The sequence below is a fragment of the Strix aluco genome, chromosome 4 (assembly GCF_031877795.1).
Source record: "Strix aluco isolate bStrAlu1 chromosome 4, bStrAlu1.hap1, whole genome shotgun sequence".
Lineage (NCBI taxonomy): Eukaryota > Metazoa > Chordata > Aves > Strigiformes > Strigidae > Strix > Strix aluco.
The window spans coordinates 28,739,918-28,861,813 of NC_133934.1; the positions used below are offsets into that span (position 1 = coordinate 28,739,918).

At 37.6% G+C, this 121,896-nt stretch overlaps 1 protein-coding gene across 1 annotated transcript; it reads right to left on the reverse strand.

The window, feature by feature from the left end:
- Positions 1-60,527: 60,527 nt before the first annotated feature.
- Positions 60,528-115,025, reverse strand: GABRG1 (gamma-aminobutyric acid type A receptor subunit gamma1). Its single transcript, XM_074822440.1, has 9 exons — positions 114,698-115,025; positions 97,634-97,782; positions 87,989-88,056; positions 73,077-73,297; positions 70,417-70,499; positions 68,998-69,135; positions 68,726-68,878; positions 65,935-66,146; positions 60,528-61,220 (listed from the first exon to the last, which is right to left on the reverse strand). Exons 1-9 carry the CDS (start codon positions 114,991-114,993, stop codon positions 60,942-60,944), a joined length of 1,599 nt encoding a protein of 532 aa, XP_074678541.1. The 5' UTR covers positions 114,994-115,025; the 3' UTR covers positions 60,528-60,941.
- Between the last annotated feature and the right edge of the window lie 6,871 nt (positions 115,026-121,896).

The window sequence follows — 121,896 nt, forward strand, 5'->3', positions numbered from 1 at the left end:
AGCAACTGCAAATTCTCTCAGGATTACAGAAATTCAGATGAAGATCCTGAAGCAGGTTTTACAGAAATTCAGAGGAATTTCCTCTAACCAGTCTAACAGAAAATCAGAAGTTGGATGTACAGTATAAGTCTGATTCTAATGTCAGTTTCCAAAATCTTCCTCTAATTTAATACCATGAAGTAAAATTCTTGTTTACTTCAGTCTGAGCAAGATCAGAATCAAAATCCATGCCAAGTTCAGGAAGTCCCTGATTGTCTCAAATAAAGGAAAGTTCAGAGGCAAATGGGGACAAAAATGTACTGACACAGAAAACACTTTTATGTGTTCTTGCATTTCCTGATCTAGAGCTTACCAAACATCCTGTTCCCTCCATCTTTTCCCACTCTAGCTTTCCCAAGCTGAAAGAAAAAAAAACAATTAGCTGAATAAAAGAACAGCAAAGAAAGAAGGAGAAAGAAGGAAGGAGACTTGTTAGAAACCAACTTCTTCAGCAGCCTGCAGATAGCAAAAACTGCATCTTTCCTCTATGGGAACCTTCCTAGATCTCTACAACAAACTAATCTCACAGCAGTAGGCAAGAGCATTAAAGAAGTGACTTGGAGCTTGGTGATAATAGTTTAGTTGATGGTTGCACTGATCAGATTTCTCCCATCTGAAGGGCCCTCTCCCATCTCTTCAGTCTGAACGAAAGGAAATCCTGATTTATTAGTAGATATTGATGGGAATAGGGCATTACTCAGTGTAGCATTTGTATTTTCTTGGATGACACTCAAGAGGGAATCATTGTGAGGAACAGTAAATGTATTGGGGACAGTGAGCAAAACCTCCTGCAGATCCTGGAGGAGAAAGCAGTTTTGCTTTCACCCTACTGGGAAGTCAAAGGAAACAAAAAAGACGTAATGGGAGACACTGGAAGAGGAAGATGATGAGAGAGCTGTACAAAAGACAAAATTAAGAAGTCAGTAGAAAGTAGTTTAATGAGAAAGAGAAGCAGCCTTTGAAGCTCATGAAGAAGACAGAAGTCTGCTGGGGACAGTCTAGGAACGGGGAGGGAGAAGAGCACAGGTGTGAGAGAGGACATACAGGGCCCACCTCCTTTAAACAGGTCTTCCAGAAAAGCAATCATGATCAGTACAAACTTACGAATGGAAAGCAGGGACTCTGTTCTTTAGGTCTTTAGGCATAAAATAAATCAGATTCAGTGGGATGGAAGAGCACTTGTATTTGACAGAAGTGGGATGGCTCTTACCAAGTTGGTGGCATCATTAACCTGGCACCTATGGGAGCTTTTGCCAAAAGGTGGAAGAGATGGAGGAAGAAAGGGATGTCTCAGAGAATTATGTCAGTGGGGGTAGAGGAAAGTCTGAGAAGTCCTGAAAACATGAGTTATTCAAAACAAATTATTTTGCCTGCTCTGAATGTTTCACATTCTTTAAAAATGAAGTTTACCATTAGTGTACCGACTAAAATGTTAGTGCTGCACAGCACTGTGAGAGCACATCAGATGATTAGGAAAGACATTCTTGACAGCTGTTGAAAAATATTTATTAAAAGTGAGGCAGAAGAGCACAACCCAAAGGTATTCTACAGGGATCAATACTGTTATTGAAGTACAATCAGCACATTACTGAATTAACTGAACAATAATTACATATAAACTGTGCAAGTAAAACAAAGGGTGGTGTGGCTTCTTAAATAGTATTAGGGACAGTACAAAAGATGGGGCAATACTCCTATTGTGATAGACAGGGATCAATCACACTGATGCATTTTTTTCAGCCACAGACCAAACTACACATATGCAATATGAGATGTTGAATATGTACTGGAAAAAATGTCAAAAGCATATGCTTTTAAGACATTTTAAAACACTTTTGAAAGAAGAAATATAACTGGAATTACTGAGTAATAACAGGGAAGTGATTTTCACTTCTCCTTATGGCATGATAAGACCAACACAAACATAATGAGTAACAATGGGGGTTCATGCTACACAAAGATGTTACTGAGAAATTACAAAGGTGCAGAAAAGTATTCAAAGACTAGAGAAAAATGCCTTCCTGTGGGAGATATAAAGAATTCAGTCACTACAGTTTATACAGAAGAAAGTTAATGACAGTGGCTTCACACTGTCCTAGAGAGAAAATTTCTGTTATTAAGACATTTGGTGAGCTATGAGAGAAAAGAAAGGCAAAAACCAATGTTTGGAAGATAAAACCAGACAAATCCAATATGAAAACACACATAGTTTTAATATTGATTAATGAGTGGAAAAAACAATTATCAGAGGAAGTGATAGATTTTCTTTCTCTCTTGATTTCATCCCATTAAGACTGGCTTTCTAGAAGTTAAACAGTAGCCAAACCAGTTAATGGGCACGGGAAAGGACTAGCTGGAGATCAGTTGCACAACCATTTACTGTTCCTTCTAGAAAGATATTCTAAACCCCTGAATGCATCTCAAATTTGGGAGATTAGCAGAGTACTCTTAGAGGTCATTCATTAGTCCTTGCTTCACTGTCTTTGTGGGAGGGTGGTGAGAGGGGGCGTTAATTTGTCCCAAAAACAGACAAGGAACCTTTCTCTGTGAACTTCTGCTGCCCGTTTGTATTTCAAATGGCAGCAATCTGTAATGTTCTTGTGCTTGACAAGAAGAAGATAAGATCCCCTTTGAAAATAATGACAGTTTGGGGAAAGTTATTCTACTTAGGTAGATGACCACTGAATTACATGCAGAGGTCACCACATGACAGTGGAGGGAGAAGCCCATTTCTTACTGACCTGTACTTTACATTGCTGCAACAGAAGCAAAAGTTGTCCCTACATACCTTTCTTCTAGAGTTAGTCCAGACTGGGTTGTCCTTTAGTATGTACAAAAGTATGGAATGCATGAATTATAGAAAGTATGTATTTGAGTAATGTGTCTATCCAACATGACCCATCTCCAAGTTCTTGTCCCTCAGGAAATCTAGCACACAGGCAGCTAGAGGATAATTAAGGACATCAGTTGCTTTAATTATGAATGCCTTTGCTTTTATCCATCTTAGAAATGCACCTCTAATGTGCTGTCAAGTGATTGTTAAGAAGTGTCTCTCATTGTCAGTTGTCCGCAGATAATTTGTTGTTACAACCTCTAATCACACAGATGCAGCTTTTTCATACAGAAGGTAGATAATGAAGTTTTGTCTCTCTTGTTCTATATATGGTTTGTCAAAGTGATGATTGTCATCCAGCTTGGTTTTACTTGGGATATAAGATGTTCTGGGCCTGTTGATCAGGATAAACTTCCTTTAAAGAGAAGAGATATGTGAATGGCGGTTTTGCCACCGTTTTTCTTCATACTATTTGTAAAGGTAACTGCAGCCATTTATACTGTCAGAAAGAGCAGAATATATAAAGGTTTCAAAAATATTTTCTTTACTAATCATGCTACTGATTGTGCACTGTAGAATTGTACAGATGGATATTTTCAAAGGAAGAAAAAACAAACTCTCATTGAAGAACTCGTGATAGAAGGCACCTGTCCCTATAATAAGACTTCATGGCTCTGAAATGTTGATTTTTAACAATGTACTTAACCCAAAATGGTAAAAATGAAGCATTTTAACAGCTGTTGCATATTTTATGACTGATTTAATTGACTATGCCATTTGAGACATGAATGACATTTTAGCTGACAAAGTTCATGATAAATTCAGCTGCTGGTAGTGTAATTATCCCTAGTCATTTATTCATCTGTATGTTTCCAAGCGGCAAGATTTCTGTGTTTTTCTAGATGTGATAGTTAACTGTGTCTCTTTCTTACAGGATAATACCTATGTTTAGTTTTGTTTGTTTATTGGGTTTATTTCAGACAAAATAATGGTTGAAATTGGTACAGTAGGAAGAGTACATTCTTCCTGGAATAAGAGATACAGTACTGAAGAGTGGAAACTGGAACAACTACCTTTTAAAAATAATTCAGTGATATCCAGGGAGTAAAGGAGGAAGTTGAGTATTATTCCTCAGAGTTTCTCAAGAAAACATGAAATCTCTGTCATAATCACTGAAAGATAGGTCAATTTGAATTTCAACAGATAATTCTAAATATGAATTTGCATTTCTGGATGAAAATAAAGCATAAGTTTGTAAGTGCTTGTCTGCATGGAATAGTTAGTGCAGCATAATTGCACTGCAGTGATTTCTTCACACTAACTCCGTGCCTGGAAAACCTCACTCCATGTTGAGGGATCATGTGCTGAGTCCCCCTCTAGATAAAGTTACTTCCTTTCTGTAAGTGTAGAGGAGCCTCAGGAGATTAACTTTACTAAGCTAAAGCTAACCTTTGTGAATTTAACACTGCTTGTGTGCTGTAATTTAGTATCTGCCAGGAAGAAAGTGGTGCTATAAATTATTCCCTCATTTACTGTGGATTAACTGGTCTGCGAAGACAAACTGTAAGTCACCTGGGTACTCACACTTCTAGCTTCACAGAACAGCCATTTTCTTGTCATACTCAGACATAACAATCAAAGTCTTGACCTTGACCAGGGTCTAGGAAGCAGCAGTTACTCAAAATCAATCTTTAGAAATACTCAGAGGCAGAAAATCAGGTTTTAGTACAGTTTACTTTCTGAGAAACCCCTGTAGGTTCCTTGTTGATTTCTAGTGCTAGCTACAGAGTCAGTAATCACAAAAAAGACACCTAATAGTTCATGGCACTTATTTACAACAGTAGACAATACTGCATTTTGTGAGGTATTTTTACTGGTCGACTAAATTTAATGGGTTTAAATATATGTTATTTCTGTTCTGATGTATATGAGAAAAGAGGACTTTCTGGGAATAGGGAAAAGAGTCATCTAATAGATACCTGAAGCAGTTGATGTTGATTTCCAGAACATCCTTCAACTAGAAAAAGTAAAGTAACAGTATTGTTTTCTATTTTCAGTTCGTGCCTTTCTCTGATACAGGTAAATAGCAGTACTGTCAGCTGAGCATGTGATCTTGAATTTTTTTCTCCAAAAGTGTACAGAATATCTGGCAAATTCTATCAGAACTTTTCAAACATTTTATGCAATGTGTTTTGCATCTTAGCCTAGCGATCCATACATCTTATTTGAATTGCTACTTATTTTTATAAATGTTTGTTAGCAAGAATTTATATGTGAAATCAGATGAGTTAGCAAAATCAATAAACTACAGCATTTCATTTTTAAAAATATTTTAACAATGCTTTCCAGACTAAGGAAACAGTGAATGTAATTCTAATTCATTATATATAAGACATCTGGTCTAATTACAGAATTTTCTTTCAGAGTAGGGATATTTTATTTGAATTATAATAGCTGCTGTTCAGGCTAATGTATATGTCACAGATTTGTTCTGTGATAATTCTAAGTATACTAGCCTTATAAAAACTTTCCATGAAATCTGATCATTTGTAAAGGGATGGAGGAGAGAGAAGGCAGAAGAAAATAAGTTGACCCACCATCATGGTTATTATGTGTCAGGTAATTTAATTCTGTCAAACTTATAGCTCCAGGTCTAATGTTTAGAAAACGTCATGTATATCCCTAATGACTTCTGAATTAGCGTGTATAAGATAAAAGGAAATGCAATTCTTAAACTATTACCATAGGAACATTATTAATGTTATGTTAGTTAAGACTGCAACAATGTTTCTATTTTTAAAAAACTGTTCCCCCACTTTAGTAGTTCATATAAAATGGAAAGTATACAGAAATCTTTACTTCATATCTGCCTCACAATGAGAGGTTATCATCTCAATTAATGTTCAATCACCACTGAAATGGTACAAAATCTTTGGTGACTGATGCATTGTATTGAAAAATTAACATCATAAAACAACAGATCTAAATATTTTAGTTACAACTGATCCACAAGCAATACTGAAAATTCCAACAAATCTCCTCATTTGGAGTGTAAAGCCAATATACTTACCACGCATTCCAGCAGCTGCTACATAAGGATGCCTTTATGTACATATGCACAATGAATTTACTAGGAAAAATTTTCAATGTTATTCACCACAAATTGCTTCAGCTCATAAGTTAGATACCTCAATATTTGCTGCCCTCACAACGATGGGACTCACAGGACAGCATTTCTAATTACTGTTTGCAGTTACTCAGAGGTAACAAATGTAATCCTATTTCTGTGTATGCTGTATGTAGCAATGCATGAAAGTTATATTTTCTCTTTAGATTATAAGAACTTTTTTGCAATATGCCTAGATGTCTCCTACTATTTGATACCTCTTTGTTTTCCTGGGAGATTAGACCCTAAAATATAAATATATATTTTTTAATCATGAAAAGAGCAAGAGATGAAAAGTATTACTCAGATTGTTGAGCACAAACAAGACTTATATGGTCTTCTGAATCCCTCATCCTTTCATTATTACGTCAACATTTTAATGGGTGAAAAATTAATTTACATTAGAATAATATGCTAAAGGGTAGTTAGACAGCTACTTGGGAGTAGAAACACAAAATTCACAGTGAACAAGAATCACATTTCTCCCCAATGTTCTCATTTGCTTGGATAAATTTTCTTTGCATTTCTGGATACCTGTGATGGAAATTGCAGTAGGACAAGTAAGTTCCCATAAAGCTGCTGTGTCAGCCAGAATGATTGGCACATTATGCTCTCTGCCTTTCTCCTTGCATGTACCTGCTTCATCCTGGAAGGCATTCTGGGCTGCAAGAGGATGGGAAACAAGGTATTGCTTGTAATCAGCTGAGAATCCTTGGCAAAAAAAAGAAGAGTGAAGTTTTTGCCTTCAACCAGCTTTTTTTTCCTTTTTGTTTTGCTACTGTGTGTCTTCAGGAAGAGACAAGCATTTGTCCAGGCCTTACATAAAATAAATATAAAATATTTCTATTCCCAACAGTAATAAATGTCCATTCTGAACCAATTTATTGTAGTCAGCCTGAAATGAATAGCTTTCTCTTACTGTCAAAATCTTCATCTCTGAAATCAACTCCATATTGTCAACAAGAGATCTTTTTGCTGTAGTGAGGTGTTGATCTGTATGCTCTCATTTGAAATGACATTACTTCTAAATGTGTCCAAATTTTCAGATTTTGGAAAAACACCCAAAAGTTATTTTAATTCTTGCTTTGAGATAACCAGATGTCATACTGAGAGAAGGCTGCTAATCCAGAATAATTGAGTTTCTATGAATGCAAGGCACCAGCAAGGATGAATTGTAGCAGAAAGAGTAAAACTCATCATTAGATAGAAAGGGACTGTCTAATTGAAATTTGAGAAGTGAAGAATGAATCATGCTCTATGTTTTAGAATGCTATGAAGTTTTCAAAGGAAAAAAACCCACTTCTTTCAGAATATTATCCAGGCTGCTTATGTGACCTAGCAGGACATCTCTGAGTCAGAGAGCATTCAGTACACACTGACCTTCTGAAAAGGAAATTTGCCTTTTAAACTCTCAGTGACTGCATATGGAGGAGGTGGGAAAATGTATCTGGTTGTTACATGACATGGAGGTTTTTGTTCTTTAATAACAATGAAAAGACAACTTCCCTTACCAATTATTTTTCCAGTGATGTTCATAAGCTTATATATCACAGAAAGCAACGCTGTATTTTTAGTCTTATACATTTGATTTAGACATGCTCCTCATTACCAAAAAGCCACAAAAAATTGCTTGACACTGACTCAGTTCAGTCCTATAATTTACATGAAGTACTAAATTATTTATAATTACTCCTCAGTTGTAATTAGGAATTTAAGAGAGTTGTTGGATTAGCATTTCTAGTCTGAAGGCCTTTTTTCTCCTTCCTTTCGGAAGTGCAAGTGTCTTTGTAGGTAGGTAATGAAACATAGTAACTTGGCATCCTTATAGGGATACTGAGGCAATGTTCCCAGGGCTTCTGTTATCCCAGTATTTTTTACAGTTTTCTTATCCCAGAAAGCCTTCTTGCAACAGGATTAACCTCTTTACAGAGGAATAACTGTCTTGGGTCAGAACAAATATCCCTCTGAAGAACATGTCTCATCCACAGTAGTGGTCCAGATCAGATGTTGAGGGAAGAATACTCAAATGGGGCAATCGGGCAGCAATGCTTTCCCAGAACACTCTCCCAGCCTCTAATATTTTGCAGTTCAAGGAATTATTTTGCCAAAAGTGATATGCTTGTATTTAATAGTCCTTGGGGATTCCACTGATTTGCCTAATGGCTTTTCTAACTCATGTAAGCTTTTAACAATCACAGCATGTCATGTCATGGAGTTCCATAGCTCATCTATCATGGACGGATGCACTTCCTTCAGTTTCTTTTACATAAACCTATCAATAGTTTTATCTGGCCCCTTGCTCTTGCACTGGAAGAAATAGTGAACTGCGTCTTTTCCAAGATGTTTATGTTTTCATAGATTGTTGCCATGTTTGCTCAACTGTTTCTTTTCTAAGCAGAGTCCGAGTTTTCCCACCTATTCCTTGTAGAAAATTATTCCATGTCTTTGATCATCCCTGTTATCCCTCTCTGAAGTTTTTCTAGCTTTACCACAGTCTTTCTGAGATGGGATGGGTGTGGGAGAGGCAGATGTTCAGAACTATGCACATCATCCAAGATACAGGAGTACCTCGGATTTACACAGTAAGATAAAATATTTTTATTAAAAGCCCAAGATTTTACTTCAGAGTACTAAGAGCCAGTTTACAGCTCAGTAGGTTTTAAATTTCCATCTCATTCCCTTGCCAGCAATGAAATCTAAATTTTGTTTGCTTACTCCAGTAGACGCTATGGCAATCAAGTCCTCCCACGTGGTTCTGGAGTCACGTGTAGAGAGTATACAATCAATATTGGTGTCTTTAGTAATACCTCCCTGAGGTTTGTGCTATCCACTGCTCAGTCAAGAAGGAATAATTGTTCCAGATGTTCAAAAGTCAATATTATCAGTGGTTTAACTGCACTGAAATCAAGTGACCTGGCAAGTTGCATTTAAAGGAAATGCTGTCTTCTCATGGGGAAAATAAAGCTTCTGCTCAGAATCTAAAGACTTTCAGATTATTTAAGTTTTATCTCATTTTGTAAAGTGTACATGGCTCCTGATTATCAGCAGCATTTTCTGCTTAATTTTACTTGGTTTTATCACACAGTCTTATTGGTTTAAAAATTCCAAGTTCTGAACTGGCGTACTCGTAACAATGAACCATTTCCTTATATTTGTTTTATTTTTAAAAAATTAACAATGATAAATTATATTTTCTGGGAGATGTTACATTTCTGCCTGAAATCTTAAGTGGACAGAAGCTGGAGTTTACACACTGACTCACTGTCATTCCCAATGATATTCCATGCATACAAATTATCTCCCTCAGATCAGCCAGCAGTCACACATTAGCTCAATGAGAGCTGCCAAGCTTAACAAAATAACCTTTCCTTTCTCTCCAAAACATGTTCAAAACCAAGCTGAATGAGACTGTAGTCCAAAACTACTTCTAGTTTTAAGCACAGAAATGGGGCACAGCTCTTCTAGAATCCTATTGAACCAGCTGCTTTCAATTGTTTCCCATGGTGGATGATAGTGTCCGCAGTCTGTCCTATCTTGATAAGGACAGCTCCTAGTGGTTTTGGGAGGTTTGGGGTTTTTTTGGGTTTGTTTTTTAATGTGAATGCAACAAAGTTCAGAAAGGTTTTCAAAATTAAATTCTGCTGTTTTATATTAATTATCTTACAATGCTTTCCAGCTCAATTTCCCCAATTGAAATGTAAAGATAATTTCCCTGACTGAAAGCCCTGTAAAAACATGCGAGGATATGTGGGTAGCTGCATAGACATGTCCTTGAAAATGTATTCATGGTAACACTGAGCAAGACGAGTGGCAACTCTTTAACTGCCTTTGTATCTTTAAGGAACTCTGTCTTTATGATGACTTATCCCTGTATTAAAATTAAATATAATTCATTATGTTTGAATATTAATATTATATATAATAGTGTGACACACTGGAGGAAGACATTTGAATAAAAATACCTCTTCTCTTACTTTGAATTATCATTTTAAAGTACCATTGTAGAGAAACATATAGCTAAACAGTGGTTCCTTACTGCATAATTTATGTCTTTCAGCCAAAGATTTGGGTTGTGGACAGAAACAAATAAAACTCTCCAGAAGAAAAGTTTTAAGAAGAAATACTGTAACTCCAGGTGATATGTTTCTATTAGGCTCAGTAAGTGAAAAAATCTTCTTTTCACCTTGCAGAGTTATAAGTCATTGTTCCTCAAACCCTGAGGCAGGCTCTGTTGTTTAATTGAAAAAGAGAAGCCACTGGCCAAGAGCATTTCCATGGGGAGAGCTGTTGTGTGGGTTTCATCCAAAATATTTTTTTTTAAACAAAGGATAATTCCATTCAATAAATTTAAGTAGTGGTAGGAAAATTCTATTTTACACGACTTTTAATGCAACCTAGATCTTATGTTTTTGATAAAATTGAAAAACTTATGTTATTACAGTTTTTGCCTAAAAAGAATCTGATTTGATCATTATCCAATATATGAATAAGAGCAAAAGCTCAATTTACCAACTTTAGTTTGCACAAATAAAATTTCACACCTCAGAATTTGTTACTCAAATTTCAAAGTGAAATTGTATCTTACAACTCTGGATGCCTCTCACCGGAATGCATAAAATAATTGGAATAATTATGTTCTTTAAATATTATGAACAGTGCACTCAGCACAAAAGCAACCCTGACATCAGCACCTGAGAACAATACTCTGTTCAAAATACCACTCTTCTTACACCCCAACATTTTAGCTGACAGTCTCTGTTAGGACCATCATAATGACAAACATATCTATGCAGTATTACTTTCCTGTATGCTAATATCCAGTCATGCCTTGGTGTTATTGGGTAGGAAGTCCTGAAATCCTGAAGGGTACTTTATCAACCTCCTTCCTGCCCCAGGAAGCATTGCCTAGATTTGCATAGGAGTCCCAACACTTAATCCAATAATAACAATTTCAGTGACAATCTCCATTCCAGATTTCTTCTTCTGTAGCTTTGTCTTACCAGGTTAAAACCATATCTGAATTCTGTCTCACATCGAGTTCTCACAAGAGCAATGGATTCTTGGGGCAAGATAATCACTACCCTCATGTATTGGCTTTGGCTGGGACAGAGATTATTTCCTTCATAGTAGCTAGTATGGTGATAGTTTCATACCTGTGATCAAAACAGTGTTGATAACACACTGATGTTTTAGCTGTTGCTGAGCAGTGTTTGCACAGCATCAAGGCTTTTCTGTTTCTTATGGTGCCCCACCACACGAGTGGTCTGAAGTGCACAAGCTGGGAGGCAACACAGCCAGGACAGCTGACCTCAACTGACCAAAGGGATATCCCATACTATATGATGTCATGCTCAACAATAAAATCTGTGGGAAAGAAAGAGGGAGACATTCAGAGCTATGCTTGTGCACACAGCTTTTGCTTCAGCTATTAAACTGCCTTTACCTCAACCCACAGGTTTTCTCACTGTTACCCTCATTCTCTTCCCCATGGCACTATGGGGGTGAGTGAGCAAGCAGCTGTGTGGGGATGAGCTGCCCACTGGGGTTAAGGTGCAACACCTATTGTGGAAAATCATCACCTCTTTTCCTCAAGAATATAAACCTCTTTTAACAGCCAGTTTTCCTGCTCAACTCTGACTGTGTGTGGAGTTGCAGTGACTTTCAAAGTCACCAGTGCAGTCTTGCATAGCCTACTCAGATGAAACACCTTTCTGGTAATCATCTCCTTATTCAGAAACAGGTTTGTAGCATTCTCCCCCTGGGTCCCTACAGCTCTCTTTGGAGCATAAGACCCAAAGATTGCTGTAAACTTTTGGAGCTGTACACAGGTACTTAAATGTGACCTACCCTTAAAACCATTATTAGAGAAAAGAGATTGTTAGACTATCTCTACAGTCTTTAAATGACAGCAGAATACAGCATCTTCTTTTTCCTAAATGTGAATTTAAAAACTGAGAATTTTTTTCCATTCTTTCAGATAATACATTAAGCTCAAATTTATCGAAGATGCATCAGGAAAAGAAAGTGAAAGACAGGAAGGTACCTGGAGTAGAAGAGTAATGGATCTACCAAATCACCCTAGAATAAAGTGAACTAATAAAGAATAAAGCCGCATTTAATGCAGAAGAGCCATGATGGGAGAGAAGACTGACTGGCTGAGATGGGATGGGAGAGACGTGCGTGCTGAGCATCTACACCTACGATCTTACCCTTTCAAATTCAGAGAAAGATGTAGAGAAATGGAATAATGATCATGAGTAGGACAAGAAAACATGATAACAGCACAATCAGTAGTGTTACTGCATTATAAATGTTCATTAGCACCTTTAATATCCATTAGAGATTTACTAATGCCAGAGATTACACAATAAGAATATACACCTTTTTCAACTCATTTCACAGGGAACACATTAATAAATGAATATTCAGGTATAACAATTTGTCCATCAAAGAGTAAAATAATGTGATATTTCATGAATTGTGCAAAAATATAGATGCACTATGAGAAAAAGCCTGTGAAGTGACCCTCCTAAAATGTTTTAACTGCCCAAACAGTAATTTGCTGCAAGCTAAATTAACTGAGTCATCCTTCAGCTGTTTAATAGAAGAGATAATATACTGTACCAGGGGTTAATCTGGCCAACATGCATCTCTCTGTGACATCTTTAAGCCTTGAGAAGAAATTATAAAGTTCAGAGTTATAAAAGTTATCTAAGATTTTTTTCCTAAAACAAACTAAAAAAAAACTTAATTAAAAATAATAAAAATGAAAATTATTAAAACATTTAAATTAATATGATAATGAAGATTTTTAAAAACCGGCCTTTGCTCTATTTTTACATTATTTGAGAATTAGACAAAATATTAATCAGAGAAAGATAAGCAGAAAGTCCTCTGTAACAGTATGAGATACACACCTCGTATGTGAACCAAAATTGACAAGTCCTAACAGCTCTAATAGTGGCTTTGTCCTGCCAAAGCTTGCCATTAAAGCTGGAAATAATCTTACTCTTACTTCTAGTGCTGCATGGATTGTCAGTATCCTGGCAAAGTACCAACTGTCAACCCTGAGATCAGTGAGGAAGGGACAGTGGGAGAAGAGGGTAGTTTTTGCATTGTATATGGCTGAGCCACATTAGAGTTAAGGCTTGTTATTCCATGATATCAGCAAAAGTCTAAGGCATGTATTCTGCAAACTGGCAAAGCTGAAAACCTGACTGAAAACTATTTGATTCTAATTAAATAGTAGACAGGATTAAGAATCTCTTTCTGTGGATCAGATATAGTAAATGAGGTTACATTTGGATGTGTCAGTTCTGAGAAGATGGTAAAGCAATAGCTACAGTTTTGCTGTCTTACCACAGGTTAGTTATTAATGAATGCTTTCTCTTTCTTTTACTAGAGTATTGGTCTTAGACATTATGAATTAGTCCTCTGTTATTTAAAGTATCAGATCCCATCTGAATTTCAATTATTCTTTCAGTAAACTTTTTTTTTTTGCTAAATTAACCTCCTTAATTTTTTAATCTATCATAACAACAAAAATAAACACTGAGATAGTCAGGAAAGCTATAACTTTCATAAAATTATTTAAATGACCCACATAAAGGTCTTTCAAGATTTTAATGAAAGGTTTTTTATGAGATACATTATGGGTTCATCTCTACATGTATTGAATGAATGAGAAGGAAAGCAAGATAGAGCCTGAAGTCACTGAGAGAAACATTGACAGTTATTCTACCAGAGCAAAGTAGGCTGCCCTAAGAAAGGGAGTAATCTTTGTTCTTGTAAGAAGAAAAGTCATTAAGAGCTAGCCTTCATTTTCCTTGGGACCATTTCCAAGTGTTGCTAACTACCAAATACAATTATTTTTTTTTAAATACTGGGTAACTATATTGTTCTTGGAATAAAAGTAAGTTACTAATTTTTTCTGAGACCTTATTATTCTATGTATTATTCATAGACAGTGAACAGTCCAGGGTGGCTATCCCTGTATACCACATCCTGATGAATGAACAAGATATTCAGCTGCCAGTGATTAATTTTCTGCTGCTGCAGTAAGTATCAGTCAGGAGTAAACCAGGTTAGTATGTCAGACAGCACATTGAAGGAGACTGTATCACCTCTTCTTTATCTTTCAGCAGAGCAGAAGTTTTGATCATTCATTACTAGCACTGACAATTACCTCTCAGCTCTCCACATTTCCACCTACCTGCCCCCCAAAATACTTTTAAGTTTACAAAGCAATTATGGAGTCAGTATGGGATTCAGTTCTTCACATAAAGAGATGTAAGTAGCTGTTTTGGCTACTATATTGTATGCTTCTGAGATACGAATGTTGTACTGAAGTCTACCTACAGCTGACAATGTTTCAAAACAGACACTTTTCTACACCTAAGTAAAGGTATCTAGTGAGAAAAAAAACCACAAACGAAAAACCCAACCCTAAACAAAGTATGAGATTTTGCAGTATGATGAGTACATAACTGTCATGACAGTAATAATGGGTCTGCCATAGACTGGAAAGATGGATTGGAACAATGCTGTGTAAGTGCAGAAATTGTTTCTATTTGGTGAACTTGAGTGTGGAAAAAGAAAATTTGAAAGCAAAGAAATGCAAATTTGCAGTAAATCTTTTAAGATCTTTACCGTTGGCATCAAGGGAATACCTAGGACAGGTAAAATCGTGGGCAGAGACTGGGAAGAGAAGGAGACATCAGTCCCCAGATGTTCAGCAACCCCTTTAATTATTTAGTTGTTCCCCCTGCTTCTTTTCAAATATAAAAGCCAAGTTCCATGTGTGAAGGAATCACAGGACACACCAAGACTGTTAGAAGAGACCTGAAACAGAAGTGCACATAGGATGCAATAGCTCCCACAGATTAAATGATGTATGAAGCACTACTGTGCACCCTGTGATAGTGCTGCTTCTAACAAGGAGAACAGTAGAGCTGTCTGCACAGTCACCAGACAGCTTCCTCCTTCTTCCCAACAAAATTGTTGAGGGTGATAGTACCATGAGAGATTCCTGATGTGGAAATATGCTAGAAACACTTCAGTTCAATGTTATGTTTTAGCACAGTTCAACATAGCAACAGTTTAGGATGTTGTAAGAACAAGCTTTGTTTATATATTCTCAGTACAACCATACTTTGGAGTGAACAGTTAGCTACACACCATTTCAATATCAGGAAGAGATTTCAGACATAGCTCTGTACATCGGTTGTGGCCATCACAGAGCAATGGGAGTAACACATTTCCCACTGCTGGAAAAGTAGAACCATTAAATGCTTTATCTTCCCTGACAGTTTCTGACAAAGAGGAGGAATTGTAAAAGGAGGAAATGTAAAAGGAGGAATCTAAAGATAATGAGATACCAAGACACCTGGCAGGAATCTAAAGGCTGCTGGAAGAAACATGAATGACTGTGAGTAAGTTAGCACGGTGGGGGAGAGACATGCAAAGCAGTCTTTCTCCAGCTACAGAAAATTGAGGTGGTAAAATGTCGATAAGGTGGCAACCACAGGTCTAAAAAGGCTTGATAGGTTATATCAACCATAAATGTGGAAGATTGCAATGTGAGACTCCTCATTTAATTTCTCCCTGACAATGAAACAAATCATCAAAAAAAAATTGGTCTGTACTGATCTTCAACAGTTTTCAGTACTTGTTAAAAGTTTTGTATACATGGTCTTCATTGAGTTCCAAAATGTTTATGGAAGAGCAAAATAATTCATCTTAATATTAGAAAATGTTTTAAAATTAAAGGGAAGCAAATGTGAATATAATTGCAAGCTAGCCTCCATTCCACACTAATTTAATTGCTCAGGAACTTAAATAACCTAGCAATCAATCTGAACTACCATTTTCTCAAGCATTACAGAAAGCAAAAAAAAAAAAACAATGGAATAGCGTCTTTCCCAGAAATCTAAGAACTCTAGTGTTAAAATGAGCTTTTTTAAATCAAGAATCCTTTTGGTTTTCTGGCACACATTTTTCATTTCACAAGATTTGGAATTTGAGAGCTCATGCAAGAGCCTTTTAAATTATATAAAAAGCCTTCAATGATACTTAAAAGGCCAAAAAAGACAAAAAGAAATTTAAAAAAAAAAAAATCCACAAATTTTTTTTAGGTACATTGAAAGGTAGTTTTATAACATTTTGACAGGTCCCAGTAATAGAATGAAAGCAAGATCAAACATCGTGCCACTTCACAGCAAATGACCTCTGTCACAAAAAAATATAAACCTGCTACAGTGGGAAAAACCTACAGATAACATAAGTGTATCTTACATGAGTTCTTCATTAATTTTTAAGGGCAATATACATTCTTATGACAAGGCATTGAGGCTGAAAAACCTGATGAAGGAACTCTCTAAAAAGGAAACTTGTATTTCTTTAAAAAAAAAGATGTTCAATTTTATCAGCAAGCCATGTCATATCATGTAAGAATTGGGAATTGCCCAAGCACATGTTAAACATATAGAAAGTTCTAGAGCTCGGGCAGGAGCAAAGCTCCCAGCTGATATTTCTGAATTTCCACATAAGATGTTGTTTACATAATGCAAATTCTAATGCATCAAACATACGTCAGACCATGGCAGTCCTTGGCCATATTTGTGTGCAACAGGAGCATCTCCTTTATTGTCTGGAACTGATTTCTTTCTCAGCTCCAGACTGTGTATTCATAGCCCTGGATTCTGAAAAGGAATTACTAAAACTAAACTTAACAATTTAAATCCCAGCCAGGAAGAAGACAAACACTGATGAAGTCTCACCTAACTTCAGACTCCCTGAACTGAAAGGTTTCCTCCTCCTCATGAATGTTTGAGTTAATGGGAGGCACTCTGCATTATCAAGAGCAGTCTTAAAATTATGCAAATAGCAAAGTGTCATTTTGCAGGCTGTAGACTACCCCTGAAATTGCCAAGGTACTATCAGAGAAATTCTAAATTGGAATTGGTTTGGTGGTAAAACTGCTACATCAAAAGCACACGGCTCTGAGCCTCACCGTGGAACCTTATTTTTTCATAGGATTCAAAGAAAGAAACTGGATTTTTTGCAGGAAAAGTTTTACTTTGAATGAGGCAATCAAGTGTGAATTATTCTAGTTTACCTGGAAAATTTAAATTGCACGTATATGAGGGAAATACTGACTCCTCCACACAAGTCTAGGTGAAAACGAGGCCTCTAATGTAGACATAAATTTCTTGTTATCTGTCTCTAGTTCACCACAAATGCTGTTTAGTAGGTTTCTCTATTCCAATTTTATTATGCACACAACTAGAATGAAAAATGTAACAGAAGCCCCCACTTATGAAGTTAAAGGATAAAATCTATATTTATTCATTTACCCAGACATTTAGAATTTCAAATTATCATTCAGTCACTTAAGAGGGGATTTGAACGGCAATTTCATATAGGTAAAAGTAGGACCATGAGAATTTTGATATTTCTTCTTTGACTTCATTTCAAGCCTTTGTCTATTTGTGTTTATCAATGCATTGTAATGCAGCTTCAGACAATATGGACAAATGCATCTTAGTGAACTGTGTCCATTTGCCACCAGCTGCAGATCTGGCCCATAATTCACTGTTTTCCTGAAATGTTCTAAACAATTAAGTGAGTAAATAAAATTTATACCCTTGTGCTTAAAACCAGGCTTTGGACAAACAGCAAGATAGAACTCAAGCCAAACCATCTGCAAATCACAGGAATGCAGTTCAGCCCCGACATATCCCTCTTCTAGAATATAAACTGGAATATTTGCCACTTTGTTTCTTAAGCTTCTCCATAGCTAACATAGGACATACAAAAATTAAGCTTGTCCTCAGACACAGAAGTAATGTACCCAGTAGATAGTAACAGGTGCATGCTATCTTAATGTTAGAACAATAAATGTAGGCTTAAAAATACTTGTCATCTTTTTCCGCAAGATACCTGTTACTTGATTTTCTCCATTTTGAGAGGTGACATTGAGAAAGTTTGTCCAGGTGTCAATTAGCAGAAGGATATTTAAATGAGTTAACATTAGAAAAAAAAATCTTTTTTTCATTGTTTTTTCATCAGTATTTCTAGTTCTCAAAAGGAAAAGTAAAAATAAAAACATTTACTTCCCCATAGCTTTTTCTGCACTGTACTTAAAACACCTAATTTGGTTCTTATTTATACCAACAATGTGAGTGTATGACTTTTAAACATAAAGACCTGTAGGAAAATGTCAAATACCTTATATGAGTGTTAAACACAGTGAATTTTTAATGAAGCAGTGAGAAACACATCAGCAAACTTAGTCCTTGTGTCCTGCTTAGGTGACAATGAAGAGCAGGTTCTTTATGCTGAATGTTGTAGAACGGAAAGTTTCCAAGATGACAACAGGGAAGGCTCACTCTTTTTGGTTTGAGTAGGCTTTTGCCTTCTTCTTGGTCTTTCTATTCCCACTGATGTCAGTACATCATCTGCCTTCTGGCAAGTGCCAGAAAATATCACTAGGAGGATCCATATAACATTGTTCAGCTGCAAGTTCTGGACAGTTGGTTCATTTTGGCTAGTGCATGCCATTAAGATGCAGCCATCATTCAGCTGTTCACAAGTCAAAACATAACTTTGCTCATCTAAACTGATGTCTTCCAGGGCATCATCCCCAATTTGAACTTAACATTGGCATGCCATGCTTGGTTGCTCAGATCCACTCTCAGTGAGATGCCAGTCAAGACCTGTTTTTTCAGAGAGATCTTCAGGTACTTTATAAGTGAAAAAAAAATGAAAAGATAATCAAGTCTAAGGTCTTAATGAAGAACAGGTTGATCTCAGTATTCTGATAATAATGACCCAAGAGAAGAACATTTACTTGTACTAGTGAAGTTCAGTATTTGTTCTCACAGCACCAACGTGTTTCCAGGAAATACTAACATCCATTCCTATAAGGGTAGACAACTGTCTGATAAGTACTGGTAACAGTAGTTATGTTCCCCACCTCAAATAAATTCACCTAAAAGATGTCAGATTGTTCACTAGATCATGGTTCTCCTATTTACTGTAATTAATACTGTGCTAGCACCTCAAAATCCAATGCACAACTGGATTTCTGTCATATCTGGGTTTGCACATACAAAAACCGGAAAGACCAGAAAGAGCTCTTGCAGGCTCTGCAGTTTTCAGCTTAATATTTAGATAGTGTGTATTGGGTAAACAAACAAAATGACTTCATGACCTATTCCCACTTCTAATATGCCAAGTTATTTTCCCCTTCCTCCTTTTATCTGTACAGCTCTGTACAACAGAAGCAACACAGAAAAGTCAGATTACTTTGCAAAGTTACCACCTACTGCTGCAGATTTATTTTCTCCTATTCATTTTCATAATGTACTCAGCAGTTTTAAATGGACCAGAAACAGTATTTCTATTATTTGTCTAAGGGACTTATATTACCACTAATGGTTCTAAAAGTGAAAAGATTTAACTTCATCATTATCTTTTACAATGCATTATTATGGAGAACATCAGTACTTAGAAATGATAGCTATTCAAAGTTTACATACTGCAAGACCTTTGAGATAAGACAGCTTTTTTACATGCATGGAGTGCAACTACCATCTCTGGAACCCACTATGCAATAGTGGCTTCTGTGCAATAAGCAATGTTCTGCATTAGTAAGTCTTGAATCAGTAGATAGATGCTATAGAGAAAATGAAATACAAATGGAAATATACAGCTGTATTAAATAGACAGAAACTGGTTTTACAGGTTTCTCAGTGGAAGAAATCGCCTATTACTTTCTCCTTCTGGTAAGCAAGAATTGGGTTTGTTGAGTAATATTAGCTGTAATATTAGCTAGCTTTGTGACAAATATTTTGTGCTTAGATTTCCTCATTGTATTTGTTTTGAGTTAAATGCTTTGGCATCACTGAATTAAAAACACTATCTGTTACCTCCTTCTCCAGGATTCAACCTTACTAAGGTTTTAAATAATTATTATATCCCATTGGACAAACTAATTTGTTTCGTATTGAGAACACTAATGAAGAAACTGTACAAACTTGTTTGAAATTTTCTGGAACTCCCCCAAGATTAGTTTTTTCCCTGCTATTGAGTTTTAGCAGCAGTAATCCCTCCTGAGAGAGATTAAACCTAGAAGCAATAACTGTTCTTCATATATAGAGATGTGCATATATGTATGTGTATGTGTATGTGTATGTGTGTACATACATATTTACAGATTTGCATTCTTTTCCTGATCTGGAACTCTGAGCAAGGATGAACCAGATCAACAGTTGATATAAAATGACCTATGAAGCCAGATGGACAAAGTCCAACAAAATTTATACTACAAAGAGCTGTAGACCTCATTTTAACTTTTCAATAAACATAAACAATACAGTTATTTGTAACAGTTGTACTGCTGATAATACAAATTTGGATGAAAATATTGACAATAAAAACATTGCCATATATTTTTTTCACCCAGAAACTATTAACATACAGAGAACAACTGAAATAAAAGGAACCAAGATACAGCGGACTTATGGAAGGATTACTAGAAGGAGCAGATAAACATCTGTTTTGAATAAAGTAAAAAAAAAAAGAGTAAATTCTAGAGCTGAATTAAACAGGATAGATTGGCCTGTCATCTAAAAAAAACCTGTTCCAATATATATATACACATACCTGACATACCTATGTATGTGCATGTATACATACACATAAAAATATATAACATGAGATTATAGTATAGAGTTTTTTCATTCATTATAATTTTTAAATACACAAACTGACTCTACCTTGTCAAGCCTGCCTCCATATTCAGAGACTTAGGAATACCAACTTTAAATTCAAATTTCACCATGCTAATTATCTTCTGTAATGCATAAGCAAGCCCTAAACTTTTCCTGATTGATATAGGACTAAGTCACAGCTCACAGACAAAATAGTATTCTCTTGTTTTCAAAATAATTTCCTTTATCAATGTCACCAAATGTAGGAATACTGACAGGGAAATAAGCCATTTCTATAAAGGTATGCAGAGTTTTTCAAGTCAACACCATATTAAATGGCTGTAGAATACCTTAGATGTCCTATTTTATTTATAGTGTTATAAAATTTCAAAAAATATTTTACACCATTAACATAAAAAGAGAACAAAAATGACAAAACAACAAAAGGTAACAAAAAAAGGACTTGTAAGTGGAAGCAATTCATATTGCCTTTATGTTTATTCTTGTTTTGCCATCCTTTGACAGTGCCAGGTTCAAAAAACCATAAAACTTCTTTTACATAACTTAGAACTGACTAATGTCCTTGAAGATGTATATCTGAAATCTTCCAATTCCCTTCTTAAAGCTGGTGAAGTATTTGCAAAGGGTTGCTCTATAATCAATATATGATATTTTTAGGTACTTCTAGAGCTCAGCTCATAATTGTTACAAACAACTTCTATTAAGTAATATTCTTTATTTCCACTGCTTTCAGTAGAGCTACACCTTTGTTTGTCTTACCTATCAAGAGAATTAAAAATAGAGCTAAATTCCACTTTAAATTGACCATGGAACAACAACAAAACAAAAATTGACAGTGATGATGATGATGATGTAATAATAATAATAAATAATAATAATAATAAATATTCTGGTACCCACCGCATTGTAATCAGGAGCAATATCCTCTGCCAGTTTGGCTAGCAAATCAGCTTTATCAAATTCACTGTCTACTTGAGTTGCATTTGATTTGGCGACTAGATTATAGATGTAATATTCAGTCATCATCCCTGTTTTACTGAACTTGGTGACTATCTTGGTTTCACCAAGAATAAAAGTCCGATGCTGAAAAGCAGGATGCAGAACACAACAATCAAACCAAAAAATGAGGATCATTCCAGTCAACAGGGCAAACAGAAAAGATAAGAGAGTGTTTAGGATGCTCATGATTGTAAGTGTCCTGATGTAGCAAAAGCAGAACTATGCCCTTCAGAGAGTTCTACATATCAGTGCTGGCATTCTGGTGACCTGTCCTTAAGGCACAGGCAGCAGCTTCTTCCTGAGCATGCGGGGAAGTTCTACCACATCACAATTCAGGCAGCAGCTTCTGCCTGAGCATGCAGGGAAGTTCTACCACATCACAATTGGTGACATAGGGGCAGCATACAAACCTCACATGTTTGATGTGCCCTTGAGCAGTTTCCAGCTCTTACATGTCATGACTTTCCAGCCCTTATATAGCCATATCATTATCATACTAACAGACTTCTTTAGAAAAATTGGGTGCCTCCCAACAATAACCAAAGGAGGTGTTAAATTTATCTAAACTGAAGGTCATTTCTATAGCTGGTCACTATCCATCATATACATAATCATGTACCAGAAATCAAAGATCACAGAATCACAGGATTGCTGAGGTGGGCAAGGACCTCTGAAGATCTAGTCCAACAGCTTGTGCAGGCAGGGTCACCTACAGCAGGTTGCTCAGGGCTGACTCCAGTCATGTTTTGATGGACAGACCTTTCTGGGCAACCTGTTCCAGTGCTTGATTTCCTTCACAGTATAAACATGTTTTCTTCTGTTCAGCTGTGTTTCAGTTTGTGCTCATTGTTTCTTGTTCTTTCTCTGGATACCACTGAGAAGAGCCTGGATCCCTTCTCTTTACACCCTCCCATGAGGTATTTATACACATAGATACCATCCCCCCGATCCTTCTCTTTTCCAGCTAAACAGTTCCCCAGCTCTCTCAGCCTCTACTCATAGGACAGATGTTCCAGTCCCTGGTGATATCATCCATGCCCCAAAGATATCATAAACCTTACAATTTCCACATCACACAAAGCAACTGAGCCAGATTAGCTAGCTTGCCGGAATTTAGTGAAAATTGGAAATACGACAAATTTAGCTTTCTTTTGAAGAAATGCCTAGTTCATCAAAACAATATTAAGTCTTACTTTTAATATATTTAGTAGTCTTGGTTTTAATACAGTCAATGGAAAACAATAGAAAAATTATGTACTAATATTGCTATTTAAATTGCAATACTACACCCAGATTCCACATAAATATTTATGAAGCTTTTATTTACTATTTCTTGAGAATATTTTACTAACTAACAGGAAAACATATCTGTTTTGTAGCTACAATACCATATATCTGTGGACTTTGTCCTGAAAACAGTGAATGGCTTTACTAAGGGCAAATTGTGCCTGACAAATCTGGTGGCATTCTACAGTGGGGTTACAGCGCTGGTGGACAAGGAAAGAGCAACTGGACTTGTGCAAATCTTTTAACACTGTCCTGCATGACATCCTTGTCTCTAAATTGGAGACACATGGATTTGATGGACGGATCACATGATGGACAAGGAATTGTCCAAAGAGTTACGATCAACAACTCGATGTCCAAGTGGAGAGCAGTGACGAGTGGTGTTCCTCAGGGGTCAGTATTGGGACCAGCACTCTTTAACATCTTTGTTGGAGACATGGACAGTGGGATTGAGTACACCCTCAGGAAGTTTGCCGATGACACCAAGCTGTGTGGTGCGGTTGACACGTTGGAGGGAAGGATGTCATCCACAGGAACCTGGACAGGCTTGAGAGGTGGGCCCATGTGAACCTCGTGAAATTCAACAAGGCCAAGTGTAAGATCCTGCACATGGGTGGAGGCAATACCATGCACAAATACAGGCTGGGCAATGAGTGGATTGAGAACAGCCTTGCAGAGACAGACCTGGGGATACTAGTGTATGGAAATCTGTCTGTGAACCAGAAATGTGTTCTCACAGCCCAGAAAGCCAGACGTATCCTGGGCTGCATCAAGACAATTGTGGCCAGCTGGTCAAGGGAGGTGATTCTCCCTCTCTGCTCTCCTGAGATGCCACCTGGAGTATTGCATCCAGCTCTGGGGCCCCCAGCATAAGAAGAACATGGTCCTACTCGAGCAGGCCTAGAGGAGGCCATAAAGATGATCAGGGGGCTGGAGCACCTCCCTTATGAGGACAGGCTGAGAGAGTTGGGGTTGTTCACCCTGGAGAAGAGAAGGCTCCAGGGAGACCTTATAGCGGCCTTCCAGTACTTAAAGGGCGCCCACAGGAAAGATGGGGAGGGACTCTTTATCAGGGAGTGTAGTGATAGGATGAGAGGTAGCAGTTTTAAACTGAAAGAAGGTAGATTTGGATTAACTATAAGGAAGAAATTCTTCACTGTGAGGGTGGTGAGACACTGGAACAGGTTGCCCAGAGAAGCTGTGGTTGCCCCCTCCCTGGAAGTCTTCAAGGCCAGGTTGGACGGGGCTTTGAGCAACCTGGTCTAGTGGAAGGTGTCCCTGCCCATGGCAGGGGGGTTGGAACTAGATGATCTTTAAGGTCCCTTCCCGCCCAAACCATTTTATGATTCTGTGATTCTATGTAAACAGTTTTCAATTAAAGATTTTAGTTTATATATAACAGTTTTCATATTGTGAGTATGAAATACTTAGTCTTGGTTTGGGCTGTATTGTTTATTTGCTTTTAGTTGCCAGCTGATCTTTCTGGGTGTAGACAAGGCCTCTGGAGGCACCATAGTAAACAGGACTGGCACTGACTCAAGCATGCTGTGCCCAAGGTTTGTATTTAATTGGGAAAAATCTAGCTCTTTCAAAAAAATAAAAAGATTTTAAGTTTGAGAACTTCTTTGTTCATAATCCCACATCTAAAAATCAACTTTCAGTATTTGCCTGAGGCTTTAAGAAGGCATGCCACTTTGCCTACAGCAAAGTAGAAAATTCAAGACAGAATTTTTAGGGGGTTTTCTAGTAGCAGGAGAAAAGAGCCAAAAACAGCCTTAAAAATGTGCATGTCTGATCTGTAGAAAACCTTTAACAATTTTATAATATCCTGAGTGTCCAGAGGCCTAAGCATACCTATGATTACATTTTTCTAAATTGAAAGCCAATGAAACTTGTGTCTGCTGTAGATTTTAACTTAAAGGCCACATCTGCATATAGTAAAAAAGGTTTGATCAAGACCTTGTTCTCTCTACCCCAGCAGGAGGAAATCTATTTATGCACTGCTGGTTGGTGCACATACAGGTGACCTTATAATATAGAATCTTTCAGTGTCCACATTAAACAAGCTAGTGAATAAAGAGAAAAAATGGAATATGAACCATGATACAGTCATACCTGCAAGACCTATTGATTTTCTTATTTTGCTGTAGATACAGAGAATGAAAACTTGATCCCACAGACTTCATAAGGTCCAGGTGAGATGTCATCCAGAAAATCTGCTGAAAGGTGAATTCTCAAATACAGTCTTATGTGATGAACAGCCATAGCATCTACTTTGAAAGATATCAGTATCAACCACAGTGTAAGACTCTTTCACATCCTTTCGTTGGACCCATAGATCCTAATTAGATCCACAAGTATAGGCAAAGACCTGAATGACTGCATACTGAAATTAAATATGTAAACTAAAGATAATCACAGTTCAAGAATTTTCTTTTATAGCAGAGTTAATTTCTTCAGTTTATTTTATGTTCTTGGCAGTTACTCAATAAAGTCACCTTTTCTAGAGAAAAATTGAACCTTTTATTTTATTGGGTTTTCTTTGCCTTTTCATAAAATTATAAAAGGATCAGCAGCTTATTCTGGTAAATTAACACCCACTTGTCCCAGTTTTACAGAACATCAATAACCAGATCTAGCCAGCACACTCTAAACCTGAAACAGCAGGTGCATCTATGTGACCATTTTAGAGAAGCTGAGGACTGCACTTTAGAAGTAAACCTTGTGCTTACCTCCACCTACTGCACTTCGTTTGACATTGTGGCATGGCTTGAAAGTGCCCTCACCACATTCCTTTTGTATAAAACTAAACTGGGAAATAGAGTCCAGGAGCATACCAGACTAGAGCTATTTCATATCACCTCTAAGATGATTATAATATGGCTGACAGGTCCTCAGAGCCAACTGTTTCTCTGTACAGGTCACTTCTATTAAGCTACACTACTTGCTAATAGAGACATAGCCTTAAAGAACCTGTCTTTTCCCCTATATACATTCTTCTATACCAGAGAGAGATCTCTTACTCTCATAACTCCCTTGAATTGAACTGCCACCTGTTCTGTCTGATATTAAGAAATACAGCTGCTATTAAAGCACTTATCAGAGCCAAGTAAAAGTGTTTCTGATACTACGATAGCTTGTAAAAATCTGCAGACAAAAATCTCACTGGCACGGATGCTTGGCTAGCTGGTTTTTGCAACTATTTATGTGTTATTAATAATTACAAATTTAGTCAAAGAAAGATGCATCAAAAATTTTTGCAAGCTGAATTCTAATAATTTTCTGTTAGGTACAAAAATATTCTGTTCCACTGTAGTGTTTCATCTCAAAGAATATCATATTATTTCAACTTAATATCAAAAGGGTTAATCCATACCTTCAGCATGGAATATGTTCTCATTCAGCAAAACTTAAAAAAAAATCTAAAGGGAAAAATACTAATGCATTTTCTTTGAACTCATGATGGAAAACAATTTTATCATTTTCTATCCTGTATGACTTCTTGACATAAATAGCTATATAGGCACATTTATTTCAAAAAATCACATTCTCTGCCCATTTAATTTTTACAGTATTCTGGACCATACATAATGCATAGTCTAATGAAATTCAAATACCAGATCTATCATGATGAAATTAATTATTGCAATCACTATGGGTGTTTTACCTTTCAAGGGACAGCTGCTTTCTGGCAAAACAGGTAAGTAATATTATCATGCCTTGTTTTTCTCTTCATAATGAATAGAAAAAGACAGTACATTTTTTTACCTAGAGTAACTCCTGTCATGGTTGCTTGTGGGAAAAATATTGATTGATTGAGAAAGATCTACATTTCTAGAGTGGAGTAAGTGGAAACTATTAAGTGGCTGCTATAATTTTTTTCAAGGGGAAGTGTACAGCTTCTACCTCAGAAGTGAAAAATAAACTATAACTGTGAAGATTAGCTCTAACATGAAGAATTTGAATGAACCATTTTTATCTTAGGTTTCAAATCCCCATTATAGAGGTTCATAAAAAAAGGTCATTTTGTATTCACAGGCCTCACATATTTCAGCAAGAGAACATTCTCAAGCATTATGAAGAAAAATTTGCATTTGCTTTTATAAAGAGGTTTTGCATTATGTGTGATTTCCATTATTTTCAAGACAACATCTCTTAAAGATATCTTGTGAATGCACAATGTTTAAATATATATATATTTGTGAAGGAAGAGAAAAAGGATGAAAAAGTGTTTCATATTTTGTACATAATGACAATCCATGCTCTTGATATTATAACCTGAACAATACAATTCTGTGTCTCTGCAGGTACCAAACAGCAAGAATTCAAAAGTTCTTGGTTTCTCCCTATAGAAGGATAAAAAGAGGTCAAATTTATTATTTGCAAGTGTCCCTTCCTTTATAAGCCTTGAAGAGAGGACAGTAGGAAACAATTCCTCCATTCCCTGTTTTTGTTCTGCGTACAAATGAATCCTGGTTCTGTTTCCCTTTTAAAAATTACCATACTGCAAACAATTACCACAATGGTCACAAGGCAAATATGTCTAAATACTCTACTGTAACTTTGATACTCTAGAAAATTTGAGGAGCATTCCTTAGAAGTTCTGATCTGTTTATCCCCAACTTCAGATTTCTATTGATTTTCAATCATCAGGACATCACTCCAGTTCTTTTCCTTACTTTGTTATCTAAACAATGGCATGTAAATAACCTGGCAGAACAACTATTACAGACCTCACAGTAGAAAGACAATGAATGTCTGGTTTCATGTGTTGTTTTCAGATACCTAATTCTTTCAGCTGTCTTCATGTTTAATCTGTGCTTTTTGCTGATATTTATAAATATTATTCAAAACATTATAAAAAATGCCAGTAATGTTTGAACATAATGAAGTCAGGTGTGCTTTTTCATCAGGGTGGAGGTGAAGGGTAAAAAATGCCAAGTTCCACTCATGTCATCTTCTCAATAGTAAGAAGCATAGAAAAGCTTAGAACATCTTCACCATACCTGCAGCTTCCCAGAAATGACCGTAATCTGCTCACTGCTGCATATTCTACTTATCTTAATAAGATGCCACCTTATTCCTGCCAAAGGCCATGAAAAAGAATGTTGAAAAGTCATCCTTCATAAGCTCCAGGCAGTGAAACTAAAATAGAGTATGAGTTTTAGGAAAACTACTTTTGATGACTATTACTAGAACTATCCCTATTTAAATGACTTGTGTGTTGAAAAATTATTATTACTACAATAAATGTGTCATGTTCTTTCCACAAACCGCATAATACAGTTCAATATAATGAAATAGTTTAAATCTACCTAGCTTAATTTCCCCTGCTTGTATTACATGACTCTTGATGTGTAATCAATCGGATATGCTCATTTAATAAAGGCAATTTCACTTGAGGTTCTTCTGGCCTTATCAGGCTGAACTATACCTCAAGACAACACTATGAGCTATATTTAAAGTGTAATATTGAAGTCTAAAACAATAAGCACTTTTTAAAAATGGCTCTTTAACTTTAATAACATAGAGGAAAATAAAAATTTATCTCCATTTATCACTTACAGTAACCTTAATGAAATGTTTATACTCAGAAGAAAAGGCCTATTGGATTGGGTGTGATGTGCAGTGATGCTGGTTTCTCACACATATTTAATGAGACCAATATTGCCTCATGGGCACTTAAAGGATCATAGGTCAGACTGGTAAAATCAACTACCTTACATGCTCAGATGACTTGCATTATTGGATGTATCCAAGCACCCAAAAGCACCTGAATCAGTATCAGTCCTCTTAAGAGCTCTAAACACTCATACCAGTATGATTAGAATGGGGAAAAAAAGGTAGAAAAGGATAAACAAAATGGCTTATCTGAAAATCTACGTAAAAGAACAACAGCAAAGCAGATAATTTGAAAGGAATCATCACATTTTCAGGCGCTTTCCTATCTACTAGACTATTCTTATCTTATGCACTCAGAAATACAGAATAAAGTTTAAAAGGTGCACATTCTCATTTAATTTAAGATTGTGGTGAACAGACAGGATGCAATTTATAATGTAGTCCTTCCACTTGAAAAAACCTGTTTCCTAGGGAGTTGCAGAAGAGATGATCTCCACTGTACAATCTGGATTAGCCCACCTTCCCAAATGCTGTCCACTTCTAGAGTGCATTACAACAGAGATTCACTTTCACTCACGGAAGGTCACTCCTGGCTTTTTCATAGGTACGATATCGACCATATTTACACTTATATTGATCACAATTGTTAGTGTAATTGAATGCAAATTGCCAATAGCATTTCTATCAGTCAAGGAGTAATATTAACAACAATAAAACATGGAATTCCTAAATTATAGGGAAACCCAGAAGAACTAACAACAAACTCCAAGAAAGACAGAGATTATGCTGCACTACCTACAAGTACTTTAAAATTCTGTTTACTATGTATGAGGGATTTCAGACCTATTTTTTCTCTTTGAATTCATGACATACAGAATGGCTTAATGCAAACTGAGTCGGAGACAAATATGTTTCAGTAATCTCCCGGGACTTACACAGGTCTTGGCGTGACTCTGACTATGTGGCTACAAGCAAGCTGACTTCAGTCAGGTTAATATTTATAGAGAAAACTTTAATTAAGCATTTCATGCAATGGGCAGCATGTAATTGGCATGCATATGCCTTCTGCAGAGCAGCCTGATTAGTCATAAATAAGCATTGCAGTACTGATGAGGCTAATAGATGAATACTGCATTTTACTGGTACCAAGGATTATTGACTTGAAAAGATCCTGATGATAACATTGTTTTCATGAACTAGAGCTGCCAAGGCAAAGTAGAGGACTGTTTGTGTCATAAAGCTATAGCCCCAACGTTCTGTTTGTGTCATAAAGCTATTATAGCCCCAACATTTTAGATAATGAGCACAGACTAATTTAAGATCACACAAAATACCCTGATTGCAATGATTTATTTGTAACTGGGCAAATAGAAATATATATACAGTTGTGCGTGAGTAATTGGAGTTTAATAGTTAAACTTTTTGCAGAATAATTGCAATTATACATGCAGATCCAATTTGCTGCAGTGTCCCAAGGGAAGACTATAACAATTATCACCAAACTGACTATACGTTTATAATGCCATCTGACAGATAGAAAATGGAAGTCAAATGCTCTTTCTCACTCCATAGGAGCATGTTTGCTCCATATGAAGAACTACATGAAATAGAATTTGGGTTTGATAAGCACTTTTGTTGTAAAGTGTTAAAGACGTAGATTTCTCTTTGTTTCATAATTATATATACATACATATGTACACAGGTATTTATTAAGCTATCTATAATTATTTGTAATTATGTAATTACAGATGTGCATGTGTGTACTGTACATACGTACATTCCCATACTCTTAAAAACAGAGATTTTTAATTCCTGAGTGTTTGTGAACATTGGAATATGAACTTTATATAATAAAAGTAACAGTTGCAGTCTTTAAAAAAACTCAGTAGAATTACAACCGAAACACTCTCACTATGACACAATGGTTTGCTCTAACAAAGGCTATAGGGGAACTAAGTGGAAAATATGGAATTCTGGATATGAAAATGCTACAAGTTACAGATACTATGAAAATTTTAATGAAAATAGCATCCAAATAATCAAGAAGTGTGTACAGGATCCAATAGTAAATAAGTTGGTTCATATCCATCAATTATAGACACTTTAATGTGGTTGGCTGCTAGTAAACTATCACTGTTAACGATAAATACATTTAAAATATTTAATACAGATACAACAGAAAGAAAAAAAGATAAATCATGTATAACTTTTACCTTTATCTGTAACATTTTCTCTTCAGAACTCTTTCCTCTTGTTTTGGGGGATGTTTCTTGTAGACAGCCCTAAAGAAGGTAATAATCAGTCTTGTTCAATGTAAAATGAGTTGTTCAAAGAATGATGAGAGCACATTTTGAGCTTTTGTTAGTGGAGTTTTATCCTATTTTCCTGAAGATGAAAGAAGACAAAAATACCCAAGAAGGGAGAGAAAAGAACAGTAGAGGTAAAAAAACAGTGTTTCTGGTGTATAGTCTTGTTAACAATTTCTCTACTGGATAATGAGATATTGGATATTTCAGATGTTCTTATGCCTTTCAGAGGACTTAGTGAAAAACATTATTTTCATTAATTTTTAACTGGGGGCAAGATTTTCTTACTGTTTTTCTTTCTAGCTTCTAACAAAGTAGTTTCTATCATTTGCTTTTAGTGGCTTGTTCATTTTTCTAAACTTCAAACAATTATTTCTTCTGATTTTACAAAGATCCATGTTTCTTTTCAGTGACTTTTCAGAAAATAATGTAATTGTAAAGATTATTCACAGCAAATGGTGATTTTTAATTAATCTTAACTGACCTACAAACCAAATGAGATATACCCATTTGCAACTTTGTTTTGATCACAAAACTCAGCCTAGATCCAAAATTATGTATGGTCTCTGCGATTGTCTGTTCCTTCCCTCACTCTCCAAGGAGCCTTCCTTTACCATTTTCTTTCTGTTCCACCACTTCTGAGAAGAATCCATCTTCTTTAAAGTAGACTAGATTTGATATTGACTTTTGTGCCTAAGAAAATATTTTGTCAATAGATGAGAAACACAGGAAGTAGTGTGGAAAAACAGTCTAGGTCTTTTGTTTCTGAGAATATTCATTTCAGTGCTCTGCACTAGAATTTTGTAAGCACACAAGGCTTCAGACATAGCTTATTACTACAGTTCAACCTGCAGCAGTCAAAGGTATAAACAGTTGAGGATTGCCTTCCTACTAAGAAAAAAGAACTGAGAATAACTCTAGTATTTGCTGAATGAAAGCCTAGTATTAATGAAGAATCCAAGTAGAAAACAAAACTAGGGCATGAATTCACCACAGATCCAAGTTCATCTGGGTTCAGCTTTAGCCATCTGTCTTTCATCCATGATCTGACCCTTTGTATGCTCTAGGCCATTTTGCTAGCAAGTGTGGAGTCACACGTGATGCAGGCTGAGAATGACCATGTGCCACCCAGCCTGAGCAGTCTAGTGGCTGTATAGGAATTCTGCAAAGGGACAGAGAGAACTGACACCAATTCCACAACTGGGAGGCTGTGCACTGGAAGTACAGTTCCTGGTCACTGTTCTTCATATGGAGAACTTGAACAATATACCTTTTTCTCCTTCCGCCCCAGTCCACAGCACTTTCTTCAAGCAATACATCAGTAATTTCAGGGGCAATAGTACTGTGGAATGACACTGAAGATTACAATTTAATTTATATAAATCACCAATGCAGAAATAAGCAATCAAAAGGAAAAGAACTGATTGTGTAGGAAGCAAGTTAAACTGTGTGACTTGAATTTTAAAACTTTCCCTTTATTAGCTATATGACTTTTCCCACTACTGTCTTGAAACATGAATGTGTGTTCTGTAAAAGTGGTCATAATTATTTTGGAAAGAACATAACATTTTCTTCTAGAACATCCTTGTTGAATTCCAAATGATGTCTTCTGATAGAGCTTACCTTTGCTCTGTTGTGCTGATAAGCCTGTCCTGCAGACTCATCAGGGTGACCTCTCCCAACATTTACATGTATCACAACATTTACACCTACCACAACATTTACACCTATCATGACAGTTCACCAGTGCAGCTGAGGAGCTTCTTCCACCCAAAAGACCACTTTATAAAATACTGTAATATCATCTAAGGACAGCTTTCGGTTTCACTGGTCTTGCAGTAATATGGATAGAGCTTTAAAGGCATCCTACTTAGTGGTATTTCTGAAGAAAGTGGTTTTTTCCTACTGCTCACTCAGTTGCCCAGTGACCACTCTTTATGGAACACACATAGAGTGACAGGTATTAATCTGTGCTACTCTGTTTCTCCTGATCATCTTGCTAAGCATCTGAATTTCAAGTAAGATTATGTAGGAGAATAAAAACTGATTTAATTTCACAGTGTAAGTACCATAGCATAATGCTTGACACATACCAAATACATTTTGTCCTTTTTTTTTTTTTTATCTATTTCTTCAGGTGGATGTTATAAAAATACCAAAAAAAATTTTTTACTAGATTTCTTAGTGCCAAGGTGTTAAATCATGTAATTTCAACTCTGATGAATTATTAGAGCTTATTACTAAGTCTACCACTTGCTCTTTGGAAATGTCATGGGGGGGGAAATTTAAGGTGCTGAACATAGTAACATTTGGAGACAAAACATATGCTTTCCTAAAAAACAAAAGCTCTATTCTTGTTTTAAAGTAAATTTAGAAGACACATTTGTATACCAACTAGTAGATAGTAAAAATCACAAATTCATCTTACAGTTTTATTTCTTTATTTTACAGCTACCAATAAAGCATACACAATTTTAGAGGACTTTTTTTTCTTTTCTTTTTTTATTGCTACTTTGTTACACAGGTTACACATATATAAAGTACGTAGGAGAAGTTCTAAATAGGTAGCAATATAAAAGCATTTATTAGAAAGAAAACAAAGCTATAGTATAGAAAGTCCCATACCTCTCTGATGAAAACATTCCAAATAGAAGTGCTGACAGTCACATGGAGCAATGACAAATCACATTATTCACTGCAGGACAGAGTCAGCTGGCCAAATCCCTGATCAGCTTTCAACACAGTCTGGTCCCCCATCATCAGATTCAGTGAAGAGGCAATATTTACTGCCCAGTTTTTACTGCCCAGTTACTGATTTTAACCCCATCAAGAGACAATGTCAAAGTGTTGACCATTTCACTAAGGGTCTGAAGTGCTGGTTCTATTGGTGAAAATATGATTTCATTTACAACACACAATTTGCATAAAGAATTAGGTTTTTTGCAAGAAACAACTTTTTTTTAAAAAAAAAAGCTAACCACATTTCCTTCAATCTGAACTTCAATACAGGTTTTACATCTTTTCTCTACTGCTTTTCCAAATTTTTTTAATTAATAGGGTGTTTTAAATGTTTTCATTAACACTTTACCTTATCTATTTCTACAATTAATTGCTGGCAGTAATTTGCCTGAAAATTTGAAATCAAGGTCCAAGTTTTGACTGTAGACAAAAAAGATAACTTTAATGACAATTAATTCTTTCCTGCTGTCATTTGCCAAATAAACATCTTTTTTCCCCTTTCAGTCAGGATTTACTTTGAGCTAATAATGTCTAAGACGACATTTTTTTACTTGTAGCATGCTGTTAAACATTCTTCTTTTCCATTTTTTTCATGGTACCTAATTGGCACAAGAGTAATGTTACTGCCATAAGATCACTGGGAGTATTATTTACCAATACCATTGTCATTCTAGCAGTTATCAACTTCTAATCATTAATTTTAATCATAGAAAACAAGCAGGCACACAGAAATATACATTTAAATGGCATCTGTTCTCTTTTACTATTAGTTTTCTTTATCCATATGTTGGTGCATAGACACCTATAAATGAGTCTGTGTAGAAGCAATTGGTCTTTGACTGATGTTCAGATGCAGCAAAGATGGTCCTGCATAATCAGAGAGAGAGAGAATAGGTTTGCGTTCCTCAACTTGCAACAGGCAAAGGGAATTCACAGGTGAGGGGAGCTAAATACAGCTCCTCTTATCTCAGTCAGAAACACTCTCTTCTAAACTGCCTGACTGAGCTTCACCATACCAGTAAGTTTCAGGTAACTATATCCCAAAATAAAAGCTCAGTTTTTGCAACTACATTTTGAAGACTTGTTTTGCAATCCCAAGTCAGCAACAGAGTGGGCACTATGGGCAGTGGCAGAGATAACTGAAAAGCAAAAAAAATCAAGAACAAACAGACCAGGTTTCAAGCCCAGTATGCTGACCTGAGTCAAGGCATTTAAAATAGGTTGAAGACACCTTTCATCACTATTTTTCAGAGTCTTTCCTCTACTCTTGCTCTCTTTAATCCCTAAGATTCTTATATCAACATAAATTAAACCTTCTGAAAAATAAATGTAGTTTTAGGAGTCTGCAGTATCATCAAGTGTCCCCTGACATTCCTTTCTTAAATAGGAGTGGCCAGTATTATCTCATGGCATTTCATAAACAAGTCAAAGTAGAAGAACCAGAAGTGAAAAACAGAAAGGAACATTTCTGCTGTGCTGAAATACTGTGGTCATCTGACGTTCTGTTTTTTGAAAATATATTTGGGAATGAGATTTGTGGAGCTACACACATACATCATCAGTCTAAGAATTTATTTTGTACTGACAGAAATTAAGTCTTGGTGATTTCAGACAGCTTCAAGATTAAAGAGATACAATTTGAGGTCACAATTTTGGATTTCAGCACTAAATGTCTGCATGAATCCTGCTTCAGGAATCTTAATCCTTTACAATGTCTTGTCTCCAATCCTACTAGCCTTGCCAAGGCCTGGCAAACTTGTGACAGTGTAAGGATACAGAGACAGTTCTTTCTGCCACCTTTCTAATCAGAAGAGTAAAGCATTTTTGTTAAAGAAAGTCTGTCTTAGTCTGCCAGCCAAAGAGTCAGCAGAATGCAGATGGAAACAGATATATAAAATAAATGTGGCTGGGGAAGGAAAAGGAGAGGAAGATAAAAGAAGGAATCCATATTACACATTTGTACTGGGTCTGGCTGAGCCGGAATTGGTTTTCCCCTGTAGCAGCCCTCATGGTGCTGTGTTTTATGTTGGGAGCTGGCAGGGTGTTGATAGCACACTGGTGTTGTGGCTACTGCTGAGTAGTGCTTACACAGCACCAAGGCTCTTTCCAACATTTTCCCCCCTCAGCAGGATGGGATGGGGTGGGCAAGATCTTGGGAGGGGACACAACCAGGACAGCTGACCCGAACTGACCAAAGGGATATTCCATACCATATGACGTGTGCTCAGTATAAAGCTGGGAGAAAGGAGGAAAGGTGTGGGGTCATCCTTGGTCCTCCGAGACAACCACTACGTGTATCGAAGCCTTGCTTCCTGAGAAGGCCCGACATTGCCTGTTAATGGGAAGTAGAGAATAAATCTGTTTTCTTTTTGTTTCCGCACGTGGACCTTTGCTTTGCTTCGCTTATATTAAAACTGTTTTTGTTTTACCCACAAGGGTTGGGGTTTTTTTTTTCTCTTATCTTATTTTCTTTCCCCTCTTTGCCCTGTTGAGAAAAAAGGGGGAAGGGGAGGAAAGTGATAGAGCGACTTGGTGGGTACCTGGCATTTAGCCAAGGTCAAACCACCACAACATTTAAATCCAGTGTTGTTAAATCCAGCTGTGGAAATACCTCTCTGACTTATTTTGGTCAGGACGTCTTTCAGAATGAGGTTGATGAGGGTCTACTGGTGTGATGATCAGAGATGGTGAGAGCAGCAGCTAGAAAGGAAAAATTCACTGTCTTTGGTTCACCCATCCCTGTAGCATCATCATCAACTGAACGTCTACAAGAGGTAGAAAGCCTATTATTTTGTTCCTCGGTTTGTCAGAAGAGTTTTGATACATGCATGTGTACTTCTTCTTGCTCATAATCTTGACACAATCTTAACTACAGACCTCTGAATGGGCAGATTTAGTCTATCTTTAAACTGTTGCTGAATATTAAAATTTGGCTATTGAGCTAAGATGAATCTTTTTCCCTTCCACATATTTCTGAGCATCTAAACATAATTCTACCACTGAGTAACATGAACAGCTACACAGCATTACTTTGGAGTCCCCATAGCTCATGCCAGAGCCTCTTAAATATCTTTCCAAGCGTAAACACAGAGGAAAAATAAAAAAAGATACCTGCCCGTTATAAAGACAGCTGGAAGATGGCAAGCTTCCCTAGAAAGAAAAGAACAAGACGTTGGAAGAATAAATTAGATTTTCACCTTCTACTAGATTGTTGAGACTAATGGAAATTAGAATATGGAAATCCAGTTAGAGGTCATCTGGTAGCTCAGTGGGTAGTATTTTTGGTTTAGATCAGTTTTATGGCTGAGGAAAAGGCATAGTGAACTACAAAAAAAGGATTTGAAACCTTTTTTTATAACTGCAGTTACAGGAGGTTTTAGGAAATAACCATTTTGCATACATGCAAAAAGGTCTCAGGCAGATATAATCAACTTAAGCACCTCAGGAAGTAGTTCTGGGCCCTGGTTAAGTTGATGAGACCACTTATCTTTCTGAAATGGTGTATTTCAGTCTTTATAGACCAAATTCCATTCAACCCTTCTGCAGCAGCTGTACTGAACCTAAAAGGCCTTTTCTTAGCCATGTCTTTCATTTGGATCTCCTGTTCTAAATTGTCTAGTCTACCTACATAGCTTACTATTCCTCCAGATCATAACACTGTTTAATGTAATGTAATGCAATGCAATGCAATGCAAATGTCAGCTTGAATCACCACTAAAAACAAATGACACTTTTTGGGGCAGCCTAGGAACTAGAAATGGTAAATAAATATTCTGCTCTGAGCACGTCTCTGCATCAGGCTGATCAACAGTCTGGACTTTCCCCACTGATGTACTCTGAACAGCAGCAATTTTGTTTTCACATTTTAATAATACTAGTAAACATTATTAAGGAGGCTAGGACTTTAAAATTGTAAATATTCAGTCTCATGAAAGATGCTATCCTTGGATAAAACAGGATGAGTAACATGCATCTACATAGACAAATAAAAACAATGTGATCTGAAAAACTGTTTAGGTGATATAAATAGTATTCTTCCTGCCAAAGAAAAATTCAGTGAGTTACTGGACTCCATTGCAATGTTTTGTAGCAGTAGCTTTACTTTAACTTGGTCATTCTTAACATCACTCAAGCAGTTAGAATAATTTAATAGTATGAAAAACATACATAAGTTGAACAGAGTAATGTAGCTTACTTACTGTCAGAAATTACCTCTAAACCTTGAGGTTTACTTGCAGAATCCGTAATTCATCACTGATTTAAATCAATGGTAGTACACTGAGACTAAGTGAAGATGAGCTCTACTGTGATCAACAACCATGTTTTTAGACTGCAGCTCTCATTTATGAAGATGAATGACTGAATTTTAACCTCCTGTGATAAGGAATATACGGTTTCTACAACCGCCCTTGGGTCCTGGAGGACTTCAAGATGGAGAGTGGTCTTCTCAGTACAGTCATGCCATATTATATTTCTCCCATGACTGTTTCATAGTACAAAATAAAATGTTTCAAGTTTCAAAACCCTTTCACAAAGTTTACTTCTCAAAGTAAATTTCAGGCATAGCCAGGAATTTGTGCAAGACTGCCCACTGGGAAGAGACCAGGGTCCAACAGACCCACCACAGGACACAGCTGAGCCCATGAGACAAGCCAGTGGCATCACTGTGAAAAAGTATTTTTAAAAGGGCAGAAAACACCACACAGACAGCAGAGGAGGGAACACAAGAGTGAGAAACAACAGTGGGAACACCAAGGCCAGAAGAGAAGAAGAATGAGGAGATAGTCCAAGGTGAAGTAGATCCTCCTGAAGAACTTCAGCCCTTGGATAGCCCAAGCCAGAGCAGAGGAAAAATGTGGGAGGAAGGAGCGTCTGAGAGGAACTATTGTTTCCTGATAGTAAGCACCCACTCCCCACCCTTCTGCACTACTTGGTGGGGAAGTAGAGAAGTCTGGAGTGAAGGAGTGAGGTTGAGCCTGCGAATGGGGAGAGAAAATGTATTGGTTTAACATTTGTCTTTTTGTTTCTCCCTACCCAAATCAGTAACTAAATACTTATTTTAATTTGCAATACATTAATTTTCCCCAGGTCTAATCTGTTTTCTCTGTGATGGTAATTGGCAAGAGATCTCTTTATTTTGGCCCATGTGTTTTCTCAACCCTTTTCTTCCCATTTTCTCCCCCCTCAGCTGGCTGAGGAGCAGAGAATGAACAAGAAGCTGGGTGGGAGTTTAGCTGCTGGCCAGGGCTAACCCACCACAGACACAAACATTTTTTAGAGGCACTAGGAAGAGAGGAGCATTTTACCAGCCATCCAAGAATAACCAGATATTTCACCACAACAAAACTAAAACATTTTAAAGGGACTTACTAGCATTTCCACAATACAGGTACCAGAAATATCATGTCAGGAAGGCTGTTCTGCAGATCAATAACAAAGACCGGCCATGCTGCAGTGATGAGAGCCAGTGCTTTCCAAAGCAATATCCTCACAGTTTGATTCACTTGTGTAAATGTCAGCAGACCTAAATTTCTGTGTTTTGTTTTGTTTCCTTGCTTCAGTCTTCCAAAAAATCCTGACAGAGACATGGGAACAATCTGCTAATGTCAGATGTCTCCATAATAGGATTGCAGCTATTCTCTAAAGTTCCAGTTTCCAGATGTACAGAATGTTCTTTCTACCTCAGAAAGAGCAAGGCTGTTATTCTAGCACAGCCCAAAGGACAGGATAGTACACATACCAAATCCCCTCTGGGTGGCACTCTGGTTTAGGAACATCTTTTGCTGACCAGAGGGTAATTCAGTAAAAGTATGACTCAGCCATCCTGGCTACTAAGTAGAATCAGTCCCCATCAGCTGTAATCTGCTGTGTCTCTGACAAACAGATCTTCTACTATTGGAATTAAAAACTTATCTTGCCAAAGAGAAACCTCAACAGCAGTTGAGATTCTTTCCCTTCAGGTATGTCTTTAATGAACTACTTAATTTCCCAAAGGTTTAAATCATCAAATCAGAAAAAAAATGTATAATGTGATCAAGACTCAGTTTAAACCACTTGGTAATATTCAGCAGGACTGAGATTATCCAAAACCCACAGTTTCAATTGCAAAGGAAGACTTGCTTAAGATTTCTATTATATTTCCATATTTTCATTTGACTGTTTGCTTTTTGAACTGCAAAGTTTTTTAAAAACAAAATCATCTAGAATCTACAAAGAGACTGCAGTTCAACTTAAGTTCAAAGAAAACTCTGTAAGATCCAAAAAAGTTTTCCCTGACTACATTATTTATCGTATTCTGTTCAAGCCAAAGGTCTAACTCAGGTGATGCTTTCATTCAGGTCCTACCCAGTGGATTGTGGCTTTCTAATTAGTTCTACAGATGTTCCTGAACCAGTCTTAGGCTAAATTAGCGCCTAGAAGTGCAGCTCCAAACAAGAGCTGGTAATTGTGGATGAGCTTAGCTCTCCACAGAGGCACAAGGCATTTCTGAGCAGTCAACAGTACACATCCTCCAATGTTCTGCTGTTTGGAGGTGAGATGTGGGGAAGAATAAGTTGTCATTTTAAAGCCGATTCAACTAAATCACTTCCAATTTATGCGATGATCCATGAAGACAGATTCCTGGGCTCTTGTTTCAAAAACATTTATGAAAATCTCTGTGAGAAACCTATATTTCATGTAGAAATGGCACTAAAAGATGTTAATACAACTGTTATCAGCTATCTGCACAGCAGGAGTTGTCAGGCTTCAATAACATCCTACTAAGGAGAAATCTCTGATAAATCTGTGATTTGTCCATTTCACATCTACCTCAGCCCTAGAAGGGGTATAAGAACCCCACACACAGCAATGCAGGAAGAGTCATATTTCAGGGCCAAACATGACTTACCTCCAGCCAGCAGTTCTGTCTCAAGAATGGATTATTAACAAAGAAAAATCACTGGAAACCTCGTGCAGCTACTCATGACAGAAGCTCCTAGAAATTGAAACAAGTAATGTGGAATGCCATGTCAAAGATACATCATATATGAAGAGGAGCTTTTTCGTCTTCCATAGAATAAAGAGAGTTTATAGGTTACTACAAGTCATCAAAAATCGAAGTGTGTTCAGTCCACTTTAAATGGCCAATTTCCCATTCATAACAAGGAGGTATTGACCACTGACATGCAAAGTTAAAAGTAAGATATTGAAATTATGGCACAGAGCAAGAAAATTTTTCCTACAGATCTGTAGGGAAATGGTTCAAAGAAAGACAGCTGTAAGAGACACAAAATGGAAAGTGGGAACTCCAGGTAGCCTCCTGCTATTTTTTTTATTTCAACTGCATTCAAAACTAAAAATTAAATAGCATATGTTTAATGGTTGATGGGTTAATAAAAAGCTTTGGGCATTCTGCAAGAAAACCCGCTAGAGTAAGTATTGTCTCTCTTCCTTGAGGTCAATCACAGATATGGATATAGTATTCCATTCACAGTAAAGCATATGCCACAGTACTTCCACTAGATTTTAAGAACAGGAAAATAAAAAATAAAATTTAAAACCACAATGGAAACAGCAATGAAAACAGTCAAACTCTGCATTGCGTGTGTAAGTTAGTAGCTTTCACATACTTGTCATTTATATTTTACTCTACTTCAGTTTATTTAAGTAATTTTGAACTTCCTGGATCTGAACTTTTTTCCATTCATCATTAATCACTCCCCTTTCTGCATGGTATTAAGCAATTACTTGATTAGCTTCAGGAGCCTCTATTAGTGTGTGATGAACTGGTGAAGAAAACTACATGGAAACATAATCATATCATAGAATCTTTGCATTAGTGTTTTGAAAATGATCTGCTTCATTTTCATTCTGTTCTGCTGTATGAATCTGCTTCCTAATCTATGTCCAGTCTCTGAGCACTGTGTCCTTCATATACATGTGCAAATCCTCTTCCTCAATGACAGTTTCAATGTGTCAATGGAATACAGCAGTTATGGAAGGAAACAACTTTAGGAGGAAGCACATGTAGATCTTAAGCTCTGAGAACAGCATCCAGTAGTGGAGAGAATATCAGGAAATTAACACTGGCATCAAGATTATATATATTGCTTACAGTATTTGCCATGTAAAAATAATTGACCCTTCAAATTCTTCTAGAAGCCTTTGTTGCATTTCCATTGTTGTAGCTGTTAATAAAACAAGAAAACATAGTTGATGCATCAAGTCAACTTTATGCTATACCTTCAGTCTACAATTCAAATGGTCAATACAGCATATGAGACAGATGAAACATTGAATGTAATGTATTCAGAATGTATTCATGGAAAAACTACGGCCTGCAGTTGGACTTACAGGAATACCTAAGGGAGACAAATGCCCTGCTTTTTGATTCTGTATTCCTATATGAACTATATGAAATGTATCACTTTATGATATACAGTATGTCCTACCAGATAATCTTCTGGAATATCCTCAATATCCTCAGACAATAGGAGCAACATCTCTATGTTCTGGAAAACAGTACCCAAAAGAATATAAACCTTTCAGCAATAGGTGTTATTTCAGTCTCAAATGACAGTCCTCATCAGTTGTTTACCCATGTTATTCACTGACTATGGATTTTATCTCCTTAAGTATCCTTAAATAACTTACTTCATTAAACTAAAAGCGATTTGTTCAGCTGTTCTAGACACAGTAGGTATACCTTTAAGGCACTGCCACCACGAGAAAGAAAAACTGTTCTTTGTAAGAAAAAAAACAAAAAGATACACTTTCTAGAAAAAGAATGTATCATGGTCTTGCTACAAAGAAAGTTAAGGACTCCATCCTACAAACACATCATGTAATTAGTTTTTACTTCTGAACTGAATCAGAAAAAATGTACAACCTTCTTTCCTATACCTCAAATATCTCTCTGCTTCAAGTCAGGCCAGAACTTCTGTTTCGTCGAGACTCTTCACAGCTTTGAAGCAGGAGATACTGGGTACGGCATCCATTTTCTGAGTCCTCAGTTTATGGTTAGGCGTCATTTAACTCCCATCTCTTTCAGAAGGAGCCTACTCAGAACCTTGTTGATAAATGCAACTTTGTATGCACTATAAATATAGGAAAACATTTTTAAACAGTGAGACCTAGTAACTTCTTAAACATAAATTTTTACACAGTTGATCTTCTACTGTATTCCCTGTTTTTTAAGAAAATTGATATAAATTACAGGCTCTGAACATATCCTTAACATTTATTAATGAATGGCTAATTCCTCACTTATGTCATTGACAGAAAAACCTTTGTAGCAGCAAAAACTATTGTTGCTGGTGTTTTCAAGTAAGTCCAACTCTTGGCCTTGTGTCCCTTTCTTCAGATGACTCTTTCCATGGGCCTTTCACATGGTGCACAGAACTGTGGGAGTAGAGATCCCTCAAGTGACTGCATGAGTGAGCACCACTTCTCTGAGCAAAATGAACAGCTGCTGTCCCAGGAACATCACAGTCACATTGCAACAGTCTAATTAGCTTTACTGTAGAGCAGCCATCCTACTTCTTGTTCTGGTGTTTGCTATGTCAGCAGTAATCTGAGGGTCTGTGTGCTGTGTAGACCTACTAGCACCATCTATACCTGAAATTAGTGAGATTTTTATCAAACACTGAGATCGAAACTGACAAACAATAAAAAGTCATATTTGACAGGGCTTTTTTACTTCATATGACATTTCTAAGCAAGACAGAAAGAACTAAAATTCATCAGCAATGAAATTTTTAAGACTATTTCATTTTTAATGACATAGCTCTGAAAATATTTTGACTCTATTCCTTCCTTCCTTCCTTCATTCCTCTCTTCACTTCCTTCCTTTCCTCTATTTACTTCCCTTCCTTCCCCAGCAGTTGAAAGCCTACATTTGAAATATTTCCCATGAAATTTCTGTGCAAAATCCATTAACTCTCTCCAGAGAAGGTCTGAACAGTTCATCTGTCAGGTTTACTTTCTATCCTTTATCCAACAATTAAAAGCAACTACTCACAGTCCCTTAAGATATAGGAAATGCGTTCCCTAAGTTCCAACCTTTGGATTCTGAAATCCTTGTTCTCTCCTACAACCAATTCTTACCTCATGTCTCTCTGAGCATAGCTTTATCCTTGAAATAGTCTCAGAAAACCTTCCTACCCTATTTGTAAACTTTCCCAGGTTTCTTCATATTATGGTAACATAACCTTCCTGGTTATACTTTAGCTTTTTCTCAAGTCCATGCAAAGAGACAAAACTAATTTCTGCTTCTTCTTTTCCTGTTGAGGAACTCATATCTGAGAAGGAGAAGGTGTAGACACCAGTCTCTGCCTTTTTTGGTCACTCTTCAGGCCCTTTAAACAGAAAGAACAGGAAACTGTGTCATTCCCTCTTTCCTTCACTTTCTATAACAAAACAGTTCACATCTCATACAGCTCTTATGCTTTCCAGGCTTTCATGGTAAGAACTACTATGTGAAACATACTTTTGTGAGTAGTCTCTTGCACTAAGACTCTGCTAGCTATACAGATCACAAAGGGATCTACAAAAAAAAAATCTGAGTAAAATGTTCAGAATACAGTTTTCTGGCGACAAACGTTCCACTTCAGATGATTTGGGTTTCATGCTAAATCAGGACAAGAAAAAAGACTGTAGACTGTAATTCTTTTTCCCATAATATTTAAGATGGTCATGATGCAGTTTACCTCAGACAGTTTGAATTGGCTTTAACCAGTATTTCCCTGATCCTAATGTTCTTTGACATTAGTCCCTGTAGATAGATTTCCCAAAGCTAATCATATTGTTCTCAAACTCTTATGCCTTGAAGACTGAAATATCTGGTGATGCATTGAAAGGTATACTGTCTTCCACTGACATTTAAAGTTTTGTTTAGCTCCCTCACTGCTTGGAACTTTCTGCTTTCTATTGCTTCCTCTTTCTAGGGAAATGCTCTGTAGCAGGAAACTGTGAAGAGACTATACTTGGAAAGCTTTATGTGGGTAGCAAAAAGGAACACGGAGGCATCCTCAGATTCCATTTCCCAGTGAAGGTGTCTCCAGGTAAAATGTTGCCTTCATATGGCCTTTCCCAAGGGAATAATGACTATTAGAATGCAGCTTTGGTTTACCACACACTGGACTATCATTTCTCTACTGGACTGTGAATCACAAACTAGTGGTTTATTTTCAGACTAAATTATCAGCTAATTATTATTTCTCAGGCAAGCAATAATCCCTTTCATGAGGGAAAGCCTTCAAAGGGAATATTTTCAACTGAGAACACAAAGAGCTTAGAAATACAAAGCAAAGAAAGGTTAATCTTAGCTTGGTGCAAGCTTTCTCCCTTCTCTAAGCAGTCCACAGCCTCAAGTGGTTGGAAAGGCCTCGAATACAGAGATTTTCATTTACCCCTCTGCTATAATCCATTTAAAATGTACAGTTGTGAACCTGACTGATTGGTATTTTAAGGGCAGCAGTCTGAAAGTGAAATAGTGACAGACAAGATAAAACAGAAAGACAGAGAAACAGCAGTGCTGGTAAAAGTGAGGCAAACTCATGAGGAAAAATGCAACTTACCCAGGAGAACAGTAAAATACATGACTTTGGGTTAGTTGATAGCACTGGCCAGGAGATATTCTGCAGAATTAATTCTACAAATGAAGTTACCCTGGTATTTTTCACCAAGCAAAAAGAATATAGATATTCTCTCAGACATTAAGTTCTGGTTTCATTCTGAAGTACTGCACAAACCAGACCTGAAAAAATGCCACTATGGACTGTGGGGTTGGTGTGGGGGAGAAAGATAGTAGTGTCCTTCCTCCCATTAATCTCTGAGCAGAAGGCACTACTGCCTTTCTCCTAGAAGGCAGGAGACTGGAGTGATGCCAGGAAGTCTGCCTCTTGGGTTTCCAAGCTTCCTGTTTCCCTGCTATGTTAAGCAGAGATGCTGGAAAGACTCACACTAAGTAGAGCAGCTGACTACTAAGGCTATGTGTGCAACGCAGGGCAGGTGTGCCTGCAGCACACCACCAGCCTCGGGCTGCACACCTGAGGAGTTGCCCAGAACATGCTGATGGTCCACCTGCGCCTCCTGCCCACAGAAATTACCAGACAAGCAGCAGGGTTTATTTGGGTCCTGTCACAGTCTCCCTTGCCTGTCTGATCCCAGTACCGAGTCAGATGAAACTATGCCCTGCTCTGGGAAAGAAAAAGTACTAACATAGCTGTACCAAGGCTCACAATACTCAGGAAAGCACCTCTCAGTGAAGCATGGCCTAGCAGTCTTCATAATGCCAAAGAGTCCTCAGGAACCCACATCAGTTCCTCTTACCTCTTCAAAATTTTCTTTTAAACTCAACCTTTCTGTCCTTCATTGTCATGCTTTGCCAAGCAAAGATCAAATGAAATTATGCAGCTGCCTTTTTAGTCTGTTACAAAAGAAGAATACCAGAATTTTAATTTGATTTTAGTGATAGACCATAACTTCTTGGTCCAGTCCCACCTGTTTCTATATCTTAGAACTTTATTTGGGTGCCTGAATGTTGCGCTGTTTATCTGCCTGGTTGATAGCTCAAAATACCATGAAAGCATCACTTTATAGTTTGATGGGTTCTTTGAGTATTAGTTCAGGTGATGCAGCTGAATTTCCCTGAGGGGGAAGTGGTGGTGGGAAGGGGCAGAGGAGACAAGAAAGAACAAAATCATGAAAATCTCTAATGCAAGGGAGAGATGCGAAGCAATGGTATCACCAGATACTAGACCTTGCTGGGATAAGGAACTGAAGGGATTGTTGAGAAGTGAGAAAAACATTTACAAATTCAAAACACAAACTACTGGGGGAAAAAACCTACTTAAAACAACGCGAAAACATTACAAGACTTTACTATTTTTTAACTAAGGATTAGAAATTTAATTGTAGCAGGGGCCCCTAATCTCTCAGGTTTTGTGTTTTAGCCATATAGGCTATTCTACAATTGTGGTGATTTTCATTCACTTGCATCTCTTTTAAATTCATTAATTATGGCTTTTAATTGTTTAACTCTCTACCTGGCATCAAAACTTGTTTAGAAAAAGGGGACCGTTTCAGTGAACAAAGACAATCCATGCTAGTTCTGCACAGAGGTATAAAATATCATTCTCTAAACCAGGTTTGTAACAGAATAAACATGCCTCCAGTGCAGAGTTCATGGGAAAATACACATTCACCATTAGCAAACCTGTCTTAAAATCTAAAGAAGCTAAGGATATTTCTGCTGTGTATTCCCTCCACTGCAGTTAAAGCAATTCCAGCCTCTCGGTGGAAATTACAGTGATGCACTTGATCAAGTTCTGAGAATGATGTCTGGCAACGTGGCTCCAGTCCCCTTTTCTAAAACAACAATAGGATGGTACTGGGTCTGTGCTAACAGAGATATTAAAAGGTTTGTTCCTGGAGAGAATAAAACTGAAATGCTTCAGAACAGAGTGTACAGAAAGCTGATAGATCTTAAAGGCAGTCATACACTGAGGAATTCATAATTTCCACTGACTGAATCACATACTAGATGGTCCACATAGTCAAATAACATTTATTTCTATGTATCGTCACAACATCCACATTTTTGCAAGTTCATGACTGCTGCCTGTATCACAGGATACTCTGGCTGATAGCAAGTGCACCATTAATGATTGTCTGCACGCTTCTGACTGCTGCCCAGTTATTGACCACTAATACCCAGTAGTCTGGAGGACATATCAGTTTTGATGTATAACTTTCCTTAATGTATTTTTTGGAATACTGTGAAGATAACAAATGCACATTTATCTTCATTGTGGCTGCTGGGAAATTTGAAGGTTGCCTGTAACAAGACTTTCCCATTTAGTTAAATAATTATATTAGGATTTTAAAGCACTCTGTGTTATCAGAAGGCAGCAGCAAATCTCTAACCTAACAAATGGTACGTGGATGAAGATATTTTAGCAAATAATATTTCAAAGCCCTTCTGCACATTGCTGTAGAATTCCAAACACAGGGAATCAAACCCAGTTCTCAGCAGAGCTGACTTTACTGTTAAGTCATGAACATATGTACTCAGTGCAACTGACTGCATGGATTAAGTAGCAGCTGCTGCGGAGAGCAGTGTTGAACCTTCATTGGCAGTCTGAAAAATGATGATGTGATCTCACTATGAGCTTACTATGTGCTGAGAAGGTTGTATTTCCAAACCCAATACTTCTTTGATACAAAACACTGGTGATACTTCTCACCCATGTTGGAACACACAGCTCTTAGTTATAAAATAATTTTGTCATGCAGTTGAAGCTGTAAATCAGTGTAATTCTATTGATTTCAGAGGAGCAATACTGTCTTACACTGAGACTCTGGTCCTGTAAACTTTTAAATAAAATTAGATTAGCAGTCTTGCTACACAGACTAAACTTTGCTACTAAATTTATTTATTCTCTGACAGACTTTTCTCCCTCCACGCATTCAGGCCTTAGGCAGTGCTTAGCTGTACTTGTGACTACAACTTAATTTACTGCAACTATGAAGGTCTTAGAGTCTTCCAATACTGCCTGTAGGACAAACTACAAATAAAACCAGTATTAAGATAGCATGCTTTGTTATCAGCAACAGACCCGAAACAGGCAACAGATAAGCAGGATAAAATTGCTTTTGTATATTATCATTAATAACAACAGAAAGATATCACTGTACTTAGTTTCACACTTCTTTCCAGAGAGCTTTAATATTCAGAGGATACTGGCCAGATAGCTCTGCTACTGGTTACTTCTTGAGGTGAACCCTGATCACCAAGAGGATCTAGCTTCATTAATGACTGTTTTATTTACCTTTTAATACTTGTGTAAAAAAATATTTGTATTAGTAGGGAAGTTCCAGGCACACAACTATCACCTGTCTCCTTAATCAGTATAGTTCCCACTAAAGAGATGCATACATTTTCTTTCTCATAATTGAAGGTCAATGTCATTTGTTCTAGTTCTCTGACAGGTCCTTCTTTACAAGAAAAGCGGAGTACTTTGCATTCATTATTCAGTGTTAGTTTTAACAACTCCATGACTAGCATTATTGACATCTTAGGGATAGAAACTGAGGCACAGGGAAATTACTATCTCAAATAAAACAGAAAATACTTGAGTCACACAGATTCAGTGGTCATAAAGGAAAAGGAGAACCTTAAAAGTCCAAGTTTTAAGGCTCATATCTAGCCTTCTATCTAGTTTCATGCTCTGAGCATAGTCCCCAGCATCAATCTTAAGCTGGGTCTTGTCATAGTGGTCTCTATGGTAAACAACAGTTAGGAGCAGGGAAATAAGGTCAGTATTGAGGTATCAGTGTACCTATTTGTTTATCCATTGCTGGTAGGAAACTTTGTAAAGTATCTGAACTTTCCCAGGTTTTCCATCTTAACATGTCATAGAGAAAATATATTCAAGGCCAAACCATCTTTGAAGATACTGCTGCTGAGAGCTCACTGACCTCAACAGTAGGGCCATGTAAGACCATCCCAAACAAAAATCATTCTCAGGGATGTTTTCTCCTTTTTGTCTATTGACATCCTTAAGAGAGTGATAGGAAAGATCTGCTGTTTATTTACCATTTCTTGTCAGATGACTTCACACCAGACAGAAGTCTCTGAGGGGTTCTTCAGACAGCAGGAAGCTGATATACTGCATCATCAGACTGCTGGTGGTGCGCAGGGAGGAAAGGTCTCGTTTCTTATGTCAGCATCACTTTCACAGCAATCATCTCTCACCTTCCACAGTTCTCGTCTGTGAATGTGTGAATTAAGCCAGGACTAAACAGAAAATGAGAAAACGAAGGTGCAGAAACAGGTAAAAGAATGGACATTACAGTGGAAGTTTAGGAAGACACAGTGATTTCTGATGCAAGGAAAAGAACCTTGCTGAAGAAAGTTATGAGAAGAGGTGGGTGGGGAAACCTGAGGTGGTGTTTCTCACAGGAGGGAATATATAAGGAAACAAAAGAGCCGCAGCTAACCTGACACAATCCATCAGGGACGGGTAACTGATTAGGAAAATTTTCAGTTGCCAGTATGTACCTAACATTAGCCAGTAGGGTCTGAAAGCTGATACCATTGCTGGCTGCTCACTGGCCTGTGTGGAATGACTTCAGTACTCATGGTCCCCTTCCCAAAAGAGAGGTGAGAGCATCACAGAAGTCACCCTTACCAAGGGCAGCTCTGTTGGCAGTCTCAGGGCATGCAGACTGGGTTACGCCCTCACAACAAGCCACAGTGCAGGACCTTAGGGCATGAGAGGGCATGCAGAGACAGCTTTACCTATTACTTTGGAAAGTAGCAGTTGCTTCTTTTTGACTAGGATTTTTAAATATCCACAGGTTTCTTTTGAACACTCCGAACTCCTAATCCACCTTTTTAAAAGAGCTTGTCAATTTCTGCTGCAGATATTATTAGCAAATAATAATATTGGATATTACTAAGAAATATTTATTTATTATTAATTTTGTTTACTAATTATTACAAAGTAAAATCTAGTATTAGATATTACTAAGGTAAATTAGTCGGGAAATCTTAAAAATTTACTACCTTATTCTGGTTCTGCACTGACATTTACTAACCAGTCAGCAAGTCTTGTGCCCATCCCAAGTTTTAGCACTCTCAGTTTTGTAGAAAATAATATACTTTGGCCTGTCAATGAGGAATTAATTCATTTTATCTCCTTGCAGGCATGGATTGCTGAAATTCACCCTATTGACAGTAATAATGAAAAATGTTTACCTTAAAAATATAGATGACAGATTTTACTTTGAAGTCTGTACATAAAGGTTTTGCCTAATTCCCTCATTCATCAGCTACTTCAATACTGTGGAAGCTAGAGGTTTTACTCTTTTGAGCTAAAAAGACATTCAAAACATTATACTCTCAGAGGTTTGGTGTTATGAAATACCACAGTTCATTGCACCATTCAAACAATGGAGAGGACATCAACAATCCAAAAGAAAAAGATAGATTCTATTATACCTTAATTAACTTTAATAATTTAAGTAACATCTGGCAAGACATAGTACTGGCAGTAGTTACCAGGGAAAAAAGAACATACGATGCTAAAGGGAATGTAAGCATTGCTGGGATCCCTGACTTTAACCTGAAAAGGATGTATAAGTGGCTGCAGAAATCTGTGGCATTTTCCAGAACTCCGAGATGCTTAAAGCATCTTTGACTCCTTTTCCAGAGTTTTTATGTTGACTGCATCCCTTTTGCATCACATTTCCACACTCTGTTTAGAATGAATTAAAAACATTTTCTGGAACTGACCACACAAGGAAGCTGATGCTTACAGACAGATCCTCTAGTGGGCCAGTGAGGCCAAAGAACAATACATATTTGAGGAAAATAATGAGGAGTGATTTTCCTCTGGATATTTGCTTTCAGTGTGAGCCCTGCTCCTTATTTCATGGCATGTCTAACAGAAAGTTACCTTTCCTAAAATTACAGACAAAACAAAGAAGAGGGAGCCACACACCATGGCTGTGAGGGATCCTGGAAGGGGAAGGAGAGTAGGATGAGCCAAGCACCAGCTCTGGCAGAAGTGAAGGGGTTGTGGGGGAGAGCAGGACCACTCCTCTTGGCAGTAACACGCAGGACATCTTTCACTAGCTATAAAACTGGTCCCAACCAAAATGGCTGATGAAGTGGAATTTTAGCTCCAGTGCTTTACTTCTGTGAGACGACTGATGTTCTACTTACCTTATTACCTCAGGAAGGAAAGAGAGGGAAAGAGGACAGGAAAGGAGGGGGGAAGAAAAATTTTAAAGCTAGTAAAGGCACTGCTCTCAGTCAGAGCTGTGTACAAGACTATTTTCACCAGAATGACTATCATCATGCTCTTAAAGAGAAAAGAATGTACGGCATGTGGAAAATAATAAATAACATCAGAAAATAAGTAGACAGGCACTATTTATTTTTTCACAGTGTAACCAATCCACTTCACAGCAGATACAGTAAAAACAATGCATTACAACTGCTTTACAAAGTTCAGTGTTGAAACTCTCTTGATTCTTATCGGTTTAACAGACATCAGAGCACAAACATCTAATCTGTTCATTTTGCACAAAACACATGGTATTAAGTGGTGGTTTTTAAATTTATTTTTATTTTTCAAGACTATGGCTTTCAGTTTTACATTTAGAAGATTACAGCTACATCTCAGAAACATCTGTATGAACCATGCACCAGGGTGCAAGCACATTTCCATTCAATGCACAAGGACTAGTGCAACATTTATATGAAAATTTAATACACATTAACATTCACAGTACAGTCATGAGCTAGAAAACCTATCCTTCAAACTACTGTTAGCCTTCTCCCAGCAAGAGGTTTCTGAGATTTTGTTTTTTCTAGAAATCCTTATAATCCAACTCTCTCCCATAATCTTACTTCAGAACTTCTGTTTTCAAAGCCTTGAGCAGCCAAGACCCTTCTGATAATGAGGGCCACCAAACACCTCCCTTCTGATCTTGTTACTATCATTCCTGTCATCAATCTCAAAGTCTCATCAGTCTTCAAACAAAATTAGCTTTTAATAGCTGATGTACTATTCAGCATGAGGTATACTGTTGTCAAAAAAAACCCATATGGTGAAATCCCACCATTTCCTTTCATCTCTCCCCAGATCTCAAGAAAATTAAAAAAAAAAATTAAAAAAATCTCACAGGCAAGAGAGAACAAAAGGTGAGAAAATTCTAGCCTTGAACTGTATTTGATCTTTCTGGAATATTCTATAGCAATCTAAATTTTGCATGTATTTAAAACACAATCAGGGACGCCTAGTTATTCACTTTTGGAGTGCTTTAAACTGAAAGCTTAAGGGATGATTTTTAGAAAGGGCTAAACATTCACGATCTGAAAAGCAGGTCTTTTTCATATGTCTTAAATTGCACATTGGAAAAAGAGGCATCCAAAAACTAAGGATATACTAAAAAGTGTAAATCTCTGAGTCAATCTTTTACCTTGGTAACAATAGGGTTCTCAAAATAAAAAGCAGAATCTATCTACTTCACAAATGCAACCACAGCAACTTCCTCAGCACTGAAGAAATTTGCTCCTACCTATATATATAAATCAACTTTTCACCAAAGAGGGAGTTTTTATGTTTACCTTCAGTGATATCAATGCCTATCTTCAACCAGAATATGTGTTCTCCCTTTGTTCTTTAGAAAAAGGAGTTGAGTAAAATTAAAAATTAATCCACAAGACCCATCAAATGGATCCATAATTATTTTAAGCTTCTGAACCACTTCTACATTCAAACTGAAAATCTAAATGGGGGTTTTTAGGACCTTTTTGGTCACATTTAGAACATCAATATTTTTTTCGGGGGGAAAGCTTGTTAAAATGACAGTCAGAACTTGATATATATGTAAATATTTTCATATCTTTCTTTCCAGTATACATATGCATATATACATATGTCTCTGCCATTGTCAATATAATTTCTACCACACTCACAAAGTCTCAGCTGTATGGGATTCAGCCAAGAGCTTCATCAGTTTATCATCTCTAAGTCTTCTGGTTCAGCCATGCTCATTAATAATGTCAAATATTAAAATGATGATATCAATGTTTCACTCTAACCCGGCAGAAAGACTTCATCAAAATGGAGAAGCGAATAACAATCAATTTAATACCTGCAAATGCTTTATTTTTGGCATTGCACACCAAAGATCATGGTATTTTAGGCTGAAGAAGTCATGGCTTAATCACATTAAAAGCCTGTGAGGATACCTTGATGTTTCTAGGTAATTGATTATAAATAATAATGGATAAGTGCATACCAAGGCTATTGGAAATGTACTGAGTAACTGAGCAGAACTGTAAATATCACCACACTTATAATAACAATATTAGCCCAACTGAGGAGGCTTCTGAAAGAAAAAGTGAAATGGAAGAATAAATTTGCATTGGTATCATGTATTTTATATATAATCCTTAGAAGCAGCACTTAGAGTTACAAAATTTATCTTAATAGTCCATAGTTTTTTCAGTAAACTATCCACAAGGGCTTTAATAAATAATTTTTAAAGGAACATTGATGCATAATATTGTGACATTGTCCACTGGTGCCAAAACACTATCAAATTAAATGCATGGTACGAATGTGCACTTAGGTAGTTAAAAATATTAGCATTTTTTAAAAACAGAATGAAAAAAAAAAGAATGCACTAGTAAGGGACAAACTGTGTACCACTGAAACACTATGTGAACTATAGATGCTGAGACAGAGACTTGCATAAAGAGTATATTTGAATAATGGAACCTCAATATAATAAATATTGAAACATATGGTAATAAACCAAGAAGTGTTATTTTTGCAGGATATTTCTGTAAATTTAGTTTTTAGACCATACATTGTAATTGTTTATAAAACTTCAATGAAGGGGAATACAAATTATAGCAATATTATTTAATTAATTGGAAACAGCAATTAAGAACAAATATTAGATTTTCCAAGATAGGATTCACCATTAGACTGCCAGATTCTGATCTCTCGGTTCCATTTAAGGAAGTATTTATATTCTATAGCAATATAAACTGTAAGTAAAGGTATAACGCAACCCTTCATGTTCACAAAAAAAGTCTAAGCATTCACAGTGGCCAACGGTGGGAAATACAAAATATACTGTAAAGATGTACAAACCATTAATATTTTTTTCAGTGACTGAAGCATGAACACAAATTGTATATTTACACTGGGCCTGTGAATACGCAAATATCCACATTTACCTATCTTGTAAAATCTGGGCCATAGTGCAAGTGCTTTCATTGTTCTTGCTCCTATGATGTCAATGGGCAGAGGGACAAACATGACTTTACCTGTTTAAAATGACCATGACCTGTTTTCTGCAGATTTCACAAGACAAAATATTTCTATTTACTGTCTTCCTAAGGAGAAAAAACAATTCAAGGGGAAATAGATATCTGCAGTGAAATAATGACTCATCCTCACTTTCCACCCACAGTAGCTGGTTTTGGTTTTTGTTTTTAAAATATCAAACTGGCAAAAGCAATACATCCTCTGTGGGGGCAGTGCTGGTCATTGCTGTTAATAGTCTTCAACTTTTTCAAGGCTAAATGACAAAGCAATCTTAATGCCACCCTACAGAGCCAGTCTGCCTCCTCAGCGGGATGAACTGAAAATCACTTTTCCAATGTTTGGTGGCAAGACGTCTCCTACCTGCAATGCCCAGACAGTGAAACTTCAAGAGGAAACCTTTTCTTTTGAATTCAGCATGGCTCAAACCCTGATGATAAAGATCATTCTGTGAAGCCAGAAACACACAAAATAATTGCTTCCAACCTGAAAAATGTTCGAGTCTCAGGTAAGCATGCAGAGATGTATGGAAAAGCAGCTACTACAAAGAATTACAAAAGATAAGCCTTATTACTGCAAGCAGACTCCTGTCTCTCTTGATCCTGTCAGCTAGTGAGGCCCTGTTCTCAGTAGCGAAATTGTCCTCATTCACACATCATACACCTACTCTTCTGAAATTATTTTCCTGACTAAGAAAAGGAACTAAGAAGAACAAGGTAGAACAGTTTACATGTCTTCCGTCTTACATACCCCGTGGCTCTCCTCACACAACTCAGGTAATGTTGATCTACCATAAGCAAAATTTGCATGCAAAGCAAGATTTGTCACTTGGAAGGGGAATGAGATTGCCCAACAATTTTACAGATTTCTTTTTCCTTAAAATACTATGAGACTTTTAAAATTTTTTTAGAAACAATATATTGCCAGTAGGCAACAAGACCCACGTATGGAAAAAAGGGCTAGATCCTTTAGTCTATTAGTTTTTTAGCTAATCTCCTATCTCCATGGGCTGTCTGAGATTTCCTATAAAGCCTCATTAATGCTTTGGCTTTCTCAGTGAGATTTACTAGTAAGTAAAATCAAAAGCTTAGTATTCACTGCCTTTTTGCTAGCATCATAACAAATCCAGAAGACAACTCAGATTCCACAATACTGAGCCCGGTGACAAGATTTAGAAACCTTGCCCAGGAGTGCAATCAAAACTCTCCCCCTGTGCCACACAGGGAATACCTCACAGTGCCTCATAAGAGGACAGTCAACTCAATGAAACCGCTCCTGTGCAAAGATAAACGTTAAGTGCAGGGATGCTCTTCAATCATTCTGGAAGTGACAGCACATATCCATCTTCTGAAAGGAAGCATGCACCCTGTTTCAAATTACAGTCTTGCAGGCAGAAAACACCCTTCCTTTTAAACAGAAATTGTTACCAACCTCCCCGTAGTACCCAGCTCTCCTAGTTCATGCCTGGAGTGACCACAATCCACCTTTCCCACTCCCTTGAAGGAGAGAGGCACTCAATGATTGAATGCAGTCTGGGTGAGGTCTCTGTTCCCAAATGCTTTATTGTACTAATGAATACTCAATAATTTTAAAAATAGTTTTACCATTAAAAATAGAAGCCGAAAAAAAATATAACTTTTTTTGATTTCTGATTTTCTGTCTGACATTTCAACAGAATGATCACTCAAGAGAACTGTTTATTGCTCATTCAGTCTGTAATTAATGTATAGGAAATTCACAGTATTTTTTTCTTTTATAAAAAAAAAAGAGATTTGATTATGTTGCAGGGAAACCAAGAGCATTATCGCAAATACTGGTGAGAAACCCATTAACTAAATATAAGTCACTCAGATCCATGCAACTGCATTCTGGAATCAGTGCCTCCAGCGACCTTTTCCCCCCCATCTTTCCTCCACACCAGATTTCAGTGCAGAGTTTCAACAGAATGAAATATGCCCATCATAAGAAGCCACCCTTCTGCCTCCAGCTGCAAGCTCCTATCACCTGTCTTGGACCAGAACTTAGTCACAGTCTTGCATGTTCAGTCAGATGATCCCACCCATCTGGTTGAAACATTAACTTACAAAAGAGTAAAATAAAGATAAATTTTCAGGTTTTGATTCATCTGGCAAAGTGGCTTTACAACTGCTACTGCTGGTACAAGTGGAGCAGAAGGAAGAGACGACTGAAAAAGGACAGACAGATCTATTTCTTTCATTGACTTAAACCACTTGGGTAGGAAGCCCATGGCATGAACCAGTGCAGAGGCCTTTTCTACAACCTGGAGAATATTCTACCTGTCCCTGTGAGCCAGACTGCTTCACAGCACATTCATCAGGGCATGTGGATATTCACTGAGCTTTTTCAGGAATGCAAGCACAGTAATTCCTTCTAACTCCTGTCCTTGTATTCTTTAGCTGAGGAATTCTACATTAGTTTCTATTTTCTATATCTAGTATCATGACTAAAAACCACAGTATTATTTCACAAAGATAAAAGATCACATTTAATGTATGACTGGGAGAAACTATAATAAATTAAAAAAAAAAACTATTAATAATTATTTTTAAATAATAAAATTAGATATATTTGCACTAATTGTCAGGTATTTGGAAACAGTAAACTGAAATGATGACTGATGCAATTCAACAAAACATATCTTACTTTAGGCAGATAGATATTTAAAACCAGACTCCTCCTGTTGGGCTTTCAATTGAAAGGTCAAAGGTGTTCACAAATTACAAAGCACAGTTCATATATCAATTTTAAACAAATCTTTTACTACCATAGCAAATAAGCAACAGAAAATTATAAAAACCATGTTGGAGGTGATTCTCCTTCGAAGTCTTATACAATCCTATGTCTCTGAATGTCAGAAAACCAGATAAGGTTAAAGCCTTTGAAGCACATCAACATGTGAATATAAAATACATTACCCAGAGCTCATGCTTTGGTTGCACTGCCACTACATAGAACAGATTCATTCAGACACGGAAGACATGCACAAAAGATCAGTGAGGTACAATCATAGAAAAAACCTTACCAAAAAATAACACACTGAGCTGTACTTACTACTAAAACAGACAAGTGATGAACACTAAAACAGAAATGTCAAAGAAAAGTATCTTTTTTGAAAAATACATTTCAGGAGATGCCTAAGATAGGTGCAATATAAAACAGTTTCCCCAAACTTTTTCACCTCTCCGCCTTTATGGCAGTTTCTCCTCTGTCGCTCTTTCAGTGAGAAAACTTCTTACTGAAGAGGCTCTGGCTCACATCCTTAATGTTCAATCATTTGAGCTACTGAACACACATTACTGAAATCAGTGCAAATTAAGCATGTGTTAATGGCATCAATTCAGGATAGCATCACTCTTTATGACAGTACATAAGCACACGATTTTCTGAATTCTGGTATAATTACAGTACTGATTAGGAATAGGTTTAAGAATGTGCTTAGGCAGTAACGGTCAGAATAATATAACTCCAAATACTGTGATCCCAGATACCAGTAAATGAACTTTTATACAGGTAGGTTTGAAAAATTATTGCAGCCTCTAAGTCCAAGAAATGATAGTCTCTGTTTCTTGCCATTTTTTGGGTATCACTTAGATTTCTTGGAATCAAGTGCTTACAGACCAATTAGAAAGGAAACACATAGGACTAAAATAATACATTTATTACATGCCATGTTACAGTTCACCACATTCCCATTTCTATTTGCACTCACAGTACTATGGGAAACTAAAATTATTTCATCAGAAACAAATGAAGTACACAGAAAAGTTTGTCAACAGACAGAAGCAAGAGTATCCATAAGCCAAACAGCCATAATATTCAATAGGTTTAATACTCCATTACATTGTTTCATAGAAATTAGAGTTGAAAGACTTCTTATCCATCCCTTGCCAATTCTGGATGTTTTCTGTTCTCTAATTCAGTCACTGGAGGCTGACTGGCAACTGACAACCACATGAATAGAAAAAGCTAACTAGATATGCCAGAGAGCAGGCTGTGAAATTTGTATTTCCTCTTGTGAAGTGCCAAGTTCTTTCAAGTTCCTTTTGTTTAAAGGTGAGTTAATGAAACTCAGGAGCTCACAAAATCTGGGCCTTGTATTGTATAGTGAGTAGACTGCCTTTCAAGTACACATCCAACATACTGCTGCTGAAGCCACCTTCATCCCTCCTACAGAGGAATGTGTTTGTGTGGTGTCAAAAAACATCAAATTGCACTATGGAATTAAAACTGACACACTTCCATTGAACTGAACATTTTCTGAAAATGAGACTCTAAAGAAACAATAAATTATAGTAGATCAGTGTTGTCAATGATGCTTCACTTCTACACTCAGTCTAACAGTCAGAAGTTGTTGGTGGTCAGAAAGGTCATGCAACAAATAATGTCAGCCAACCTTGACAGCAGGCTTTCAGGTTCTCTTAAACACTTTCATATTTCATCACCTAAATACTGAAATAACATTTGTATTAAAATGGGATCTTCTCTGTCACACTTTATTCCAGAAACACTGCACAGAGTGTTGCATTCTCTATTAAACTTTGTGGCTGAACACTGCAGTAACATTTCATCTGAAATGTGTATTGCATATCATATCTTATTATGTCTGGTACCAACTAGAATATAAAAATACAGTAATCTTTTCTGAGAAATTCAGAGGAGGGAGCACATTCAACAGAAATATTGGGGTGGGGGTGGGGGTGTTATCATTTTCTATTATTAGCCATTAATCATGTCTTTTTCTCCAGTACTGAACAACCTTACCTACAGCCAAATGCTAATCCCATTAATCCTCTTTAAAGATCTGTAAGGTCTTCTGTGTAATTCTGACTTTTACTTAATGCATATCTTAATTTTACAGTGATTTTTGCAAGCTCACTGGAGACCAGTTTCTTTTTGAGAAAGAAGGAAAGACTGTACTTTTCATAATGAAGACAATGGATTTAAAAATAGAAATGAGATACTAAATGCCACCAGCCAGCAATAGTCAATACAGAGAAGTCAGTCCAGAAAAACCACTACTAAAGAATTGCTACCAAAGCGAACAGCTCTGACCACAGTAAGGCTGGAGAACTGGTCCTATTATTTTTGGGGGGATACATCCCATCTTGGAGAAGGATCTATAATACATAAGGATTATTTTAATTCTTCCTTCCTTGCCCCCATACCAGAGCTTTTCCATTAGAAACAAACAAATATCAAGGCGGTAATTACACAACAATCACGGGTTCAGCAAATTCATATCATTTGGCTTTGGCTCGGTGAGTAGCATATGCAGTAACAAGCAGAATCTACAATATCATACTCTGTGCAAAGTGGAACAGGTCACACACTACACTCTTGGGGCTGGAGATTTAACATACTGGCTTTAAATACAATGACTATAGCACTGTTGCAGGTTTTCCAAACTCTGATGATACAAATTCTACCGAATGTAGTTATTACTTTTTCTCTGGACCTGAGTATGAATCAGACTAAGGAGAAGGGAATGGGGAGGACATGAAGAGCATTATACTTAATGGCCAGAATCTTAGCCAACATCAGTCTGGTTTCTATGAAACAAGCAAGCAATGGCAGCTGGGTAGGAATTTTTGAAAGCTGTAGTCTTCTTGGAGAACTTCAGGGAACTCACAACAATGAAGTAATAGCAGATGGAGCACAGACATAAATGTAATCTAAGGTTGAAAGCCAAAAGCCTATATCAATGGCTAGGATAAGACAAGCTCAGAATTACCCTTGGTTTTTTGTGATATATCCATTTCTCACTGCTCTAATCTCTGCATTCTGTATAAATCTGAATGTGATTAATTATGACTTAATCACTCTTTTTAACATACTGCAGAGAATAAATGGCTGGTTGAAAAATAGAAATGTTCCATTTCAACTTTTTAAACTCAGGGATTAATAAAAAAATCATCACCTTATGGATGAAATGGATGAGAATAACTAATCCCATTTTATTAAGGCTTTCTTTGTAAAGGTGTAAGAGATGCTACAAAATTCATCTGCATTATCATTTAGGATTAAAATTGAAAGTTTATGTAGAACTATCCAGTTAAATAACACAGCCTCTTGACTCTGCATTTTGTTAGAGCTGGACAAAAATACGTGTGTGTTCAGGCAAGTTAAATCCTAGGGATATTTATTTTTTAAATTTTCTCTTCAAAATACCAGTATCAGTTCTATAGTTGATCACAAGAGGGAGACTACATCACCATATTTCCTCTCATTGTGTCAAAATTTTAAACCATCCAAATAATTTGAGTCATTTTAGGCCAGCTCTAATCTTTGAGTGCTCACTGAAAAGTGTTAATGACTGTTCAATTAAATTTTTTTCTGAGTTTGTCAAACCTCTGAAATCTATAGATAAAGATAACCAATCCAGTAAACAAGATTGAACAATGCAAAGGCAGTTGGAAAGAAGATTCGAGAATAGGAGTCAATTTTTGCGATACGGATGTGTATTCTTCCTTCTCTCCAAGATCCTGTGCGGCAGTCTTCAAAACAACAAAAGAAGCTAGCACAGTCTTTTCCTTCTAGGCACTCATATCCATAATCATCATCATGTTCAGGGAGATGATTAATGTTATTAATTGGAATTAGTGTTGATCCAGGTCGAACAGCAATTGCAGATGGTTTCTTAAGAAAAACAAAAAAGAAAAATATAGTTTTGCAGGTTTTTTATCCTCACATTAAATAATTCCATAGGCTTTCCATAGCAAAGGCCAATATAAGCACCTTCAGTACAACATATAGAAATTCTAATATTAAAGAAAACATTTTGGGGAACTGCGAATTATGAACAGCTGTATATAATTAGCTCATGCAGGCAAAAGATCATGAATGATTTTCACCTGCCACAGTGAAAACTGGGTTGTGCTGGGATTTGGGAATAGTGGATAATTAGTTACACAGACAGGGTTAGCCGATCCCATCTACACAACACAAATGAACATTTTGAAGTCAGTCACAGCTTGACAACTGGGTCACAAGCAAGTCCTAAAACAGGCTATAAACTTCTCTACCAAGGGAATGATGGTTCTTCCATCATTTGAAGTCTTTAGAATGAGACCTGATATGTTTCTGGAAGCTCATTTTCACAAAAAAAATAAGCTAATGGGATTAGTACAGCATCACTGGTGACATTTAAGAGGCTGATACATATAAAGCCAGGTTATATCATCTAACCCTCTGATGCCAAGTCCCTAAACAATATGCCCCACCTTTAGAAACCAAGACATAAGGCTTCTTAGGAGAATGCCATTCACGTCAGTGAAATTGATTAATTCAGCTCTTAATTCTTACTTTTAGTTTCCGTGGACATAATTCAACCCTCTTGCAATCTGGTAAAAACTCAGTGTAATAGATGTTAAGGTTCATAAATAATTTTTCATAGAAAAAAATCTGTGTGCCTTATTGCCTAGTGAATATACTGTTTGCTATTCCCTGTCTTGCAACTTTTGCCTTTTCACCTTTCTTTTACTTGCACTACCACAGCCCATCTTTCTCCCTTTTATTATTTTGTTTCCATGCAGTTCTTCACTCTTCATCATTGTCTTCCTGAGTATTTCAAAAGACATTCTCTTTCTCTCTGTTCTTTTTTCTCCTTCTAAATCTCATAGCCTTTTTAAACTACTCCATAATCCTCTTTCTTTCAACCCCTCCTACCTTTGGCATCTCTTCTAAAATCTTCAGACTGAAGATAAGGATTACATCAATAGTACCCTTACATTGTCTTCTCTCTTTTCTACCATCTCCATATTTTGTCATGTAAGGAATAAATACAGCAGGAAAGGATGCAGTCAGAACTAACTGGGTATTGAAGTCTAGAGAAGAATCTGTCTTAAATAATTATACATGATAGGCAATGAAAATATATGAAAAAATTTGAAAAGCAGGAAGCCACATGATTTAGATTCTGGTTATGTTTTAAAGTCCTGTTGTCCCACTTCCAGGGAATTACTTTGGCCAGTACACAGATCTCTATATGTTGTTAAGGAGGCACTCTATTGCTGCAGGGACATTTTACCCAATGTCCCAAGGGGTGATGTTAAAGCAGTGCAGTATCCATCACAGTTTTAAATAGCTTTATTTAATAAGTGTCCTTACCAGAGGAAGTTTCACACAGATTGCTGTTTCAACACTTTTTAGACATGATGACCTAGGGAGCTAATTATCATCCTAAAGGACCTCATTATTCTTTTCAGTTATGATAAAATACTGACAATACTAACAAATAGCAGTTACATGCTTCTACCCTAATTTGAGGCATTACAAACAGGGCTTATTCCTATAAAACATAAAAAGGAAGTTCAAATTTTTTTTTTTTTTGAACATACAAAATCATTATTTTGTTGAAGACATATAGAGAAAGATGCTTATTTCTGATTCACACCTACTCTGGCTTTACAAGAATTTTCTGACTGTTGATTCTGCCAATGTAAGATTCATGGCATGATTTGTTTCTACTAGTGGGGTAAAACAGGAATCCCCATCTCAGAAACACCACAGGAGGAGGAAAAAATAACAGTGCTGCTTTTCACTGCTCATGTCACCAGCACAAACTGAAGCTGGCTACTGAATTACAGGTTTGAAAGAGTTGCCTGAGAGAGGCAGAAAGACAATACCATCTTTATAGGCCTAACCACCTACAGGGAATACATAAAATATGTGTAAGAAAGAGACAACTTGATGGAAAAGAGGAAAGAAGACCAACACCTCACAAGAAAATGATCTTATATCAATTGGCAGAGACTCAAAAAAAATCAAAAAAACCCCATGTAGATACAGTAGCACATGCTGATTGTTCATGTATATGGCTACTGGTAATGTAGATAAAACTCTATGTATAGTGAGAAGCATTTATAATACACTCAGATAGGACCAAAACCAAATCATTCTGCATTAACACTAATTCATGTACAAAAGAAAGCCATAATCTGTGGAGATCATAGCACAGGTGATATGATGATCAGAACAAGATCCACAACTAATTAAGTTTAATCTTTCCTGCCCAAACTCATTATCCTTACTAATGTGGATTTACATAAGCCAATTCATATTACCTTTCTTGAATGATGCCAGCACATATTTTGTAAGATAAAACTGCTGTAATCATTTGTAAAATCTCACTATTTTTTCACAAGATCATTTATTGCACTTTATTGGCATCAGTTCGTGGAATAATAAGCTTTTATCGCATTTTGCGATAGAAATAGAAGAGCTATGCAAGGCAAGTTTTCCAAGGAAAAAACACCTGTAAATGAGAACTTTTCAGAAGGAATTAAACTGACTATTTTAATTAAATTGGTTTTTTGAATACATATCTGTAACTACAAGAGAAAAAGAATGAATAGAAGTATTTGACAAAGATAAAGGGGAAAAAAAAAAGAAAAAAGATTTGTAATTGTATGACTTCCCATTAATTAATCCAACGGCTTCTTTAATTGTTCTATTTGAAACAAGAAATTTTATAGCTTCTTATAAAATGTCACCAAAAAAACCCCTATTTATCAAATTAGAATCCTTGCATCTAAGTACACTAAATTTAATCTCCCCCTTTTTTTTAGAGTAATCTTATAGCCATAATGCACTGAAACATGTTTAAAGAATTCTTCATGAAAAGATGGCTGGTTTTCAACTACTTAGAAATAAAAAGCATACATTAAGAACACAGTAAGCCACAACTGAACAGTATCTGGAGTAATATATTGCTAATTTTAATCTTAACACAAACTTCAGTTATTTATTCAGTAAGTGTCATAGTTTCTATCTCACCATTATTTTAAATTGTCACATGCACTGAAAATCTCAAAGCATTTGGCAGATTATTGCACAAATGGCTGATGTGTGAACAGATTCTGGAAAGTCTCGTTAGTCCATTCAATAGAGTATACTTGCAAACCACTTCAATGGTTTTTGATCTGCCAGCAGCTGATCTTTAACACCTCCCTGGTTTGAATAAGCAGTATTTCCTCCCCTCTTCCTTTTCTCCTTGTTGCACATGCTGAGAGCAGACCCATTTTAGCTCCCTGTTCCCTAAGTATTGTTGAGACCTTATTGCAACAACCTAAAATTGACTCTGCTATGCTAACACTGGGGAGTTTCCCAAATTCTGCAGCCTCTGTTATATTTTCCTCTTATTGCTCAGCTGTGGCCCTTGCCAAAGCCTGTTTTCCATCCTTTTCATTATGGCCACGTTTGCTTCTACCACTAACAGGAAGGAGGTTTGAAGTTTCCATTTTCCAGCTCTCTTGGCTGTGCTGGATTCCCTGAGGATCACAATGATGTCTGACCAAAGCAGCACAGGGCAGTATGAACCCTTCACCACTAGCCTTGTCTTAAATACACAGCTATGTATTTAATACTCAGATCATCTCACCATATGAAATGTAAGGGCTATCATTTCCCTGGTGTTAAGCCATAGCAGCCCCACAGTGCTCCCATAAGAAAGTCTCCCACAGAAGTACCACAGCTCCTTCCTCTTATTCTCTCCAAAAGATGGCTACAATCAAGCCTCAGATACTAAGACTAGTGTTCAAATGAATACGCTATTTAATGCCTTTACCTTAATGTTTTATTAGTTTAAAGATTAGCTTTAAATATTTGTATTGGCTTTCAACAATAGATTCTTTGGGAGTTCCAGTATTCTTACTACACAAACGGAAAGCCTCTTAAAATTCAGTAATACTTGTTCCTGGGATATGTGGAGATTCCTACCATACAAACATCAACTTGAAAAAGCTGAAGGTTCATTTTACCATAAAGAAACATGGAAGTACATTAAAAAAAAAAAAAAAAAAAAAAAAGTTAAAGTAGAATTTCTGAAGTGAAAGGGAGTCAGAGTACTGACCAATATTAAGCACATTTTCCTTTGCAAAGCTAGTGAGGTAAGACCCAAGTTAGGTGATGCAGATCCAAACAAATCATCATACCTTCAGTCCATTTACATTATCTCTACTGCTAAAGTCTTATCTATGGTGCTCTGCCAGGTGCTGTTTTTCAGAAGCACTGTGCCCAGACATAACTGTCTCCATGGGCACACACTCCACGGGCAGCTCTAGAAGCACCAAGGGCTTGGGCATGGCATGGAAGCATGGAATAATATATCAAATCACTCTCTAGCTTAGGTTCATGTGTTCTCATTCACATATGAGTGGAATGATCTAAAACCTGTCCTCGTTAGTAGTATTTACAGAAAATGAGTACAAGCCCCCAGCTGTAAAAAAAATATAAATATTAGTGTTAATTATCTTTGAACATTAGCCCTTCTACTTAAGAATCAGTCTCTCAAAACTAATGTTACAATAAAGAGCATTCTGTATTTTTGTTCTTCTTGTTTGGCTAAACTTACTGATGGCTTAGATTTTGCCTTCTTTTCTTTTCCTTTGTCTCCTTTTCTGTTGCTTGTAAAGTAATGCAAGGTGCCATATTCCATCAAGGCAGCAAACACAAAAATAAAGCAAACTGAAACAAAAAGGTCCATTGCTGTCACATAGGAAACCTTTGGGAGTGACTTCCTAGCAATTGTACTTAACGTTGTCATGGTCAGCACCGTTGTAATGCCTGTTTGAAAAAGAAAGAAAAAAAGAGAGGAAGAGGGAAGTGTATAAGTAATTGAATCATAATGTCACCAAAAAAATCCTCAAATTAGCCCTTAATTTAATCATGAGGCATACAAGAACTGAGCCACAGCAGGGTTCACCACTGATCACACCCACACACACCACTGCTACTGCAAGTCATCCCTATGGATCCAGCAGCCACCACGGGATCATACAGAAGGCAGCACATTTTACCTTCTGTTTAAATCCCTCCCATTTTCAACACACACTGAATAAACAATGACACTGAGAAAGTTTGTGTAATTTTATAGATCTGTTATTGCATGCACAAAAAACCAAATACAATAGACAAACAGGTACAGTTAAGCACACAAATTTCATAAACACAAAAAAAAGTCCTTTGGCTCTTGCAAGATTAAAATGTACAAAAGGACACATTCAGGAAAAAAAAAAAAAAGTGTGTTATCAATTATTACAAACTTTCAGAAAACACGAGAAAAAGGAATAATGTTTTCAACTGTTCGCTCTGACACATAGAAGATCAAACTAGATGACCTTCATGGCCTTTCTAGTCTCATTCTCTAAGTTACTAGGTATTATTTCAATATTGTGTCTTAAGTAATAGAAAATGTTTCCCTTGATTCACTTACATACAAGTTAATTAAAAGTACAAGCTGGCCTTAATAGTGATGTGTTCAGAATCTCAACTATACCACTCTTCACTGGTTTAACATTTAGAAGGTGTTAACACTTTCTTCTTATATTTGATGCTTCAGGGAGATGCAAAGCCTTTTACATAGTAGTAGAGAATTAAGATGTGACCTTTCCTTTGGAGAGCAATACTTGAACACACAAATAATTTGTTATTTACATGCACAGGCTTATTGCAAAAAAAATGTGTTACATCAGTCTAAGGCTGTCTATAGCGTTTAAATCAAAGCATGGAATCAGGGGTCGCTATGGATTGATCCTGCAGCAGGAAAGCAGTGGTGATTTTGCAACAGATTTCCCAATGAAATTACATGCTTAAAAGGACAAACAGATAACCTCAGAGCTTTTCAAAAGTGCTTTGCTCCCACTAGATGCTTTTGAAAATCAATTAGGCATTTCTCTGCATAGTTAAATACCTAAATACCTTTAATCATCTCAAACATTTTGCTTTGGGAAACCACAATCTGCCAGGATATTTCAACATATACAGAAACAGACCCAAGCCTTTACAGTGTACCAGACTCCAGCACAGCTTCCAGGTGGGAAGTCACCCACACCATTCCCCTTACTGACTTTGTTCAGAGAGGAAAAAAGGAGACGTGGACTTTCCCAGTCCTCTCCACTATGCAAAAGGCATACAGGGGTTGTTACAGGGTGCAAACCTTCCACATCATGATGAATGCTTGCCATGATGGACCTTTCTTAGTTTTGGCTTTCTTGTCTTAATTTCTCGGTCTTTTTCTATAAAATTGTGTCTATTTGACTGGATTTTTTTCCCTTACCTTTTCATTAAGCTACGGAGCCATGCTCATTTTTGCTTACTTTCTTTCTTGACTCATTAATCTTGCAGGCTTCACTGCACAGTGGTCCAGTTTCAGTGGGAAAGGCAGGGAGTTAAAGCCTGGACTCACCCTTCTGGTAGGAAACACTCCTATAATGTGGGAATGGTGTGTTCACAACCCTATAAGCTGTTAAGGAAAATTAACTCACATCTCTCACTTCCTAAGATACACTCTCAGCTTTTGATCTTTCCCCCAAAATAGGTCATGCTGCCACCATCAGTTTTACTAAAAGCATCTGTCACTGCTAAACTCAAAGTTGCTAGTGTGCGTCCTGTGTGCTCCACACACCACTGTCTATCGTGCTTTATGGGGGGGCTATGACTCTTCTCCAACGCAGCACATGAATCCTAAACAGTCAAACGTAGGAGACTGACACCATGCTAACAGGTCAGACAAGATGACACTAACATGGAATTCTCTCTGTAGCAGAACTCACAACACATTTCAGTACTGTCTGTAGTAAAAGCAGGACAGTGAGTCATTTTCTGTGAGTTATATGCTGAACCACTTGAAGTGCAACTTTGGTTGCATATTTTCTGTCCTATCTTGAGCTTAAAAAAAGAACTGAATCATTTCTATTACTAAAAAAACTACCAACAGCAACAACAACAAAAAAAAACCCACAAAAAACAGATCTTCATGGGTTTTGCCGGTGTAGTACTGACATCCTTTGTTCCATGAAGCTAAGTGAAGTTTAATCATACTTGTCAGACTAATGATTGCGATATTGTCATCCCTGGAGATGACAAAAAGAACATAAAGGGGAAAAAATGTATTTATATGAACAACAGCATATCCACAATGCTTGGATCAGGATTTCCAGATTTCCATTCTCAACACTCCCTCCTTAAACCCTGCTGTGCAGCCACAGCAGGATCCTCCTACTCTTAATCTTACAGTTCAAGAGAAAGGGTGACCAATGGTTACGATCTGAAGGGGAATAAACTGTGATTAATTTACTCCCTGCTGCAGATTTGTATTCCTGGGGAGTACCAGACCCTTCAAGGTTGAAAAAAGACATTCTTACCCAGAGAAGTCCTTGCAGGAACTGCATCCTTATTGATCCAAAATGACACCCACGAAAGAACAACTGTGAGTATACAAGGAATGTATGTCTGAATAGTAAAATACCCCATACGTCTGCTGAGATCAAAGAATATTGTCATAATAATATAATCACCTATAAATTAAAAAAAGAAAAAAATACTGACATGACATTGAAAATGGTTTTCAGCTGTATCTTTATCTGTTAGTCTTGTTCTACATAGATATTAAATAAAATTTAACACTTTGCCTTACCAGACAAGGTATGAGAAATTTCAGTTGTATTTCGTAACCCTACAAATGCAAACTGATACAATCTCCAGTATTTTGGATCTGCCACTTCAACAGAGGTTTTTTTCCATTTGTATTCAATTTCATTTCTGGGATATCCATCTAGAATAAAACATTGCAAATCAAGTGCTCAGCCACAGTATATACCAAAGCATGTTTTGTGATCTCTGAAGCTGTTTATAAACTAAACCAGGGCTATACATTAAATGGATCAGAGAGAAAACCAATCTATAGTTCACCTGATACACTTAAAATTTAACTACAAAATATCTAGCCTCAGTTTTAAGCCTAGCTAAATATATGATCTATCAAAAACTATGTAAATACAAACGTTTAGGAAATATCTACACAGTATACTGAAACTCAGATATGAAAAACTGGCTCAAAATCACCACTGAATTAATACACAAATGTAATATACATTATCATTAAAAGCCCACAAAGAGCTTAAAGGGACAGATACGTATTAGTACCTAATTTGATAAAGTTCCTTTTGATGTTTATTTAAAATTTCTTTGTCTATTATTCCCAGAATTGATTTCTGTGGCCTAATTCACTGTCCGGTACTTCAACTTTAAGGAAGTGCAACCTGCTCCATTTTCATGTGCCTCACATGTTGCCCCACATTATCTTACAGAAAGGCAGAAGTGAAATAAAGCAAGGCTTGCTTGTTTGCTACAACTATTTAATCAATGGAGCTACCAAAGCTTATTTAGCTGGAAGCACTCAAGAAGGAAGTATTAAATGAAAACATTAATTTTAAAAGAGTCACTGAAGTTTGATTTCATTGTCTATTAGGTTTCACATTTAGGAATAAGTCATTTAGCTGTGTTCAGGTGCTTTGGCTTTCTTTTCACAGTAACAACACAATCCCCTTAGGAACATTTTTTTTTTTAACATAGTTTATATTAAAAAAATGAAGCCTGAAAGTTGAGTTTCTTGCTCACATAAGTAAGTCCCACTGAAAGGAAAAGGACTTCTTACACTGATTACAGGAACAGGTTGAAGAAGACAGATCTTTTTCCTTCTAAGTATATCACATGAAACTAATTCAAAGCTGGCGAGTCTGGCAGGTATAAAAAAATGTTCTTCCAGGGCAATAGATTTCCATTAACTGAAATAGGCATTGTATCAGTCTCCTAAGCAACAATATTATTTTTAAAGTTGCACCTAACTGAAATGCATGTAATTCGACTCGTTCATTACTTCATTTAATAATGCATTCAATAATGCAATAAATCTAATCAAAACATAAACAGGTCAGTTCTTTCCTTCACTGTAAGGCTTTAAAAAATAAACTTGTTCTCTTGCTGCCAGAATTTAAGGAAATTTAAAGCCTGAATGTAAAGAGAAAAAAAAAAAAAAAAGTATTTTACCACCTACAGCTTGAAAACTCCAGTGGACAAGAGTGTTCATCCATAGGAAAGTTATGAAGCTGAAGATAACATTCAGCGTTAATTGTCAGCCTAATTGGAAAAGGAAGGGGAAAAAAAATAAAGATTATATTCAAGCATCCAGACACTTCAGACTAGATAGTAAAGAACATGCACAGAAATCAATTTTGCCAATTAATGGATGTTACTCATAGCCAACTGTGTATGTGCAAAAAACATCCAGCATCACCACCAAAGAACAAAAACCGTCATCACATGCAATCTGAGGACCTGCGTTGTTTCAACTGGCATTTCAAGCCATTTCTAAAATTTCAGTTGATTTGGGGGGATCTCTGAGCTCTCCACCAAAAATAGGAGGTAAAAGGGAGGGACTGAAGCCAGGGCAAGGAGGTGAGTTTATTATAGCAAATAAAGAAACTTTCTGAAGAATGTATTTGACAAGTCAAATTGCATTTGGTAACATTGTATCTCTCAAGAGAGAAAGTGGGGACACTCCAGTTTGCTCTATACTCATGAAAGCAGCTCTGGTGAACAGTAGCATGGATAGGAAAGAGCTGACGATATTTCTAGTCATTCAATGTCTAAGGCATTCAAGTAATTCACGCAACTTACATACATTTTAGAAGTAGTTTAGGACTCATAATGGTATCAGCTGAATCGCTTGCTGCTTTTGAAAATACTATCACAGATTTCCAAAGAGCTTTCAAGCAAACAATACAAAATTCAGATCTGCTAACTTTTTCACTAGAAAGCTAGAATAAGGGGCTAGACTCCAAAGTGCCTTCTTTGCATTTAAAATACTTCTTCGTTTGTTGGTAACTCTGTGAAGAAAGTCAGAATGTCTTCTAAAATCAAATTTGAAAATTAACATAATGCTTATATACTTGACTGTATGCAATACTTACATATTAGACAAAAAGGTACAGGGAAAGATTCTGCCACACGCTGCTCGAAAGCTCTATAAGTCTGTGAACAAAGTAGTTATTCCTCACAAAGTGTCACTATGACCATTCTATAAATTTGTCCTGACCAAGAGAGAGGTTTATTTCTTGCCATAGTGGGAGGGGAAAAAAGAGAAACACACATTTCCAAGTAAAACACCTGCATCACTTTGGAGACGCTTTTCAAATTTGCCAAATATGGTATATGCATTTATTGCCTTTGTTTTCCATTTTCAACCTTTGGATAGTCAAATGCTTAAAGAAAACAAAACCAGATTTTATTAAAAACAACACAGCTAGATCTGAAATCACTGATGGGTGAAATGGACAGACCAAGGACTACCCTCAGAGGAGAATCTGTAAGCCTAACAGAATCACCACATCTGATCCCTGAATTACCAATGGGGAAAGAATGGTGGTACAGGGGAGCCTGTGAACCTGGAGCACTGTCAGATCCTATTATTGTTCCTTCTATAGCCAACACATGAACCTAACGTTATTGCACCTTAGGCCAAATTCAGGCCATACTCTCACCAATACAGATGTTTGCACGTTGCAGTGCTGGGTGAATACCTGTTCTGCTGTTTCATTACTAGCTCATGGCACTTCATAGTTCATACTCTAGCACAATAATTCTAATCTATTGCTCTGGGAGACCTCACATGGTTTTTTTGGTTGCATTTGTTTGTTTCTTTGTGTTACTTAGACCCTGTTTAAAAGAAATTGTACATTGAAACTGAATGGACAATGGAAAGGTAAAGTACAAGTATGACTCTAGGACTGTTAGCTACAAAAAGAAAAAATAAATATTAGGTTGTCAACAGAAGAGGCTCTCTAGAGATTTTTATAAACACCAGCATTAAATAAACTGTTTAAAAAGTGATCTTCAGAGTTATTTGTATGCTCTCAAATGAAGCATACTAAGAATAAACTCTTAAGAGCAGCATCAGTTTATGGCATCCTCTGCATGGACTGCTTCTTGATCAGCTCCTAATTTATTGAAAGATTTTTTAGGCATACTTAGAAAATGAAACTGAGATGACCCTAAAATACTTTTGTATACTCAGCCTTTCAAGAACTGTTTGAAAAGTGACTCAAAGATCAGTACAGATAGCCTAGATGGCAAGTTTAAAACCATCCCAAGCATTCCCCATTTGCCAAGAATTATCACCATGTTTGCTTATGCCTAATTTGGATGAACAGATTTGTTGACTTTAATAGCTTACAAAGGTAAACATGTTAATAAGTGTATGCAGGACTGGGTCCTCAGCTTTAATCAAACTTATTATTTTTATTATCTGAAGCATTTCATATTTTACTTACAGAATATAATTTGGTGGAAATTAGATACTGAACTATTTAGAGCAGAAAGTCTGAAAAACAATTTGTGACTAGATCTGCAATATGTTAGAGACCACCATGGTGCTACATGCTATATAACATCTTTTTTTATTCTTGCCTAAATGAGATTAAAATTTGCTATCTCCTTCAATTGTCTTTACCCAATTATCTTGGTAATATATTTCAATACTATTAATTTCATGTTTTTCATGATCAAATAATATTTTTTTTTCTCCTTTAGTAAACTCCTTGCAGATTCCCGTGGCACACAACAAAAAGGATGACAAAGATTTGATTCATATTCATTATTTTCATATTCCTGGTTATAACAGGTTTAATTTTTTTTACTCAGTTAATAAAAACCCACCTTAGAGTGTATAATACTCTTCCATCACTCCAGATCCGAAGCAAACGATTTGGAGTTGTAATCCAGTGAGCATCAGATTTCCTTGAGTTCCGGAAGAAAGTGTCTGGAATCCAAATTTTTCCAACCATATTGCTATTAAGCATAAGCACCTTCATTGAGCTGTTAAATCTTAGACGACTGTCATACCAAGTCTGGGCAAAAATTATATCTATAGTGTATTCCTAAAACAGAGAAATAACCATATCTATGTATACATTTACAAAAGTCTGCAAGTCAACAACTTTTAATTCATATATAAATCTGAGGCCACTTCTATTGGATGAGGGAAAAGCTGTGGATATTGTCTACCTGGATTTTCGAAAAGCATTTGACACAGTTCCCCATAGAATTCTCATAGAAAAACTGGCTGCTCATGGCCTGGATGAGCGAACAGTCTGCTGGGTCAAGCACTGTCTGGATGGACGGTCCCAGAGAGTGGTGGTCAATGGAGCTAAATCCAGCTGGCGGCCGGTCACAAGTGGTGTTCCTCAGGGCTCGGTGTTGGGACCATTTCTGTTCAACATCTTTATTGATGATCTTGATAAGGACATAGAGTGTATCATCAGTAAGTTCGCAGATGACACCAAGTTAAGCGGGAGTGTCTATCTGCATGAAGATAGGGAGGCTCTACAGAGAGACTTGGAGAGATTGGATCAGTGGGCCAACGTTAACGGGATGAGCTTCAACAAGGCCAAGTGCCAGGTCCTGCACTTGGGCCACAACAACCCCATGCATCGCTACAGGCTTGGGGAGGTGTGGCTGGAGAGCTGTCTGGAAGAAAAGGATCTGGGGGTTCTAATTGACAAGCAGCTGACCATGAGCCAGCAGTGTGCCCAGGTGGCCAAGAAAGCCAACGGCATCCTGGCTTGTATTAGAAATAGTGTGACCAGCAGAAGTAGGGAGGTGATAGTCCCCCTGTACTCTGCACTGGTGAGGCCACACCTGGAGTATTGTGTCCAGTTTTGGGCACCTCAATACGAGAGATATCGAGGTGCTGGAGCAAGAAAATAGGAGAAAAAAGAGAAGCCAGTGAGTGAAATCAACAGACACAACCAAATGTATGACACGAGGAGACTGTTTAAGTTTGAAGGTGCTACTCTAAGCAGCCACTTCACAGTAGCACTGCATTGTCTGGGAAAAGGAAATTTATCAAAGTGTCATCACAGTCAAATCCACACAGAGCAAGAAAACTCAGGTTGTTGTAGAATACCAACCACCCTAACAAATTAAGATAAAAAAGGCAAAGGAACTCACAGATTATTTTGAACACACAAAACAAAGGAATAGCCTCAGCGGACCCAGATGCTTGTATTCTCTTGTCTTTCAGTATTAAATGTGCAAGTTTTTATCATACCCATGTATTACAGGAGTTGTTTAAAGAACTTTTTGGAAAAAAAAAACCCAAACACAAACCTTTGTTAAAATCCTTCATGATACATTTATCACTCTTCAAAAAGGATCTAATACATAATAGTTTAATATCATAAAATTAGTAACTATTTGTTTCCAAGTATCTTGCTGAATGTACAAGACATCCAATTGATAGCCTCTTGTCACATACCTGCAGAGGGTGGTCCTCCATTTGTAAACTGACACTTCAGCAGCCAAACATCTCCTCCTCCCTCAGGAGATTATATGGCAACCAAAGGCATAATCCTACTACTCATCCCACATGAAAGACGTGGACTTGCAGCCTCGTGGTGGGTGGCAGCAGCATTTCATCTCCCTCTTCAGCAGGGACCAAGAGTCAGTGCTCTCTGATTTCTCCCAGGAACATCTATTCCATTTCTAACATCCGCATTGGTGGACATTACTACCTACTTCTTCAGCATATCTATTTGTCCTACACCTCCCTGAGACGTCTCTGTTACTGAGGGTCCATAATGTATCCTGAGGCTGCATATATTCTTCACACAACTCATCTCACATGGGATCACATTTTTAACCCATTATGTATACACTATATTTCACTCAAGTGAACTTTAGCATGATGTCCAGGCACATACATGTACTGATATTGTAGTGGTACAAGGCATGTGAAAATGGGACTCAGATGTATATTAGCCTCCTTTGTGAACATAAGTTTCCCCACAGAAGAGGCCAGGTGGCATAGGTCCAAATAGATCCCAAGCAGTCACCAAGCACAGGCAAATGTATAGGATGATCAGACAACTAAGAGTCTGGCAGTATGCAGTTGTGACAGTACAGATGCTTGAGAGCAGTAACCTGGAAGGGAAACTATGTTAGGGTGATTATCAAGAGAGTTGGATTCTTTATGAAAATTTAGTTTTGAAATGGGCCTGAAATTTTCAGATTTTATGGATTCATACACAGTATTCCCTTGAATTTGCACCTTCTGAAAAATATTTTGTATTTCCTTTTAAGAAGGGGAAATCTGGGTCCCTAAAATTTGTTGAAAATTAGGTAAAAAAAATCATTATACTGTCTTTTCTGGGAATACTTTGTTTTGAAAACTAGGTGAATAAAAGCCCTATCTTTATTTAGACACTACATGAGCAAGTACAACAGCAGCCAAATTTATACAATATTCTTTTAGAGCAACAAATCTATCTGAACAACTATTTTGTTTTCTGTGTTTTCTTACAAAAAGTTAAAATTAACAGTCATGTCACTACTTCTATTAGTCTTTCATAAAACTCACCGTTCAATGCCACTGTGTAACCATAAAAATTGGTTTACTACTCTCTCTTTCAAAGGAAATTAATAATAAAATAGCCATGCAGAATAAAATGGAATCAACCTATGGCTGTGTTAGTCACAGCCAAGGGAAAATGCATGCTTATTCATATTCAGCCTCACAGGGTTCGATAACCATAGCACACATTAGCTCATATTTGGCATTTGATTAGATTACTGAATTCTTTTTTGCACAGCTGGCATAAAGAGCCCACCTGCCTAATTATTTACAGATAACTGCAGTTGTCCTCCATCTCTCTCCTCTCTAAAAGATCATAAGAAACTCCAAAGGCTGGGAACATACTGACTAATCAGAGATTACTATTAAAGGGTCAGGCAGTGAATAAACTGAATATTGACACACAGGTATATAGTCTGAGAGAAAATATTTTAATAAATAAAAGCAATTAATTCAAATAAAGTAGGAACATCTACTGTGTGGGAATAAATGGAATCCTCAACATCAGTTTCATTGTCATGCACAGTTCAATTACAGTCAGGCATGAAAATGGGCCAGTGGATTGGTTCTTTTATTGGAAAGCTCTGAAAGAAAGGGAGGCAGATAACATCCTACACGATTGTTTCTCAGTACAAACCACATCACATGAATTCCAACATAATATTAATAAGGATAGAAAAAACCTTACAAAGAAGAAAAAACATTTTTCTCGGGTATTTTGTCTGACAGTCTCACAACTGATTTGATATTCCACAGTAAAAAGTATGGAGTAGCTAAATTGTTGGCTGGATTATGTTAACTGCAACACATTTTGTTTGAGAACAGGAAAAAAGTGTCCTAGTTTTCTGAAGCCAAACACAAAAGCAATGAATAGTCCCAAAACCAAACTCAGAACTGAAAAATTGTGTTAGTGAACTACAGGCCTGAAATACAGTTCATACCAGTGAATTTCAGAGAAAAATGAATAAAAACATACTCCTGTCATTTCATCTTTGCTCAGAAACCCATCCCAGCTTTTCTCCCAGATTCAAAATTTCACCTGAAGGGTACCTGGAGTTCTCTGGAGTGCAACAAGCTAATTCAGAAATCTGTTTCATAGGGAGCCCCTGAACTCAGTTCAATTTCCAGGTGTGACATGACTTCATCTTATTCAGTTATCTGAGCTTCAAGATATTTTCCCCATGTTTCCTCATTCTACCCAGCCTTCTAATTCCTTAAACTGGAACTCAATGTCTGGGAGGCAGGGCATTTTTCAGGAAAAAAAAAAAAAAAAAAATAAGAAGGAGAAACTAAAGAAAGCATTCTAACAATCTGTATGTTTTGACATTAAGAGATGTGATTTAATATCAAAGACTCAGTTTAGTATGCTGATTAAGAGGTTTAAACAACAAAGAAAGTAATAGACAAAACTGGTACTCACATGCTTTCCTAAGAGGTAAGCACCAAATAAAGCATCAAGCATTAGCCAACTTATCTTCATCTTGCCAGTGTACTGCCAATACTCATAACCCTTACCTTTTCCTTCACCCAAGTATCTTTGGACATCAGTAAGGGGCTATTAAGTAATTTATTAAAATACTTAATCTATCTTTGATGTATAACTACTCTTAACAAAATGTCTAAAATGTGGTTGCTCTCCCTGATGGGTTATTTTAAAAGTCCTTTAAAAAGATTTTTGAGCTGCTTCAGGGCCAACAATAGTTTCAGAGCTTGATCCCCATGGCTGGGACCAAAGCAAAAGTAAAACTTCTTGTTTTGGTAAACCATTTTAGTTTGCTTACTAGAGCAATCTAAACCCAGTGACCTTAGGGTGAAATCTAAAAGATCCAACAAATCACAACGATTCTGACATGTACCTGTAATATTACTCCAGCTGTGGAAGAGATGGGGGCTGCAGAAAATACACCGAACAGAAGTGCACAGCATCTGCTCCCAGAGTCTTTTAACCAGTCAGATTGTTATAATTGTACAGATAATCACACTGGAGGATGCTATGAGAACATATGCACAAGGTAAATGAAAATATGGCAAATCTTATCTACAGAAGGGAGTGAGACCTACATAGTCACAACAAAGAAAAAATCTATCACTCTTCACATCATAATTTGGCATCTGTGCTTATCCAGTCCCTATTTTGAACATGCAAAGTGACAGATGCAAACAACAATATGAATAAAAGGCAAGATTTATTTTAATGCTTTGTAGATTAGAAAATATAATTAAATTTTTATCAATTGTAAAAAGATAAAGTAACTAAAGCACTTCAGCAAAATCTCTGCTTTTATTTGATCAGCTTAGATTTTGGTCATCTGAAGAGACCATAAGGAGAGGAAGTAGATGATATATAATCTATATACATTCCCACACTGAAAATTATACAAAAAGGGGGTTTTTTGGTTTTTCAATTGAAACTTGAATATTTCAGCCACTGCCGCTCAAAAACAAACATTAAACTACAGAAAGAACTAGAGAAAACAACTCAGAACAAAAAAACTCAATCATAAATACTTACATATATATTAAAAACCCAGAAGTGAATACCGGTATGGATTAAGGGTTGGTCTTTGAGGCTGTCAGTAGCCATTTATCAGGTCCATGAGCTGTACATTCTAAACTCAGCAGCTACATCTACCTTCCTGTAACTAGAGAGACTCAAGCAGTCAAAACTGGTCCCACAAACAACTTTAGCAACAAAGCTGCATATTACTCAAGCATACATGGTTTTCTACAGTTTCCTTTTACAAATAAACTATGAAGTCTCAAATGCAACACTTCACCATTCAGTATGGTGCAACTGTTTTTAAAGCAAGATTAATTATACAGTTACTGTTTGGTCTTTTATTTCCATGGTTTTCCTGCTGTGCTTCAAAATCCCAACATAAATGGCAAGAAGACTTATCTGGGTTTGGTTTCTACCCTGCAACTCCTGTAAGATACATGATCCTACATGAAATACAGCACTCTTATCAGTTTAGCTTTCTGATTGATGAGGCAGTCATGCAACTCCAAATATCAATCATCTGCTACACTGAAGATACAAGAGCATGACAGCTGTTAAGAACTTCCTAAAAGAGCCTCTATTTATCTACTGGCCCCAAGGACATAACCCTTTGTGGGGATAACCCTCTACAGTAGAGACACTACTGTTATTCAAAAGGTGAAATCTCATGCAGCACTTACTGTATGCCAGTGAACGACAAACTCCAAAATAGCCCAACAAAACGTGGTATAGATGTGCATTCTCCATGGTGGTTGAAATAACCATCCAGAATGTATAAGATGAAATTTAAAATCATATAACAACAGAATAAAAATAATGAAGGCCAAGATCAACAGGCAGGGAAGTTACATACACTTACGAGCAAAAGCACATTGCATTTTTAATAGCTATTTTGTCAGCTCCCTTGTCACCACTACTGACAAGGGAGTAGGGCAACACTCTTCCCAGGAGTGGGTCTGCTTCCTTGGTAAACAGCTTGGAGGTGCTGCTGCAGGAAAGGACATCCAGACAATTCCCCTGCTTTGTAATGTAGAGTGAACTTCCCATAGCACGCACTGTGAAGAAAAAAGTCCTGCTCCTGTGGCTGCCCAGCTTTTAACAGAGGATGAGGTTTTGTAGTGTCAGCACAGATCTTGGCACCATTGTAGGGGTCAGTGAATGACAGCAGCTTTCCTCAAGAGCACAGCAGCAAAGGAGGCAATGAAAACCTGTATGGTAGGAGCCATGGCCAAGGACAATTTCTATTGCAACAAGCTGTTACAAGCTATCACAACAATCAAAGTACATCCCCTGCCTTATTTCCCAAAACCCAGTTCAAATCTAGTCCAGTAGAATTCCCACAACTGGAATGCAGCATCACAAATTTCCACCTAGACAGACAGATTAGGAATTAATAACAAAGAACAGGTGTGTAATATTCTTGAAAATATTTATCATCTACTTGACACAAAGATAAGAGGTACAAGGCAAAGAACTAAGTGTAGCTTGTCTCAGCTGCAGACACAAGGGAGACAACCACACCAGAAGAAAATAGAAAGTATTTGGAGAGAATATTAAAGCATCAGAAGTAACAATAAACTGTACAACAGAGTAGCCAAGCAGTCTGTGCAGTTTTGGGGGGAAAAGCAGCAGTAAAGCACCGTTTGGGTTAGCTTTAGCACTAGTTAATACCTTGTCAGTGAAGTGCTATGTGGTACTTCTTATTCTTGGTTTAGATCATCTCAGATCACAGATGAACTGTGGAGGCACTCAATACTGCTTATACAAGATACACATCCTGTACAAGGAGTTTACTGTTTGAATTTAACATAAAAGACAAGATTTGGAAAGACAACAGGGCCACAAGTAACACAAAGCAAAGAACCCAATACCAGTCAGAACTACAGGTAGTGATTTTAGCACAACAAAAGCTTAATTGTTTGTGATATTTTGCAGTCTCCACAGAAAGAAAAAAAAAAAAAAAAAAGTAAGTTTAAATAGGAACATGATGAGAAACAATGAAGTCGCTTTGCAGACATTTATAGAAAGTTTCTTTCAAGCATAAAGGGCAGCTTGGGAGAAAGTGGTATGAAAAGTTGAAAGGATGGGAGCAGAATCTAGTGAGATCTGAGATAGAAAATAGTCTCTTGGGGAAAAAAAACAACTAAAAATTGAGCTGGGCTTTGGATCGTGCCTTGAAAGTGGGGACAGGCTTTGAAGTACCTTGAAAGTGAAAGGAAACTGTTTATGTGTGAGGTCCAGTGAAAGAGGAAACAGAGAAAGAAACTGAGCAAGAAATGACTCAGTAGAAACAGTGGAAAATTCTCACTGTAGGAAATCTCTAGATGGAATGAATGGAGCAAGGCTGCAACTGGAAAAGTTACAAAAATACCTTAGAGTAACAATGGGAGTCTGGACAAGAGGTTCCATGTGATGGATTTAAAAAATAAATAAAAATAAAACCTCTTTACGTTCAGAATTTGCAAGACTACAGTTGAGACCCTACTACTGGTCCTAAGATCCATCACATCATTAAAAGATTTTAGATTTCAGACCTCATTGACAAACAGAGTAGTGATTATCCATAGCAACTGAGAGTGTGGAAGGGGTGAAAAGTGGGAAAATTTAAAACTATCATAGCCATATTGAGCTAACTAAACACCCGTAAACAGATATGAGGGACACGAGGCAGTATTTTAGATTGGACAAAAGGAGACACACAGCATAGCAGGCAACTGGCACAGAAAGGTTGCTGAATTTGTGCATGAAACTATCAAGAAATAGTTGAGAGCTGGAGAAAAGAAGGTGACCATGGAATACATACTGAGCAGAAGTACCAAAGGAAGAGCTTTAAGAAGTACATCACATCAACACTTAAATAGATCAAGTACTGGGAACATGAAAAATTAAGGGACTTCCTCACAACACACTGAGAGACTGATCACAGATAAAATGGAAGAAGCTTTTCAGAACTGTCTTCTAGCCCAACCATGTCCACAGCTCAGCACTTCAGCTATTTCTTTAACAAATTAGCCTTATGCAAACACAGAGCACTAACATCTGAAATCTCAGACACTTCAAAAGCAGTTCAGTTATTGCTCTGGCTATGGATGCTAAGAATCTGAGATGATATAAACTGGATTTCCAACCAGTATGCTGGCACACTCTACTGAAGTCAAGGGAGTTAAGTCAAAGTAAGTGTTTATTATTATTATTAATACTGAAACCATGACAACTGTGGCTTAAGTGATACAATGGTACTATACAAAACCAATACTTCCTAAAGCATGAACTAGTCTAATATAAGATTTAAGAATAAACCACAGCACAAAAAGACTGCAGCCTTAGATTATAGCATTGCTAAATGCCACAGAGAAATCAGGCCATATTTTACAGCAAAGAGCATAGATTTTTCTGGTTTCTTGTATAGAACCTTAACTACCTCTCCTGACCTCGTATCTATTAAGGGACAACCGTTAAACTACAGCTGAAAATGGGACAAGTACTGAATGCTGTTTAAACTGGGGGCTTAAAAGATGCCTGTACTCTGGTTTGGTTTCAGAAAGCTACTGCAACATTTATCTGTCATATAGCTGCCTTTTCCCTCATCCCTTGACATTCCCCTCAAAATTATCACAGAAATTGGGAGTGACACAGGAACGGCTGTGCTGAGGCAGTATGAGCAGAATATTGCCTGCACTTGGACAATTCCCCTGAATCAAACAGGGCAAGCTTAGAGCTACCTTGCAATAGCAGTAGGCAAACTAGTTGCCTGCAAGAGCCAGGCTAATCAATTTAAGGTGGGTTTTTTCCAGAAAAAAAAAACAGAGAACATTCAGGAAATTGTATTCATGAAGTATTACTCAAGTTCCTAGAGCTGGTAAAATAAGAAATACTAACAGACATATGGGGTTTGACCCTGAAATATATTTCATAACAAAGACAAAACAATGCTCAAGCCTACTGAAGGAATATTTACTCAGCTGCTGTAAAGGAACACTGTGTCCATCAATCTCAAACACTCATCTGCGTAACAGTCAATTAACTGATCACTTGCAGTGCTGACAGGCACCAAAATGATTGGAATCTATCTTTCTTAATCAAAATAAAAAAGTTGGGAAAAAATTATCATTCTATCTTACTCCAAAGAAGATGCTGCACAATAAGAAATGGGCAATATTCAAAGACTTGTGGTATTTCTGTCCTGATTTATGAACAAACATTCCTGCCATTTGAAAGAGAATGGAACCAGTTTGCATAAAATGCACACACTTGACTCCGAAAATTTGCAGTGCTTGCACACTGAACCCACACAACCTTAGGAAACCACATAAATTCTCAAATATGGGCAGAAGTGCATTCCTTATGCTCTTCCTTTCAGTCTGTCATCATAAAGCTCACAGAAACAATGGTTCTCCCCAAAATGGTCTTCTTCAAACATGAAAGCAAGTAAAAACTTCAAATGCAGTTCACAAAGCACGACAAGACCTATCAAGCAGTGTTCACCCAGTCCTGAAATATTACTATACACTGCAGTATTTGGATAGCACTGTGATTTATTATGTTTATGTTTCTTGTATGGAACTACCTTCACTTAGACACACGGCTCTCTGTAACAGACAGGGAGGGAGTGAGAGAGTTTATATTTTTCCTTTTATACACTTCTTTGGATGTTTTCCTACTGTGCTTGCTAAATTCTTAAGTCAATGTGACATAGTTCACACATGTAAACTGAAGTACATGCCTAGGTATCTGCAGGATCAGGGCCTTGTTAATTCCAGTATCTATTTCTGTCTCTGTCTAAACCTCATCTTTCCTTTATGCTAGTTACTATTTATTCAGAGACAAAACATTTAATATCATTCAAAAACAGAGGTAAATACATTGATTTACAGAATAATGCACACAAAGAGTGTGCATCTTTGAGTACTGCATTTCAGGGTACTTCAGATAATGTATCTTTGGGTCACAATTACTTATATTCTAGTGCGTTTAATGTAAATTTTCTGGCACTGTAAAGCAAGAGTACAAAACCTTCAAACCTTCAATACAAATTTAGTGACTAGTAGAATAAGTGCAGTGACATACCTGATTATCCTCCACAAGTACAATAACATTGAGCAATCTGTATTAGGATACTGATCACATTGATACCTGAATATTTTAATAAATAAATAAATAAATCTGCTGATAGTTACTGCAACTTGAGAATGAAATGGAATTTAGAAGTCAAAGTATACTTAAAATTCAGCATTAGCACATTCTACACAAAGTCATAAATGGCACAATATGACAGGAAAAATTGTATCCTAACAGTGTTCAGGTTATGCAGTCTGTGAACCATCATAGTGCATTGTGTATTCTGTGAATATCTGATTTGCTCAGTGGTTTAGTTACCTTGTTAAAAATAAGAGTGCTAGATTTCAAAGTGTGTCCTTCAGCTTACAGTCACAGTAGCCTTCAATGGATAACTAGCAAGGATCATGTGACAAAAACTAAACATCTGCAGAAGAGACAGAAATGTTGGAAAATAATAAGGAAACAAAACTGCTTCAGTGAAGTGCAGTCCTAGAAATTTAGCCTGGAATTTTCAGTCTGGACCTTCTAATACTGAGTTCCATTAATAAATACAAAAGCTGAATAGAGAGCATCATCTGCATCCACAGCAAAGGAAGAAAAAAATACATAGCCCTCAAACACTAAAATGGCAATGATACCATAATGTTTCAAAATGTTAATCAGGTCTTACAAACACATGAAAAAGCAAAGGAATTTCAAAACATCATTTTTATTCTGTAAGCATACATATTAATACATGTATACACTTACGGAGAGATACAGATAGGTAGAACATTTTCTTTTGACTAGTTTTTAATCTATTTATCAGTCATGATATCTATGCATCTCTATAGAAATGATCTGCTTCTTTCTAACCCTTTCTCCGTTTTTGTTACGTGGGTATTGCTACACTCTTTTCTATATGAAACCTGTTTAAATAGACATTAAGGACAGAGAAAGTATAAGCTTTTCTCTTTGCTTTTCATTTTTGACACAATAATGCAATACTGTTTCTCACTTAAGGAACTGCTCCTGTATTTCTTCTCCAAAAATTTCTCTCATTTGGGGTAGCAGTCTTTTATTGTCATGACAGCTTTGCTCAAACAGAAATTACAAGATCAGGTATTCTCTTAGTTAAAGGAAGGTAAAAATGTCTTGGAGGGCTGCCATGCCTCTCTCATGCACAATTGCATGGTCTCATCAAACCACAAAAGCTGTGGCACTGGCATTGTTCTCCCCTGGACCCCTTGGGGCACCAGTAGCACAAAATGTTATGTATTTACAAACACACAGGGTTTGGGGGATGAATACAGGGCAGAGAAATCCAATGAGGCCCACAGGCGAAATGGATCAAGATGCATTTCTACACAGGGACTACATCCCACTCATACTTGTACACCAGAGTGGCTTTTTTTTTCATCTTGGCCCTAGTGTAGAAGGAAAGAGAAAGGTAGTAAGAGCTTAGTACATCTACATTAAGTGCTCAGTTGAATGAGCTTCCACAGAGAGGAAAACCAGGCTCTAAATATTCATCACATGTCTAAATTCTGCTAAGAAATCCCTAGACCACTGCAGCACTATTGAGCATCAAGACTTCGGCTGTAAAAATGCACTTAGCTACATTTTACATGATTGTTGTATGATGCATAGCATAGGTTAGCTCTAAAAGACAGATTCAAAAATCTTTAGACAATGAGTATTAGAAGCCTAAATACTCTGCTGATCCAGACATTTGTTAAAAATGTTTACTCAGGTTGCAGATGCCTAAAGAGATCTCATGCTGTAGAAAAACATCTCTTAAGTATGTGGTATCTATACTGTCTAGGATTTTGTGTAGATCTTTGTTAAATAGTGAAAGCCGAAACACAACAGCCTTCAAAAACAAATTCTAATGAGTCATACATACACTTAAAGCATCCCTTTTATGAAAGTGAAAGTCTATCAGATAGCAAGAGAAATAGACTGAATTATAAAAATAAATGTTTCCTCCCATGATATGTGTCCTCTGAAGCTTTCAGACAAACATACTCCCTTGATATGCGGCTTCAGCATCACTGTTAGAAAAAATTCTTTCTACATCATGTCATATTGTATCCAAACTAAATAGTTAAAGGACATCAGTTGCCAGAGTGAATTAACTTATCTGGCAAATGAGCAGTCCAATGGGGAATCACAGATATGTGTTCTCACATTAAGTGATCAAATGAAGGGCTAAGCACAGCCCTTGAAATGGAAGGAATTTTTGGATTATTGGTTAACAGTCTCAAACAATACTCAATGACTCCAGAGAAAGTGCCTTCCTAATGAAAAAAATAGCTCACATAAAGAGAGTTTACAGGGTCAAATCTGTAATTATTTTTTTGCTGAGAATGTTGTTTCCCAGATTAAAATCATCTTTTTTGCAAACCTTAATCAAATTATTTGCATATATATGGTTTTATTTATTTTCACAAACATTTGATTTTTGTAATGATGTTAGATGCTGATATGATCCAGGTTCCTGGAGTCCAAGCCCAGTGAAAGCAATTGCTGTTTTATGAAGGCCATAGTGCCCTTTGACTATAATTTAAATTACTAAGTAATTCTCTGCTCATTCTAAAAAACATAGAATAGTTTTTGAAGTTCTGTATCTTATTGATATTTACATTATTGCCCTTTGGTGTCATCCTTCATGCTTATCTTTTTCTTTTAAATCAGAACGTTAGAGGGATAAACATACAGTTGATATACATTATAACCATTAGGATCTCTCTAATGATGTATATGCCTTTTCAATATGGTGCTATCCTTATGTTGGACTAAAAGCCAGTATGACTGGCTTTTATTAGCGCCATGGCAAGAGCATCACCACCCAGCTCTAGGACAGCTCTAGCAGATGTGGGGAGACCTCAAAACAAGTGACATGAAATAGACCCATGGTTGATACTGTCATTATCGCAAGTGTGGCAGTGATAATGCTGTCTCCCAGGCTCTGGGCTGAGCAACCAGAAGGCAGCTGTGAGGACAGGAGAGGCCCTGGTACATAGCAGTGGTGAGATTGCCCAGAGGCTGTGGAGACAACAGGGCATGGGAGATAGGGCAGGGCTACCCTGCAAAGCCAGCCACATTGTGGTTCTTTAAAACTGGAAAACTGAAGCTGTAAACATTTCTAATTTTCAGTTCCAGTGTAAGCAATACCTACTGTCCACAGACTGAAGAACTTACACTGGTTACTGGAAAAGGAAGCTTCTACTATTTGCTAAATCCTCTGTTCACATATTTTGCTCCCACAGTAAGTTCCTTCAGAAGAGGATAGGATAGGATAGGATAGGATAGGATAGGATAGGATAGGATAGGATAGGATAGGATAGGATAGGATAGGATAGGATAGGATAGGATAGGATAGGATAGGATAGGATAGGATAGGATAGGGACAGAAGCAAAAGAGAAAGACTGCAGTAGCAAGACAGACAAAACCAAGACACCACTTATACTGGACATATAAATTGAAGTTTCCCCCACCCCATCACTCTTCTGCTCTTTCATGCATTTCTTTATGTACAGCCCTGGCCTGAGACATGGACTTCCCTGCCACAGCTCCAGGTAATGACAACCCTAAGCTTGTTAGACAACTATGCTGGAATGAACATCTGTTGCCACCAATCTGCATCATCTGCTTTTGGCACCTTTATCCATAGTATCTAAGAATCACTGTTTTTCCTGTTTGGCTTCCTATCACTGAAAGTCAATATCCCCCACCCAAGCGTGACGACATACATGTAAACCACAAGATCCTTAATAATAATCTAGAATTACTATGCTTTCACCAAATGCTCAGTCCCTGTACTGGCATACTCAAACCTCTGATTGAACAAAACATTTCTCTGCCATGCAAATTCAACACTGTCAGCAATTCTGTTGGAAGGAAAAAGGCAGGAGGGGGCTGAGCTCAAACTCACTCGAGGGAGAGTCCCAGTCTTAGTTCTGGGCAGCAGTCCCCAGGAGAAGTCATGCAACAAGCCCCTTCTAAAGCCTCCAATACTACCATTTCATACAATGCACATCATGACAGAAAATATAAGTGATTTAAGAAAAGGCCATAGATTCAACTTCCTCATAAGTGCTGTTACTTCAGTGTTGGCACCAAATAGGTCAGATCTCAACAGGTCTACTGTAAACTAGATGAGATGCATTGCTTAACTTCTGAAGAAACCAGCTGTGTGTACACACACATATACATGCACACTGAAGAGGACCCATAAGACTGAATAAGACACAGAAAAAGGAGGAAAAAAGAGTTAATTTCAAATTTTTCTTTCTATGAATTTGAAAAATAATAATAAAATGCTGCATCAACTGTTCTTTTTCTTAATCTCTGAAGAGTAGCTCCAGGAAATTATACTTGGCCAGAGATAAACCACGTATAAACAAAAATAGTGAAAATCTTCAACACAAACCAAAATAAGGACTAGATACAATGTCCTCTGTGTGGCCTCATTTTTTTAAAGAATAAATATCTTTTTAAAATTACAACAATTTCAAATAGAGTCTAAACGTGTTTGTGCAATAATCACAATCATATCCAACAGCATAAGAATACACAATAAGAAATAAACTTATTTGAATGAGATTAGAATTATTTCATAATATTAACCCATAGCATCATTCAGCTAATGTTTTCTGTCAATGATCATAACTTACCATATTGATTGGGTCAACTGGGCCAATGCTGTTAACATAGACATCTGTTTCAATTACCGTAGTTCTCACTAAACAAAACAGTAACCATAATAATTACATATTTAATTAACTCTGTACATTGTTAGTGTAATTTAACCTAGTTACTAAAACAACAACAAATCTGATATTCTTCTATTAGATTTAGAATAATTAAATCTCTGTTTTGTTCATCCTGTGAAAGATCATATATGACTTGGCTCCCTTATTCCATACGGATTGTTAGAATTATCAACATGAATTTTTTATTTTATAATGCAATCCCCACCTGTGCTTTGTGAACAGATACATATAAAAGGTATAAAAGGTAAAGAAAGGAAAACAAAAATAAAAACTGTCTTCCAATATAAAAATTTAATCATAAAGAGAAAAAAAATTTGAAAAAATTCTTTTACAATAAACCATGAGGTCTGGGAGCGGATGTTTTTATCAGCTGTAAGAAATCAATATGCAGTGCTTTCCATTGATTCCTATTGAAAATGTGTAACAAAAATAAAATAACTTTTCACCACAGATTTCTTCAATTCATGTAACTATAGCACACTGAAGGATTACTAATGTCCTTTCATCAGTTTGATTAATGCACTCCTTCAAATATCAAATTGAAAGCTCCTCAGGTGAAACTTATTTAAAAATTAAACGTTTCCAAACTTACTTTTCTTTAAAAACACAAGGAAACCACTCTCACTAGGCAGACAAAAATTAACTATTTAAAAAATATATTCTCCTACAGAATATACTCTCTTTGTGCACTTACAGAAGGGCACAAAGTCTAAGTGACTTCCCATGAAAGTCACATCTGAAGTACAGGTGGCACTAATAATTCAGCTTTTTCCTCATAACTGGTTTATAGGGAAAGAAGGTACAAATGGAAGAGGTCAGGATGCATTTTAACCTCATCAATTTACCAAGCATTTTCTTTTAGCTTGTACTGGAGAGCTAGAATGTGGGCACATGTGTCCTAGTCCCCAGTGGAATGAAGAAGTTTAAGAATAAAGCTTTGCTAGTCTTTCTTTCATGGTCTGGCACATTAAAATGAAACATCCCTGTCCATCTGCAGATGGAAAAGGGTGAAGGTGCAAAGAAAAAGGCACTTTGGTCTCATAGTAGAGGTACCCTCAATCATCAGATTTGATTTCTTTACACTCCAAACCATCAGAGATTGCCCAAATGCTCTATAACAAAACTAAAATCTTAAGTAAGGGGATTTTTCAAATCTCAAAAATCTAAAACTGGAACAGACACACAGAAAGAAACAAGGAATCATTAACATCCTTGCCAGCTACAATGATACATTTTCTAAATATCCTAAAATACCTTTTCCCTGCCAATCTCACTTGGAAGGATATTCTCCCTGATTCCATATCTGATTACTGGTGTGACCCTGAGCCTGAAAGCAAGACACACCAGTGAGATTCCACAAAGGATTTTCTGTACAACCATAGAACACAGTCACTTGATCACCATCCTGTCCCCAGCATGCTTCACAGAAAGTTTAAACAGACTCTGGAAACCAGTTTCTTTCCCGGAGGAAAAAATAAGTACTTCCTGAGCTGCAAATGTTTTCAGTATCTGCAGGGCTCATAAAGAAAGGGGGACAACACAAGAACTCATATCCACAGAATGAAAAATCAGAGTAAAAATAGTATATAATGCATGTGTGTATGTATACACATATATATAACATATCTTACATACACATATCTTACAGCAACATCTCTCAAATAGATATTCTCTTCCTTTAATTTTGCAATTCAATCTATGTAACAGCAACCCCACTGCTAGACTAGAACACAAAGAGGTGGACCAAAGTGTATCTTGCCTCATTGCTCAAGCAATGCTGAATCCATTATTTCTTCCCCGTATTAGTAGGAAATATTTAATTCTCCTTAATGTTAGGAAATCTTGTTTTGTTCTGAGGTTCAAGTCTTTGACTTCAACTTTCAGCACTGCCTAGCCATATATCAAAGCTCTTCAGAGGCAAGTACCTACACACAGTGATTAAGGTCACCTCTGAAACTTGCCTTCAGTATGCTTAACAGTTCATACTGCAAATGCAACCTACAGATAATCTGTTCATCTTTAACTTCTGAACTTGCTCCACTGTTTCCAGATCCATCTTGAAATGTGGACATCAAAACTGGAAATTTTTGTTACAGTGTTCAGTGTTGCTTCAACATTTCCAGATTTCTACTTGTTGTGTTTCTTTTCCAAAGGGGACTTGTCTCAGAACAATGCTCAAGGGATGCATAACTAAGATCTTATATTACACAAAATATCTAAGTTTTCCCCTAAATCACTGCTTTATTATGCAGAATCACTCACCTTGAAATATGACCCACAAGCATCCTTGCCCCCCCACCCTTTATTTTCCCCTTCTCAATTTTTGTATCTCCAGTTTTACTGAAGGAGCTGATTACTCTGCAGATACAGCCTCTCCCTTTCCAACAGCCTTTGTGTCATCTGCCAACTTTACTATAAAAATTCATTGCTGAAATCATTAAAAATATCATTATTCTTGATCAAGACTTTCCTATGAGACCCTACTATAGACAGCCCAACCACTGATATTTCCTTATTAACAACTAAATTTTGAGATCTGTCAGTGAGCCAGTTTTTAATCGGGGCTGTGTCAATTTTATGAAATTCCAGCTTGCAGCAAGCAGTACTTGATCTGCCACAAGGGCTTTCCTGTAATGTGCCACAGAGTTCAATTTGCCTTTTCCATACTGCTCTGAGTAAGATTATTAGAGATATTAAGAGCCAGTGAAGAGTCTGAAAATCTGCCTCTGTTGAAATTATTTTAATTGACCCAAATGATCCAGAGAAAGAGATCCAATTCAAGAAGACTGGAAGAGGCTGTTTAGTCACCTTAATTCTGTATGATACAGAGCAAAGTACTTCTGTGAATTAGAACAAAGATTTCGTTCTTATCATGTTCTTGAACTAGAAGTGATACGAGTCTATGAAAATGACAAATGCTGGAGGAAAATACATTATTGATACTAATTTGACATCCATATAATTACTATTGTTCATTTACTCTCCAAAAAGAGCTGAGTGAAAGATGGTTTGAGAATATTTATCTACTGTGAATGCTTCTTATTTTACTTCAAAAATTTGGTATCAGCCTTGAAAACACCATGAGTAGGAAGAAGGCTATTTAACACATCCTGTGTGAAGTGCAAAACAGCACTGTAAACTTACAGAAGCTTCTAAGGAAGGGGAGAAAGGGCTTGCACACTTTAAATATTTACACTGAAAGACAATATGAGCCAGGCTAAAGTAAGAAGGTGAGAGGACAGCAGACTGCATACTCAACAGAGAGAGAGAGAGAAAAGCACCAAGGGAAAGCTGCCCCCAAGGGATAGTTCATCAGCTCCTAATGTAGCTGAAGCACACAGGGAACCTATTTGCTAAGCCCAACCTAAAGACCTACTCACACATTCTGATTTCCTGCTTTGACACCTTTTTTTCACTACACTAAACTTCTCCTCTTCTGATTTAAAAGGTTTGATTGGTATTGAGCATCATCTAACACAAGCACATAGCTAAGGACAGGCTTGTTCCAAGAACTAAATATAGTAAATAAGTGACTCTTATGTCTGGAATTCAAGAGCAAGAACAAACTTCCCAACAAGCAAGACCTGGCCAGAAGTTTCTCTCAGCAGGCATGGACTCCTCTAGTAAGGGATGATTCTGCATGACCCCCAGACTGTAGTGGGTTGACCCTGGCTGGATGCCAGGTGCCCAGCAAAACTGCTCTATCGCTCCCCTCCTCAGCTAGACAGGGGAGAGAAAATATAACAAAAAGCTTGTGGGTCAAGATAAGGACAGAAAGATCATTCACCAATTAACATCACGGGCAAAACAGACTTGGTTTGGGGAAAATTAGTTTAATTTACTGCTAATCAAATCAGAGTAAGATAATGAGAAGTAAAACCAAATCTTAAAAACACCTTCCCCCCACCCCTCCCTTCTTCCTGGGTTTAATTTTACTCCTGAATTCTCTACCTCTTCCCCCCCTCAGCAGCACAGGAGGACACGGAATGGGGGTTGTGGTCAGTTCATCACCTGTTGTTTCTGCTGCTCCTTCTCAGGGGGAACACTTCTCACACTCTTCCCCCACTCCAGCATGGAGTCTCTCCCACAGGAGACAGTTCTCCACGAACTTCTTCAATGTGGGTCCTTCCCATGGGCTACAGTTCTTCATGAACGGCTCCAGTGTGGATCCCTTCCACAGGGTGCAGTCCTTCAGGCACGGACTGCTCCAGCATGGGTCCCCCATGGGGTCACAGGACCTGCCAGCAAACCTGCCCCATTGTGGTCTCCTTTCTCCACAGGTCCTGACAGGAACCTGCTCCAGTGCTGGCTCTCCATGGAGTCACAGTCTCCTCGGGCACATCCCCCTGCTCTGGCCTGGTGTCCTCCCCGGGCTGCAGGTGGAGATCTGCTCCACCGTTAACCCCCACGGGCTGCAGGGCACAGCCTGCCTCACCATGGGCTGCACCACGGGCTGCAGGGGAATCTCTGCTCCGGTGACTGGAGCACCTCCTCCCCCTTCTTCTTCACTGACCTTGGTGTCTGCAGAGGTGTTTCTCTCACATATTCTCACTCCTCTCTCTGGCTGCAATTCCTGTGTTGGGTTTTTTCCCCCTTCATAAAAATGTTAACACAGAGGTGCTACCACCGTCACTTATGGGCTCGCCCTTGGCCAGTGGCAGGTTCATCCTGGAGCTGGCTGGCATTGGCTCTATTAGACACAGGGGAAGTTTCTAGCAGCTCCTCTCAGAAGCCACCCCTATAGCCCCCCCACTACCAAAACCTTGCCATGTAAACCCAATACACAGGCATATTCTGAACCCCAGTTTGAGTTCAAAAACTGTATTTTGAAAAATGTGTACTCTTGATTAGAAAAATCATAGTGATAAAAATCTACCTCAATCATTGACAAATCATTTTAGTAATTGTTCTCACTATCAGAAGTGCCTCTTTTTTAGCCTGTATTTATCCAGGCCCAATTTTCAGCTTTTGATATTTGAAATATCTCTGCTGCTACACTGAAGAGCTTTCCTTATCAATTATTCTCAGTTTATATACCCCCCATCTCCTGACAGAAACAATTATCATTATTGCAAAAGTGCAGAACACTGCACCTTTTATTGCTTAGTATTGCTCCATTTTCATTATTCCAATCCTCAACATTACCCAACAGCACGTTAGTCCATCTAAATTCACTAACCAGTTCCTGTAGTTTACCACAATTCTCCATTTTGAAATGAAGGTCTAAGATATATCACCTTTTTCTTATTATTACTTATCATGCTATTTATTTAAACTAAGACCACTTTTGATAATTTCATCCAGGCTTATTTTCTTTGAGCATGTTTTCTGTAACTCCTCATTAATTGCCTATAGAAGCATCTCTTCTTGGTGTTAAAGCAGTTATTCAGCAAATAAATTAGGTAACTACCACATTCAGAAATAAGAGAGGCCTTCAATTTCTAATAGTTTTTAGTGGAATAATACAATTCTCACAACCAGTTATCTAAGAGTAGTACTTATATGGCTATCTATATTGAAAATTTGGCCTCAAGTGTCTACAGCAGGCTTCCAGCTCCATCTCTGAAGAATTTTTTCAAAGTCGTTTTGATGAAAGCAGAACCCTGTTCTCCACTTCTTTTACCTTTTTATTTAAAAGAACCCCATCTTTAGGAAATACTCCTACTGCATCGCTTTTATTATTTCCATCATTTTCTATGCAGTGCACACATCCAGCACCTTTAACATTCACTGCATATGCTCTTCTACATCTTGCTCTTGTGTTTCAATTTCCTTCAATTCTTGCAAAATATTCTTCATCTCAGAATATACACCTCTCTACCTTTACTTGATATTTTCCTGCTTATTCAGGCTTATTACTTTCCTGCCTATATCATACTTTCATCAATGCTACACTAAGAGCACCTGTTCGACAGAATATCCCCCTAATACCCTTATCCTTTCAGAATTAGTGCTTCTATTCGTCTCTTGAAAGTCCACTTTTTGTTCATGTATCCTTTATATCCCTGAATACATGACTTTTCACATCAGTGCACTGAGATGCAATTACTTACCCATACCCTGCTTACACGGCAATTACAACTATCCAAATTTCTCTAGGTATCTAATTTCTGTGTCCATCAGCAATCATCCTCATCATTCTTAAAAAAGTGATTACTTTCCTCAAACTGTTGATCGAGAACACTCCATTAGAGTTGTAGGCATGTGATGATTATTCCCTATTGTTAATTAAACTTTCAGATTAATCAGTTGTGTTTCACCCATATAATATACAACATTGGACATAAGACACAGCTGGAAAAAATGTGCTGTTCATTGATAGGCTAATATTAATATATCAGTGTCCCTAAAGTGTGAGAGATGGAAGAGTGTGCAGACAGAATTCTTTCCTTTAAAAAGGAAAGTTGAAAAATAACAGTTAGTTTGATGCAGGACTGAAGCTAAAACAGTGTGGTTATAAAATCAGGCAGCCAAAAGGTAATGTTACAATAAGAACAATACTGCTTTATTAATATATCAACACTCCAAGGTTGTATCTGTAATTAAAGGGATTTATACTACAGATAAGACACTTCATCTAGCAACTACTATTACTTCATACAGAGCAGAAGGTACTTTAATACTAGTTCCTTTATGCTCCAAACATCTCAAAGTATATTACATAATTTGAGATAAAGATGAGTACGATTAATAAACATAGCAAAGGGTAGAAGTTAAGAAATCACTGCAACTCATAGATATTTGAATGAGACAAACAGAAAATGACAGTGTGGTTTTCTCCTATTAAATTTCAGTATTGCCTCTGACGTTTCAATTTTCATTTGGCTCTCCTTTATCATCTCCTTCAACTAACTGCACATTACAGTGAACAATGAAACCCCTTATCTCACTCCGAGATGCTGAAATTCTGTGTCAACATCAGGAAGAAAACAAAATTCTGCTCTAGTATTCAAACCCTAAAAGTCCAGGTTCAAAACAAAAAATGTTTCTATTGTAACTGAACTTCATAATTCAATAGTAAAAATGTTCTGTGGGATATTATTGCTTTGAAAGATAATTAGAATTCCAGTTCAATAATCTTGTTGTACAAATACTGACATATACTCTGAAGATGAGGAATCTGACACCAGATTTTATCCACATAATTGGAGCATACTAAGATGAATGCACTATAGCCTGATTTTGTTTTTCTATCTGTTAAATATCTACTGCAGTTCCTAAGCAGCTGGACAGAATGCAATGCCTTCACCTGAAGTTGGAAATTTCATCTTATGTTGTTCAAAATTTCTGCCTTGTGTCAGAAGCCTGCAACTTACCCTCCATCAAGAAGACAGTCAATCTTAACATTTTTTTTGCCTGGCAACAAAGTGAATACTCCCAAATGTCTCCTGTTCTTATCACTCTAGCTGATTATTCATGAACCTTATGTTTGAATATGTTGGATGGGGGCTGGTCCCAGATAGCAACGATCAGATTGGTACAGAAGTATTGCATCAAGAGAGCAATGAAAAAGAAAGGAAGCATTTATGTGAGAGAAGCTAGAACCAAGTGTCTTCTTTCAGGAACTGATATTTGGAATCCAAAAAGCTGTACATTGAGTTACTCACAAAAAGGAAGAGTTTTGCCCTATCAAGACTCAGTACATCACCAGAAAAGTGAAGGTAAGGGTTACACCAAAATTCTTCCGTGCCCATCTAAATCCATTTGACATGTCAGAATAAACTTCTCTTCCTCTATTTTCTCTCCATTTATTTCTAAGTTCTATGGGCAGAAAAGAGAAACAGAATTCTCTTTTCTTTCATCTGCAACTACCAGCTAATCATTAGAAGGAATTTGAATGGAGACAGTTTATTCCCTCATATTCCCCTCATGTTGAAGTAAGTCCAGAAGAGGGCCATGAAGATCATCAGAGGGCTGGAGCACCTCTCCTATGAAGACAGGCTGAGAAAGTTGGGGTTGTTCAGCCTGGAGAAGAGAAGGCTCCAGGGAGACCTTCCAGTACTTAAAGGGGGCTATAGGAAAGATGGAGAGGGAGTTTTTATAAGGGCATGTAGTGACAGAACAAGGGGTAATGGTTTTAAACTGAAAGAGGGTAGATTTTTATTAGATATGAGGGTGGTAAGACACTGGAACAGGTTGCCCAGAGAAGTTGTGGCTGTCCCCTCCCTGGAAGTGTTCAAGGCCAGGTTGGATGGGGATTTAATCAACCTGGTCTAGTGGAAGGTCTCTCTGCCCATGGCAGGGGAGTTGGAACTAGATGATCTTTAAGGCCCCTTCCAACCCAAACCATTCTATGATTCTGTAATTCTATAATCCTTTTGCTGTCTGTTGCATCAAGCAGTCAGGGGAAAAAAACAGTAATGCTATACATCTGGCACACATTGAGAATTTAAGGAAAGATATGATAGAAGACCCTTCTTGTCTAAATGTTTGCAGTAATTCAGTTAAATGAACATGGCAAAGACTTAGAACAAACTTCATGAGATTCACATGTGCGTACATTATGACAGTGAGAGAAAAATTACCATTCAACATCTTCAGGGTAACAGTCAGTAAAAAAACAGAAATAAGAAATCTGAGGAAGAAAATTTGTCAGAAGTTTTCAAAAGAAAATACTTAGTTTGAGATTGCATCTCTCTGTTCTCCCACATAAATGAACCAAGTCTAGACTGTTCTGTTGTTTATCGTATAAGCAGCTTACAGACACATAACATTCCTTTGATAGGGAATGCCAAATAATTATGTCCGCCACCTCTCCCTTCACACTTCAGGAAACAAACTCAGAGAAAATAAATTATTTTTCTTAGTTTGATCCAGCATGCATGTGGTAGACAAGAGCTGGCAAGGTTTCATGTATTCCATGTTTTCAACACTAGATTCTTTCAAATATTTACACTTAATAGTTATATGCAAATTGATGCTTTGACTATTGAAAGACAAAATTGCCTTCCTCCTAGCTGCAAAGTTTGATCTATAGTAATGCAGTCTTCCTTTCTACATTCCTTTAAAAAAGATACAGTCCTAAATTATATTTTTAGATTCTTCGGAAGTTTTTCAAAATCTGAGCTGAGGGAAGAAGAGAACTGGGCTGAGTTTAATTTGCTCAAAATACACACTTACAGCGCATTTTCTACAGTAAGAGTAAAAATATGAGGAATAGCTCTTTAATAAACTCCTACAGACCCAAGATCAAATATTTAAATAATCATGGCTGCTTTATACCTACAATTCTTTTTGTCAGAAGATCTAAGTGAAACAAAGCAAAATATAATTGGCTTTTAATGATTTATTATAGATTGCCCACTGTCCCCAAAAAGCAATACTTTACATAAGAAAAAGAGATTGTAAATAGAACATAAAAAATATACTCTTGCATAGAACATTATTTTTACCACTTCCACAAAAGCATTGCATTTTACTGCTGTTATACTTAGTTTGCTATATCAAGCTTTAAGAATTGCATTAAGCAGATTTTTTTGCCATCTTTGACAAAATGCATGCCATCTCTGCTTCACATCTATCTACTGCGTTATTTTATGAGCTTACCCCCAATATCTGGCCGAAGCTTATTGTCATATCCTTGAAGTAAGGAGTCCAGTATGTGTGTTACATCCCCACCATGAATCTTTGGTGCAAGGACCCACGTTTTATTCACCATTAGATCTTCATCGTCCTCATCATCTGCTTTATCAGCTCTATGGTGAGTCAATAAAAAAAACAAGGTTAAGAAAAAAAACCCAAACAGTGAAACTAAATACACAAGAGGTGAAGAAGAAACTGATAAAATATTGAACACTATTTACAGTACTTTATAAAAATCCAAACACATTCTGGTGCCAACAGAAAGAGGCAGGCCATTATTTAAAACACCAACATTTTATTTTATGGCAGTAGAGAATGTAAGCCAATAAACATATCAAGAGAGGCATTAACGTGTCACTCATATAGAAAAACTCAAGCCATGAGACAAACCCATAAAAACAGCAGTAGGCATCCTCTTACTGTCAGTCTTTTCCCGTTTTAAAACACAAAATGTAATTCCCAAGCTTTTCCGTACATCTATTTCATTTTCAAATCATGATACTAACATTTCTAAGAGATGTTTAATCATGGTAATAGATACATCCTGGTGTGAAGAACATTAACAAAATCTTCTTAGTAGCCTCTCTTTTAACTATAAAAAAATAAGACTTGTATACTTATTCAGCTCCATTCAAATTTTAAGAAGGCAAACAAACATTACTGCTGTGACTAAACATTCACAGAAGCTGCAGTCATGTGTCAATTATGTATCTGCATGTATATGTGGTATAGTTAAAATGTTGTACTGTTCCTTTCAGTTAAGACCATTTGTTAGCTACCTATTTTATCAAGATGAAACAAATGTACAAGGAAAACACACATTCATTTGTTGCCTATCTTTTAATTAGATAAGCAGCAATATAGAGTTAACCACTAAGTCATTAGAAAAAAATCTCAATACCTTCGTTGCATCTGCAGATTCACTCAGATGTCACTGAAAGGTCAAAGAATGCCTGGAAGTAGTTTTCTTTCCATTTGAATGAAATGAGTGTGGACTTAAGTACTCCTCCAGTGCTAAAGTTTGCAATATATATTACTCATCCAGCTTATTTCAGGGAACTGCTATAGGCTTCAAGTCAAGCAAAGTGCATCAGACTGGTAGCAGTAACTCTGACAGTCACACAACGTATCTTCACAAATGGACACCGGCTAGCAATTATTACAGAACATATGCAATCCATATAAATCAGTTCCAATGTTACCATAAGCACAGATATTCCAGTAAAAGAAAGGAATTAAATTACTGTCCTTGTATCAATTTGTATGTACACCAAAACTAAAAAAGTTACTGCTATACTATTAGAAAGGGATTTAAGGGCTTCTAAATTACACAGACATATGCTGCCCTCAAAACTAAGGGTGGAATTTTTCAGTAATTTTCCTACAAGAACGAAGATCACCAGCATGTTTCACATGGAGACAACACTACACCTTCAGGGGGAAAGGACAGAATAAGTCAGGAAAGGAGAGAGATGGAGCAGTCATGCCTGGCTTTTATTACACTCCTTTGTGGGAACGTATCAAAACAGTCTGTATTCGTAAGACCTTGCATCACCTCTCAGACAACACTAGCAAGTTTGACTGAAAATCAAGACTATCATGGCTGAGGAAAACTGCTCAGTGGTTTTGGCATGCCTGCTTAATTTGGGAAGTGCAACAGGGAGCTTGCCACAGCTCAATATGTTCCCAGAGGATGAACAAAAGGCAGTGCTCACATATTGAGACTTTCATACCTAGCTTGCTGCAAACACGTTACAAGACTCTATTATAACTGAAAGTAATATGCAATCTAAATACAAGGTTCACTGACAGCTTCCCCTGTAACAGTCTGAAAAGTGCTTTCATTCTTTTAAATTGAAATGCACCATAAAATACTTAATCTTTACTGCACTACATAGACATTACAGAAATGTCAGATATTAAATATTTAACATTTCCCATTAGCAGGATCCCACTAATGGGAGCCCTAAAAGAACTAGGAAGCTAAGTTTTGTAAATGTACACTTTTTCCCTCAAAGCTACCTATTGCCATCTCTTTTATGTTTCGTTACCACATGGCACTTTTTCTTATGTATTTTTGGTCTGCTTGCACTTTATCTCATTTAATTACTATATTAGTTTACAGTTGCTAAGAGTGCAGAGGCAATCCCAACCTTTCCCCAGGGGCATTAAGATGATGGGAGTAAAACTTAATTTATAAGCAACTCTCTAAGGAAAGAGACATGCCCACTACAAAACTGACCTTTTCTTCTTCCTCTTTTTGTCCTCCATTCCACAAATAGCAGAAAGCACAGTGAAATTACCAGACCTCTGTACAGACCCAGGGCACCTCTTAGGATCAGCCCAATTATTTGCAGAGAATTTGAAGTGATGATGACACAATTTTGTTCTGTTTTAACTTTCTTTTCACACCGCTATTAAGAACAGCATAGATTTAGCTAAAACAAAAAATACAAGACATCATGCCACTCCCACCTAAACCCAAGAAGAGTTACAACCATGATACCTCCACTCCCAGTCACTCAAATATTTTGACATTTTGAAGAGTACTTGATTTTATTTATAGATTCACAGGACAACTCAGGTGGGAAGGGATCATGGAAGTTCTCTAGTCCAGCCTCCTGCTCAAAGCAGGCCCAGCTCCAAGGTCACAGCAGGTTGCTCAGGGCTTGATCAAGTTGGATCTTGCAGACCTTCAAGGATGGAAACAGCACAACCTCTCTAAGAAATCTGCTCTCCACTTCCTTATTTTCTGCTATTTACTATATTTAAATAAACTTGAAATTAACAAGAAAAATAAAACACATATACATTTCAGATTTTCACTGTCTTGCTTGATTGAAGGACCTCTGGTCCTCCTCCAATTTCAAAACTCAGAACTACAAACAGGTATACAGATGAGGATATTGATAGTTTACAGAAAGCTATTAACAATGCAGTTCCAGGGCGAGAGGGAGAAAATCCATCCCAACATCCAACAACTTTTCTAGCCAATACTAAGTAAATCCATTTAAGGAGGCACTTTTACTAGGGGCAACATTTCTACTTAGTGTCTGACAGGAGTCTTGGCTTAAAATGTACATTTTCTACTATTTACATGGAACTATCTGGTTTTATCTAGAAAATATCATACACTGAAAAAAGTGCCAACTGCTAGAAAAGAAATACACTAGACTTCCATACCACTAGGTTAATGAGAGCTTGTGGCTCACTAATCCATTATCTAAACCAGCAAAGGAACCAACACATATCAGAAATTAATATAACCAAATGTGGAGGAACTGGACTATTGCTGTTCTACATAGTGAAAGGAGCTATTCTTACTCTCTCTATTCCTATCTTACTGGCCTTTCCAGAGATGATTGACTGTGATTAACCCATCTCACTACCAGAATACCATCTTTTTAACTCTTCTTTAAAATATGCCCAAGACCACTGAGTATGCAATAAAGACTACAATGTCTCTGCAGTGCTGATGGCACCCAGTTCTACACTTTTGATTCCTAAGCCATAGCCACTGGCATGCAGTCACAGGGCTGAGATAAGAATGGAATGATGCTAGCTGGAAAAATGAAGTGACCAGAATATATAGAAAGTGTTCTGTATGCCCTCCAGTGAAGCAGAGCACACAGTACATGCCAACTTGAATTCTCAACGCAGATGTTCTGGGGCAGTTGCATAAAGATCCCCAAAAAGATCACCTAGACACTTGAAGGCAACAGGACAGACACTGTGTACACATTCATTTCTAGGCATCTGAATTACTGACCTCTGTCATACTAAATAGATTTGAACTACTCTCTTCCAAAATTAGAAATTCCTTCAGATTTACACAGTCAGCAGGATCAGTTGAGATGGTGTTATCAGGATCTAACTGAGGTTGCTAGACTATGTTCTTTAAAGAAACAGTCACTCAAGTTTCTATGTGTCTCACATTGCAAAGTCCAGCTTTTTCTGCAGGGTTTGGAATGGGGTAGAATGAAAAACAAGACAGCAAACTTCATTCCAAACAAGAAAATAAAAAGTTAAATTCAAATATTTAGCAACAGTTAACTTGGGCTGAGCACATTTTTACTTCTTTGCAGTCAAAATAAATCTAACAAACACATGAAGATTAAAGTCAATTAACTCCATCCTCACTTTAACAGTAGCACTTTCCCCTCTCTCTCACAACCCCAGGAAGAAAGGCAAACTTAATTAAAGATTAATTCTTCTCCTTTCCAAGTTCATCTGAAGGTTATTTCACTATACACAGAACACAATACTTGATCCTCTCTCCATTTACTGAAAAATACATTTTTTCCAACAAAGTTCACTCAGCAGCTCTTTCAGAATGTCTGGAGAGACAATGATTTAGAACAAAAATATGACATCAAACATTAAAACATTTCTGTTCCATGTCATGACGCTATTTTACATCTATTAGTGCAGGTGTTAATGCTGATCTTAATGATTTTATAAATAAGAAAGAGACCTCACTTCTTAACACCCTTGTTGTTATAACGCTTCAGCTAGCCTCATACTCAACAGTAAACTGCATGTATACACTTAACAGTAATTAGGCAAAAAGTGCCCTAATTATGCTCTCTGTCCTTCAACTAATTGGAGACATTACCATGACTAATAAATCCCTGAGTACAAGTGACTAACGACTAAATAAGTCTTTTCAACATCAGGCAATATGCTCATCTTCAGACATTACTATCATAGGTCTTTGTTTCCCTTTAAATATGAAAAAAAAACAATCAGATGAGCTTTAAGTTGCAATTAACATCTGTCAGGTTATGTAACGAACTGGAAAAAAAATGGATATACTGAGAGTGCTCGTACTGCTATTTGCATCATGCATATCAAACAATTACACATAGAAGTACATGTATAGCACAGGTGGGAGTATTTAAACACACCTAAGGATCAATTTAGTTGTCCATTCCCAGGCTCCTATTCCCACCCAACACACTCAAGGGTACCCAGTCCTCCAAGCAGGGTTGATTTATGGGCAGCCAGTAGACTTCTAGAGAAGCAGTAGAGACTGGGCAGGGAACCTTCATTATCTCCATCGACACTTCATGCCTGTGCACAGGCAATTCAAACAAGCCCTCAGTGGCTGTGATGTTTAAACAACCATGCACAGTGGCTTTGTCTGGAGATAAAGTCATCCTTCCATAGAAGGAATACCCTGGTGATCATTTAATAAATAAATAAGAAGGAAAGTCAGTGTATCAGATAATTTCTACACTGAAAGAGCTGAAAGGAACATACCATTTTCCTTTTTGCCTTACACATGCGAAAGAAAACAGTAAGACTAGTTGTGTTAGTTCATTCAGCTGAGGGCCTTCTCTGACAGCAGCCAAAAGCAGTTGCTTCAGGAGCTTTACCAATGCCCCCTTACCAGGGGTAGGGCATGGTGACACTCATCTAAATCCTTAAGACGGTTGTCTTTCACCGACTGTGCTTCCCAGCATATTACATTTATGTCCTTTCTCTAAGTATAATACAATTTAGCCTTTATTTTCCAGTACTTTGAAAAAAAAAGTACTATTTCTCTCAAATTTCAGACAAAATGGTAATGTTTCCCATGTTGTAAACATGGGAGATTACTTTGTTAGCAACAATACAGATTCCGAGGTCTGTCAAAATATTGCATTTAACCAGACAATGCTTCATAAGAAGTCAGCTGAGACAGACAAGGTTTCCAGGGAAGGTTTCCAACTGATCAGACATCTAATCAGTCACCACCTTACTCCAGAACACCAAACATGATATGCTTGTATGTGGTAAAGAAGTATATTTCATGGCCCCATCAATGAGAGTTCAGAGTTCATCTGATCTAGCCAGACTCCACACGTGAAAAAAGACCTAAAGCATTGCTGAAAAACAAAACATGGTCACTGACATCCCAACATCCAGAGTCAGACATTTTTACAGAGGCTGGTGATGTTTCTAATTCAGAAGTAAAAAAGCAAGTTCTTAGGCATACGTCACGTGAATGACCAAGGCATAGGACCAGGTATAGATGAAAATCTGAACTCTAGAAGGATGATAAGTTTAAGCAGTGCCTGTGACAGAAGAAACTTCCTTACAGAGAGAGCAAAATGCAACTTCAGCATGGTAGGAATGAGTAATTACTCTTATGTCAACAATTTAAAATACATATTTACATATTTCCTTGGATCTTCCTAAGATAAAACAAGGGCCTCAGACAAACTTGTAGTACCCTTCAGAAGCTGAAAAAGGATCAGGACTCCTGCACATACACAAATATTATTTCTTTTCAGTAGGAGCAATGGCAGCAGGACCACATAGCCATGACTGCTAGAATTGGACAGTTACATTTTTCTTCAAAAGATTTTCTTGAAAGCTTACTTCCACTGACAGCTGTAAGTGGTGGACAATTTAAACATCTCTCAAGATTTATCTTCCAAATCTGATGGCTGACTTCATACTCATCAGTTCTATTACATTTTGCATACCATCATCAACTTCTTCACCAATATGCTTTACTCATCACAGAAAATTTCTGGGAAAATAAGCGTAACTTCAAGCAAAGAAATGAAGCTACTGAAAGTATGTCTCCACTTGCTCTTCTTAATTCTGTGGGATATAGAGTCACTGATGTGGTACTCCTTCATCTTCACCCTTCCTAAACTTAGTTTAGACACTCTCTTAACAAAAACGTCTTTTCTCTTCTCCCCACCCATTCCATCTCAGACGCTTTTATCAATTTCCCCACTCCTTCTGCCTTGCCAGACTTTGGCATATTCTTTTGTGTGTCAAAATGTATTTCTCTCTTGCCCTGAAGTATATTTTACTTATTCTCTACATCTTTTTTCCAGTATACCTACCACATACTGCTAGCTTGATTCTTCTTCTGGATGCACATACTGTCTTGTGCTCTTCACTTTCCCATATTTGTCTGGCTATTCCCTGCCCTGTTTCCTCTTTCCCTTCTCCTTCCTGAGTTTTTACTGAAGAGATGAATCTGGGCTTGAAGCCTAAAGTAAAATTATCAGGGAAAAGTGCGGAAAAAAATATTAGAAGTTCTTATACAGAAAGAAACATTAGATTTTTAGGATAAGATACGTAAAGAAGTTCACTTAGTACTACGTAAGTAAAGCTTTGTTTTAAAAAAAAGAACAATCATAGCACTAACAGAATAAAAGTGGGTACCTCTGTTGTTCATTTCCTGTAATGAAAAGTGTTGCCTACATATTTGAGAGTTTAGACTATCAAACTTGTGATATCTTAATACATATCACAATCATCAGGTGATCAAGCTCTTTTGAGTCATCACAGCTTTGAAGCACATCTCTGGAAGATATGAAACATTTTCTCCCACACAAAATAACTTCAGTACAATTAATTTTAGTCCCAGCAAGACCTTCACTTAAAAACATTATCATATTTCTTATTAAATGATCTGTGATACTAATATAACAAAAACTAATCCGAACAGAAATTACTGAACAATACAACCAGACTTAACCCTGAACACTTAATAAAGGCACAACCTGACTGCAAAGAACATTTATAGAAATGTGAGTTTTTAACATTAAGAACAGGTATTATTAAAGATGTGTTCCAAAGAAAATTTTATTCTGAGATGCATACAAATTGCTCTCCTCCAAGTCAGCTTTCAGATAATGCTACATACTATTGAAATGACACTGGTCAAGTTTGTTATTAATTGAAATGTCTTCTAAAGATCTCAAAAAAATTATCATCTGGACTCAAAGCATCACAGATATTCTTTATCCATCAGTCTTCTCATATTATACAAAGTTAATCTTCTCTCCTTGACAGTTCATCCAAATATTGATATGCTCAGACCAGTATAGCTGCTGCCTCTACTCCTATCAAGTTGCAGTCCAGAAATCAATTGAAAATTTTCCTCACGTCTATCTATCCAAGTACAGATAATTCTCTGTGCCAGTTCAGAGCTGCTGGATTCTCAAGCATATTTAGCTTGATTATTATAGTGATGTCACTTTGACCATCTTAGTAAAAATAGCTCTTTACCTCCATATGTGATCACAATTAGTCTTCCCAGTTTTGTAGACCTGATGGAGACAACTACCTCTGCAACCCTTTTATACTATACAATAGAGAGCAAGACCCTTGAACAAGTAAGATATCAAACCATATTAAAAAAAAAAAATAAATTAAGAAAACAACCAAGCTGATTCCTGCCATTTTCCACAGAATCATGAGATTTAGAAGGGATCTTCGGAAGCTGACTTCTGCTCAAAGGAGGGCCAATACTGAATTCAGACCAGGATGCTTAGAGCTTAGTCCAGTCAGGTCTTTGAAAATTCCATGGACAGAGATCCCACAACCTCACTGGACAACTTGTTCCACTGTTTAATTATCCTCACAGTGAATTTTTTTCTTTATACTTATTTGGGATTCCCCCTGTTGTAATTCATCACTGCTGTTCCTCACCCTCTTACCATGCACCACTGCAAATAGCCTCACTCTGTCTTCCTGATCACCTCCCCATAAGTGCTGGGGCAGCTGTTGGGTCCCCCCAAAGCCATCTCTTCTCCAGGCTGAACAGTCCTCTCCTCACAGGGCAAGTGTTCTTGCCTGACCAGCTCGGTAGCCCTCTGCTGCGCTCCCTCCAGTTAAAACCCAAAACTGGATGCAATATCTAGATGCAGTTTCACAAGTGAGCAGAGGGAGATGATCACTTCCCTCAACTTCCTGAGTGTGCATCTGGTCACACAGACCAGAAGGCTGCTGGCTCTCTTTGCTGCCAAGGCACCACACTGTCCACCAGGAACTCCAGGTCCTTTTTGGCAGAGCTGCTTCCCAGACAGCTAGTCCCCAGCCTGTCCTGCTGAGGGGGGTTTCCCAACCAGGTGCAGGACTTAGCACTCATCCTTGATGAATTTTATAACATTCCTCTCAACCCACTTTCCCAGTCTCTCTGGATCCCTCTGAATAGCAGCCCTGCCCATAAACATATGAGCTTGGTAAAAACAGTCTTTCAACATGGAAAAAAATAAATTGTCTTCAGGAAAGGCTATGTTAATATCGTTACTCCCAATGCTCTGACTTCCTGATGCTCACTTCTCACTTCTTACTTTCCTCACATCAATTATTCCACATTCTGATTACAAACTTGTAGAATGTGCTGTGGGCTTTGTTTTGGCTTACACAAACTGGGTAATTTATTGATCGTAACACACACATTCACAGTGTAAGTACACCTCTTCCTCTGTTCTGAGAAAATCATTACTACAATATCTTGAAGCAGTTCTTTACCTAGGAAAGTATTTGAAAGTACCCATTATCTTCAGTAAATAAGTTTTTCTTTTTTTCTAGCACAAACATTTTTAATGCTAGCTGAAAAATTAGTAGGGGCCCTATATTTTAATCTTAAAGATCAAGAACATTTGTCGTTGTAAAATTTTTAGACAAATATATATTCATCTTCCTCTACAAAATGTCTTCTAAAGAAAGCCTTCCAGCCATTGCATGCAACAAAACCCAAAATTTATCAGGAAGATAAAGTAGGCCTTAGGATAATCTGTACTGCCTTGACTGAAACAGAAGTCTAAACCTACTAAAATTCTTAGGGAGATTTATCTCAGATGGATTTGAATGAAACCTAGAAATGTCAGTTCGTAAGTTTTACTTTTGTGGGTTTTGGCCAAATCATGCAATCAAATAATTAAAATTTAAACAGCCATATTCCACTGTTCATCCAGACCAAACAGCAGGGAATAAATGAAGATTCAGAGAACAGAAGATAAAAGGATAACGATAGCAAATTATAGAGCCTAAGTAGATATAACTGAAAAGGAGCAAATGGTATTAAACAAAGGAAAAATATCCCCAAACTGCTAAGGAAGGACATGATGATGAAAAGATATCTCTGCGTATCTGAAACATATACTGACCACAGCAGTATCAGATCTCCTCAGTGTTTCAGACTAAGATCATCACACAGACACACATAAATCCATATGCCATATGTCAGCACCCTGTTCAAGAGACTGCAGATCTCTTATCTACATTTGACTGATGAAAGGTTAATTATCATCAAGTTCAGAATGAACTGATATATTGTTGATGGGTTAAGTGCCTTGATCCAAGAAATACTTTCCATAGTGGAACTAGACTTAAAACAAACCTAACATAAATGAATGCTGAGAACCATAACCTCAATAAAAAGCAGTTGCCCTAATTAAATGACATCCCACAGTCACTGTAAAATTCATCAAATTGCAAAGTCAACTTTGTTAGAATTCTATTTTAAAATGTCACCAGCATCTCAAGAAATATATATAAGCTCTCCTTTATAAGGCATTTTCAGACATTTAAGCTGCTCATATTTCAACATATTCATGTCAACATTTGTTCTAACACAATTCATTGCATATTTCCTGCAAAACCTTCAGGTAGCTAGAAATCTACTACAGCCCTTCACAAAAACAATCTTATTTGAAATACTTCCAAGTTCTGGTACACATGTGAGCAGGTATCAGTCTCCTCCCACAGGAGCCAGAAAAGTATGTATAGACTGAAGAAGCAACAGAACCAGAGACTTGCACTGAACCATAATTGCGGCATATAGGTGAATCTGGCTTAGAATCATAGAAACCATAAAAAAAAGCCATACAACTGCAATAATTAGGCAATGACAACCTATCCCCAAGATAAATATGGTGAATGGGTTCTACTGAAATTGTAGCATAACTATCGTTAGGCAATAATGGACTAATCCAAAGGTCAATGAAATTAATGAATTGTTCAAAGAGGTGAATATACTCCATAAGGGCTAATGTAAATACCTAAACCATGTAATAAAAGAGCTTGCTGTCTCTCTCTCTGCAAGAAAAATTATGTCTTCTCCACTGTAATTTATTGTGTATTAAATATAACACATCTTTTACAACAGGAGTATTCCACTTCTTGACAGATGGTGACTAAAATTTATGGGTATCAGAGTTGTGCCCTGCTGAATGCAACCTGCGGGCCATCAGTTGGATGGCCTTCATTGACAAAGCAAGAACCTAAGGTACAGGTCCATAGCTCACCTGCGGCAAGACTGATACAATCCAGCACATATTCAATGGCTGTATGCTGCTGAGACCAAGTACCTTTCTGCCCCAGGGAAAACACTAAGGGTACTTTATTTTAAAAAACATTTACATAATTTTTCTGCCAGGTAACTGTGGTATCAGGCAAAGAACAAAAAACATTTGTCATGACATATAGTAACAGTTAGCCACCTAAATTAATAATACTACAAATTTTTCCTAATATAAATTCCATCCAGCTGATTGATCTTTATTCTGAAAGATAAATTGGACCATAATATTACATTAATAATAATAAGTCTTAATAATAATAAGACCTAATCCCTCACGGTACACTTCCTTAAATATCAAGAAAAACATATTAAATGAAAGGACTAACAATCTATTTAAGACCTCAAATAATTTAATCCAAAGGGGACGTATCTCATGTTACCTCAGATCTTTCCTATTCACTATGTCTGTCTGTCTTCCTGAAAATAAGAAAAATAACTCCATATAAATTTAGAAACACAGAATTAGCCATTCACACCTTACCAGAGATGAATGCAGTGACATAGAAAAGGATTTGAGGATCAAGGCAGAAAGCAAAAAGAACATGAGGTACACCAGAGAAGTACTGGAGCTAATCCTGGGATAAAGTATCTCAGCAGTATGAAGTAGTAGTAGGGAAGTAATATTCTGTGTGTATCTGCCATTAATGAGGCTAATATTTATATAATCTACCCATTTTTAGGTCTGTTTTTCAAAGAAAAAATTGAAAGGGTTTACAAAACAGTTAAAGAAACAATTCAATATTTTCTGAAGAAATGTAAGTAGCTCAGTTTACTTATTTGAGAGGAAAATGTAAGCTGCTATCAAGTTTCCTCTTAAACTACGTATACCAGGGAAATACTTTAAACAGTATGACTGTAGCATGTGTGAGTCCAAATCAGTTGAAATTTCCACTCTGCATAGAATACCTCTGATTGTGACACATTTGTATAAAACTTCTATTTTGGACTAGTTCGTTCACCCTGCAACAACTGCTAGGCATATAACTGCACTGCAACTTCTCATCTCTGAGAGGTGAGGAAGTTTCTCTGAGCAAATAACCATATCAACATATCAAGAAATACTAGTCTGAAAAGAGAAAGTCAGTTGGATGTTTTCTGCCCAAAATACTGATTCGTTTAAGAATTTTCAGGATTCATTTGAGGTGCTCTGAGTTCTTGTTAAGGCAAAATTTGGCAGAGGCACACAGCAAGGAAGAGCTTTGAAGACTGGATGCCCTGCTGAAAAGCAGATGGCTGAAAACCACACTCCATTCCTGAAGAGCAGCTGCAGCCATGGGTCTGCACCCTAAGGTTGCCCTGCTGAGGTATGAACCAAGACTTGGATTTCCCCACAAAGAGATGGACATGGGATCCAGTGGCTGAGCCAGCTGTAGTAGGTGGTACTGGAAAAAAATGAGGCTCTTTCAGCTAGCAGAAAAAGGCAGGAGATCCACTGGCTGGAAGCCAGAGAAAACTCAGACTGGAAATACTGTACAATACTTCATTGGACTCCTTCTCATCAAATCTTTATGCAGGGACTTAGAGCAGTTATACTGAAGCAACAGACCTGATGCAGAAGCCAGGGTAAATCCTCCAGTTTTGTTTATTCTGATATCAGACTAAATTATCACAACAGGTCCTACAGACTTAAAACATCCACCAATGGAAGCATATTTTTACAAACTATTTCTTTCCATCTTTGCCATATCACTGAGATTTCCCTCTTTGCTGAAGCAAGTTCTGTTCTGGTCATGTCCTAATGACCTTTCTAGTCTCTTCAGTTACCTTTATTAATTCAGTGTTGTTGCATGAGTTACCATTTTAAGTTTAGATATGCAGAATCAAGTTTTTACACAGGACAGTAGGCCACTGAACTCACCACACTATTTTCAGCCTTACTAAAAACATGTGCATGTGAAAAAAATGCAAAATTGGGACTTCCGTGTCATCTCCAGGTTAATTCAATTGCATCTGAATCACTCCTTACAAATTATTAGCATTCAGAGAATTTAAGAAACAAAAGTTAGTGTCATTGTCATTCACCACCTTTTGAAAGGTTCCTGTCAGTGTGCTACATACTGTCATTTATAATTATCACTTCTCACTGATGCTTTTTACCAAAGAAGTTGTGATATTGTTATTTTACCTAAGTACACACTCAATTTACTATGCAGTGCAAGAAAGGGCTAAGCAGATAATTAAAAAAGCCCTAGTTCTCTTCTCTCATAAATGGGACTACAAAAATGGCTCTTTGCCCATCTTGGGAGATGTTCATCTTTGTTTTTCTGTAGGTCTTTTTAGTATATGACTTTTTTAGTATATATATATTGACAATACAAACCAAGGCAACTCACTTTCAAACAGTTCAGATGCCAAGTCCATTTAAGTAGTCCAACCTACTAGTCATAGAAACTAGGTGTTGCATTCAACCCGGATTATTACAATTCCCCTACAGCTTCAAAGAAAAACCACAGAGCCCCCAGCCCCCTTGTAATTTACTCTGTGGACAGACTTACGCATCCAGAAAAAAGTTGACAAAAGTCAACAAGTGCTCATGTGTAACCTTTCCTATCCAGCTCAGAAAGGCTTGAATTGGTAGCAAGAGTGCTCTTATTTAACAACAAACATAGTTAACAAACAGAAAATTAAAAGTCAATTTGCTATGAGAGCCTTTTTTTTTAACAGACAGTTTGAAGGTTTCCTTTAAATGCATTGTAAGAAAATTATGTGCAAAGAATAAGAATATTTCTCAATATTTATGTCTTGTTAAACTTTATACTAGCAAAAGAAAATATTAATACATTTTAATAAAATAAACCGTATTTTAAACCACTGGGACTGCTAAATAACAACTTATTCACTGTCACATCATGAATAAAGCACATAAGAGTGAAGATAATAATGAATAAACATCACAGATGTTCAAATGAAACAGTAAATCACTATTATCAAACATTAAGAAACCCATGTTGTTATGACAGGCTTAACTCTGATCCAGGAATCTATATGAGAAGAAAACGTAGGCCATATTATGTAAGTATTCTCCTAACAGATACTTGGAAATGGAAAAGAAAGTGTTAGTTCACATTTGCACCTGCTGATGGTTACATTGTAATGGAGCATTTATAATTGCTTTTTAGAACATCAGGGAAGATGTGGACAAAATTATGTTAGGGATGCTGACCAGCACATACCATTTAAAGCAGTATAAATTAGAAGCAATGTTAGTTATGCTGCACCTGTATGGGTAGAACTAAGGAAATAATATTAATTATATTGTCAACTCATGCTCTCCCTATGAATTATTTATTTATTTGAGTTCAACAAGAGTAATAAGCTTGCTGAACACTTAGGACTGCAGTGACTGCTGGATAACTACTCTTTTCCTGCACATACCTTATAGAAAGGCTCACAGCCCGATCTTTGCTATGGAAGAGATGTCAGCTATTGACAAAAATAGTTCTTCAAAACACTGAATCATGAGGTTACAACAAGTTCTGATCTGTTTGGGCTGCATGTGAAGAACTGGGCGAAAACATCTGTTTTATGGGACAGAGTTCAACTTCAACGAATCTCTTTGGTGAAGGAAGTTTGGTCTAATGTCACGCTACAGCTTTTGGGGCAGTATATTAAAAGGATAAACTCTTGGTTGGACTCAACTTCCAATGTCCTTGCTTAGGCTTTAACACCATTTGTTACACCTGAAGTAACTTTACTCGCACTCAGAACAAAATACTTTGTGTACAAATGCATACTAGAAGTGATGCAATTTACAACCTTTTAAAAGTCTGTGTTGAAAAGCTAGGTTGGCTCTTGCAAGATGTTTTTAGAAAAACAGCCAGAATTGGTGCAACCCGGTCTGTTCTTGAGAAAAGCATTACTTCTGTGGTTTAGTCTGAACTTCAAGGAAAAGCTTGGGCTGAAGCTACAGAAAGGCCTACAAAGAAACAGAAAAATAGTATCTCCATCCTACTTTGTGGCAGGCTGCTAAAGAGCAGTAGACCTCCTGGGCTCCCTGCAAACACCCCTGGGTTGTAATGCACTGCATACCAGAGAATCAGGATCTGAAAAACATGCCAGTTTGTGGTCACTTAAAAAGAAAACGGAAAAAGAAAAATATTTCAACCACCATTTTCCCGTGTAGCCTCTGAATGAAAGGCAAGCCTGAAAATAGTTGATTCAGATACATGGATATTTATACCAAAGGTTCCATTTTATCTGAGATGTTCTAGAACACAAAATAAAATAATGAATGTAAGTTACCTCTTTTTCTCACTGAAGACTTCTTATCGACTTATTTATAAATACTACTGTTAATGAGTTGTATACATAATAATCTACATCTAGTCCTGTAATCACAACCACACTTTGACAAAAAAAAAATTATAATTTTTTTTTTGTAGCTAGTCCTCCTCCTTTTAACTAAGTCTTTGAACTGATAAATTAGCATGCATATTCTTTTCTCTCAAACCACTTGATAATTTCTTTCATACCTGAGGTACAATATGTTCATTAAGAAATATTCTGAAGATGCACAGCTGCACTGGCATAATTTCCATCAATGCTTTTGAAAAATATTTCCATAATAAACTGAGGTTTTAAAAAACACAGATTAAGAAAAGTATAGTCAGTGGTGTTTTGACTAGAATAACACAGCAGTCTTCTGAAGATGAGACATGAGCTGAGATCAACACACTTCACATGGATTGATAAATCATCATTCAGTATGGGGAAGAGATCTAGAGTCTGATGAACTTAAACAAATGTTTGATTGATTTTTTTTCTTTTTTTTTTGTGCCAAGCTTTACACTACACGTGTGGTGTATCCTCTTAGAATGATAATTTGGTCTATCATTAAAAAGACAGACACACTGGGCAACAGTCAAATACCCTTTCAGTACTGCTTTGTGATTTTTATGGGAGGATAACCTGTGGAATGGTTCACATTAGCTCTGAAGTATTAATGGAGCTGAATGATCAGATTGCTTTTCGTTAAGCTGTTACGGGTACTAATAACACATTTACACAGCAGTACCAAACTGTTGTTTCTCCAGAGCCCTTCGGATCAATTTTATAACTCTCCCTTAAAATGCTCGTTTCCAACTTCTGGGACTTGAGCAGCTGCCCGGCACCATCCCACGCGTGGGCCCAACCTCGCTCCCGAGGGCCGCAGAGGCACAAGCCGGTGCCGCGCAGGATGCTCTGCTGCCGCGCAGGATGCTCCGCTGCGCGGGAGCGCAGTGAAAAAGTACCAGCTGCAGAAGCGGTGCCCGCCGGTGCCGCCAGCCGCTGGACCGGGCTCTCCCGAAGCCGCCGTCCGCGGCGCCGCCGCTCCCCAGCCCAGCCCAGCGCCTCTCCCAGCGGCAACCGGCGAGCCGGGGGGGACGGGCGGGCGCGGCGGCGGGGAGGTGCCGGCGCTGCGGAGAGCTCCTTGCGCCGGGAGCGGCCCGCTCCGCCGCCCCTCCGCGGGGATGTCCTGCCAGCCGGCTGCCCCGGGCCGCCCCCCCAGCCCAGCCCAGCCCAGCCCAGCCCAGCCCAGCCTGGCCCAGCCGCCCCTTGCGCGGGAGCGGGGGAGACGCGCTTTTCCCAGCACCGGGCTGAGCCCGGACTCGCCAACTCGCTCAGCGAACAAGTGGGATGCGGCTGAAGTTTTACTTTGCCGGTGCCGGCTTCCCCCGCAGCCGCCCGCGGGAGCCGCCGTCGCAGCACCGGGACCTTTTTTTTTTTTTTTTTTTTTTTGGGGGGGGGGGGGGGGGGTGGGGCGGGGAAGAGAAGGGGTGTTTAAGTTTCGTGGCGCGTAGCACGCCCCCTCCCCCCCGCCCCAGGCCCGTCCTGCGCCCCCCAAGCTCAGCCCGGGGCGCGGTGCGCAGGTAGCCGAGACCCGGCGGGAGGGTGCGGGCGGCGGGGGCCGGGGCCGGGACCGGTGCGGGGGTCCCCGCCGTACTCACCCGCTCCCCAGCCGCATGGTCAGCAGCAGCAGCAGCAGCCGGGCCCCGCGGCGGTGGCTCCAGCGGGGCGCGGGGCCCCCCCACGCATCCATGAGCGTGAAGGCGCTCTCCCTTCCCCGAGTTTCCTCCGGAGAGGCTGGGGAATAGCGACCCTGCCAATCCCACCGCCCCCCCCCGGCACACGGCAGGCAGAGGGAGGGGAGGGGAAGGGAAGGGGGAAAAAAAAATAAAATAAAACACCCAAACAGGTAGGAACCCACTCTACAAGGACCGAACAACTCGCCCAATAGGCTCATCAGGTTGGTCCATAAATTATCCTAAAAACTGCTGGGCGAATCAATCCCTAGCAGAGGTGGAGCTTCCTTTACTAGAAGGGAAACATGCTTTGGAGAAAGGGTGTCATTGATTTGCTATTTTCTCCAAAGAGGGAAATAAAATAGATCTTCTAGATATATAAAAATATACATAATATATAAAATGTTAAATATATGTTTAAAGCTACATATATATATTTAAATCTTTTTCTTTTTTAAAGCTACTCAGAGGGCGGCTTGCAATGTGAGAAGCAGCCCCTCGGCCCTGCCAAGCGGAGACCCGCAGCCGGGAGGAGAAGCGCCGGGGAATGTGCGCGGACACCCGCGGGGATTGCGCGGCCCCGCGTCCGGCACGACCGCGATTTTGAGGAGGGCGGCACTAGCGGCGGGGAAGGGGGGTACCCTCCAGCCCCTCGGCCGTCTCCAGGAGAAGGGGCCCACCCACCCCCTCCAGCCGCGGCCCCTAAAGCCATGCTGGAGGCAGGCGGCACGATCGGCGCGGGAATTCCGCGCACCCAAGAAACGAGAGTCGCGCAAGCCCAGAGGCTTCAGGCGGCTCTGCGCGGCCGCGGAGCGCCCCCGGGGGGAAGGGGGAGGAAAGCGGGCGGTGCTGCGCTATAAAATGCGCCGGAGCTTGCTACAACATGCAAAACCCGGTTGTTGTGGTTTTTTTTTTTTTTTCTCTCTTCCTTCTTGTCTCACCTCTTCTGCTCCCTCCTCCTGCCTCTCTCGGGAGACCTACTGGGGAAAGTAGCCAGCACTCTTCCCCCCCAACCCTAAACACCCCACCAAAACCAAACCCGATGCAGGGAAAGCAGCCGCGGTGGCGGTTCCGCGCTTACAGCCCTCTCCCCCGGCGCTGGGGACAGGCAGTTACGTCCCGGCGGGACTAGCGCTTAAATAAAGCGTATTTCTTTGCGCGGCTTCAGGGTCGCATGGCCCCTGAATCTCTTCTCAACTCAATTCTCTGGCCCCGGAGGTGTCTCTGTGGGGCACTCCTGGAGTAACCTGCGCTGCGTGATTCTCAGACTAAGGAGCAAACCCTTTTGTAGTCATCATCATCATCCTTTGAGTCAAGATATAACTGCAGAAATGTAAATAATCCCCCATTCAGCGGTTATACCGATGAAAGGCAGTGTTTTGTTTTGGGTTCTCCTGCTTCTTTACGCGTCATCATCTGGTTATTATTTTATATATGCAGTTTACAGCTGCTTTAATGGTTAAAGAAACTCGCCACGCTTCAGAGACCTGCAGTACATTAAGTGAAAATTCAACGACTTGAAAATTAATAGCCGGTCCTGGGGGTACTGGCAGAAGGTAAAGGCACATATTATTATATGACCTGAGGTCTCTTTATTGGTGGATTAACACAGCAGGCACCATCCTCGCGTGATGGCAGAGGCATGAGCTCAGAGGAGAGAATACACATTTATTACAGAGTAAGTGCAGAAGCAGCTCCTCTGCTGCAGCTGGTGGCACTGGCTCCAAGGAGCAGGATTACTGTCCCCCTCATCAAGAAAACAAGCACACCCTGTCCCCAAGTCTCTCTGGGAAGTTCTTTTGCCCTGAAAATTGCCATGGTCCTAAAGTTTATTTTGTCAAACTGACTGCTTTTGCAAAAATTTGCAATGAACTCTTCTTATGCCTTTGCATTCTAATGTTTACGGAGCCATTAAAACTCTTTACTAAATTTCATCCTGTCACTAAAATATATTATGCAATTAATGTGACTACTGAGAAAGTTTCACGTAAGAAGTTTAAGGGTACTTAACAGGATTACAAGACAACTTTCTACATGAGCAGTTTGAAGCATCTATTTGAAAATACTCAATTTTACCCTTGTGCAGGTCCAGCAGCTTGCTAGCACTGAAAGAGGTGGAGGACTTCACCTAAAATAACACGTAGCATGAATAGTGAGGAAGTAAAATTTTTCAGTTGATTTCTGGGTTTAGAATGCTAAGGCACATGAAAGTGCCATTAAAAATAACCTAAAATAAAATCAGCACCAATGATATTTCTCAAATGACACAAGACTGAGGATGGTATCAGGACAAGCTGGTTTCAGATAGTCCCAAATCTGAATTTTTCTTGTACTTTGGTGTAAACAATAGAAACCTATCCCTCTTAAAACTAGAGAAGAAATTATTCCACAAGCAAGTAAAATACTAGATAAAAAATAGGTATCAAATTTTCAAAAGCAAACAGTAAATAAAAATAACAATTCTTTAACTACCAGAAGAAAACTCGAGGGAAAAGAAATCATCTCAGATTGTCTGTATTCCTAAGGAACAAAAGAAGCAGTAAAGGAAAACTACAAAATGGAAAAGAGGATACTGAAAAAAAGTGGGGCAAATTAGCTAGATGACTGTCAAAAGAAGGAGATGCTGTTGCAGGATAATAAACTAAAGGACAGTGAGTTACCAAGGCCTGCTGATATTCATCAGCCACTTGGTACTGGAGCAGCTGACCTAACAACAATATTTAATTCTCAGTTAAATCATCTTCTGCCGAGAGTAGGAGGGCTGTCTTTAAAAAAAAATCACAGAGGTGAAGAAAGGGGTCAGCAGTGGCATTTCAGACCTGCTAGGCATCACTTTCAGAAACAGCAGATTGAACAAAGTTCATGTAGAAGCAAAACTGTGGGATTCAAATCGTCGTTATTGTTATTAAAGAGACACAAACTAGAATGGCTTCTGCAGAGGAAAACCACTGTCTCTAACTTCTTCAGTTATACTTAATGAGTCCATGAAAAGAAGTACGGGGCTACATAATTCACTGTCTTTCAAAACCTTTTTAAGTCTATCAGTTATTTGTTAAAGGAGCTGCATAGTTATAGGGTGAGTAGGACAGTAACGCCATCTTTCAGAAACTGCTTGAGACTACTGCCAGAGCAGCTAACTTTGCACATTAAAAAGATGAATCATGAGTTCTTATGAACCTGCTCTTGAGATTATTTTATTTAACCGATTCCTCACTGAAGTAACGGTTTTAAAGACAAGAAATAGAAAAATTTACAGATTAAATTTTTGGTTTGGTTAAGTCTGTAGAAAGAAATAGAGAATACTGATTAATTCAAAGTATAGAAAGTTAATTATAAAATGGGAAGTGGTGGTATGTTGGCAAACAGAAAAAAAAAAAAAAGAAAATAATTCAAGGGTTGAATTTGGTAAGGATTTTAAGTACCTAAATGTAAAATCACATCTCAGTTCTCAGCTCTGTTGCTGCCTAATAGTGGAAGATACAGAGAAAGCATTTATGTTTAGCTGTGAAATCTCTCCAGGACTGTAGAGCAGTACCCATACAAACACCCAGAAGAGCACTAGTTTGAGCAGCTCAGCACCTAAATTCTGCCTAAGATCATCTGAAATCTTTCTCTACCCTCCAGGTTTGAGGAGGGCAAGATAACAGGATAATCAAATGCACTGTAAACGTCCTCTAAAACACAACCAAGGTGGAGCACCCCTTTCCTAACTTCTTAAAAGTGTAAGAATTGATTTGGACTCTGTAAAAATACATCTAACCCTCAGGCACTGTAAAAGGAGCAAAGGCACTTAGCAAAAGCTTGTGATTTCCAGTCTGGAAGCCACCTATTCAACTTCAAGGTACCTACAATCTGTAATGCATCTAAAATGACATGATAAAGAATTTTCATGCTTAAAGCTGAAGTCAAAATGGAAGGAGGAGGGGAAAAAGAAAAAACACACACACACAAAAAAAATAGCTAATATCACAATATTTTTCACCTGGGAGCTTCCACAGCTAGTATTGAAAAGCATTTTTATTCTTCAAAAGTTAATCATTCAAGACCACAGAGGAACCTAAACACCCTCATATGTAATTTTCCATAGCTGACATTACACATCTGCTGTATTTCTCTTGGTCATAACTACTTTCCTGATAGGAACATGTGAAACTTGATGGCAGGTTTGTGTGCCTGCATACCATTTAGAGTGCATGAAGAGTTTTGGAAATCTAGCCCTAGTGCGGCACCCATCTTTATTCACTGTGCTTGACAGAAGTTGATGGTCCTCACTCAGGTATTTCTGTAAGGAGCACTTATCCTGCTGACAGCTAAGTCATCCAGTGCGTGGAGAGGGAAGAGAAAATTACGGTGTTCTGTTCTCCACCAAAAGAAAGCATATACAGTAACAAGAGCTCAAGGACCGTTGCAGCCATGCAAGGGTAGATTCAAATTTACATAACACTTTTTGGTGAAGTTACATATGTAGACCTTAACTGTGGATGCAGAAAGCACTTTCCTGCATGTACCTCGCTCCTTAGAATCATAGAATCATAGAATAGTTTGGGTTGGAAGGGACTTTTAAAGGTCAACTAGTCCAACCCCCCTGCAATGATCAGAGATATCTTCAAAAAGTATGCACATGTGATTTATGTGCTTGCATTTGAGTAAGCACAAATGTAAGTGCAGAATCACGTGCACAGTATTTTAAACCTGCAGCCCAAATGAAAGCAGTTCCATTCTTCTTAGGGAAATTCAGAAAAAGTGGTTTTGAGTATGCATAATCATGCTTAATCCTACCAGAATGTTTACTCTTTAATAAAATTCAATAAAGGTATCCTAAACAGCACAATATCCTACTGTTCAATATATGTAAAAAACTTTTCAAGAGCAAAGAAAATGAATGGAAACATTTTGGCACTGGCCTTTTAAAACGGGTCTTTAAATATGAGGATGGTGGATATCCATGGGAGGACAACAGAAACATGCAGAAATATAACTTCAGTGCAGCTTTCATATTGTGATTAAAACCACAAAATAATTGTGTTCAGTGAAACAGTCAACATCTTAATAGAAAATAAATTATGAAACTCTCACTTCCCATAGCTAAATACCATTTTAATTAAGATTTCATCTCAGATACATTGATTTAACTGCTCACTCACTTATGTTATTCATTAAAATGATTACTAACTGTATGCCTTTAGCGGCACTTAAAAATTAAATGAGAGAAGTAATCTCAAGTAGGGAATAATGGATGTAGGAAAGGAGAAGACTGCACCTATCTTAGCATCCAAGGGAGAGAGGAAGGGTTAGAGCAAATAAGACAGTATTCCTTTACATTTAGCATATTACCCTTCTCCATTTAAGCTATTACAGAATGAAAAACAAATTGAAGTGTAGGCAGATCTGTGGTAACTAGGATGAACTGCTTAGCTATAGAAAGATAACTTCAGAGTACAAGTATTCCCTTGGCCTATGATTATTGTCATTGCCTTAGACTAGACCCACAAGTATTCTCAACAAGAGTCAGAAAACAGGAAACAAACACTTTTTGATCCTTCCTCTTTTACAGGGCATAAATCCACATTCCCTCCCTCTTCTCTCTAAGAGCACAGTTTTATCTCTGCCTCTCCCTCACCTTTCAGACAATTTCCCAGAAAATGGAGGCCAGGACCCTGGATTTCCCATCTGCCAAGACACATCTTTGAAGACAGCAGACTTTACTAGGGAATATGGTGACCGACCAGAAAAGGTATACTTGCAAGTGTGAGGCATGTATATGCTGCAGAGAAGGCAAGGAGGCTTACAGGAGACTGGGGCACCAAGATGTACTCTAGCTCATTTCTGAAGTTAAGTTCAGCTTGTACTACCTCAATGTCATGGACAGGAGGTGAGCACTGGTTCAAACTCTTCTCCAGTCTATGCTGTTTTCCCTGGCAAGGAAGCAACATAGTACAACCCAGTGAACTGCAGAGGTGCAGATATACAACGAGTACATTATATACGTTGGCACTTCAGTTCAAATGAGCTTTCAAAGTGAGCCTCCCAGTCATCTCCACCTACTGAGCTTTAGGTGACATAACAGAGAGGCTCTGGAGCACATGAAGATGCTTGCAGCATCTTTTTGGAGGTGCTTTCCAGGAGTGCTGGAACCTACTGTGCTCCAGCACTAATAGGTCTTCAGTCTACGGGACTAGGTTAGTGCTAGTCTAAAGTAACACACACACACCTGCAAACACACTGTGGATGTTGGGTTGCCAGCAGCAACAAGTTCTCTCTGAAGACCTGCTTCTATTTCACTGCAGCATTTTCCAATGTAGCCAAAGCCACAGTGAATTACTAGAGGACTAGGACCCTGGCATGAATTGTGGCAAATCAGCCTGACAATGTAGGTGCTCTCATACTTTGAAATCATATAGAAAATAACTCTTTTCTTTTTGCTGATTCCTCTTGTCTCCAGGTAGGGTGGAAATTCCCTGCAAATGGTAAGAATAAGAATTGCTTCACGGCTTATAGGATGCTCTCAGGAGACTAATATTTGATTGTCTGTCTGGTCTTATTTTGTTAGAGGCTAACAGGGCAGCTGTTCTACCTGACTACTGCGAGCACTTACTGTTCCAGCCAGATCAGGAAGACAAAGACATGTGAAAATGAAAAATAATGGGACAGGCAAAAGACTGTGATCTGTACTTTTTCCAGTTTTAAAAAGATTCGGTTGATACTTGGCTCAGCCTTTGTTGAAAGTTGAAAGTGGCTTTTCAGTATACCCTATCCTGACCAATCCTCCTTAGAGTATAAGAAGTTTTTTAATCTGCAAAGCACAAGACATAAAAAGGTCTCTTCATAAGACTGGTCTCTCTGATAATTGAAAAACATTCTCTCCAGAATGAGGATTTAAACTCTTGGTAACAGAATCCCATAGCGATTCTAAATGAAGGGTGATATAATTGCTGTCCAGAACATTAACACTCTCTCTGCAATGTATTATGTCACTTGCTGAACTTCTATAATTGTTATTAATTGACCTCTAGACCTCTCAATGGTTACAAAAATCTGAGCTATTTACAGATTGCTTTTTCATGTATTAGACTGTATTTTGCCGCCTTTTACAGAGGGTATACATTCTCTGAAGTTGCACTAAT

What these genes read in the sequence shown, in the direction of transcription:
- GABRG1 (XM_074822440.1), bottom strand. Translation starts at nt 114,993, where the DNA reads ATGAGCCTATTGGGCGAGTTGTTCGGTCCTTGTAGAGTGGGTTCCTAC. An exon ending in ACCATGCGGCTGGGGAGCGG is followed by an intron (nt 97,783 to 114,697) that starts GTGAGTACGGCG and finishes GACTCACCATAG; the next exon opens with AGCTGATAAAGCAGATGATG. An exon ending in AGAGTATTATACACTCTAAG is followed by an intron (nt 70,500 to 73,076) that starts GTGGGTTTTTAT and finishes TTTTCCAATTAG; the next exon opens with GCTGACAATTAACGCTGAAT.